General features: G+C 36.1%; 1 protein-coding gene across 1 annotated transcript; it reads right to left on the bottom strand.

Moving 5' to 3' along the window:
* Nucleotides 1–66941: 66941 nt before the first annotated feature.
* On the bottom strand, nt 66942–123070 carry smarca2 (SWI/SNF related, matrix associated, actin dependent regulator of chromatin, subfamily a, member 2). The gene is made up of 34 exons (XM_062416736.1): nt 122966–123070; nt 120735–120998; nt 120200–120329; nt 119203–119670; nt 118368–118451; nt 115990–116242; nt 114720–114846; nt 113977–114150; nt 113349–113522; nt 112096–112266; nt 111208–111258; nt 109447–109577; nt 109125–109182; nt 108724–108818; nt 108135–108282; nt 104567–104730; nt 102392–102458; nt 102174–102284; nt 96760–97002; nt 95625–95738; nt 93860–93964; nt 93253–93339; nt 93042–93088; nt 91350–91516; nt 90129–90292; nt 89067–89294; nt 88613–88690; nt 86907–87125; nt 84003–84226; nt 80636–80741; nt 80077–80178; nt 78935–79061; nt 77960–78093; nt 66942–69479 (listed from the first exon to the last, which is right to left on the bottom strand). The coding sequence occupies exons 2-34, from the start codon at nt 120966–120968 to the stop codon at nt 69444–69446; spliced, it is 4821 nt and encodes a 1606-aa protein (XP_062272720.1). The 5' UTR covers nt 120969–120998; nt 122966–123070; the 3' UTR covers nt 66942–69443.
* Between the last annotated feature and the right edge of the window lie 21109 nt (nt 123071–144179).

The raw sequence follows: 144179 nt of genomic DNA, 5'->3' as shown, positions 1-144179 counted from the left end.
GAATCACAGCTTATCAGAGAAAACTGGTAATACGTCCCTTTTCACAATGAGGTCAGTTAACTTCCACTATTATACAATGCGGTTTTTTCTATGCTCCAGTTTTACCTTCACACCACAGACTCCTCAGGAAAATGCAGGAACGCTCGATAACAACTCGAAGTAATTTTGAAGGGTAAATATAAGAATATTTTTTATTTATTTACAATCTGTCGTGGTGATTTTGGTGGTCTTATCGAATGTTTCCAATTTACTGATCTGTAACTGTATTAGATGGTTGGGAAAGTAGGCTAGTTAGCAGAGACTCCAGTTACATGACTTAAAACAAGTTGCAGATTTGAGGATATGAGGTTCACTTATCTAACATTGATAACAGACTCAACTTGACTTTGACGTGGTATTCATGACTTAGACTTGAGACAGATGACTCAAAAGGACCTGACTTTTAAAAAAATTAAATATTTTCATTTCAGTTTACAATTTCAGTCCATTTTGCTTTAAATGAAAATAAATATGTAAAACCGAATTTGTTTCAATATCAATTTCACCTTCCACATTTACTGAGAACTATCAACGTCATAACATTCTGCCTCAGGGTTTACAGCTTAAGAAGACATCCAAGCTTCTGTCACATTGGATTTAACTTGTGTATTATTTTTCCAACATTGCAACTCTTTACATCAGCTACTCAAAAAATAACTGTTTCTCTTGGGTTGGAGACTTTAGCATCATGGTGGGCTTCAAGGTGAGTTTCATCAGGGTGGATGATCCCACATTGTGTCACAAAGACATCAAGAAATTTGAATATTGCCTCAGTATCTCAGGTTCAAGATCCAACCCTCTATCATAGCACCTGTCTGAGGAGTTCCCCTCAGGCGGGAGACTACCTGCAAACATTATGCCAAATATTTAAGGAGTCTGCTGGCTGTACGTCAGGGTTTGCATACCTGGGCCCACAGCTAGCATCCTGACTACTGATGGGGTTACTGCTTCAATAGCAGCAGAGATCTCCTGTGACACCTTTGCGCTCTTCAAATGGCATTGTCGTTTGTAGTTGGGCTTGAAATCCATTGGAAATTTAAAATTGTAATCGTCAACAAGCAACTGAAGAAACTCAAGGGCACCAGGGTGTTTTATTTATGTCTGTACTCATTTCAGGAGGGCACTCGTACGAGAGCACAGACCCAAATGGCACAGGGACAAATTTAGAGTCCATCAAATTAAGGTCCCCACTGGCAGTGACGTGAGGGTCTGGAAGAGGTCCTGACACAAGGTGAGATATGTCAAGTTTAATTTTGCTTTCAATGATGAACAATTAATCGACAAAACTGCTAGTCCAACATCGTTAAGCGTAAGAAATATTAATATGTGACCTGTGTCGTAGGCTGGTGCCATGTCTGCACTGAGCTGGTACCAAAGACTGTATTTACGTAATGGACTAACATCCGTGACGTCACCCATTGGTTTGTGGACTGCTGCTCAGAAGCCAATAGTGTCGGATCTGAGCAGCGCCAACTTGAAAATTTCAGGTGCATGCCGGGAAAAATAAAAACACAGATTCTACTTATATGGGCATCAGGAGGGCATGAGGCGCCCTCCTGAACCTGTGAACCAATTAACCTGTCAATCAAGACGTAGGCATGCCCTAATGCATACCCTGCTTTATCGTCAAATATAAAATCAGGGAGCCCAAAATTTCAAAAATGAACATCATACTGCATTGAAGAAGGCTTTAAACTAGCAATTGAGACCATAAACACATTTTGAAAACGTTTACTGAGGTTAGAAATCAAGTGAGAAATTGGTGAATTCTCCATTGACTTGTATAGAGACGGAAGTCCTTTTGACACCAAAACGGTCGCCCCCTGGTGGCCTTTTGATAGAATGCAGTTTTAAGTTACTTCCTCGTTGGCCTCATTTCAGAGGACCGGAACTCCCCGCCTGGCTGGTACATGACAGAGGCAATGGCACTGCCTTGATAGACCATAGTACTGTAGTGAGCAGTTTGCAACATGATCGTGGCACTTCAGCACCACAGCAACCATTTCCAAATCAAATATGTGGGTCTATTCAACAGCACATCACATTCTAGTTACAGTTACACACTCATACCTGGAAGCTGCCCAGTAAAACCACAGTCTGACCTATGTGCTGCTTTTTCACTTCCCCCACCCACATCTATCCTGTCGGTCCAGGGGAATGAGTTGGTGACCCTCCAGTTACAAGTTCACTAAAGGCCACCACTGCCCCAGTTATTTATTTATTTATTTATTAACCTTTATTTTATCTCGAAAGACCATTGAGAAGGAATCCTCAGTTACAATGGTGTCGAGAAACATTAACAGCAACACAACAACACACAAACAATATTAGGTTAAAGAAAATATTGGGAAAAATAATATAAATTAAAACAATGAATAAATACAGTTAACCCTCACATACTGTTCATATTCAGATGTATCCACATTATTCCTTCATAATTCGTGAAGCAATGCGTAGAAAACAGTATGTAAGGGTTAAATAATAGCTTTAAAAGAGTAGTAAAAAAGATGCCCCCAGACTTTTCCCCTGTTTGCTGAACTGGACCTAGTGGGAGAAGGACGGATAAGGGAGGTTGCAGATTGTATTAAGGGATTACTTGACATACTGTTATGCTACTTGTTGACCCTCATAGAAACTAAGTAACACTGGGATGATAATAATTCTCTTGTTACACACAGACACTCCACTTGACAAAGTTTTTGTGTCATGTTTGTATCAACAGCTGTGTATGTTTGAGTTTTTTTTAATGACCCTAAGGTAGGCAATGTTATGTTTGGGTGTGTTTGCTGTTTCTGCTCAGTGTGACTCAGTGTATTTAAATTATATTCATGTGTGTGTGGTTTTTGGTTCGCTCTGTGTTTTTCCTTCTGTGTTCCCAGCCTGTTTTTCCCCTCCACACCTGCCCTGCATCAGTCTCATTAGCACTGCCGTGCTCCCTGTGTCCTCCTCCCTAGCCTACAGTATTAACTCCTTTCCAGATCTCCCTGTTCAAACTGCACCTCTCGTCAGCTTAGTTTGTATTAAAGTCTTGATTTCTTGTGCGGTGTTCAACTGAATCTTTAGTAGAGAGACATTCTCCAGTTCATACTGGTCTATATCCTGATACTCCTCTGACAATAGGAAACTAATTCAGCAATGCAGCAAGAGCTTATCTGCTTCTTGGCACAGTGGGAAGTGCGAACCAGTGCAGTTGTAAGTCAGACTAATCGGGCAGAACCAAAATAGGCCAATTATCTCGGTCTGTTTTCAAGGCTGTGCTCAGGGCCAATTCCCCAAACTATATGTTTAGCTTCACTATTGAGTTTAAATTATATGGCTGGCGATTTTCTATGTTTTTCTTGTGTGCATACAGAGTCTTATTCCTCTGTGTTGTCGATTGGTCAGTGAGCCACACCGTTGCACTGGGTGATTAATGAGAGCGAACACATTTTGAGTCTCTAGTGAGTAGTTCTGTGTATCAAAACCTCTTGACTATATTTATTAAATCTATTTACAATGAATAAATGAAGCTGTTGATTGAATCAGCATACCATATCAGTCACACACCAATCACAGCCATTCTCACAACAAAGCGGCCCCTTTAAATATGAATCCCACCTACACTGATCCTTGCTACACCAACACTGTTCCTGCACATGCTCAGTGATGTCTGCCTTACACTGAACTACTCTCCAAAGACTGAAAACATGATCACTGTTATTACAATTTGGAGCCAATTCTACTACTAATAAACTACTACTGGTCCAAACCCTCTTTGTGGTGAAGGAATATGTCACCTAGTGCAACAATGTGACTCATTGTTATGTTTTTAATACTTTTTTGGACAACAATGGAGGTCTATGGCACCGAGGACTAATATATCAGGCTTTGGATACACACACAGTACTTACAAAGAAGATGAATTCATTGTTGGTTTGGCTCTGCACATGAGATTTGTTGACAATAAGTAAAAAGCCTTATCCTTTAAAAAATCTAAACAAAATAACCAGTTAAAACACTAACATCCAAGTCTGTATCAGTTCTTTCATTGAACTGTTTCTTTTTTGGCAACATCCCACAGCTGTGGAAAAAAGACATACTTTACTCCCCAGACCTTGATGAACCTGCTGAGTGCCTGCCAGCATCAACTCAGCGTTCATCAATTCCGAGACACACGAATGCTGTCCGGTGGATTGATCACTACCTGCACACGGCCAATGTGATAAGAAGGGTTATCTGAGTTCAAGACAGAAATGGATTTGCTCCGAGGGTTCGGCTGACAGTTAGATACATTACCGCCTAATGAGGGGAAAGTGCAAAATTAGATACTTGTTCTGCAACCTGTCAACTTGTTAGCAGCTGTGCTTCAGACAGGTTGTTCTTAGAAAACATTAAAACTTTTTTGGTTGATAAAAAAATCGTTGATACTGTTCCAACAACCTTCTGGCAAGAGACATTTACATGTGTCAAACTTTATCAGTTAAGACAATAACCGAGGTACTAGTCTCTTTTCATACAGACCAAATATTGTTTTTCGGGGTTTGTGGAGGGTTTTTTTAGGAGGGGGGGTGTCTTAAACCTTTTTTATTATAGAAACAGTAGGGAGATAACAGGAATTGAAGGGGGAGAGTGATGGGATGGGGGATGACATGCAACAAAGGTCTGCAGTCAGATTCAAACCATTGGACTTTGTGGTTTTATGGTATGCGTCTTAACCAGTAGGATACTGGGACACGCCAACCGAAACAAAAACAGGCATGAATTGTCTGGCCAGATTCATAATCTTGTTTACTTATTCTTTGATCATACATTTTCTGATCTGAATTAAAATGTTACTTACTTTATTTAATAAAAAGCTTTTGGATGGCTGCTTGTGTTTTGATTCTTTTGTTTAAAAAACATCTTTATATTTCTTAAAGTAAGGTTGTGATTTTTTTGTTGTTGAACCAAAAGTCAGAAATCATATCGGCCAGTATCAAAAAAGATCTAACTATACAGATCTGTACTGCTTACTGTATTGAGGTATCTTACACGGATATATGTTCGTGTTTTTGCCTTTCATCCACACGAAAAATGTGGAGATTTGGGAAAATTCAATTTTCATGTTGGCGTGTGTACAGGGGAAAACAGAGTATTTGGTTCCCGAATGTCAAGGTATGCTACAGCAAATGCATCAACGTCAGGTGTGCAAACTTTTTTTGCTTCTCATAACACTGCCACCTTTAGGTTTGACATGTTCATGATAGCGCTCGACGGCATATTTATGTGGGTTTGTGTGGATGAAAACTTACCTAAAAGTAATCTGGTGTGTATGATTATTAAAGCATGGGGGGAGGTATTTGTTTTTATAAATACTTGGCTACGTGTATACATGGCTTCCGACTTTTTCCCTGTTTTTTTGAACTGGACTGCAGTGGGAGTAAGCTAAGACGAAAGTAAAACTGAAGTTTGCTTGTGACTGAGGAGATTAACATACTTATAATTGAATATGCAGCAGTTCATACAGCAGGCAGATCATTCCACATGTATTCTGTATTTATATTAAGGGCATTTAGCAGATGTTCTTATCCACAGGTGGCTGGACTCTTTTTTTTCCTAATCCTCAACACACTATGAACAAGAGTTTGTTTCTTTACATTTGAATAATTTGCATTTACAGCCTCTCTGTGCTATGTGAGAAAACTGAATCATTTTGTAATTACCATTATCTGTCTATCATTGTGTTTTCTGGGTTTTTTTGTGTGTCCCCAGCAGGCTTTTCCTTCCACACCTGCCCTACATGAGTCTCATTAGCCCTCCCCTGCTCCTTAGGTCTTCCCCACCAATCAGCTCCCAGCATGCATTTGTGTTTGGCCACCTGTTCCTTATTGTTTCATTAGTTCAGTTTGTCCTGGTTTCGGTTCAATTTTGTTGGATCCTCTGTGCTGTATTTTTCTCTTCTGTATTGATAGTTTATTCAGTTCAGTTTTGTTCTGCCTGCGCTCGAAATAAAGAGTTTTCAGTTTCAGTCATAAACTTCAGTTTATTCTGGATGCTGCGTCCTGCATTTGGGTAAATCTCCTGCCACTAGATGACACTTACAAGTTTACAATAGATATAATAAAATAACACATGAATAAATATAATCAGATGTATAATAATTTGGCTGTTTATATGTTTACCGAATTGCCCTTTGGGGATAAATAAAGCTGAATCTGAATCTGAATCAGACTCTCTTGGACTAATATTACATTTTTCTAACTCTTGAACTAAATTTAAAAAAAAAAATGGTTAAAACTGAACAAAATGTGGCTCCTGGGGCCAATATATTATTGAAGAAAGAAAACATAGAAAACATAACTGATCGGGAAAACTGCTGGATCACAACTCTCTGGATTGTCTGAGAGAGTAAAAATGAACTAATTTCCCCATCTCCTCGCTCAACAATCACTTTGGAAACACCCTTGAGCAGACTTTAACCAGTATGCTTCATGTCTACTGGCTGTCAAAGAAATAAAGCTGGGTTTCAGACACAGTGTGCAATTGCCGAGGGCCCCAATGTTCCCAGATTGGCTGGTTGTAGTAAATTGATTAACAGCAAATTTGCTTTAAGAACTACATGACCTAAAATATCAAGAGCCTCAAGGTAGTACATGCATAATTACTTAATCTTGAGGATCTCAAACAATCTAAAACAAAATGACACACACCAGACATGAGGCAAGCTAATATTCAATCAGCAGAGTACTGCTCAGTTATACTAAAACATAATGAAACTGTCATTTGCCACATGCTGTGTACACTGTAGCTAATGGCTGCCTGAAGGTGACTCAGTACATAAACAGTGTAAACTGTGAGAGGAACACAGGAGTCAAAAGGGACGTACGGCTCATTTTTGCTTCGGGGCCACCCACTGGGTAAATCTGGATTATAAAGAGAAACGTGTGGTTTGTTGTGGGTAGCTCCCAGCTGTGAAGGTATATAACTCTGTGAGGGGTGGACGCATTAATATCCGTCATCTGCTGGATAAATAAAATGTTTATACTAAGCTTTACAGCACCAGAATAGCAAGCAAATAAAAATAAATTAATGGGCATGCTGCATGATGGCAAACCTGAGATGGAGTAACTGTAAGATTAATTTTTTTTCCTTTCAAGTATCACGTGTTAAAGAACTGCGGTAGAGAGGAGCGCCTATATGATATGCATCTTTAAAGGATATGTGTTCCAATTTTCTGTGTTTGTCTTATTGTCAACAGGCACAAATGAACTGATCTACTTTCAAGCGTGTGTATGCATCCAAAGCCTGATATCTTATTCCACTGTGCTGCAAGGTTGTTATAGTTTGGACATTTTCATAAGTTTTTAAGCTTGCAATTTTTAATTTCAGTTTAGTTTTAGTTAGTTTAAGAAGTGATTAAGTAGTTTTAGTTTAGTTTTTTATTTAGTTTTAGTCTTCGGTTTAGTTTTTCAGGTATTAGGAGGAAAGCCTTGATGTGTAGAAGCTGAAAAGAATGAAGTAATGCCTGACGTTGAGGTAAGGTTTGCTGTGTTTGTGGAGGTCTTGATGAGGAGCAGCTGTTTGACTGTGAGCTTACGTTAGCCGTCTCCTTCTACTCTGTGAGAGTTTCGAAGGTGGACTTTCATATTAGTGGGATTTTTCCCTTTATAGCTGTATCCCACAAATGTTCCTATCACTCTTCCACATTGGGCTATGACATTTTCAGCCTGGAACAACTTCTTCTTTCTAGAAAATCGTAAATTGCACTTCAAGCATCTTCTTCTTGTGCGTTATGCGGCAACCAGCATCCGCTCTGCTGCCACCTAATGGAAGCAGCCCGTTACCTCATGAAGTCACATTAGTCCAAAAACTACTAAAAACACCTCAATGAGCCAAACTGTTGCACTTGGTGACATGTTTCTTCACCACAAAGAGTTTTAAGCATGTTTGACTAAAAATTACTCCTAATAACAGCGATCATGTTTTCAGGCTCCGGAGAGTATTAAGTAATATAAAAGGCTAGGTGTTATATGCTAATGCTTTAGTCTAAACCTTTTCAGTTAGAAACTACCTTTTTTTTTGTTTAGGTTTGTCACTGTTTCTAAGGAAGATTACATGTGTATTTGAGTTTCATACATTTAAAAATGGCCAAAATAAATTAAACTGAGCTAAGTTTAAGTCAAATGCCACTCATCATTTGCAAGGCTTGTTGTTGTGCTACGTAAAGCTCTGGTAACGAAACCCAGTATAACAGTGCGACTCATTGAAGTATTTTAATAGTTTTTGGGCTACGGCACAGGAATAAGATATATATCAAACTAATATATGTAAAGTGTTCAGTTCATGGTTGGTTTAGCTCAGCTCATGAGATTTGCTAACAAAATCACGAGCCAAATATTTTTTTAGATAAACAATTCTATAATAAACAAACGATATTGTGCCTATGAGAGTAATGTTAACATTGAATGTTTATTAATGTGTTCCCCTTGTGGCTGGTTTGAATTTATTCAGATCTAAATAAGAAATCAGCTAATTTTTCAGCTAAAATCATCATGGTTAAGTATGCGTGTCTATCAATCCCTAATTATGTTAAAATAAACATTGTTTTCTGGCTCATTATTTCAGGGCAGAGGTGTAAACTGTAGCCAGAGGGAAACGCTCGCTGGAGGATTTATTCATAAGCTCGTATGACGTGACAGTTTAACGATATTATGAAATATGTTCGCCTATTGATGCAAATTATCTTTTTTTTTGTATCACACGACTGCTGCCAGTGTGACTGATCTCCAAGGAGAAGCTCATCTGGCGGCAAATCACCCATCACCTAAGGCTTTCACCATTTTTATTCACATAATCAGTTCCACTTGTGAAATCTTCCACATCTCCACATTCCCACCGTGTCTAATGAATGTAAGTTCATGCTGAGACTAATTTATCAGACATGAATGTTTAACCATCAATTTTCACGCTTTGGGAGAAAATTATTGATTAGGTTTTTCTCATTTGTTACATGTAAATTGAAATATTGGCTCTCATTGGGCAACAGTGGAGAATGAGTGTGATATTCCTTCTGCATTTTTATTCTGTGAAAACACATGGAGATACATTTTTAATGAAATTTGATGAACAAAAAACATTAACCCTAAGTTTTGCCTCAGGATGTCTTCTGTCTTGGAAATGTTGTTGTTTTTTTCACAGAAGTTGTGAAGAAAAATCCATAAATCAATACTTAAAGTTACTGAGAAAAATATTCTTGTAGTCTAGAAACACAGGTGACTGGTGCTGGATACTTTATATTTTATATATTATACTTTGAAAACCATTAAAATGATCCTGTTATTCAGACACTTTTATACCACCTTATTTTAATACTACTTGTGATATTCAGTTGTCTTTTTTCACAAAAAGCTCAATTAACTTAAGTCTTAAAGATCCCCTTCCAAGCATGTATTAAGTCATATAAAAATACTCTGCTTCGAATAATAATGTGTGTTTAATTACCACATTAAAATCCTTCATATGACATCTGTATTTTCTCCCTCATTAAAAATTTCAGAAGCTTTAAAAATGCAAATATTATTCATTTCAAGTTTCAAGTGCGTTTAATCTTCATTGTTCAAGTTTAACTGCTGGACACAAGAGATCTTCTATGTCACTGTAAAGTCTTTTTCTCTGTGTATGTGCACTGGAAGCTTCAAGTTTCAACATCACACTTGTTAAGTGTAAGTTGAATATTGGACCACGATTGGCTCGAAAATAGTTATGATGCCACAAATTAGGCTCACAGGCCGAATCCTTAACACTGATTTTCAGTAGGCACAGAGAAACGTTCTACTTACAGCAGATTAATGTGAAAACAACTGTTGTCAAACTCTGCACATACATTATTCTGCACTTTGAAGCTCAAACATCAAAACCGAGAAGAGAAAACATATATTTTTCATTTTCAGTTTCACTAAAATAACATTTAAATAATTATTGCTGTGTAATATTTTCATATCTTAGGTAAAATAGGTCATGATATTGTGTGATAGTAGGTGTCTTTTCTCCAAAAATGAGTGGTGCAAAACCTAAAAAATACACTCTATCTGCTCTCTGAAACATTAATCAAGGTTTAATAACCCATTTATTGATCAGTCAGATCAGCTATTGATGTATTATACATAGATCTGTGGTTCAAAATTTGGTAAGACACTTGTTATGAAGGGTTTCTTAGACAGGAGCAAACTTTACCCAGAATAAACTGTGAGAGTGTAGAATATGAACATTATGGAAGGGTTCATTTCACATGTACTTATTCTCCTTTATTGCAAAATCCAAAATTGACAAATTGTGCTCATAGATACATGTCCTCACATCCCCCACCGGTCAAGAATGTGTTTTTTTCTTCTTGTTTACTTCAATTGGATGTTGGAGCTTCACTCTTCAAAATGATGTATGTGCAGAGTTTGACACTAAAAGGCTGTTTTCACATTTATTTGCTGTAAAGTCTCGCTGAGCTCATCATGTTTGACCTACGAGGCAGATTTGTGACATCACAACTAGTTTGGAGCCAATCGTGGTCCAATGTTGAACTTGCAAAACTGTGATGTGGAAAATTGAAGCCTCCAGTGCACAAACACTGACAATAGTGAAGTAGTAGATATCTTGTGTGTGCAGCAGTATATTTTTTATATTCATAGATTCTGGTTTTTGCAATGAAGGAGAAGAAGCAAATGTGAATTTATGAATATTGTGTTTCATAGATGGGTTTTTTGGGGTGTTTTTGCATTTATTGGATAGCAGGAGCAAGTCATGCAACAGAAGAGACATTGCAGTTACTTCTTCTTCTTTTTTTTTCTTTCTTTTTCTTTTTCTTTTTTTTACAGATGTAGCTGAGTGTGCTTTCACAGAATAAAACCTGCAGGATGAATTCAAAACAGTAATTTTCCACTGCTGCCCAAAGAGAAGCATGTAATAACTGCATTCAAAGAAAACAAAATAAAAATGCATTTCATGTCCCACCTAAAGCTCGGTTCTGCTTGAGGTTTCTTCCTGTTAAAGGGGAGTTTTTTTTCCTTTCCGCTGTTGCTAAGTGCTTGCTCATGGGGGGAATGTTGGGTCTGTTTAAATTAAATTAAAGAGGTTGGTTTCGCCCCTGCTCTTTGTGAAAAGTGCCTTGAGATAACTTTTGTGATTTGGTGCTGTATAAATAAAATTGAATTGACTGTCTAATTAGTAACAGCCTCAACTTACATTCATCAAACACTGAGGAGGGAGAAGGGAGGAGATGTAATTTTAAGGATTTTTAATGAGGTTTTTTTTGGGAAAATCCATATCAGGCATACATGATGTTATTCAAAAAAACACGGCTCACTGAAGGGATCTACATTGAGCATGAAGAAACCCCTCAACCTCCCGAAGCAGATGAATGTGAAATTATGGTGGTAGTGTGAAGAGGGATAGTAGTTGTTGGGAAAGTAGTAGTAGTGATGGTAATAGTAGTGGTGGTTGTAGTACTGGTAGTGGTAGTGGTGGTGGTAGTAGTAGTAGTAGTGGTGGTAATAGTACTGGTAGTGGTGGTGGTAGTAGTAGTGGTGGTGGTTGTAGTAGTAGTGGTATAGTTGTGGTAGTAGTACTGGTAGTGGTAGTGGTGGTGGTAGTAGTAGTAGTAGTGGTGGTAATCGTGGTAGTAGTACTGGTAGTGGTGGTGGTGGTGGTTGTAGTAGTAGTGGTATAGTGGTGGTAGTAGTACTGGTAGCGGTAGTGGTGGTATAGGTGGTAGTGGTGGTAGTACTGGTAGCGGTAGTGGTGGTATAGGTGGTAGTAGTGGTAGTGCTAGTATAGGTAGTAGTAGTGGTGGTGGTTGTGGTAGTAGTGGTATAGTGGTGGTAGTAGTACTGGTAGCGGTAGTGGTGGTAGTAGTAGTGGTAGCGGTAGTGGTGGTAGTAGTACTTGTGGTGGTAGTACTGGTAGTGGACTAGCGGTAGTGGTGGTAGTAGTAGTAGTAGTGGTGGTAATGGTGGTGGAGGAAGTAGTAGTAGTAGTAGCATTGGTGGTAGTAGTAGTAGTGGTGGTAGTGGTAGTAGTAGTAGTAGTCACGCCCGCTGATAGGGGGGGACTAACGGGTCTGTTGTCCCGGGCCCAGGGTAGGGGGGGGGCCCAGAACTGGGCCCACATTAAATTATGGAATCATTTTTCAAAATAGGCCTATCTGTGGAAAAGATGTGTAATATTTGAGTTACATAAAAGCTTTTAATTGTTTTCTTCCTAATCGCTCTTGAAATAGTGGTCAAGAACCCCCACACCCAAAACACAAAAATTGTTTGGCCACTGATCAAAATTTGATGTTGTCATTTGAAGTTCAGTACGCTAAAAATGTCCGGTCAGCCCAAGTCCGGTGCTCAGAAAGGTAAAGAAAAGATAAGAGGAAAATAGAGGCCTTAGAGATTTTCTAAACAAATATTTAAAAAAAGGTGGTGACGGTGAAGCTGGAACTAGTAAAGTCAACGTAGAGCAAGGTAAGAAACAGCGCAGCCAACGTTTACCGGCAGCCTTGTAACGTAACCTAACAGGTCAGCTCTAATGTTAACGTCCATTAGCTTGTATAAAAGCCTGACACACAACACGTTATCTTTGACAGAAAAAGTTGAGTTTGGTAGCTCCGTCAGAGAGGAGAGAGATCCAGCTGCAGTCAGGTGACCGAGAGAGTGATGCGGGAGAGCTGCCCCGCGCAGAGAGTCTGAGCAGGATGGATCAGACACTGATCAGACATTTAATTTCAGCGACTTGGGTAAAGTTAGAAAGAGACTGGCAGATTCGAACTTCAGCTATCAATAGCTCACAAACGAAACATTGTTAAAACATAAAAAAAATGTCTCTTTCCTATCGTAGTAAGGTAGATTATTGACTACAAACTCATTTTCGCCAAAACGAGTCGTCCTCCAGGCTGCAGGAAATATATTGCTCTCTATGCGTTGCAGACGGAGAGGCGAGCGCTTAGGGACCGTCTACAAAGTGCAGTACCAAAGCAAAAAATATTCAATATCTCCACTTTTATTCACTGTAGTCTCACCAAATTCACTCCACACATCAACGGTCACCTGATAATAACACTACAAATGTTATTTCATAAAAAATATTTTTGCATATTTTTGGGGAATTTTATTGTGAAAAATCTTCAATAGCGTTATTATACACTGTAGGATGACCAAAATCATGATACACAACAAGGGTCACCTGATAATCATACTACAACAGTGATTTCAGGAAAACATTTTTTTGCATATTTTTGGGGAATTTTATTGTGAAAAATCGTCAATAGCGTTAATATTATACAGTGTAGGACGACCAAAATCATGATACACAACAAGGGTCACCTGATAATCGTACTACAACATTTATTTCAGTAAAATGTGATTTTGCATATTTTTGGGGAATTTTATTGTGAAAAATCATCAATAGCGTATATATTATATACTGTATACTCAACAAAATCATGCTACACAACAATGGTCACCTGATAATCATACTACAACAGTTATTTCCGGGGGGAAAAAATTGCATATTTTTGGGGAATTTTATTTTGAAATATCGTCAATAGCGTTAATATTATACACTGTAGGATGACCAAAATCATGATACACAACAAGGGTCACCTGATAATCATACTACAGCAGTTATTTCCGGAAAAAAAAAATTGCATATTTTTGGGGAATTTTATTGTGAAATATCGACAATAGCGTTAATATTATACACTGTAGGATGACCAAAATCATGCTACACAACAATGGTCACCTGATAATCATACTACAACAGTGATTTCAAGGGGAAAAAAAGTTTGAATCTTTTTGGGGAATTTTATTGTAAAAAATCATCAATAGCGTTAATATTATACACTGTAGGATGACCAAAATCATGATACACAACAAGGGTCACCTGATAATCGTACTACAACATTTATTTCAGTAAAATGTGATTTTGCATATTTTTGGGGAATTTTATTGTGAAAAATCATCAATAGCGTATATATTATATACTGTATACTCAACAAAATCATGCTACACAACAAGGGTCACCTGATAATCATACTACAGCAGTTATTTCCGGAAAAAAAAAATTGCATATTTTTGGGGAATTTTATTCTGAAATATCGTCAATAGCGTTAATATTATACACTGTAGGATGACCAAAATCATGATACACAACAAGGGTCACCTGATAATCATACTACAACATTTATTTTGGGGAAATTAGTTTTGATATAATTTGAGATTTTTTATATTAAAAAATCTTCAATATCGTTAATATTATACACTGTAGGATGACCAAAATCATGATACACAACAAGGGTCACCTGATAATCATACTACAACAGTCATTTCATAAAAAAAAATCGTTTTGCATATTTTTGGGGAATTTTATTTTGAAATATCGTCAATAGCGTTAATATTATACACTGTAGGATGACCAAAATCATGATACACAACAATGGTCAACTGATAATCATACTACAACAGTCATTTCAGGGAAAAAAACGTTTGCATATTTTGGGGAATTTTATTGTGAAAAATCGTCAATAGCGTTAATATTATACACTGTAGGATGACCAAAATCATGATACACAACAAGGGTCACCTGATAATCATACTACAACAGTTATTTCAGGGGAAAAAAACGTTTGCATATTTTGGGGAATTTTATTGTGAAAAATCGTCAATAGCGTTAATATTATACACTGTAGGATGACCAAAATCATGATACACAACAAGGGTCACCTGATAATCATACTACAACAGTTATTTCAGGGGGAAAAAAAGTTTGCATATTTTTGGGGAATTTTATTGTAAAAAATCGTCAATAGCGTTAATATTATACACTGTATACTCACCAAAATCATGATACACAACAATGGTCACCTGATAATCATACTACAACAGTTATTTCAGGAAAAAAAAATATTGCATATTTTTGGGGAATTTTATTTTGAAATATTGTCAATAGCGTTAATATTATACACTATAGGATGACCAAAATCATGATACACAACAAGGGTCACCTGATAATCATACTACAACAGTTATTTCAGGAAAAAAAAAATTGCATATTTTTGGGGAATTTTATTTTGAAATATCGTCAATAGCGTTAATATTATACACTGTAGGATGACCAAAATCATGATACACAACAAGGGTTACCTGATAATCATACTACAACAGTTATTTCAGAAAAAAAAACGTTTTGCATATTTTTGGGGAATTTTATTGTGAAAAATCGTCAATAGCGTTAATATTTTACACTGTAGGATGACCAAAATCATGATACACAACAAGGGTCACCTGATAATCATACTACAACAGTGATTTCAGGGGGAAAAAAAGTTTGAATATTTTTGGGGAATTTTATTGTGAAAAATCGTCAATAGCGTTAATATTATACAGTGTAGGATGACCAAAATCATGATACACAACAAGGGTCACCTGATAATCATACTACAACAGTTATTTCAGAAAAAAACCTTTTTGCATATTTTTGGGGAATTTTAATGTGAAAAATCATCAATAGCGTTAATATTATACACTGTAGGATGACCAAAATCATGATACACAACAATGGTCACCTGATAATCATACTAAAATAGTTATTTCCGGAAAAAAAAGTTTGCATATTTTTGGGGAATTTTATTTTGAAATATCGTCAATAGCGTTAATATTATACACTGTAGGATGACCAAAATCATGATACACAACAAGGGTTACCTGATAATCATACTACAACAGTCATTTCAGAAAAAAAAAACGTTTTGGATATTTTTGGGGAATTTTATTGTGAAAAATCGTCAATAGCGTTAATATTTTACACTGTAGGATGACCAAAATCATGATACACAACAATGGTCACCTGATAATCAAACTACAACAGTGATTTCAGGGGGAAAAAAAGTTTGAATATTTTTGGGGAATTTTATTGTAAAAAATCGTCAATAGCGTTAATATTATACACTGTATACTCACCAAAATCATGCTACACAACAATGGTCACCTGGTAATCATACTACAACAGTCATTTCAGGAAAAAAAAAATTGCATATTTTTGGGGAATTCTATTTTGAAATATCGTCAATAGCGTTAATAGTATACACTGTAGGATGACCAAAATCATGATACACAACAAGGGTCACCTGATAATCATACTACAACAGTCATTTCAGAAAAAAAACTTTTTTCATATTTTAGGGGATGTTTATTGTGAAAAATCGTCAATAGCGTTAATATTATACACTGTATACTCACCAAAATCATGCTACACAACAATGGTCACCTGATAATCATACTACAACAGTCATTTCATGAAAAAAATTAATCTTTTTGTATATTTTTGGGGAATATTATTGTGAACGTAATATTACACTGTATACTCACCAAAATCATGCTACATTTGCACAACTGAAACATCTGTACATAGTTTTTCATTATTTGATAGGTGATGGCAATCTAACCATTTATTAAGCTTTTCAAAGGACTCTGACTCAGGTGTGAGCTCCTTTTACAGTATTGACAGTATTGTCTGAAACAATAAACTTTTTTTATTTTCAGAACTGGAGTGATTTAAATATTTGCAACACAGGCATTGGTGTTCTCCTTAGGTCTACTATATTTTCTTATTGGTGGATAACATTTGACTTTGAATATAAAAAATAGCTTGAGGAAAAATTATTAATATATATTCTAACATACGTTCTATATCGTGTCAAGACTATCTCTCCATTCTACATATTCCATATGTAGGGGGGGGGGGGGGGGGGGTTAGACGGCTTGTGTGCACAATATCCACTTACTTTGAGTTTGGGAGAGCTGGTCTACGGGCCCCTCTCTGGATTGCTGCGACTGTCTTTGCTAACCGGGCTGGTGAAAGCGTGGCGGCTCGTGACACCGGTTTGCCGGTCACACAAGAGATGTCTGGTATGCTCCGGCGGGGCCGGGACCAGCCCCACAGCCAAGACCACCTCAATTAGGTTCTGCTGCTTCCAGTGATCTACGGGTCCTTTTGGAGGCCAGCCAACGTGTGTGCTCGCTCGGAGGGGCAGTGCCGCAGAGATGTGGATCGTCTCCAGCAGCACTTAGATTACCTAGGCCTGCACCTCAACAGGAAGAAGAGCAGGCTCTAGCCCTCACAGGCCACGGAGTTCTTAGGCATCTGTTTGGATGCCAGGGCAGGGACTCTTTACTTGACTCCTGTGAGACAGGCCGCCCTCAGGGCTTGCTTGTCCCAGTTCCGGCTTGGGGCCAGGGTGACCTGGCTATGTCTCCGCCTCTTGGGGTTAATGGCAGCCACAGTGCATGTCATACCCTTGGCTCTTCTGAACATGCGCCCAGTGCAGCGCTGCCTCCTAGGCCTTGGATTTTGCCCTCAGAGGAATTTGCAGGCCAGCGTATTGGTGATGCGCAGACTGTGTGTGGCTCTCCGTTGGTGGCGGCGGCCGACCAACTTGGCACGTGGGACGGTACTGGGGCTTGTGTTGCGTCGCCAGGTGGTGTCATCAGATGCATCCCTGGTAGGCTGGGGGGCTGTCCACGAAGGCAAGGGCATCAGCGGCCTTTGGCACGTACCCTGGTTAGCGCAGCACATAAATTGTTTGGAGCTGCAGGCTATCCATTTGGCTCTTCTGCACTTCCTGCCAGAGCTACAGGACCGCCATGTGCTGGTAAGAACAGACAGTACAGTAGCGGCGGCATATATCAACAGGCAAGGGGGCCTAGGTTCCCCTCGCCTGTGCAGATTGGCTCGGGCAATATGGGAGTGGGCTCATCCCCAGTTCAAGTCCTTGAGGGCCACATACGTGCCAGGTCGGGAGAACCTTGCTGTAGATCGGCTCTCCAGGGGGGGACCCCTTCCCGGAGAGTGGCAGCTGCATCCAGAGGTTGTGAGCGGAATATGGGATCGCTACGGCACAGCCGTGGTAGATCTTTTTGCATCCAGGGAGAACACTCATTGTCCCCTCTTTTTCTCCATGGGGAGGGACAATCCTCCCTTACGGACGGATGCGATGGCACATCAGTGGCCACTGGGCCTCCTGTATGCCTTTCCTCCCTTCCTCCTCCTGCACCAACTCCTACAGAGAGTCCAGCCTCATCCTGGTGGCCCCCAATTGGCCCCAGATGATTTGGTTTGCCGAGATTACGCCCCTTCTTCAGGGACAACCTTGGGAGCTACCCATTCGCCGGGACCTCCCGTCCCAGGCCGAGGGAACTCTTTTTCATCCTTTTCCCCAGGGCCTCAGGCTTTGGGCCTGGCCCCTGAGAGGGCCGAATTTCTAGCCTTGGGATTCCCCCAGTCTGTAGTGGGTACTTTGCAGGGGGCCGGGCTCCCTCGACCAGGGTTGCTTATTCCTATCGTTGGGGGGTGTTTCAATCATGGTGTGCCTCACGACACGTGGATCCCCTCTCCTGTATGGCCCCTGGTATCCTTCAGTTCCTTCAGGAGCTGTTAGAGGCAGGCAAGTCTCCCTCAACGCTGAGGGGGACGGTGGCAGCCATAAAGGCGGCCCATGTTGGGCCTCGTAAACTGGCACAGGGTTGTTGTGACCTTATTGCTCAGTTCTTTAGGGGGCTTGTAGGGTTGCTCCCTCTCCCAGGAGGCCAGGTGTCCCCCCATGGGATTTGGAGATGGTTTTGTCAGCCTTGCGGCATGGGCCGTTCGAGCCTCTGGAAACGGTTGAGCTGAAATGGCTTTCGCTCAAGACTACATTCTTGTTGGCTATTGTGTCGACAAAAAGGGTGGGTGAGCTACATGCCCTTTCCGTGCATGAAGAGTGCTGCCGCTTCTTGCCTGGGAATGCTGGAGTGCTGCTGCGCCCTAATCCTGCATTCCATCCTAAGGTCTGGTCTGAGTCCCACGCCAACCAATCTCTTGAGCTGCGCCCTTTCCGCCCTCCTCAGGATGGGGTATACAGTGTATAATATTAACGCTATTGACGATATTTCAAAATAAAATTCCCCAAAAATATGCAAATTTTTTTTTTCCTGAAATGACTGTTGTAGTATGATTATCAGGTGACCATTGTTGTGTAGCATGATTTTGGTCATCCTACACTGTATAATATTAACGCTATTGACGATTTTTCACAATAAAATTCCCCAAAAATATGCAAAAAGATTTTCTTTTCTGAAATAACTGCTGTAGTATGATTATCAGGTGACCATTGTTGTGTATCATGATTTTGGTCATCCTACACTGTATAATATTAACGCTATTGACGATTTTTCACAATAAAATTCCCCAAAAATATGCAAAAAGATTTTTTTTTCTGAAATGACTGTTGTAGTATGATAATCAGGTGACCCTTGTTGTGTATCATGATTTTGGTGAGTATACAGTGTATAATATTAACGCTATTGGCGATATTTCATAATAGAATTCCCCAAAAATATGCAATTTTTTTTTTCCTGAAATAACTGTTGTAGTATGATTATCAGGTGACCATTGTTGTGTAGCATGATTTTGGTGAGTATGCAGTGTATAATATTAACGCTATTGACGATTTTTCACAATAAAATTCCCCAAAAATATGCAAAAAGATTTTTTTTTCTGAAATGACTGTTGTAGTATGATTATCAGGTGACCCTTGTTGTGTATCATGATTTTGGTCATCCTACAGTGTATAATATTAACGCTATTGACGATATTTCAAAATAAAATTCCCCAAAAATATGCAATTTTTTTTTTCCTGAAATAACTGTTGTAGTATGATTATCAGGTGACCATTGTTGTGTATCGTGATTTTGGTCATCCTACAGTCTATAATATTAACGCTATTGACGATTTGTCACAATAAAATTCCCCAAAAATATGCAAACTTTTTTTCCCCCTGAAATAACTGTTGTAGTATGATTATCAGGTGACCCTTGTTGTGTATCATGATTTTGGTCATCCTACACTGTATAATATTAACGCTATTGACGATTTTTCACAATAAAATTCCCCAAAAATATGCAAAAAGTTTTTTTTTCTGAAATGACTGTTGTAGTATGATTATCAGGTGACCCTTGTTGTGTATCATGATTTTGGTCATCCTACAGTGTATAATATTAACGCTATTGACGATATTTCAAAATAAAATTCCCCAAAAATATGCAATTTTTTCCCCCCTGAAATAACTGTTGTAGTATGATTATCAGGTGACCCTTGTTGTGTATCATGATTTTGGTGAGTATACAGTGTATAATATTAACGCTATTGGCGATATTTCAAAATAGAATTCCCCAAAAATATGCAATTTTCTTTTCCTGAAATAACTGTTGTAGTATGATTATCAGGTGACCCTTGTTGTGTATCATGATTTTGGTCATCCTACACTGTATAATATTAACGCTATTGACGATTTTTCACAATAAAATTCCCCAAAAATATGCAAAAAGTTTTTTTTTCTGAAATGACTGTTGTAGTATGATTATCAGGTGACCCTTGTTGTGTATCATGATTTTGGTCATCCTACAGTCTATAATATTAACGCTATTGACGATTTGTCACAATAAAATTCCCCAAAAATATGCAAACTTTTTTTCCCCCTGAAATAACTGTTGTAGTATGATTATCAGGTGACCTTTGTTGTGTATCATGATTTTGGTCATCCTACAGTGTATAATATTAACGCTATTGACGATATATTCCAAAATAAAATTCCCCAAAAATATGCAATTTTTTTTTTTTCCTGAAATGACTGTTGTAGTATGACTATCAGATGACCATTGTTGTGTATCATGATTTTGGTCATCCTATACTGTATAATATTAACGCTATTGACGATTTTTCACAATAAAATTCCCCAAAAATATGCAAAAAGTTTTTTTTTCTGAAATGACTGTTGTAGTATGATTATCAGGTGACCCTTGTTGTGTATCATGATTTTGGTCATCCTACAGTGTATAATATTAACGCTATTGACGATTTTTCACAATAAAATTCCCCAAAAATATGCAAAACGTTTTTTTTTCTGAAATGACTGTTGTAGTATGATTATCAGGTGACCATTGTTGTGTAGCATGATTTTGGTGAGTATGCAGTGTATAATATTAACGCTATTGACGATTTTTCACAATAAAATTCCCCAAAAATATGCAAACGTTTTTTTCCCTGAAATCACTGTTGTAGTATGATTATCAGGTGACCATTGTTGTGTAGCATGATTTTGGTCATCCTACAGTGTATAATATTAACGCTATTGACGATTTTTCACAATAAAATTCCCCAAAAATATGCAAACTTTTTTTTCCCATGAAATAACTGTTGTAGTATGATTATCAGGTGACCATTGTTGTGTATCATGATTTTGGTCATCCTACACTGTATAATATTAACGCTATTGACGATATTTCAAAATAAAATTCCCCAAAAATATGCAATTTTTTTCCCCCTGAAATAACTGTTGTAGTATGATTATCAGGTGACCATTGTTGTGTATCATGATTTTGGTCATTCTACAGTCTATAATATTAACGCTATTGACAATTTTTCACAATAAAATTCCCCAAAAATATGCAAACTTTTTTTTCCCCTGAAATAACTGTTGTAGTATGATTATCAGGTGACCATTGTTGTGTATCATGATTTTGGTCATCCTACAGTCTATAATATTAACGCTATTGACGATTTGTCACAATAAAATTCCCCAAAAATATGCAAACTTTTTTTCCCCCTGAAATAACTGTTGTAGTATGATTATCAGGTGACCCTTGTTGTGTATCATGATTTTGGTCATCCTACAGTGTATAATATTAACGCTATTGACGATTTTTCACAATAAAATTCCCCAAAATATGCAAACGTTTTTTTCCCCTGAAATAACTGTTGTAGTATGATTATCAGGTGACCCTTGTTGTGTATCATGATTTTGGTCATCCTACAGTGTATAATATTAACGCTATTGACGATTTTTCACAATAAAATTCCCCAAAATATGCAAACGTTTTTTCCCCTGAAATAACTGTTGTAGTATGATTATCAGGTGACCATTGTTGTGTAGCATGATTTTGGTCATCCTACAGTGTATAATATTAACGCTATTGACGATTTTTCACAATAAAATTCCCCAAAATATGCAAACGTTTTTTTCACTGAAATCACTGTTGTAGTATGATTATCAGGTGACCATTGTTGTGTAGCATGATTTTGGTCATCCTACAGTGTATAATATTAACGCTATTGACGATTTTTCACAATAAAATTCCCCAAAAATATGCAAAAAGTTTTTTTTTCTGAAATGACTGTTGTAGTATGATTATCAGGTGACCATTGTTGTGTAGCATGATTTTGGTGAGTATGCAGTTTATAATATTAACGCTATTGACGATTTTTCACAATAAAATTCCCCAAAAATATGCAATTTTTTTTTTTCCTGAAATAACTGTTGTAGTATGATTATCAGGTGACCATTGTTGTGTATCGTGATTTTGGTGGGTATACAGTGTATAATATTAACGCTATTGACGATTTTTTACAATAAAATTCCCCAAAAATATGCAAACTTTTTTTCCCCCTGAAATAACTGTTGTAGTATGATTATCAGGTGACCCTTGTTGTGTATCATGATTTTGGTCATCCTACAGTGTATAATATTAACGCTATTGACGATTTTTCACAATAAAATTCCCCAAAAATATGCAAACGTTTTTTTCCCTGAAATCACTGTTGTAGTATGATTATCAGGTGACCATTGTTGTGTAGCATGATTTTGGTCATCCTAAACTGTATAATATTAACGCTATTGACGATATTTCAAAATAAAATTCCCCAAAAATATGCAATTTTTTTTCCCCTGAAATAACTGTTGTAGTATGATTATCAGGTGACCATTGTTGTGTATCATGATTTTGGTCATTCTACAGTCTATAATATTAACGCTATTGACGATTTTTCACAATAAAATTCCCCAAAAATATGCAAACTTTTTTTTCCCCTGAAATAACTGTTGTAGTATGATTATCAGGTGACCCTTGTTGTGTATCATGATTTTGGTCATCCTACATTGTATAATATTAACGCTATTGATGATTTTTCACAATAAAATTCCCCAAAAATATGCAAAACGTTTTTTTTTTCTGAAATGACTGTTGTAGTATGATTATCAGGTGACCCTTGTTGTGTATCATGATTTTGGTCATCCTACAGTCTATAATATTAACGCTATTGACGATTTGTCACAATAAAATTCCCCAAAAATATGCAAACTTTTTTTCCCCCTGAAATAACTGTTGTAGTATGATTATCAGGTGACCATTGTTGTGTATCATGATTTTGGTCATCCTACACTGTATAATATTAACGCTATTGACGATATTTCAAAATAAAATTCCCCAAAAATATGCAATTTTTCCCCCCTGAAATAACTGTTGTAGTATGATTATCAGGTGACCCTTGTTGTGTATCATGATTTTGGTCATCCTACAGTGTATAATATTAACGCTATTGACGATTTGTCACAATAAAATTCCCCAAAAATATGCAAACTTTTTTTCCCCCTGAAATAACTGTTGTAGTATGATTATCAGGTGACCCTTGTTGTGTATCATGATTTTGGTCATCCTACAGTGTATAATATTAACGCTATTGACGATATATTCCAAAATAAAATTCCCCAAAAATATGCAATTTTTTTTTTTTCCTGAAATAACTGTTGTAGTATGATTATCAGATGACCATTGTTGTGTATCATGATTTTGGTCATCCTACACTGTATAATATTAACGCTATTGACGATTTTTCACAATAAAATTCCCCAAAAATATGCAAAAAGTTTTTTTTTCTGAAATGACTGTTGTAGTATGATTATCAGGTGACCCTTGTTGTGTATCATGATTTTGGTCATCCTACAGTGTATAATATTAACGCTATTGACGATTTTTCACAATAAAATTCCCCAAAAATATGCAAAACGTTTTTTTTTCTGAAATGACTGTTGTAGTATGATTATCAGGTGACCATTGTTGTGTAGCATGATTTTGGTGAGTATGCAGTGTATAATATTAACGCTATTGACGATTTTTCAAAATAAAATTCCCCAAAAATATGCAATTTTTTTCCCCCTGAAATAACTGTTGTAGTATGATTATCAGGTGACCATTGTTGTGTATCATGATTTTGGTCATTCTACAGTCTATAATATTAACGCTATTGACGATTTTTCACAATAAAATTCCCCAAAAATATGCAAACTTTTTTTTCCCCTGAAATAACTGTTGTAGTATGATTATCAGGTGACCATTGTTGTGTATCATGATTTTGGTCATCCTACAGTGTATAATATTAACGCTATTGACGATTTGTCACAATAAAATTCCCCAAAAATATGCAAACTTTTTTTCCCCCTGAAATAACTGTTGTAGTATGATTATCAGGTGACCCTTGTTGTGTATCATGATTTTGGTCATCCTACAGTGTATAATATTAACGCTATTGACGATTTTTCACAATAAAATTCCCCAAAATATGCAAACGTTTTTTTCCCTGAAATAACTGTTGTAGTATGATTATCAGGTGACCATTGTTGTGTAGCATGATTTTGGTCATCCTACAGTGTATAATATTAACGCTATTGACGATTTTTCACAATAAAATTCCCCAAAAATATGCAAAAAGTTTTTTTTTCTGAAATGACTGTTGTAGTATGATTATCAGGTGACCATTGTTGTGTAGCATGATTTTGGTGAGTATGCAGTGTATAATATTAACGCTATTGACGATTTTTCACAATAAAATTCCCCAAAAATATGCAATATTTTTTTTTCCTGAAATAACTGTTGTAGTATGATTATCAGGTGACCATTGTTGTGTATCGTGATTTTGGTGAGTATACAGTGTATAATATTAACGCTATTGACGATTTTTTACAATAAAATTCCCCAATAATATGCAAACTTTTTTTCCCCCTGAAATAACTGTTGTAGTATGATTATCAGGTGACCATTGTTGTGTATCATGATTTTGGTCATCCTACACTGTATAATATTAACGCTATTGACGATATTTCAAAATAAAATTCCCCAAAAATATGCAATTTTTTTTTCCTGAAATAACTGTTGTAGTATGATTATCAGGTAACCCTTGTTGTGTAGCATGATTTTGGTGAGTATGCAGTTTATAATATTAACGCTATTGACGATTTTTCACAATAAAATTCCCCAAAAATATGCAATATTTTTTTTTCCTGAAATAACTGTTGTAGTATGATTATCAGGTGACCATTGTTGTGTATCGTGATTTTGGTGAGTATACAGTGTATAATATTAACGCTATTGACGATTTTTTACAATAAAATTCCCCAAAAATATGCAAACTTTTTTTCCCCCTGAAATAACTGTTGTAGTATGATTATCAGGTGACCCTTGTTGTGTATCATGATTTTGGTCATCCTACAGTGTATAATATTAACGCTATTGACGATTTTTCACAATAAAATTCCCCAAAAATATGCAAACGTTTTTTTCCCTGAAATCACTGTTGTAGTATGATTATCAGGTGACCATTGTTGTGTAGCATGATTTTGGTCATCCTACACTGTATAATATTAACGCTATTGACGATATTTCAAAATAAAATTCCCCAAAAATATGCAATTTTTTTTCCCCTGAAATAACTGTTGTAGTATGATTATCAGGTGACCATTGTTGTGTATCATGATTTTGGTCATCCTACAGTGTATAATATTAACGCTATTGACGATTTGTCACAATAAAATTCCCCAAAAATATGCAAACTTTTTTTCCCCCTGAAATAACTGTTGTAGTATGATTATCAGGTGACCCTTGTTGTGTATCATGATTTTGGTCATCCTACAGTGTATAATATTAACGCTATTGACGATATATTCCAAAATAAAATTCCCCAAAAATATGCAATTTTTTTTTTTTCCTGAAATAACTGTTGTAGTATGATTATCAGATGACCCTTGTTGTGTATCATGATTTTGGTCATCCTACAGTGTATAATATTAACGCTATTGACGATTTTTCACAATAAAATTCCCCAAAAATATGCAAAACGTTTTTTTTTCTGAAATGACTGTTGTAGTATGATTATCAGGTGACCATTGTTGTGTAGCATGATTTTGGTGAGTATGCAGTGTATAATATTAACGCTATTGACGATTTTTCACAATAAAATTCCCCAAAAATATGCAAACTTTTTTTTCCCATGAAATAACTGTTGTAGTATGATTATCAGGTGACCATTGTTGTGTATCATGATTTTGGTCATCCTACACTGTATAATATTAACGCTATTGACGATATTTCAAAATAAAATTCCCCAAAAATATGCAATTTTTTTCCCCCTGAAATAACTGTTGTAGTATGATTATCAGGTGACCATTGTTGTGTATCATGATTTTGGTCATTCTACAGTCTATAATATTAACGCTATTGACGATTTTTCACAATAAAATTCCCCAAAAATATGCAAACTTTTTTTTCCCCTGAAATAACTGTTGTAGTATGATTATCAGGTGACCATTGTTGTGTATCATGATTTTGGTCATCCTACAGTCTATAATATTAACGCTATTGACGATTTGTCACAATAAAATTCCCCAAAAATATGCAAACTTTTTTTCCCCCTGAAATAACTGTTGTAGTATGATTATCAGGTGACCCTTGTTGTGTATCATGATTTTGGTCATCCTACAGTGTATAATATTAACGCTATTGACGATTTTTCACAATAAAATTCCCCAAAATATGCAAACGTTTTTTTCCCTGAAATAACTGTTGTAGTATGATTATCAGGTGACCATTGTTGTGTAGCATGATTTTGGTCATCCTACAGTGTATAATATTAACGCTATTGACGATTTTTCACAATAAAATTCCCCAAAATATGCAAACGTTTTTTTCACTGAAATCACTGTTGTAGTATGATTATCAGGTGACCATTGTTGTGTAGCATGATTTTGGTCATCCTACAGTGTATAATATTAACGCTATTGACGATTTTTCACAATAAAATTCCCCAAAAATATGCAAAAAGTTTTTTTTTCTGAAATGACTGTTGTAGTATGATTATCAGGTGACCATTGTTGTGTAGCATGATTTTGGTGAGTATGCAGTGTATAATATTAACGCTATTGACGATTTTTCACAATAAAATTCCCCAAAAATATGCAATATTTTTTTTTCCTGAAATAACTGTTGTAGTATGATTATCAGGTGACCATTGTTGTGTATCGTGATTTTGGTGAGTATACAGTGTATAATATTAACGCTATTGACGATTTTTTACAATAAAATTCCCCAATAATATGCAAACTTTTTTTCCCCCTGAAATAACTGTTGTAGTATGATTATCAGGTGACCATTGTTGTGTATCATGATTTTGGTCATCCTACACTGTATAATATTAACGCTATTGACGATATTTCAAAATAAAATTCCCCAAAAATATGCAATTTTTTTTTCCTGAAATAACTGTTGTAGTATGATTATCAGGTAACCCTTGTTGTGTAGCATGATTTTGGTGAGTATGCAGTTTATAATATTAACGCTATTGACGATTTTTCACAATAAAATTCCCCAAAAATATGCAATATTTTTTTTTCCTGAAATAACTGTTGTAGTATGATTATCAGGTGACCATTGTTGTGTATCGTGATTTTGGTGAGTATACAGTGTATAATATTAACGCTATTGACGATTTTTTACAATAAAATTCCCCAAAAATATGCAAACTTTTTTTCCCCCTGAAATAACTGTTGTAGTATGATTATCAGGTGACCCTTGTTGTGTATCATGATTTTGGTCATCCTACAGTGTATAATATTAACGCTATTGACGATTTTTCACAATAAAATTCCCCAAAAATATGCAAACGTTTTTTTCCCTGAAATCACTGTTGTAGTATGATTATCAGGTGACCATTGTTGTGTAGCATGATTTTGGTCATCCTACACTGTATAATATTAACGCTATTGACGATATTTCAAAATAAAATTCCCCAAAAATATGCAATTTTTTTTCCCCTGAAATAACTGTTGTAGTATGATTATCAGGTGACCATTGTTGTGTATCATGATTTTGGTCATCCTACAGTGTATAATATTAACGCTATTGACGATTTGTCACAATAAAATTCCCCAAAAATATGCAAACTTTTTTTCCCCCTGAAATAACTGTTGTAGTATGATTATCAGGTGACCCTTGTTGTGTATCATGATTTTGGTCATCCTACAGTGTATAATATTAACGCTATTGACGATATATTCCAAAATAAAATTCCCCAAAAATATGCAATTTTTTTTTTTTCCTGAAATAACTGTTGTAGTATGATTATCAGATGACCATTGTTGTGTATCATGATTTTGGTCATCCTATACTGTATAATATTAACGCTATTGACGATTTTTCACAATAAAATTCCCCAAAAATATGCAAAAAGTTTTTTTTTCTGAAATGACTGTTGTAGTATGATTATCAGGTGACCCTTGTTGTGTATCATGATTTTGGTCATCCTACAGTGTATAATATTAACGCTATTGACGATTTTTCACAATAAAATTCCCCAAAAATATGCAAAACGTTTTTTTTTCTGAAATGACTGTTGTAGTATGATTATCAGGTGACCATTGTTGTGTAGCATGATTTTGGTGAGTATGCAGTGTATAATATTAACGCTATTGACGATTTTTCACAATAAAATTCCCCAAAAATATGCAAACTTTTTTTTCCCATGAAATAACTGTTGTAGTATGATTATCAGGTGACCATTGTTGTGTATCATGATTTTGGTCATCCTACACTGTATAATATTAACGCTATTGACGATATTTCAAAATAAAATTCCCCAAAAATATGCAATTTTTTTCCCCCTGAAATAACTGTTGTAGTATGATTATCAGGTGACCATTGTTGTGTATCATGATTTTGGTCATTCTACAGTCTATAATATTAACGCTATTGACGATTTTTCACAATAAAATTCCCCAAAAATATGCAAACTTTTTTTTCCCCTGAAATAACTGTTGTAGTATGATTATCAGGTGACCATTGTTGTGTATCATGATTTTGGTCATCCTACAGTGTATAATATTAACGCTATTGACGATTTGTCACAATAAAATTCCCCAAAAATATGCAAACTTTTTTTCCCCCTGAAATAACTGTTGTAGTATGATTATCAGGTGACCCTTGTTGTGTATCATGATTTTGGTCATCCTACAGTGTATAATATTAACGCTATTGACGATTTTTCACAATAAAATTCCCCAAAATATGCAAACGTTTTTTTCCCTGAAATAACTGTTGTAGTATGATTATCAGGTGACCATTGTTGTGTAGCATGATTTTGGTCATCCTACAGTGTATAATATTAACGCTATTGACGATTTTTCACAATAAAATTCCCCAAAATATGCAAACGTTTTTTTCACTGAAATCACTGTTGTAGTATGATTATCAGGTGACCATTGTTGTGTAGCATGATTTTGGTCATCCTACAGTGTATAATATTAACGCTATTGACGATTTTTCACAATAAAATTCCCCAAAAATATGCAAAAAGTTTTTTTTTCTGAAATGACTGTTGTAGTATGATTATCAGGTGACCATTGTTGTGTAGCATGATTTTGGTGAGTATGCAGTGTATAATATTAACGCTATTGACGATTTTTCACAATAAAATTCCCCAAAAATATGCAATATTTTTTTTTCCTGAAATAACTGTTGTAGTATGATTATCAGGTGACCATTGTTGTGTATCGTGATTTTGGTGAGTATACAGTGTATAATATTAACGCTATTGACGATTTTTTACAATAAAATTCCCCAATAATATGCAAACTTTTTTTTCCCCTGAAATAACTGTTGTAGTATGATTATCAGGTGACCCTTGTTGTGTATCATGATTTTGGTCATCCTACAGTCTATACTATTAACGCTATTGACGATTTGTCACAATAAAATTCCCCAAAAATATGCAAACTTTTTTTCCCCCTGAAATAACTGTTGTAGTATGATTATCAGGTGACCCTTGTTGTGTATCATGATTTTGGTCATCCTATACTGTATAATATTAACGCTATTGACGATTTTTCACAATAAAATTCCCCAAAAATATGCAAAAAGTTTTTTTTTCTGGAATGACTGTTGTAGTATGATTATCAGGTGACCCTTGTTGTGTATCATGATTTTGGTCATCCTACAGTGTATAATATTAACGCTATTGACGATTTTTCACAATAAAATTCCCCAAAAATATGCAAAACGTTTTTTTTTCTGAAATGACTGTTGTAGTATGATTATCAGGTGACCATTGTTGTGTAGCATGATTTTGGTGAGTATGCAGTGTATAATATTAACGCTATTGACGATTTTTCACAATAAAATTCCCCAAAAATATGCAAACGTTTTTTTCCCTGAAATCACTGTTGTAGTATGATTATCAGGTGACCATTGTTGTGTAGCATGATTTTGGTCATCCTACAGTGTATAATATTAACGCTATTGACGATTTTTCACAATAAAATTCCCCAAAAATATGCAAACTTTTTTTTCCCATGAAATAACTGTTGTAGTATGATTATCAGGTGACCATTGTTGTGTATCATGATTTTGGTCATCCTACACTGTATAATATTAACGCTATTGACGATATTTCAAAATAAAATTCCCCAAAAATATGCAATTTTTTCCCCCCTGAAATAACTGTTGTAGTATGATTATCAGGTGACCATTGTTGTGTATCATGATTTTGGTCATTCTACAGTCTATAATATTAACGCTATTGACAATTTTTCACAATAAAATTCCCCAAAAATATGCAAACTTTTTTTCCCCCTGAAATAACTGTTGTAGTATGATTATCAGGTGACCATTGTTGTGTATCATGATTTTGGTCATCCTACAGTCTATAATATTAACGCTATTGACCATTTTCACAATAAAATTCCCCAAAATATGCAAACGTTTTTTTCCCCTGAAATAACTGTTGTAGTATGATTATCAGGTGACCCTTGTTGTGTATCATGATTTTGGTCATCCTACAGTGTATAATATTAACGCTATTGACGATTTTTCACAATAAAATTCCCCAAAATATGCAAACGTTTTTTCCCCTGAAATAACTGTTGTAGTATGATTATCAGGTGACCATTGTTGTGTAGCATGATTTTGGTCATCCTACAGTGTATAATATTAACGCTATTGACGATTTTTCACAATAAAATTCCCCAAAATATGCAAACGTTTTTTTCACTGAAATCACTGTTGTAGTATGATTATCAGGTGACCATTGTTGTGTAGCATGATTTTGGTCATCCTACAGTGTATAATATTAACGCTATTGACGATTTTTCACAATAAAATTCCCCAAAAATATGCAAAAAGTTTTTTTTTCTGAAATGACTGTTGTAGTATGATTATCAGGTGACCATTGTTGTGTAGCATGATTTTGGTGAGTATGCAGTGTATAATATTAACGCTATTGACGATTTTTCACAATAAAATTCCCCAAAAATATGCAATATTTTTTTTTCCTGAAATAACTGTTGTAGTATGATTATCAGGTGACCATTGTTGTGTATCGTGATTTTGGTGAGTATACAGTGTATAATATTAACGCTATTGACGATTTTTTACAATAAAATTCCCCAAAAATATGCAAACTTTTTTTCCCCCTGAAATAACTGTTGTAGTATGATTATCAGGTGACCCTTGTTGTGTATCATGATTTTGGTCATCCTACAGTGTATAATATTAACGCTATTGACGATTTTTCACAATAAAATTCCCCAAAAATATGCAAACGTTTTTTTCCCTGAAATCACTGTTGTAGTATGATTATCAGGTGACCATTGTTGTGTAGCATGATTTTGGTCATCCTACACTGTATAATATTAACGCTATTGACGATATTTCAAAATAAAATTCCCCAAAAATATGCAATTTTTTTTCCCCTGAAATAACTGTTGTAGTATGATTATCAGGTGACCATTGTTGTGTATCATGATTTTGGTCATTCTACAGTCTATAATATTAACGCTATTGACGATTTTTCACAATAAAATTCCCCAAAAATATGCAAACTTTTTTTTCCCCTGAAATAACTGTTGTAGTATGATTATCAGGTGACCCTTGTTGTGTATCATGATTTTGGTCATCCTACATTGTATAATATTAACGCTATTGATGATTTTTCACAATAAAATTCCCCAAAAATATGCAAAACGTTTTTTTTTTCTGAAATGACTGTTGTAGTATGATTATCAGGTGACCCTTGTTGTGTATCATGATTTTGGTCATCCTACAGTCTATAATATTAACGCTATTGACGATTTGTCACAATAAAATTCCCCAAAAATATGCAAACTTTTTTTCCCCCTGAAATAACTGTTGTAGTATGATTATCAGGTGACCATTGTTGTGTATCATGATTTTGGTCATCCTACACTGTATAATATTAACGCTATTGACGATATTTCAAAATAAAATTCCCCAAAAATATGCAATTTTTCCCCCCTGAAATAACTGTTGTAGTATGATTATCAGGTGACCCTTGTTGTGTATCATGATTTTGGTCATCCTACAGTGTATAATATTAACGCTATTGACGATTTGTCACAATAAAATTCCCCAAAAATATGCAAACTTTTTTTCCCCCTGAAATAACTGTTGTAGTATGATTATCAGGTGACCCTTGTTGTGTATCATGATTTTGGTCATCCTACAGTGTATAATATTAACGCTATTGACGATATATTCCAAAATAAAATTCCCCAAAAATATGCAATTTTTTTTTTTCTGAAATAACTGTTGTAGTATGATTATCAGATGACCATTGTTGTGTATCATGATTTTGGTCATCCTATACTGTATAATATTAACGCTATTGACGATTTTTCACAATAAAATTCCCCAAAAATATGCAAAAAGTTTTTTTTTCTGAAATGACTGTTGTAGTATGATTATCAGGTGACCCTTGTTGTGTATCATGATTTTGGTCATCCTACAGTGTATAATATTAACGCTATTGACGATTTTTCACAATAAAATTCCCCAAAAATATGCAAAACGTTTTTTTTTCTGAAATGACTGTTGTAGTATGATTATCAGGTGACCATTGTTGTGTAGCATGATTTTGGTGAGTATGCAGTGTATAATATTAACGCTATTGACGATTTTTCAAAATAAAATTCCCCAAAAATATGCAATTTTTTTCCCCCTGAAATAACTGTTGTAGTATGATTATCAGGTGATCATTGTTGTGTATCATGATTTTGGTCATTCTACAGTCTATAATATTAACGCTATTGACGATTTTTCACAATAAAATTCCCCAAAAATATGCAAACTTTTTTTTCCCCTGAAATAACTGTTGTAGTATGATTATCAGGTGACCATTGTTGTGTATCATGATTTTGGTCATCCTACAGTCTATAATATTAACGCTATTGACGATTTGTCACAATAAAATTCCCCAAAAATATGCAAACTTTTTTTCCCCCTGAAATAACTGTTGTAGTATGATAATCAGGTGACCCTTGTTGTGTATCATGATTTTGGTCATCCTACAGTGTATAATATTAACGCTATTGACGATTTTTCACAATAAAATTCCCCAAAATATGCAAACGTTTTTTTCCCCTGAAATAACTGTTGTAGTATGATTATCAGGTGACCCTTGTTGTGTATCATGATTTTGGTCATCCTACAGTGTATAATATTAACGCTATTGACGATTTTTCACAATAAAATTCCCCAAAATATGCAAACGTTTTTTTCCCTGAAATAACTGTTGTAGTATGATTATCAGGTGACCATTGTTGTGTAGCATGATTTTGGTCATCCTACAGTGTATAATATTAACGCTATTGACGATTTTTCACAATAAAATTCCCCAAAATATGCAAACGTTTTTTTCCCTGAAATAACTGTTGTAGTATGATTATCAGGTGACCATTGTTGTGTAGCATGATTTTGGTCATCCTACAGTGTATAATATTAACGCTATTGACGATTTTTCACAATAAAATTCCCCAAAATATGCAAACGTTTTTTTCACTGAAATCACTGTTGTAGTATGATTATCAGGTGACCATTGTTGTGTAGCATGATTTTGGTCATCCTACAGTGTATAATATTAACGCTATTGACGATTTTTCACAATAAAATTCCCCAAAAATATGCAAAAAGTTTTTTTTTCTGAAATGACTGTTGTAGTATGATTATCAGGTGACCATTGTTGTGTAGCATGATTTTGGTGAGTATGCAGTGTATAATATTAACGCTATTGACGATTTTTCACAATAAAATTCCCCAAAAATATGCAATTTTTTTTTTCCTGAAATAACTGTTGTAGTATGATTATCAGGTGACCATTGTTGTGTATCGTGATTTTGGTGAGTATACAGTGTATAATATTAACGCTATTGACGATTTTTTACAATAAAATTCCCCAATAATATGCAAACTTTTTTTTCCCCTGAAATAACTGTTGTAGTATGATTATCAGGTGACCCTTGTTGTGTATCATGATTTTGGTCATCCTACAGTCTATAATATTAACGCTATTGACGATTTGTCACAATAAAATTCCCCAAAAATATGCAAACTTTTTTTCCCCCTGAAATAACTGTTGTAGTATGATTATCAGGTGACCATTGTTGTGTATCATGATTTTGGTCATCCTACACTGTATAATATTAACGCTATTGACGATATTTCAAAATAAAATTCCCCAAAAATATGCAATTTTTTTTTCCTGAAATAACTGTTGTAGTATGATTATCAGGTAACCCTTGTTGTGTAGCATGATTTTGGTGAGTATGCAGTTTATAATATTAACGCTATTGACGATTTTTCACAATAAAATTCCCCAAAAATATGCAATTTTTTTTTTTCCTGAAATAACTGTTGTAGTATGATTATCAGGTGACCATTGTTGTGTGTCGTGATTTTGGTGAGTATACAGTGTATAATATTAACGCTATTGACGATTTTTTACAATAAAATTCCCCAAAAATATGCAAACTTTTTTTCCCCCTGAAATAACTGTTGTAGTATGATTATCAGGTGACCCTTGTTGTGTATCATGATTTTGGTCATCCTACAGTGTATAATATTAACGCTATTGACGATTTTTCACAATAAAATTCCCCAAAAATATGCAAACGTTTTTTTCCCTGAAATCACTGTTGTAGTATGATTATCAGGTGACCATTGTTGTGTAGCATGATTTTGGTCATCCTACACTGTATAATATTAACGCTATTGACGATATTTCAAAATAAAATTCCCCAAAAATATGCAATTTTTTTTCCCCTGAAATAACTGTTGTAGTATGATTATCAGGTGACCATTGTTGTGTATCATGATTTTGGTCATTCTACAGTGTATAATATTAACGCTATTGACGATTTGTCACAATAAAATTCCCCAAAAATATGCAAACTTTTTTTCCCCCTGAAATAACTGTTGTAGTATGATTATCAGGTGACCCTTGTTGTGTATCATGATTTTGGTCATCCTACAGTGTATAATATTAACGCTATTGACGATATATTCCAAAATAAAATTCCCCAAAAATATGCAATTTTTTTTTTTCCTGAAATAACTGTTGTAGTATGATTATCAGATGACCATCGTTGTGTATCATGATTTTGGTCATCCTATACTGTATAATATTAACGCTATTGACGATTTTTCACAATAAAATTCCCCAAAAATATGCAAAAAGTTTTTTTTTCTGAAATGACTGTTGTAGTATGATTATCAGGTGACCCTTGTTGTGTATCATGATTTTGGTCATCCTACAGTGTATAATATTAACGCTATTGACGATTTTTCACAATAAAATTCCCCAAAAATATGCAAAACGTTTTTTTTTCTGAAATGACTGTTGTAGTATGATTATCAGGTGACCATTGTTGTGTAGCATGATTTTGGTGAGTATGCAGTGTATAATATTAACGCTATTGACGATTTTTCAAAATAAAATTCCCCAAAAATATGCAATTTTTTTCCCCCTGAAATAACTGTTGTAGTATGATTATCAGGTGACCATTGTTGTGTATCATGATTTTGGTCATTCTACAGTCTATAATATTAACGCTATTGACGATTTTTCACAATAAAATTCCCCAAAAATATGCAAACTTTTTTTTCCCCTGAAGTAACTGTTGTAGTATGATTATCAGGTGACCATTGTTGTGTATCATGATTTTGGTCATCCTACAGTCTATAATATTAACGCTATTGACGATTTGTCACAATAAAATTCCCCAAAAATATGCAAACTTTTTTTCCCCCTGAAATAACTGTTGTAGTATGATTATCAGGTGACCCTTGTTGTGTATCATGATTTTGGTCATCCTACAGTGTATAATATTAACGCTATTGACGATTTTTCACAATAAAATTCCCCAAAATATGCAAACGTTTTTTTCCCCTGAAATAACTGTTGTAGTATGATTATCAGGTGACCCTTGTTGTGTATCATGATTTTGGTCATCCTACAGTGTATAATATTAACGCTATTGACGATTTTTCACAATAAAATTCCCCAAAATATGCAAACGTTTTTTTCCCTGAAATAACTGTTGTAGTATGATTATCAGGTGACCATTGTTGTGTAGCATGATTTTGGTCATCCTACAGTGTATAATATTAACGCTATTGACGATTTTTCACAATAAAATTCCCCAAAATATGCAAACGTTTTTTTCACTGAAATCACTGTTGTAGTATGATTATCAGGTGACCATTGTTGTGTAGCATGATTTTGGTCATCCTACAGTGTATAATATTAACGCTATTGACGATTTTTCACAATAAAATTCCCCAAAAATATGCAAAAAGTTTTTTTTTCTGAAATGACTGTTGTAGTATGATTATCAGGTGACCATTGTTGTGTAGCATGATTTTGGTGAGTATGCAGTGTATAATATTAACGCTATTGACGATTTTTCACAATAAAATTCCCCAAAAATATGCAATATTTTTTTTTCCTGAAATAACTGTTGTAGTATGATTATCAGGTGACCATTGTTGTGTATCGTGATTTTGGTGAGTATACAGTGTATAATATTAACGCTATTGACGATTTTTTACAATAAAATTCCCCAATAATATGCAAACTTTTTTTCCCCCTGAAATAACTGTTGTAGTATGATTATCAGGTGACCATTGTTGTGTATCATGATTTTGGTCATCCTACACTGTATAATATTAACGCTATTGACGATATTTCAAAATAAAATTCCCCAAAAATATGCAATTTTTTTTTCCTGAAATAACTGTTGTAGTATGATTATCAGGTAACCTTTGTTGTGTAGCATGATTTTGGTGAGTATGCAGTTTATAATATTAACGCTATTGACGATTTTTCACAATAAAATTCCCCAAAAATATGCAATATTTTTTTTTCCTGAAATAACTGTTGTAGTATGATTATCAGGTGACCATTGTTGTGTATCGTGATTTTGGTGAGTATACAGTGTATAATATTAACGCTATTGACGATTTTTTACAATAAAATTCCCCAAAAATATGCAAACTTTTTTTCCCCCTGAAATAACTGTTGTAGTATGATTATCAGGTGACCCTTGTTGTGTATCATGATTTTGGTCATCCTACAGTGTATAATATTAACGCTATTGACGATTTTTCACAATAAAATTCCCCAAAAATATGCAAACGTTTTTTTCCCTGAAATCACTGTTGTAGTATGATTATCAGGTGACCATTGTTGTGTAGCATGATTTTGGTCATCCTACACTGTATAATATTAACGCTATTGACGATATTTCAAAATAAAATTCCCCAAAAATATGCAATTTTTTTTCCCCTGAAATAACTGTTGTAGTATGATTATCAGGTGACCATTGTTGTGTATCATGATTTTGGTCATCCTACAGTGTATAATATTAACGCTATTGACGATTTGTCACAATAAAATTCCCCAAAAATATGCAAACTTTTTTTCCCCCTGAAATAACTGTTGTAGTATGATTATCAGGTGACCCTTGTTGTGTATCATGATTTTGGTCATCCTACAGTGTATAATATTAACGCTATTGACGATATATTCCAAAATAAAATTCCCCAAAAATATGCAATTTTTTTTTTTTCCTGAAATAACTGTTGTAGTATGATTATCAGATGACCATTGTTGTGTATCATGATTTTGGTCATCCTATACTGTATAATATTAACGCTATTGACGATTTTTCACAATAAAATTCCCCAAAAATATGCAAAAAGTTTTTTTTCTGAAATGACTGTTGTAGTATGATTATCAGGTGACCCTTGTTGTGTATCATGATTTTGGTCATCCTACAGTGTATAATATTAACGCTATTGACGATTTTTCACAATAAAATTCCCCAAAAATATGCAAAACGTTTTTTTTTCTGAAATGACTGTTGTAGTATGATTATCAGGTGACCATTGTTGTGTAGCATGATTTTGGTGAGTATGCAGTGTATAATATTAACGCTATTGACGATTTTTCACAATAAAATTCCCCAAAAATATGCAAACGTTTTTTTCCCTGAAATCACTGTTGTAGTATGATTATCAGGTGACCATTGTTGTGTAGCATGATTTTGGTCATCCTACAGTGTATAATATTAACGCTATTGACGATTTTTCACAATAAAATTCCCCAAAAATATGCAAACTTTTTTTTCCCATGAAATAACTGTTGTAGTATGATTATCAGGTGACCATTGTTGTGTATCATGATTTTGGTCATCCTACACTGTATAATATTAACGCTATTGACGATATTTCAAAATAAAATTCCCCAAAAATATGCAATTTTTTTCCCCCTGAAATAACTGTTGTAGTATGATTATCAGGTGACCATTGTTGTGTATCATGATTTTGGTCATTCTACAGTCTATAATATTAACGCTATTGACGATTTTTCACAATAAAATTCCCCAAAAATATGCAAACTTTTTTTTCCCCTGAAATAACTGTTGTAGTATGATTATCAGGTGACCATTGTTGTGTATCATGATTTTGGTCATCCTACAGTCTATAATATTAACGCTATTGACGATTTGTCACAATAAAATTCCCCAAAAATATGCAAACTTTTTTTCCCCCTGAAATAACTGTTGTAGTATGATTATCAGGTGACCCTTGTTGTGTATCATGATTTTGGTCATCCTACAGTGTATAATATTAACGCTATTGACGATTTTTCACAATAAAATTCCCCAAAATATGCAAACGTTTTTTTCCCCTGAAATAACTGTTGTAGTATGATTATCAGGTGACCCTTGTTGTGTATCATGATTTTGGTCATCCTACAGTGTATAATATTAACGCTATTGACGATTTTTCACAATAAAATTCCCCAAAATATGCAAACGTTTTTTTCCCTGAAATAACTGTTGTAGTATGATTATCAGGTGACCATTGTTGTGTAGCATGATTTTGGTCATCCTACAGTGTATAATATTAACGCTATTGACGATTTTTCACAATAAAATTCCCCAAAATATGCAAACGTTTTTTTCACTGAAATCACTGTTGTAGTATGATTATCAGGTGACCATTGTTGTGTAGCATGATTTTGGTCATCCTACAGTGTATAATATTAACGCTATTGACGATTTTTCACAATAAAATTCCCCAAAAATATGCAAAAAGTTTTTTTTTCTGAAATGACTGTTGTAGTATGATTATCAGGTGACCATTGTTGTGTAGCATGATTTTGGTGAGTATGCAGTGTATAATATTAACGCTATTGACGATTTTTCACAATAAAATTCCCCAAAAATATGCAATATTTTTTTTTCCTGAAATAACTGTTGTAGTATGATTATCAGGTGACCATTGTTGTGTATCGTGATTTTGGTGAGTATACAGTGTATAATATTAACGCTATTGACGATTTTTTACAATAAAATTCCCCAAAAATATGCAAACTTTTTTTCCCCCTGAAATAACTGTTGTAGTATGATTATCAGGTGACCCTTGTTGTGTATCATGATTTTGGTCATCCTACAGTGTATAATATTAACGCTATTGACGATTTTTCACAATAAAATTCCCCAAAAATATGCAAACGTTTTTTTCCCTGAAATCACTGTTGTAGTATGATTATCAGGTGACCATTGTTGTGTAGCATGATTTTGGTCATCCTACACTGTATAATATTAACGCTATTGACGATATTTCAAAATAAAATTCCCCAAAAATATGCAATTTTTTTTCCCCTGAAATAACTGTTGTAGTATGATTATCAGGTGACCATTGTTGTGTATCATGATTTTGGTCATTCTACAGTCTATAATATTAACGCTATTGACGATTTTTCACAATAAAATTCCCCAAAAATATGCAAACTTTTTTTTCCCCTGAAATAACTGTTGTAGTATGATTATCAGGTGACCCTTGTTGTGTATCATGATTTTGGTCATCCTACATTGTATAATATTAACGCTATTGATGATTTTTCACAATAAAATTCCCCAAAAATATGCAAAACGTTTTTTTTTTCTGAAATGACTGTTGTAGTATGATTATCAGGTGACCCTTGTTGTGTATCATGATTTTGGTCATCCTACAGTCTATAATATTAACGCTATTGACGATTTGTCACAATAAAATTCCCCAAAAATATGCAAACTTTTTTTCCCCCTGAAATAACTGTTGTAGTATGATTATCAGGTGACCTTTGTTGTGTATCATGATTTTGGTCATCCTACAGTGTATAATATTAACGCTATTGACGATATATTCCAAAATAAAATTCCCCAAAAATATGCAATTTTTTTTTTTTCCTGAAATGACTGTTGTAGTATGACTATCAGATGACCATTGTTGTGTATCATGATTTTGGTCATCCTATACTGTATAATATTAACGCTATTGACGATTTTTCACAATAAAATTCCCCAAAAATATGCAAAAAGTTTTTTTTTCTGGAATGACTGTTGTAGTATGATTATCAGGTGACCCTTGTTGTGTATCATGATTTTGGTCATCCTACAGTGTATAATATTAACGCTATTGACGATTTTTCACAATAAAATTCCCCAAAAATATGCAAAACGTTTTTTTTTCTGAAATGACTGTTGTAGTATGATTATCAGGTGACCATTGTTGTGTAGCATGATTTTGGTGAGTATGCAGTGTATAATATTAACGCTATTGACGATTTTTCACAATAAAATTCCCCAAAAATATGCAAACGTTTTTTTCCCTGAAATCACTGTTGTAGTATGATTATCAGGTGACCATTGTTGTGTAGCATGATTTTGGTCATCCTACAGTGTATAATATTAACGCTATTGACGATTTTTCACAATAAAATTCCCCAAAAATATGCAAACTTTTTTTTCCCATGAAATAACTGTTGTAGTATGATTATCAGGTGACCATTGTTGTGTATCATGATTTTGGTCATCCTACAGTCTATAATATTAACGCTATTGACGATTTGTCACAATAAAATTCCCCAAAAATATGCAAACTTTTTTTCCCCCTGAAATAACTGTTGTAGTATGATTATCAGGTGACCCTTGTTGTGTATCATGATTTTGGTCATCCTACACTGTATAATATTAACGCTATTGACGATATTTCAAAATAAAATTCCCCAAAAATATGCAATTTTTTTTTCCTGAAATAACTGTTGTAGTATGATTATCAGGTAACCCTTGTTGTGTAGCATGATTTTGGTGAGTATGCAGTTTATAATATTAACGCTATTGACGATTTTTCACAATAAAATTCCCCAAAAATATGCAATATTTTTTTTTCCTGAAATAACTGTTGTAGTATGATTATCAGGTGACCATTGTTGTGTATCGTGATTTTGGTGAGTATACAGTGTATAATATTAACGCTATTGACGATTTTTTACAATAAAATTCCCCAAAAATATGCAAACTTTTTTTCCCCCTGAAATAACTGTTGTAGTATGATTATCAGGTGACCCTTGTTGTGTATCATGATTTTGGTCATCCTACAGTGTATAATATTAACGCTATTGACGATTTTTCACAATAAAATTCCCCAAAAATATGCAAACGTTTTTTTCCCTGAAATCACTGTTGTAGTATGATTATCAGGTGACCATTGTTGTGTAGCATGATTTTGGTCATCCTACACTGTATAATATTAACGCTATTGACGATATTTCAAAATAAAATTCCCCAAAAATATGCAATTTTTTTCCCCCTGAAATAACTGTTGTAGTATGATTATCAGGTGACCATTGTTGTGTATCATGATTTTGGTCATTCTACAGTCTATAATATTAACGCTATTGACGATTTTTCACAATAAAATTCCCCAAAAATATGCAAACTTTTTTTTCCCCTGAAATAACTGTTGTAGTATGATTATCAGGTGACCCTTGTTGTGTATCATGATTTTGGTCATCCTACAGTGTATAATATTAACGCTATTGACGATTTGTCACAATAAAATTCCCCAAAAATATGCAAACTTTTTTTCCCCCTGAAATAACTGTTGTAGTATGATTATCAGATGACCATTGTTGTGTATCATGATTTTGGTCATCCTATACTGTATAATATTAACGCTATTGACGATTTTTCACAATAAAATTCCCCAAAAATATGCAAAAAGTTTTTTTTTCTGAAATGACTGTTGTAGTATGATTATCAGGTGACCCTTGTTGTGTATCATGATTTTGGTCATCCTACAGTGTATAATATTAACGCTATTGACGATTTTTCACAATAAAATTCCCCAAAAATATGCAAAACGGTTTTTTTTCTGAAATGACTGTTGTAGTATGATTATCAGGTGACCATTGTTGTGTAGCATGATTTTGGTGAGTATGCAGTGTATAATATTAACGCTATTGACGATTTTTCACAATAAAATTCCCCAAAAATATGCAAACGTTTTTTTTCCCTGAAATCACTGTTGTAGTATGATTATCAGGTGACCATTGTTGTGTAGCATGATTTTGGTCATCCTACAGTGTATAATATTAACGCTATTGACGATTTTTCACAATAAAATTCCCCAAAAATATGCAAACTTTTTTTTCCCATGAAATAACTGTTGTAGTATGATTATCAGGTGACCATTGTTGTGTATCATGATTTTGGTCATCCTACACTGTATAATATTAACGCTATTGACGATATTTCAAAATAAAATTCCCCAAAAATATGCAATTTTTTTCCCCCTGAAATAACTGTTGTAGTATGATTATCAGGTGACCATTGTTGTGTATCATGATTTTGGTCATCCTACAGTCTATAATATTAACGCTATTGACGATTTGTCACAATAAAATTCCCCAAAAATATGCAAACTTTTTTTCCCCCTGAAATAACTGTTGTAGTATGATTATCAGGTGACCCTTGTTGTGTATCATGATTTTGGTCATCCTACAGTGTATAATATTAACGCTATTGACGATTTTTCACAATAAAATTCCCCAAAATATGCAAACGTTTTTTTCCCATGAAATAACTGTTGTAGTATGATTATCAGGTGACCCTTGTTGTGTATCATGATTTTGGTCATCCTACAGTGTATAATATTAACGCTATTGACGATTTTTCACAATAAAATTCCCCAAAATATGCAAACGTTTTTTTCCCTGAAATAACTGTTGTAGTATGATTATCAGGTGACCATTGTTGTGTAGCATGATTTTGGTCATCCTACAGTGTATAATATTAACGCTATTGACGATTTTTCACAATAAAATTCCCCAAAAATATGCAAAAAGTTTTTTTTTCTGAAATGACTGTTGTAGTATGATTATCAGGTGACCATTGTTGTGTAGCATGATTTTGGTGAGTATGCAGTGTATAATATTAACGCTATTGACGATTTTTCACAATAAAATTCCCCAAAAATATGCAATATTTTTTTTTCCTGAAATAACTGTTGTAGTATGATTATCAGGTGACCATTGTTGTGTATCGTGATTTTGGTGAGTATACAGTGTATAATATTAACGCTATTGACGATTTTTTACAATAAAATTCCCCAATAATATGCAAACTTTTTTTCCCCCTGAAATAACTGTTGTAGTATGATTATCAGGTGACCATTGTTGTGTATCATGATTTTGGTCATCCTACACTGTATAATATTAACGCTATTGACGATATTTCAAAATAAAATTCCCCAAAAATATGCAATTTTTTTTTCCTGAAATAACTGTTGTAGTATGATTATCAGGTAACCCTTGTTGTGTAGCATGATTTTGGTGAGTATGCAGTGTATAATATTAACGCTATTGACGATTTTTCACAATAAAATTCCCCAAAAATATGCAATATTTTTTTTTCCTGAAATAACTGTTGTAGTATGATTATCAGGTGACCATTGTTGTGTATCATGATTTTGGTGAGTATACAGTGTATAATATTAACGCTATTGACGATTTTTTACAATAAAATTCCCCAAAAATATGCAAACTTTTTTTCCCCCTGAAATAACTGTTGTAGTATGATTATCAGGTGACCCTTGTTGTGTATCATGATTTTGGTCATCCTACAGTGTATAATATTAACGCTATTGACGATATATTCCAAAATAAAATTCCCCAAAAATATGCAATTTTTTTTTTTTCCTGAAATGACTGTTGTAGTATGACTATCAGATGACCATTGTTGTGTATCATGATTTTGGTCATCCTATACTGTATAATATTAACGCTATTGACGATTTTTCACAATAAAATTCCCCAAAAATATGCAAAAAGTTTTTTTTTCTGAAATGACTGTTGTAGTATGATTATCAGGTGACCCTTGTTGTGTATCATGATTTTGGTCATCCTACAGTGTATAATATTAACGCTATTGACGATTTTTCACAATAAAATTCCCCAAAAATATGCAAAACGTTTTTTTTTCTGAAATGACTGTTGTAGTATGATTATCAGGTGACCATTGTTGTGTAGCATGATTTTGGTCATCCTACACTGTATAATATTAACGCTATTGACGATATTTCACAATAAAATTCCCCAAAAATATGCAAACGTTTTTTTCCCTGAAATCACTGTTGTAGTATGATTATCAGGTGACCATTGTTGTGTAGCATGATTTTGGTCATCCTACAGTGTATAATATTAACGCTATTGACGATTTTTCACAATAAAATTCCCCAAAAATATGCAAAAAGTTTTTTTTTCTGAAATGACTGTTGTAGTATGATTATCAGGTGACCATTGTTGTGTAGCATGATTTTGGTGAGTATGCAGTGTATAATATTAACGCTATTGACGATTTTTCACAATAAAATTCCCCAAAAATATGCAATATTTTTTTTTCCTGAAATAACTGTTGTAGTATGATTATCAGGTGACCATTGTTGTGTATCGTGATTTTGGTGAGTATACAGTGTATAATATTAACGCTATTGACGATTTTTTACAATAAAATTCCCCAATAATATGCAAACTTTTTTTTCCCCTGAAATAACTGTTGTAGTATGATTATCAGGTGACCCTTGTTGTGTATCATGATTTTGGTCATCCTACAGTCTATACTATTAACGCTATTGACGATTTGTCACAATAAAATTCCCCAAAAATATGCAAACTTTTTTTCCCCCTGAAATAACTGTTGTAGTATGATTATCAGGTGACCATTGTTGTGTATCATGATTTTGGTCATCCTACACTGTATAATATTAACGCTATTGACGATATTTCAAAATAAAATTCCCCAAAAATATGCAATTTTTTTTTCCTGAAATAACTGTTGTAGTATGATTATCAGGTAACCCTTGTTGTGTAGCATGATTTTGGTGAGTATGCAGTTTATAATATTAACGCTATTGACGATTTTTCACAATAAAATTCCCCAAAAATATGCAATATTTTTTTTTCCTGAAATAACTGTTGTAGTATGATTATCAGGTGACCATTGTTGTGTATCGTGATTTTGGTGAGTATACAGTGTATAATATTAACGCTATTGACGATTTTTTACAATAAAATTCCCCAAAAATATGCAAACTTTTTTTCCCCCTGAAATAACTGTTGTAGTATGATTATCAGGTGACCCTTGTTGTGTATCATGATTTTGGTCATCCTACAGTGTATAATATTAACGCTATTGACGATTTTTCACAATAAAATTCCCCAAAAATATGCAAACGTTTTTTTCCCTGAAATCACTGTTGTAGTATGATTATCAGGTGACCATTGTTGTGTAGCATGATTTTGGTCATCCTACACTGTATAATATTAACGCTATTGACGATATTTCAAAATAAAATTCCCCAAAAATATGCAATTTTTTTCCCCCTGAAATAACTGTTGTAGTATGATTATCAGGTGACCATTGTTGTGTATCATGATTTTGGTCATTCTACAGTCTATAATATTAACGCTATTGACGATTTTTCACAATAAAATTCCCCAAAAATATGCAAACTTTTTTTTCCCCTGAAATAACTGTTGTAGTATGATTATCAGGTGACCCTTGTTGTGTATCATGATTTTGGTCATCCTACAGTGTATAATATTAACGCTATTGACGATTTGTCACAATAAAATTCCCCAAAAATATGCAAACTTTTTTTCCCCCTGAAATAACTGTTGTAGTATGATTATCAGATGACCATTGTTGTGTATCATGATTTTGGTCATCCTATACTGTATAATATTAACGCTATTGACGATTTTTCACAATAAAATTCCCCAAAAATATGCAAAAAGTTTTTTTTTCTGAAATGACTGTTGTAGTATGATTATCAGGTGACCCTTGTTGTGTATCATGATTTTGGTCATCCTACAGTGTATAATATTAACGCTATTGACGATTTTTCACAATAAAATTCCCCAAAAATATGCAAAACGGTTTTTTTTCTGAAATGACTGTTGTAGTATGATTATCAGGTGACCATTGTTGTGTAGCATGATTTTGGTGAGTATGCAGTGTATAATATTAACGCTATTGACGATTTTTCACAATAAAATTCCCCAAAAATATGCAAACGTTTTTTTCCCTGAAATCACTGTTGTAGTATGATTATCAGGTGACCATTGTTGTGTAGCATGATTTTGGTCATCCTACAGTGTATAATATTAACGCTATTGACGATTTTTCACAATAAAATTCCCCAAAAATATGCAAACTTTTTTTTCCCATGAAATAACTGTTGTAGTATGATTATCAGGTGACCATTGTTGTGTATCATGATTTTGGTCATCCTACACTGTATAATATTAACGCTATTGACGATATTTCAAAATAAAATTCCCCAAAAATATGCAATTTTTTTCCCCCTGAAATAACTGTTGTAGTATGATTATCAGGTGACCATTGTTGTGTATCATGATTTTGGTCATTCTACAGTCTATAATATTAACGCTATTGACGATTTTTCACAATAAAATTCCCCAAAAATATGCAAACTTTTTTTTCCCCTGAAATAACTGTTGTAGTATGATTATCAGGTGACCATTGTTGTGTATCATGATTTTGGTCATCCTACAGTCTATAATATTAACGCTATTGACGATTTGTCACAATAAAATTCCCCAAAAATATGCAAACTTTTTTTCCCCCTGAAATAACTGTTGTAGTATGATTATCAGGTGACCCTTGTTGTGTATCATGATTTTGGTCATCCTACAGTGTATAATATTAACGCTATTGACGATTTTTCACAATAAAATTCCCCAAAATATGCAAACGTTTTTTTCCCATGAAATAACTGTTGTAGTATGATTATCAGGTGACCCTTGTTGTGTATCATGATTTTGGTCATCCTACAGTGTATAATATTAACGCTATTGACGATTTTTCACAATAAAATTCCCCAAAATATGCAAACGTTTTTTTCCCTGAAATAACTGTTGTAGTATGATTATCAGGTGACCATTGTTGTGTAGCATGATTTTGGTCATCCTACAGTGTATAATATTAACGCTATTGACGATTTTTCACAATAAAATTCCCCAAAAATATGCAAAAAGTTTTTTTTTCTGAAATGACTGTTGTAGTATGATTATCAGGTGACCATTGTTGTGTAGCATGATTTTGGTGAGTATGCAGTGTATAATATTAACGCTATTGACGATTTTTCACAATAAAATTCCCCAAAAATATGCAATATTTTTTTTTCCTGAAATAACTGTTGTAGTATGATTATCAGGTGACCATTGTTGTGTATCGTGATTTTGGTGAGTATACAGTGTATAATATTAACGCTATTGACGATTTTTTACAATAAAATTCCCCAATAATATGCAAACTTTTTTTCCCCCTGAAATAACTGTTGTAGTATGATTATCAGGTGACCATTGTTGTGTATCATGATTTTGGTCATCCTACACTGTATAATATTAACGCTATTGACGATATTTCAAAATAAAATTCCCCAAAAATATGCAATTTTTTTTTCCTGAAATAACTGTTGTAGTATGATTATCAGGTAACCCTTGTTGTGTAGCATGATTTTGGTGAGTATGCAGTGTATAATATTAACGCTATTGACGATTTTTCACAATAAAATTCCCCAAAAATATGCAATATTTTTTTTTCCTGAAATAACTGTTGTAGTATGATTATCAGGTGACCATTGTTGTGTATCATGATTTTGGTCATCCTACACTGTATAATATTAACGCTATTGACGATATTTCAAAATAAAATTCCCCAAAAATATGCAATTTTTTTCCCCCTGAAATAACTGTTGTAGTATGATTATCAGGTGACCATTGTTGTGTATCATGATTTTGGTCATCCTACAGTCTATAATATTAACGCTATTGACGATTTGTCACAATAAAATTCCCCAAAAATATGCAAACTTTTTTTCCCCCTGAAATAACTGTTGTAGTATGATTATCAGGTGACCCTTGTTGTGTATCATGATTTTGGTCATCCTACAGTGTATAATATTAACGCTATTGACGATTTTTCACAATAAAATTCCCCAAAATATGCAAACGTTTTTTTCCCCTGAAATAACTGTTGTAGTATGATTATCAGGTGACCCTTGTTGTGTATCATGATTTTGGTCATCCTACAGTGTATAATATTAACGCTATTGACGATTTTTCACAATAAAATTCCCCAAAATATGCAAACGTTTTTTTTCCCTGAAATAACTGTTGTAGTATGATTATCAGGTGACCATTGTTGTGTAGCATGATTTTGGTCATCCTACAGTGTATAATATTAACGCTATTGACGATTTTTCACAATAAAATTCCCCAAAATATGCAAACGTTTTTTTCACTGAAATCACTGTTGTAGTATGATTATCAGGTGACCATTGTTGTGTAGCATGATTTTGGTCATCCTACAGTGTATAATATTAACGCTATTGACGATTTTTCACAATAAAATTCCCCAAAAATATGCAAAAAGTTTTTTTTTCTGAAATGACTGTTGTAGTATGATTATCAGGTGACCATTGTTGTGTAGCATGATTTTGGTGAGTATGCAGTGTATAATATTAACGCTATTGACGATTTTTCACAATAAAATTCCCCAAAAATATGCAATATTTTTTTTTCCTGAAATAACTGTTGTAGTATGATTATCAGGTGACCATTGTTGTGTATCGTGATTTTGGTGAGTATACAGTGTATAATATTAACGCTATTGACGATTTTTTACAATAAAATTCCCCAATAATATGCAAACTTTTTTTTCCCCTGAAATAACTGTTGTAGTATGATTATCAGGTGACCCTTGTTGTGTATCATGATTTTGGTCATCCTACAGTCTATACTATTAACGCTATTGACGATTTGTCACAATAAAATTCCCCAAAAATATGCAAACTTTTTTTCCCCCTGAAATAACTGTTGTAGTATGATTATCAGGTGACCATTGTTGTGTATCATGATTTTGGTCATCCTACACTGTATAATATTAACGCTATTGACGATATTTCAAAATAAAATTCCCCAAAAATATGCAATTTTTTTTTCCTGAAATAACTGTTGTAGTATGATTATCAGGTAACACTTGTTGTGTAGCATGATTTTGGTGAGTATGCAGTTTATAATATTAACGCTATTGACGATTTTTCACAATAAAATTCCCCAAAAATATGCAATATTTTTGTTTCCTGAAATAACTGTTGTAGTATGATTATCAGGTGACCATTGTTGTGTATCGTGATTTTGGTGAGTATACAGTGTATAATATTAACGCTATTGACGATTTTTTACAATAAAATTCCCCAAAAATATGCAAACTTTTTTTCCCCCTGAAATAACTGTTGTAGTATGATTATCAGGTGACCCTTGTTGTGTATCATGATTTTGGTCATCCTACAGTGTATAATATTAACGCTATTGACGATTTTTCACAATAAAATTCCCCAAAAATATGCAAACTTTTTTTTCCCATGAAATAACTGTTGTAGTATGATTATCAGGTGACCATTGTTGTGTATCATGATTTTGGTCATCCTACACTGTATAATATTAACGCTATTGACGATATTTCAAAATAAAATTCCCCAAAAATATGCAATTTTTTTCCCCCTGAAATAACTGTTGTAGTATGATTATCAGGTGACCATTGTTGTGTATCATGATTTTGGTCATTCTACAGTCTATAATATTAATGCTATTGACAATTTTTCACAATAAAATTCCCCAAAAATATGCAAACTTTTTTTTCCCCTGAAATAACTGTTGTAGTATGATTATCAGGTGACCATTGTTGTGTATCATGATTTTGGTCATCCTACAGTCTATAATATTAACGCTATTGACGATTTGTCACAATAAAATTCCCCAAAAATATGCAAACGTTTTTTTTTCTGAAATGACTGTTGTAGTATGATTATCAGGTGACCATTGTTGTGTAGCATGATTTTGGTCATCCTACACTGTATAATATTAACGCTATTGACGATATTTCACAATAAAATTCCCCAAAAATATGCAAACGTTTTTTTCCCTGAAATCACTGTTGTAGTATGATTATCAGGTGACCATTGTTGTGTAGCATGATTTTGGTCATCCTACAGTGTATAATATTAACGCTATTGACGATTTTTCACAATAAAATTCCCCAAAAATATGCAAACTTTTTTTTCCCATGAAATAACTGTTGTAGTATGATTATCAGGTGACCATTGTTGTGTATCATGATTTTGGTCATCCTACACTGTATAATATTAACGCTATTGACGATATTTCAAAATAAAATTCCCCAAAAATATGCAATTTTTTTCCCCCTGAAATAACTGTTGTAGTATGATTATCAGGTGACCATTGTTGTGTATCATGATTTTGGTCATTCTACAGTCTATAATATTAACGCTATTGACAATTTTTCACAATAAAATTCCCCAAAAATATGCAAACTTTTTTTTCCCCTGAAATAACTGTTGTAGTATGATTATCAGGTGACCATTGTTGTGTATCATGATTTTGGTCATCCTACAGTCTATAATATTAACGCTATTGACGATTTGTCACAATAAAATTCCCCAAAAATATGCAAACTTTTTTTCCCCCTGAAATAACTTTTGTAGTATGATTATCAGGTGACCCTTGTTGTGTATCATGATTTTGGTCATCCTACAGTGTATAATATTAACGCTATTGACGATTTTTCACAATAAAATTCCCCAAAATATGCAAACGTTTTTTTCACTGAAATCACTGTTGTAGTATGATTATCAGGTGACCATTGTTGTGTAGCATGATTTTGGTCATCCTACAGTGTATAATATTAACGCTATTGACGATTTTTCACAATAAAATTCCCCAAAAATATGCAAAAAGTTTTTTTTTCTGAAATGACTGTTGTAGTATGATTATCAGGTGACCATTGTTGTGTAGCATGATTTTGGTGAGTATGCAGTGTATAATATTAACGCTATTGACGATTTTTCACAATAAAATTCCCCAAAAATATGCAATATTTTTTTTTCCTGAAATAACTGTTGTAGTATGATTATCAGGTGACCATTGTTGTGTATCGTGATTTTGGTGAGTATACAGTGTATAATATTAACGCTATTGACGATTTTTTACAATAAAATTCCCCAATAATATGCAAACTTTTTTTTCCCCTGAAATAACTGTTGTAGTATGATTATCAGGTGACCCTTGTTGTGTATCATGATTTTGGTCATCCTACAGTCTATACTATTAACGCTATTGACGATTTGTCACAATAAAATTCCCCAAAAATATGCAAACTTTTTTTCCCCCTGAAATAACTGTTGTAGTATGATTATCAGGTGACCATTGTTGTGTATCATGATTTTGGTCATCCTACACTGTATAATATTAACGCTATTGACGATATTTCAAAATAAAATTCCCCAAAAATATGCAATTTTTTTTTCCTGAAATAACTGTTGTAGTATGATTATCAGGTAACACTTGTTGTGTAGCATGATTTTGGTGAGTATGCAGTTTATAATATTAACGCTATTGACGATTTTTCACAATAAAATTCCCCAAAAATATGCAATATTTTTGTTTCCTGAAATAACTGTTGTAGTATGATTATCAGGTGACCATTGTTGTGTATCGTGATTTTGGTGAGTATACAGTGTATAATATTAACGCTATTGACGATTTTTTACAATAAAATTCCCCAAAAATATGCAAACTTTTTTTCCCCCTGAAATAACTGTTGTAGTATGATTATCAGGTGACCCTTGTTGTGTATCATGATTTTGGTCATCCTACAGTGTATAATATTAACGCTATTGACGATTTTTCACAATAAAATTCCCCAAAAATATGCAAACTTTTTTTTCCCATGAAATAACTGTTGTAGTATGATTATCAGGTGACCATTGTTGTGTATCATGATTTTGGTCATCCTACACTGTATAATATTAACGCTATTGACGATATTTCAAAATAAAATTCCCCAAAAATATGCAATTTTTTTCCCCCTGAAATAACTGTTGTAGTATGATTATCAGGTGACCATTGTTGTGTATCATGATTTTGGTCATTCTACAGTCTATAATATTAATGCTATTGACAATTTTTCACAATAAAATTCCCCAAAAATATGCAAACTTTTTTTTCCCCTGAAATAACTGTTGTAGTATGATTATCAGGTGACCATTGTTGTGTATCATGATTTTGGTCATCCTACAGTCTATAATATTAACGCTATTGACGATTTGTCACAATAAAATTCCCCAAAAATATGCAAACGTTTTTTTTTCTGAAATGACTGTTGTAGTATGATTATCAGGTGACCATTGTTGTGTAGCATGATTTTGGTCATCCTACACTGTATAATATTAACGCTATTGACGATATTTCACAATAAAATTCCCCAAAAATATGCAAACGTTTTTTTCCCTGAAATCACTGTTGTAGTATGATTATCAGGTGACCATTGTTGTGTAGCATGATTTTGGTCATCCTACAGTGTATAATATTAACGCTATTGACGATTTTTCACAATAAAATTCCCCAAAAATATGCAAACTTTTTTTTCCCATGAAATAACTGTTGTAGTATGATTATCAGGTGACCATTGTTGTGTATCATGATTTTGGTCATCCTACACTGTATAATATTAACGCTATTGACGATATTTCAAAATAAAATTCCCCAAAAATATGCAATTTTTTTCCCCCTGAAATAACTGTTGTAGTATGATTATCAGGTGACCATTGTTGTGTATCATGATTTTGGTCATTCTACAGTCTATAATATTAACGCTATTGACAATTTTTCACAATAAAATTCCCCAAAAATATGCAAACTTTTTTTTCCCCTGAAATAACTGTTGTAGTATGATTATCAGGTGACCATTGTTGTGTATCATGATTTTGGTCATCCTACAGTCTATAATATTAACGCTATTGACGATTTGTCACAATAAAATTCCCCAAAAATATGCAAACTTTTTTTCCCCCTGAAATAACTTTTGTAGTATGATTATCAGGTGACCCTTGTTGTGTATCATGATTTTGGTCATCCTACAGTGTATAATATTAACGCTATTGACGATTTTTCACAATAAAATTCCCCAAAATATGCAAACGTTTTTTTCACTGAAATCACTGTTGTAGTATGATTATCAGGTGACCATTGTTGTGTAGCATGATTTTGGTCATCCTACAGTGTATAATATTAACGCTATTGACGATTTTTCACAATAAAATTCCCCAAAAATATGCAAAAAGTTTTTTTTTCTGAAATGACTGTTGTAGTATGATTATCAGGTGACCATTGTTGTGTAGCATGATTTTGGTGAGTATGCAGTGTATAATATTAACGCTATTGACGATTTTTCACAATAAAATTCCCCAAAAATATGCAATATTTTTTTTTCCTGAAATAACTGTTGTAGTATGATTATCAGGTGACCATTGTTGTGTATCGTGATTTTGGTGAGTATACAGTGTATAATATTAACGCTATTGACGATTTTTTACAATAAAATTCCCCAAAAATATGCAAACTTTTTTTCCCCCTGAAATAACTGTTGTAGTATGATTATCAGGTGACCCTTGTTGTGTATCATGATTTTGGTCATCCTACAGTGTATAATATTAACGCTATTGACGATTTTTCACAATAAAATTCCCCAAAAATATGCAAACGTTTTTTTCCCTGAAATCACTGTTGTAGTATAATTATCAGGTGACCATTGTTGTGTAGCATGATTTTGGTCATCCTACACTGTATAATATTAACGCTATTGACGATATTTCAAAATAAAATTCCCCAAAAATATTCAATTTTTTTTCCCCTGAAATAACTGTTGTAGTATGATTATCAGGTGACCATTGTTGTGTAGCATGATTTTGGTCATCCTACACTGTATAATATTAACGCTATTGACGATATTTCACAATAAAATTCCCCAAAATATGCAAACGTTTTTTTCCCTGAAATCACTGTTGTAGTATGATTATCAGGTGACCATTGTTGTGTAGCATGATTTTGGTCATCCTACAGTGTATAATATTAACGCTATTGACGATTTTTCACAATAAAATTCCCCAAAAATATGCAAACGTTTTTTTCCCTGAAATCACTGTTGTAGTATGATTATCAGGTGACCATTGTTGTGTAGCATGATTTTGGTCATCCTACAGTGTATAATATTAACGCTATTGACGATTTTTCACAATAAAATTCCCCAAAAATATGCAAACTTTTTTTTCCCATGAAATAACTGTTGTAGTATGATTATCAGGTGACCATTGTTGTGTATCATGATTTTGGTCATCCTACACTGTATAATATTAACGCTATTGACGATATTTCAAAATAAAATTCCCCAAAAATATGCAATTTTTTTCCCCCTGAAATAACTGTTGTAGTATGATTATCAGGTGACCATTGTTGTGTATCATGATTTTGGTCATTCTACAGTCTATAATATTAACGCTATTGACAATTTTTCACAATAAAATTCCCCAAAAATATGCAAACTTTTTTTTCCCCTGAAATAACTGTTGTAGTATGATTATCAGGTGACCCTTGTTGTGTATCATGATTTTGGTCATCCTACATTGTATAATATTAACGCTATTGATGATTTTTCACAATAAAATTCCCCAAAAATATGCAAAACGTTTTTTTTTTCTGAAATGACTGTTGTAGTATGATTATCAGGTGACCCTTGTTGTGTATCATGATTTTGGTCATCCTACAGTCTATAATATTAACGCTATTGACGATTTGTCACAATAAAATTCCCCAAAAATATGCAAACTTTTTTTCCCCCTGAAATAACTGTTGTAGTATGATTATCAGGTGACCATTGTTGTGTATCATGATTTTGGTCATCCTACACTGTATAATATTAACGATATTGACGATATTTCAAAATAAAATTCCCCGAAAATATGCAATTTTTCCCCCCTGAAATAACTGTTGTAGTATGATTATCAGGTGACCCTTGTTGTGTATCATGATTTTGGTCATCCTACAGTGTATAATATTAACGCTATTGACGATATATTCCAAAATAAAATTCCCCAAAAATATGCAATTTTTTTTTTTTCCTGAAATAACTGTTGTAGTATGATTATCAGATGACCATTGTTGTGTATCATGATTTTGGTCATCCTATACTGTATAATATTAACGCTATTGACGATTTTTCACAATAAAATTCCCCAAAAATATGCAAAAAGTTTTTTTTTCTGAAATGACTGTTGTAGTATGATTATCAGGTGACCCTTGTTGTGTATCATGATTTTGTTCATCCTACAGTGTATAATATTAACGCTATTGACGATTTTTCACAATAAAATTCCCCAAAAATATGCAAAACGTTTTTTTTTCTGAAATGACTGTTGTAGTATGATTATCAGGTGACCATTGTTGTGTAGCATGATTTTGGTGAGTATGCAGTGTATAATATTAACGCTATTGACGATTTTTCAAAATAAAATTCCCCAAAAATATGCAATTTTTTTCCCCCTGAAATAACTGTTGTAGTATGATTATCAGGTGACCATTGTTGTGTATCATGATTTTGGTCATTCTACAGTCTATAATATTAACGCTATTGACGATTTTTCACAATAAAATTCCCCAAAAATATGCAAACTTTTTTTTCCCCTGAAATAACTGTTGTAGTATGATTATCAGGTGACCATTGTTGTGTATCATGATTTTGGTCATCCTACAGTCTATAATATTAACGCTATTGACGATTTGTCACAATAAAATTCCCCAAAAATATGCAAACTTTTTTTCCCCCTGAAATAACTGTTGTAGTATGATTATCAGGTGACCCTTGTTGTGTATCATGATTTTGGTCATCCTACAGTGTATAATATTAACGCTATTGACGATTTTTCACAATAAAATTCCCCAAAATATGCAAACGTTTTTTTCCCCTGAAATAACTGTTGTAGTATGATTATCAGGTGACCCTTGTTGTGTATCATGATTTTGGTCATCCTACAGTGTATAATATTAACGCTATTGACGATTTTTCACAATAAAATTCCCCAAAATATGCAAACGTTTTTTTCCCTGAAATAACTGTTGTAGTATGATTATCAGGTGACCATTGTTGTGTAGCATGATTTTGGTCATCCTACAGTGTATAATATTAACGCTATTGACGATTTTTCACAATAAAATTCCCCAAAATATGCAAACGTTTTTTTCACTGAAATCACTGTTGTAGTATGATTATCAGGTGACCATTGTTGTGTAGCATGATTTTGGTCATCCTACAGTGTATAATATTAACGCTATTGACGATTTTTCACAATAAAATTCCCCAAAAATATGCAAAAAGTTTTTTTTTCTGAAATGACTGTTGTAGTATGATTATCAGGTGACCATTGTTGTGTAGCATGATTTTGGTGAGTATGCAGTGTATAATATTAACGCTATTGACGATTTTTCACAATAAAATTCCCCAAAAATATGCAATATTTTTTTTTCCTGAAATAACTGTTGTAGTATGATTATCAGGTGACCATTGTTGTGTATCGTGATTTTGGTGAGTATACAGTGTATAATATTAACGCTATTGACGATTTTTTACAATAAAATTCCCCAATAATATGCAAACTTTTTTTTCCCCTGAAATAACTGTTGTAGTATGATTATCAGGTGACCCTTGTTGTGTATCATGATTTTGGTCATCCTACAGTCTATACTATTAACGCTATTGACGATTTGTCACAATAAAATTCCCCAAAAATATGCAAAAAGATTTTTTTTTCTGAAATGACTGTTGTAGTATGATTATCAGGTGACCCTTGTTGTGTATCATGATTTTGGTCATCCTACAGTGTATAATATTAACGCTATTGACGATATTTCAAAATAAAATTCCCCAAAAATATGCAATTTTTTTTTCCTGAAATAACTGTTGTAGTATGATTATCAGGTGACCATTGTTGTGTATCATGATTTTGGTCATCCTACAGTCTATAATATTAACGCTATTGACGATTTGTCACAATAAAATTCCCCAAAAATATGCAAACTTTTTTTCCCCCTGAAATAACTGTTGTAGTATGATTATCAGGTGACCATTGTTGTGTATCATGATTTTGGTCATCCTACACTGTATAATATTAACGCTATTGACGATTTTTCACAATAAAATTCCCCAAAAATATGCAAAAAGTTTTTTTTTTCTGAAATGACTGTTGTAGTATGATTATCAGGTGACCCTTGTTGTGTATCATGATTTTGGTCATCCTACAGTCTATAATATTAACGCTATTGACGATTTTTCACAATAAAATTCCCTTAAAATATGCAAAATGTTTTTTTTTCCTGAAATGACTGTTGTAGTATGATTATCAGGTGACCCTTGTTGTGTATCATGATTTTGGTCATCGTACACTGTATAATATTAACGCTATTGACGATATTTCAAAATAAAATTCCCCAAAAATATGCAATTTTTTTTTCCTGAAATAACTGTTGTAGTATGATTATCAGGTGACCATTGTTGTGTAGCATGATTTTGGTGAGTATACAGTGTATAATATTAACGCTATTGAAGGGAAATCAATGGAACGACAGCACATGACAGTGATGATATTATTACATTATACAGTGATATAGTATTATACACAAGCACATTTTGTAACAATAACTGTTGTAGTGTGATTATCAGGTGATCGTGGGTGTGTGGAGTGAATTTGGTGAGACTACAGTGAATAAAAGTGGAGATATTGAATATTTTTCTTTGTAGACGGTCCCTAAGCGCTCGTCTCTCCGCCCGCAGTGCCTAGAGAGCAATATATTTCCTACAGCCTGGAGGACGACTCGTTTTGGCTAAAATGAGTTTGTAGTCAATAGTCTACCTTACTACGATAGGAAAGAGACATTTTTTATGTTTTAACAATGTTTCGTTTGTGAGCTATTGATAGCTGAAGTTCGAATCTGCCAATCTCTTTCTAACTTTACCCAAGTATTTCAGCGATCCTGCACTATGGCCCACTAAAATGACCGAGTCTGATAGAGTAGGAGTAGGAAGAGCAGAGGAGAGGCAGTGTTGGTTAGACTTAAACTACATGTAGTTGAACTACATAGCTTAACTACAATTTGCTGTAACTTGCTGGTAGCTGCGTCAAGTATTTCAACTACTTTTTGGGTCATTTTTTGTAGTTAAACTCAATTTACAAACTACAATTTTGGTCAATAACATGAAATATTATTATTTAATTTTTTTAAAGATTTTGTTGGCATGGACGCCTTTATTTAGCAGCGTATATGGCATGTGCTCTAACCACTCGACCACCTGCACATGAAATATTTTTTATAAAAAAAAGACTTATATAATATAAATGTTATTTTAATTAAAAAATTAAAAAAAAAAGGCATTAATCATGTCATGACATGCCAACATTGTTGTTCAAGACACACCGATCTAGAATATGTCTACCTCTTTGGGTTTTTTATTACATTTTTTGTAGACTGATTTACATTTCTGATTTACATGTGGGTATTGGGGTAGGATTTTCATTTTCTCTTTATATTACCCAACATTTCTATGGTGAACCTACAGTATGTTGACCAACATGTCAGCTTTTTTTCTTTAAAAAAATAAAACTGAGTTGAGGCATATTTCTGCTGGCATGTGAATTTTTTGTAGGCTATTATATTTAGTTTCATATAGACCACATGTTGATTTATTTAACGCTGAGTTAAATGAGTATAATGATTATAAGTAGTTGCTAAAGCTACTTTTTTTAGCTGTAGTTTTACAAACTACATTTCTCCAGGGGTAGAAATGTAGTTTGTTCAAACTACTGCCAGACTGAACTACATGTAGTTTTACAAGGTATGCTTGTAAAGTAGCTTCCCCAACACTGAGGAGAGGAGAGGAAGAGCAGAGGAGAGAAGAGGAGAGGAAGAGCAAGGGAAAATGAGAAATCCGGGTGCGTGGGGGCCCATCTAAGATTATCTCGTCCCGGGCCCAGGCAAGACTGTCAGCTGGCCTGGTAGTAGTAGTGGTGGTAGTGGTAGTAGTAGTAGTAGTAGTGGTAGTAGTAGTAGTGGTAGTAGTAGTAGTAGTAGTAGTAGTAGTAGTAGTAGTAGTAGTAGTAGAGATCCTCTGGTAGGGGTTTTCAAATGTTCCCATTCACTATGTGTATACACAATGTACTTGTATGCAAGCTAATGAGGTTTCTTTTATATAAAAACAAGCACTGAAACTGTCAATTAGTCAATCTACAGTAAATTATTTTTATCCGTCATTCATTAAAGATAAAAAGACAAACATTTGATATTATCTTTTATCTGGTTGCTATCATTGTAAATCGAATGCCTTCTGATGACTAAGTTTGGCAAAAGATGCAATTTTAAGATGTCACCTTGAACTCCAGGAAGTTACAATGGACAATTTTTACAATTTGACTAAATAATCTTTTAAATACTGAGATTATGGATTAGTTGAAAAATAATTGTCAGATGAATCAATGAAAATAATCGCCCTAATGTAAACTTGAAGCAGGTACATTTCCCTCCTCCTGCCTGTGATGCAGCCTTCCAGCTCACCAGGACTCAGCACGGCATAGAAAAATGAGCCTTTTCCTCGATCATGCGTTAAACTGGTAGTGAACCCCGGAATCCGAAGGGAGACAAAGCCTTTTTCCCGCTCTTCCTTTTAAGTTGTGCAAGAGTTAGTATTGATAGGGCCCGTTTCCCGCCTTCAATGAGGACGGTTTACAAAACCACATAAACTGGACTCTCTAATAATAGAGAGCACCTGGTCCTTTCAGATCACCATTCATGAGTCATTAGGAAGGAAAATTCCCTGAATCAGTTTGGGATTGGAGGGACCTGTATTTGGCGCATGGAGAATGTGATGATGGTGGAGCCCTTGACAAAGGCTACAGAGGAATAGCAGAAATTGTACTGGCACCTGACTTTTTCCAGCTGACATCTCTGGCACTCAGACAAGGATTAACATCCAATTTGCCCCTCTCTTCCTGGGCTCAAGTCTATCCCAACAGCTCGGCACTTCAAAGAGCCAGATAAAAAGGGGGGCGATGGATGGTCATTCTTCAGTGGGAATTGGCTTAGTGAAGCTCTGTTTAAAATGGCAGGAATACAAAAAGGAAAGCTGTTTTGATGTGCTGCGGATTGCGAGGGTCCGGCCAGCTGTACAGTGTAGTGTGATGGCCCTTCTTCTGCCCTCAAGTGTCGGAGCTGCATAATACAGGCATGATGCCATGAAATACAGTAGAGCAGACACACACCACTGCAAGAGTTAAGACTGGTATGTGTGCAACACTGTGCCAGGTTAAACAATAAGATGAACAGTTGAAAGTCCGATTCAAAGTTCTTTATTGCCAAGATATAAATATGAAAGCAGTTTGCTCAGCTGTCATGGAATTAAAGATGTTTAAATTTGTTTATTAATGGACTTTCTGTCTATTTTGGCTTTAAAGTTATGTTTATTCCTGACTTTAGAAACAGCAGCTGAAGTCCATTTTAGTAGCTGTGATATTTTAAACTTTGCAACTACTAAATGGACGTGATGGTGAAACTGTTTTCTCCACTTCTGTTTCCAAGGCCGATATTTCAGGAGGAAAACTACAAATCAAATATGTAGCTACTATCATAGATTATATTTTCTTATGGAAAAATGCAAAATTAAAATATCAGTTTGAACTTGAGTCAGGTTGACAATTTTCTATATTTTTCTTATTGTCAACAAATCTCATGCAGAGCCAAACCAACCATGAATGATCTACACAAGTAACCTATAGTGTGTGTATGAATCTAAAACTTTATATCTTCATTCAGGTGGGACTACACTTGTGTTGTGCATCAAACGTATATTCATACTCGTCATGTAGATCAGAGTCTGACAAAGACAATGTACATTTTTAAAAGAACTTCAGTACAAAGCATAGACTGTATATAAAATGGACGTAACATCCGTGACGTCACCCATTGGTTTGTGGACTGCTGCTTGGAAGCGAATAGTTTCAGATCTGAGCAGCGCCATCTTGAAAATTTCAGGTGCATGCTGGGTAAAAAAAAACACGGATTCTACTTATATGGGCATTAGGAGGAGCAAGAGGCGCCCTCCTGAACCTGTGAACCAATCACCCTGTCAATCACAACGTAGCCACGCCCTAATGCATACCCTGCTTTATCGTCAAATATAAAATCAGGGAGGCCAACATTTCACAAATGAACATCATACTGCATTGAAGAAGGCTTTAAACTAGCGATTGAGACCATAAACACATTTTGAAAACGTTTACTGAGGTTAGAAATCAAGTGAGAAGTTGGTGAATTCTCCATTGACTTGTATAGAGACGGAAGTCCTTTTGACACCTAAACGGTCGCCCCCTGGTGGCCTTTTGATAGAATGCAGTTTTAAGGAACTTCCGCGTTCGCATCATTTCAGAGGACCCGAGCTCCCCGCCTGGTACAAAGTCAAGATGTTATGATATGTAGCACAATAAGCTTGTGAAGCTGTAAACAGAGCTGTATTCCTGCACATACAGAGTGACTCCTGCCTTACACAGAACTACTCTACAGAGACTGAAAATATGTTGGATGTCATGAGTCTTTGAAAGCGTTTCTAAAAACTCTTCATAATAATGAAACAATTCCGCCCCAGTGCAACAGAGCGGCTCACTGACTTGTTTTTAATATTTATATTTTTTTAGACAACAACAGATGACTACAGAACAAAGGAAGATACCAGGCTTTTTATACACACACAATAAGTAAACAGTTCATTATTGGACAAGAAAGCATCATAATTACAAGCCATTATCTGCCACTATAAAACCCAGCAGATGGAGACCAATGACTAATTTGTTTGCACCAATTTTTAACCTGAAAGCACAAATTGTTTTTTACTATGCTTGTTTTGACAGGCAGAGCTGCTCGTGTAGCAGAGGGAAAATGTTTTTTTTAATTCACTAGATGTCACTTTGAGCTTTGAGAATCTGCTCTGGGCAAATGATCAATTAATGAACCAAATTGCTACTAATAATACACTGTTATCTTCCTTTTTACTTCGGGAATATTTGAATCAGATCAATCAGTGTCAGTGACAACAAATCACTGAACATAATACTTAAGGAAATAATAGACCTGTGGTACTTACTTCTCTTGCTATGAAAACCTTTTTGAGAAGATTATAAAAGATGAGATTTTGGGTGCAACTCAGACAAAATTGGATGCACTCCAATTTGCTTAAAGGGCAGATAGAGGTGTTGAGGATACAACAGTTACCATTTTATTATAGTCCTGGATCACAATTTAACTGTATCCAATCTTGCATTTTGGCAGATGGATTTACCAGCTTCCACAACATTAACCCTTCGTTAATATGTTCACTTTTTAACTGACAGGTCTCAAAAGATAAAAGTTGGTGGTGTTTTATCTGATGCCCTTTTAATCTTCCACCAATCTCCCCCCTTTAAATTTATATTGTATAAAAATGAGTGTCGCTGCCATTATGAGGGCAGACATATCCCCAAGTTCACAGGTGATCCTATCATTTTGTCCCTGCTCAGTAATTATTATAATAACTTTTAGGAAGCAGCCTCTCTCTATTCTTCCTGCTGTAATGTATGACCAAGCTGCTGAAGTTAACAGTACAAGTATCTGGGGACAGTAGTTAAGTTAACCTTTTGAACTAAATACTGATGGTGTTTGTGCAGAGCGTCGGTGCATGTACTTTATCGGAAGCTCATAAGTTTTAATGTTGACACGACCTTCATGAAAATGTATTGAGTCTGTACTATCCTCCTTTTATTTGCTGGTTTTGGGGTTTCTTATCTTTAAAAAAAAAAAACAGGAACAGGTTAGAAGGAATAGTTAGATTGTGCAGTAACATTGCAGGCACAAATCTAAACAACCTCTCTTAAGTGTACAAAGTCAGATAGAAGGCCGAGTCGATTAGTGCTGACTAGGGCTGGATATCGTTTAATTACGAAATTACGATACCAGTACCGATCCAAATACTGTTAAAGTGATAACAATACCAACTGAGTCCTACATTCGATACCCATCATGTGAATAGAAGCAACGAATTGCATGAAATGCCACCACTCCTCCACATCTAGACGATTACATTTTTACACAAATACCTCTTTAATGGTCTTCAAATTATTAAGATTTATTAATCGAGAACGCTTTCATTGATTGGCTGTGAGCAAGTCCACAAATAGTCATATTTTCTAGCTATGGGTGCAAAAATGATCGATTGTAGGTATCGTTTGACGGGAGATGTTTCGATACTACTTGGTATCGATTTATTTCGGATTTTACAGGTATCAAGTACTGACACCCAGCCTAGATAGATATAATCTGCCAGGATGCAGCACCAATAACTTTGAGGACTCATTTGTCCCTGTTGCTTTTGGCCTTATTCAATAACATTGTGTAATTTTATGGTTCTTTTTGTACTAGTATTTGTGTGTTAATTGTATTTACTGCTGGCTAAATAAAGATAATAAAGAGACCTTGACAAGTTTTAAAAAATCAATTAAATCAGCAGCTTTGATTGTACATGTGTTAAGGATAATCAGCAGGGCTCTTGAGTTTTGTCAGTCAGCTGAAGGAGCACATTAATATTTTAATATGTTTTAATTAAAATTTAAAATCCATCAGTAAAAAAAAAAAATCTGACTTCATGTGACATTTAAAAAAAAAGTCAGTGTGGTGTGAGACTACGTGCATCTCTAATGACCACAGACCATTAAAAAATGAGGTCAAATAGCAGCAGCAGCAATAGTGGTAGTAGCTGTAATATGTATTGAGGTCAAGAAATCATAAAACAAGTTATTTCTTTCATTCAGAGCAGATCAGATCACAGCTCGCCTCACACAACTTCTCCACTCAGGTGATCAATTGCCTGAAGCGGGGCAACAACATGGACAGTCCCCGATGAAATGATTTTCTGTTTCCATGATTCTCTCTCTCCACCTCTCCATCAGGTTTTGTTTACCGGGCCCTTTTCGCAGCAGAGCTAGTATATAGTACGAGGGCCAATAAACACACAGACTGTAGGGAACACACACTGAATTGCCTCAGGTCAAGAGAGAGGAAAGGAGAGAAAAAAAAGAGTTGAAAAAACATGTTCTGTAGCCATGTTAGCAGCTCTATAAGGTTTTCACTCCCATTAAACACCAGAAAGAAAAGTTAGACAAATGAATAATAGAGAGAGGTCTTTGCTGCTCCTTGATTTTTAAGATATCTCTCCAAAAAAAAAATTGTGGGTGATGCCAGTGTGCCAGGATTCATCCTCCACACAGAGATGTTGCCAGATGTACAACAACAGGCATATTTTTTCAATAGTTTTTACCTTTTTATTTAATGTACAATTTATCAATAAATCTAAAAACGTTTAACCTTCCTGTTGTCCTCGATTCAAGGAAGGAAGGGAGGAAGAAGGAAGGAAAGGAGGAAGGAAGGGAGGATGGAAGGGAGGAAGAAGGAAGGAAAGGAGGGAGGGAGGAAGGAAGGGAGTAAAGGAGAGAGGAAGGAAGGAAGGAAGGATGGAAGGGAGGAAGAAGGAAGGAAAGGAGGGAGCGAGGGAGGGAGGGAGGAAAGGAGGGATGAAGGAAGGAGGGAAGGAAGGAAGGAAGGAAGGAAGGAAGGAAGGAAGGAAGGAAGGAAGGAAGGAAGGAAGGAAGGAAGGAAGGAAGGGAGGGAAGGAGGAAAGGTGGTGGCATTTAGATATTTTACTTGAATGTAGTAACACTGTCATTTAAAAATAAAATCCTCCATTAAATGTAAAATTCTGCAGCCTAAGTGTAACTTAAAAGTGTAGTTCACCAATTAAGCATTACACTCCTATAATATTGGCATACTCATGATAAACAAACGGTTAAAAGGAAATGAACACATCCTGACAATTAAAAGACAGTATAAGTTAATTGCACCATAGACTCCAGAACGACCCATAGGAGCATTTTCTAATCTTTCCAGAGCTGTTAAAAATCACTGCCATAAAATAATGATGCTTTATGTTATGACAACAGTGTGGTTAACATCTGGTTAGGTTTACAGACAGAGAAACCACTTGGTGAGGGAAAGAGCATTGGTTTGGGTTGATGATGATAACTTGAAACATGGTGTGGGTTAAAGTTATTACTTCCTAACTCCTTGATTTATTTTGGCTTTGTCCATTTGTTCCCAATGACTTCATATCATTTTCTGTTTCTTTTTCCTAATTAGTGCTTTTTATTAAATGTATAAAAAGTGTAGTCATGTAGTCAAAAGCACTAAATTCTGCCTGTGCAATTTATTGAGTTTGTGTTTGCCAACGGTCCTAATTTAAAGTAAAACACACTATCGGAGGTAGGAGGAATCATTCATTTTGAAGGAGACAGATGAAGCGGACACAGAACTCCTCATGTGCTCTGTGGACAAACATACATTTTCGTTTAACACAATATACAAATTAACTGTAACTGAAAGTGACTTTATATCATTGTCTGTTTCTGCCTTTTAATTAGTGTTTTTTTTAAATGTTTATCATGTAGTGAAAAGCACCCAATTCTGTCTGTGCAGTTTTAATACATGGAACTATTTATTGAGTTCATGTTTGCCAAGGGTCCTAATATAAAGAATCACACACTATCGGGGGTCGGAGCAGGGGTGGACGAACCTAAATTTTCATTTAACACAATATGCAATTAACGGTAACTTTCCTAAAATAACCTTCTTTTTTGTTCCCAGTCTGCATTAATTACATGAAATACATTTCTTATAGTAGGTTAGTCTTGGGGACCCCAGTCGGTAGTCTTTTGTATAGTATTATGTGTAATATTATAAATAAGCTTACATTTGTAGAACAGAATCACACACAGCTGTATAGCTCTGACAAAAAAAGAAGGTGTGTAGCTATATTTATCTTAGTGAGTACACAGTTTGTGTCATAAACCTCTATTTTATGCGTTAAGGCCCCCAGAGTTTAAATGCACCATGCAGGAGGTTGATGTTTATCTTCTGCTTTACTTTCTGTGCAGCTCTTCTTCACGTGTCAGGCCTCTGAGGACTCTCCAGTATAAACAGCATTTACTTTAAGTGCTGTCAGTCGTGCGCCTCGTAAAAAAAACGGGTGGTGGAAACGATTCCCTAAAGAAAAAGAAAAAGACACCATCTTTGTGCTGAAAGTCTGTGAGATTTTATTTGCCCCGGGCTATGAGATACAACCACAAAGACACTGTGCAAAGAAAGCAAAAGAGTAAGTCACACTTAAGAATGAATCTGCAAGCACGTATTACACAAACAAAAATCGACATCTGCATGTGAACAGTACATTACATATATTGCAAAAAAAGTCCATGCTACATAAACATATATAAACTAATAAAATGAGGGGCTCAAATGTAACACAGGAACACAAAACACCTCAAATCCAAATGCATAAATCAAAACACTGTCAAAAATATACTGTTATATTGAATGTCATTCAAATCAGATTCTTTTTCTTCCATACCCATAATACTGTTTTTTTTGTTTTTTTCTCTCCTTTTTTTTCAATGTAATATTTGACATTGTCTCTCTAATAATCAGCAACAATCCAGCTGAGACTCGGTTCTTTACAATCTGTTGAAACAAGACTGCGTGGTGCAAAATGTTTTCGAGACGCTTAAAAAAAAGCTACATTTATTGCTACGATAAAACGCTGGTTTTTACTCAACAATACAACAAGGTGTTTTTTTGCTCTGAAGGCCATTTTCTCAATCAAAATAAACTCAACACTCTCCTTTTTTTTTCCTTTTTCTGAGAGAGAAAAAAAGTATTACAAACAAAGTCAAGATTTCTGCTGATACACAACAACTTGAAAGCATTAAGAAGAAAAGATGAAATACATGAAATACATTTGACTTGGCTAAAATATGTGCCACCTCTATTAATGCAAGGTTACATCTTTCTTAATAAAAGCAATTACAAAGCGTTCAGCATTAACATCCATCTCAAAATAATTTTGTAAGTCATCGAGCAAACGACTGAGATTTTTGTTGTTGGCTTTCAAAAAAACGTTCAAAAACGCAAACCAACCCCCCCCCTCCGACATTGATTGTCCAATCAGAGCTGAGCAACCGTAACTAGGCACAGCTGGCCCATCAAGCTTTTGTTAAAAAAATACAAGAAATGATATTAACCGTGCGTTTATCTGCTAACTAGCGTACCGACCACTGCTGTAACCCAGCATTACTTCTAAGGTTAAAGAGCACATCATTAATTAAGTGTGTTTTGTGGATTAAGACATCTTCACGACTGGTTAGTCCTCTTTTCTTGCATTACATTAAAAGTAAAAAGGCAATGTGTCAAATCACAAAAAGTATACAAACAGGTTTGTACTAATTTTATAATTAACATTTAACCCTCACATACTGTTCATATTCTTACTCCTAATTAATCTGTACACTAATTCACATTCATAAATTCCCCATCAGTCATTCATAAATATTTGATCAACGTATAGAAACGAAAGTAAATTCACAGTCACTGTTTTATGGTCCAGGAGAACATTTTATAGAATATGATGAATTCAACATGTTTTAATGCTCATTTTAGATTATTTTTTAAATAAACACCTGTCAAATTTGTACATTTACATATATAAAAATGTGTATCAGCTGCACCAAAATTTAAAAAAATGATGCATTTTGTTTCCATTGTTGTATGCTGTGTGTCACAATAGGAAAAATGTAGGAAAATGTTTTGACGGCTCTCAAATGTAAAAATGGCTCAAATTTGACCCTGAACAGTATGTAAGGGTTAATTTAATACTAATTAAATGGTGAGGATGTTCGCTTCAGCCTCAGTGTTTTGGCACAATATCAGAATATGTAACCATCAAGTTTATATTTAGGACCATTTAAAAAAAAAAAAAAGTCATAAAAACTCAAAAATTCACTTAGACGTTAGAACCTCCGTCTGAATTCAAGGACTAAAAAAAATACTTTTAAAACTACGTTATGTGCGGTTTAGGAACAGAAAGCTTGACAGGCGTAGCAACAGTAACTAAGAAGGGGTGGGGGTCGGGGGGGTTTGGCCACTTGACGATTTATCTACATTTCAACATTTGGCACTGCACGACGTAAAACTGAGCTGTGCTCTAAAAGTAAAAACTGCATTGGTAGCCATTTTTACTTAACAGTGGCAACCCAAATTTAATTTGGACGTCCTTGGCAATAATATATATATATATATTTATTTTTTTTTCTCCAAAATTAGGATATTGCATTTTCTGAAAGTGCAAGCAAGGGATTGAAAATAAAGTAAGTTTTCTCCACATATTGAATTCAAATCTTTTTTTTAAATCACAAAAAGTTCAAAAATATACTACAAAAACTGTCTTAAAAACAGGAATATATGCAGATCGGTATTGCAGTAGCTGATTATTACTAATACATTTCCAAGCTGGTGAGAAGGGGGGGGGGGGGCGACAAATTGCACGTGACAAAACAATCAAAGACGATGAATAAAGTGAACATTTTTAAAAAATAGAGGATATGAACCTGAACAACAGTAATGGAAGATACCGTCCTTTCGTTTATAAGTGCTATAAACATCAAAATCTCCTCGTGTCCTCGCATCCATCCCCTTACACACTCACTCACTCACTCGTCGTCGCTCTTGCTCTTGTCTGACAGATCCTGCAGAGAGAGAGAGAGAGAGAGAGAGAGAGAGAGAGAGAGAGAGAGAGAGAGAGAGAGAGAGAGTGAGAGAGAGAGAGAGAGAGAGATAAAGAGATTTAAAGGTTGGCAAAGAGGCACAAAGAGAGAGAGAGGGCAAACACCCTGTGATGAAGGTTTATTATCTGTTTAGAGCATCAACAAGAGGCAGCGGAGGTCATTGCGAGCTGAATATATCAACACCCTGAAATAAGAAAGGAAAAGTGATGCTCTTTCTTTCTTAACATCGTCTCCCGTGGTGAATGTGGGCAGCTGTCGAAGGAGAAGAAAGACTTTAAGAAATTTAAAAAGGTGGGAGGGGAAGTTCAATTTTTAAATCTGTGGTTAAGTAGAAAGTAGAAAGAGAGGGGAAAGGTTAATAAAAAAAACAATAAAATAAAAAGATAGAAGTACATTACCATCATGACTGATAGACAGCTGAGGAAGTGTCTCACTACATTTATATTCACACAGTAACGTGGCTGTTTACATTAACCTCAAATACGCAGCAGTTCAGCATCACTGTTGGCACAAATAAAAATACTGATGCACCACGACTGCTAAAGTTCATCGTCCATCTTCCCACTTAAGAAGGGACGCTTTGCAGGAAGGGAGATTTACATTTATTTATTATCATGAATATTTGTATTAATATGGTTATGAAGGAGGTCAAATGCTCAGTTCAAGGAGAAAAGGAGAAAAGCACACAGACTGTATTCAGAAAATGTGCATTTAAAAATGAGATGTTTGGACATCTGTAAGGTTATGAAGTCACAAGTTTCACCTACTGCCGCTCCTGAAATAAACAACATTTACCTAATTTATGTGCACGTGTTTAATTTTAATTGAGAGTCTCTGCTCTGCTGCACTTTACTTTCTTTTATGGTCACACTAGTTTCTCTCCTCTGTTCTCTGTGTTTCATCAGGAGGTCGGAGACGGTTCGGAGGAAACGCTGAGTTAATGTCAGAAGGCAAAGTTGCCAATGGACAGCCCTCCAAAGGTTGGAAAACATTCTCTTCAGTGGTGGCGATTGTAATTTAGCAGCAAGTTTTAAGTTTTACCTACAGCAGCTAGAACGCATGCTGTTACCTGTGTCGGGCCTGGATGTGCATCACTCAGAAAACAGTCGGCCAATCAGAAGAGAGAAAGAGGCACTGAGTAAACGCAAAACATCCAGTTTCAGGCTGAGTGAGACCGAGAGGCTGCATCCACAAAAAATGAAAGTATCAAACTGAGAAAAGAGCATATTATGAGCTCTTAAAGAAGAGGATTGACCAAAATCTATTGAAGGGAAATAAATAAGTGATCTCTTTGAATTGAGTATTATGGTAACACTCACTGCTGTTGTCAGTCACATCAAATTGCAATTTTCATGCTTTTTAGATTTCACATTTGTGTAAATGGCAACAGGCAACAGTTATTTTGCTTTAAAAGGAGTGAAATGGATGTTGTTAAAAGGCCATTTATATTATTAATAAAGTATTGATATTAATTACATTGTTACCCAGATTAGAGCTCAGATGAGGAATTGAATGTACATGTACATGTTTTGTTGCTTATTAGGGCTGCAACTAATTATTCTCATTATCAATTAATCTGGTTTTGTTTGTCTTTTTCAGTCCAGAAAATGTCAGAAATTTGAAAAGAAATCCCAATATATATATAACGTTGATATATTTTTAAATATTGTCTTTTTTTAACATATTATTTTCAAACAGTCCAAAACTTATATCCAGTTTAATATTTTAAAAGACTAAAAAGAAAATAGCAAATCTTCACATTTGAAAAGCTGAAACCAGATCCTTTTTTTTCTTTAAAAAATATACATATTTAGTTCGGTCAATCAACTAATGAATCATCTTCTTATCTTAAAGTAAAACTAAACGTGTTCAGATAATTTCCAGAGAGATGTCAAATGTCAAATAAATAATTTAAAAGTATAAGAGAGTCTGGTCAGACGAGCTCAGCAGCCAGCAGGGGCCAGGCTTGCAGCAATCTGTCCCAAAACTGTCCACATCTGACCAGAACACACCAATCAGTTTGTTTTTTACTAACACAAACTGCAGGAAGCTTCACTTGGTTCACTGAATTGGTTTAGTATGATCATTTTAACACTGTTTGCACCTTTTTATATTTGCACTTTTTTGCTCTTATAGATGATCAATGTTTAATTTATGTCTTAAATTGTTTTTAATTGTCTTAAATGTTCTTATGGCTCAGGGAGTGCTATATAAATGTCATTATATTGTTGTCTGACCCTCAATATAATGACAATAAAGCTACTAAACTAAACTAAAACAACAAGTGGATTTAATTGATATAATCTGTAAATAATAAATATGAGCTCATAAATCAGACACCGTCACCTCACAATATTTCACTTCATTGCATCAGACACTAATAATTCTGCTGATATCCAACCAATCCAATCCAATCATTATTCAATGTGGTTGTGGAAAATGAAAAAATAAGTAAAGTATGTCTGGTGAAGTTGATCAATGCATTTAATGAGATTTAGATTAAATTAGGATCGATACCCATCAGTCTCGGCCACTGTTGCTATGGAGAAGAAACCAATCAGAGCGGTAACATTGTTCTGGAAAATTAAAATACGGTATATAAAGTATGACTGACTGGTGTATTTGACTCCTTCATTTAATGACATTAACCAAAACTCTAGTTGATTTTCAAAGGATCAATATCAATGAGCCTCGGCCACTGTTGCTATGGAGAAGAAGCCAATCAGAGATGCAAATCAGAGCTGTTATAAAGTCAAAATGCTTTTTAGTTCAAGTTGTAATTGAAACACGATGCCGCTGTTACTGAACTTTAACTGAACTGATTCACTCAACACTGTTTATCTTTAGCTTCCACCCGCTGTTAACGACAGACGTGGCTGGCTGGTAATTGGCTGTTTCTTGCCTAAACGCACTTTGGGAGTTATAGTTAAATTCAACCCTTAAATGTTAACGTACACCGTCTTCAACATTTTTATCAAAGAGCCAGATATTTTCAAACGCAGGTGTTCATATTTTGCACTGATGATTTAACCGAGAGTTTAATGCCGATCTGAGCTGGCGTCTGAAATATCTCTTACCGCTTTGATACTCTACTTATTGTGCTATACTAATATCAGATTAAGAAGCTCTGATCCTGTGCTTTGATCTTGAGCCAATAAGTCAACCTTGCCGGGATTGGATTGCATCATGGACTGTTGAAAAAAAAGAAGGTAGCTCATACATAACCAATTAAAAGGTTTTAACCTCTGATATCTCAAGTAATATCAGAAATTAAACATCATATCATTTGAATCCCACATCAGTGGTTACTCATGTTACTCGGTGTGCGTACTTTCACCTACGCAATATGAATCGTCTTCGTCCGTCACTTTTCCAACCTGCACCACTATTCTTGTTAACTCCTTGATTACGTCCCGTCTGGACTATTGTAATTCTCCTCGTAAATCTAGTAAACTGATTTTAAGGTTGTGCTCCTCACTTTCAACATCCTTCACACAAGCTGGCACCATCTATTATATCTTTCTGAGTTTGTTCATATCCTCACGCCCTCTCGAACTCTCTGATCCTCCTCTGCCATCCAGCTCTCTGCTCCATCTGCCAACTTAACCAGCATGGGGTCAAAAGCCTTCAGCCGATCTGCCCCATCGCCTTTGGAACTCCCTCCTACCAGACATCCGCACTTCTGACTCTGTCTCCACCTTTAAATCCTGCCTGAAAACACACTTATTCCTATTGTACTATTGTTGTAACTCCTACTTCAATGTTGTTGTTTTATTTATGTGTGTCTTGTAAGGTGTCCTTGAGTGCTTTGAAAGGTAGAATAACTCAGCTGAGAAATGTTTTTCACTTACTTTTCTTGGAAATGACCTCGACCTAACAGGTACCTGCTTATATCTTTTACCTTTTGCACCTCTAGCCGACAGCAGACTATAATTATGTCTCAACTGATGTTTCCGTACGGGCCTCACCAGCTGACCTTTTCACACCTACACATACTTCAAAATAAAACACTAATGAAGAATCCTCTCAAAATCCTTTCAGGACGTGCCAATCAATAGGACCTTAAATGTGAAGAGTTCAGTCTTTGATGGAAGACACTCAGCGGTCACGGGAGGCAAATGATATCTCATGACAGAAAAGGCAGGCTGTTATTACTTCAGGAATCAAAGACTGCTTTTGCAAAGCGCTGTGGCTTATATATCAAAAGGCTGATAGACACTGGGATGAACTGATGATGGAAACTGTGTGGTAGATGTTCAGAATATTTAACTAGTACGTAAACAGTGTGAGCAGCGACTGCAATTCATGTGTGGGATTGTCTTTCTATCTTTGTGAGAAGCACCATAGTCTGAAGCTTAAAGGTCCTCACAAGTATAGAGGACAAACCTGTGTGTGTGTGTGTGTGTGTGTGTGTGTGTGTATAAATATACATTTAAGTAGCTGAATTTAGAAAAACTATAAGAAACAGATTTTAAAATGGTTTACAATTCATTTCTAAAACCCTAATCATCCCAGACAGGATTTAGGTATTTACTCTAAAAATGTGTGTTAGTGTATAAAAATAGAGAGTACACCTTATATACCGTGTAAAGCAGTTCAATTTAAGGAGAATATAAGAAACAGATTCCTCTAATCATGCCAGACGGGATTTAGTTATTCACTCCAAGAATCCAACATGGGCCTATCGGCATGATTCTATTACTTTATTTAATTTGATGCAGATCTGGATCAAAAGCAGATTAAACAAGACTATATCACTGTGTCTAGGAGGCACTGGGTGAGCAGCACAACAGCAGAGCAGCAGCAGCTTTAGCCCTGAGTCTGTGTCTACATACGATGCATTCAGGCACAGTATTGAGTGTAGGTTTAATCATGTTTTGGCAGCGCTCAGAGCCCAACACACAATCACTGTGGATACACATGGAAAATACACTTAAAGGGCCTGATTTACTAATGGGTTTGTGTGTGTAAAAAAATGCACAAAAAAAGAAAGAAAAAAAGTGCAAGCTGATCTACTAATGCAGCTCACTCAGGCTTGTGTCTTTCAAATGTGCAAGATAATAAGCACTGTCCATTTAGTACGTTTCACATAATGAATATGCAAAATACAGGCAGGAGAAAATGCAAATATGTCATTTAGCACATGCATTGAGATTTACCAAACCTGAAGGTAATTTTGCTGATGGTAACTGTGTCTATAAATAATATGTTTGAAGGGAACGTATAAACCGGCTGTTACTGTGGAGAGGAGGACGACAGAGGCACAATGACAGAATTTTTGGTTTTACTAACAGCATTGACTTTGTCACAAATACTCTCCCATATGGCGTTTTTTTTTTTTTTTTGGTAATATTTTTTTTTTGTTATAACTCAATATATTTGTAAACCTCTTCCACTAGAACTTCTAATTCCATGGGTTTAATATTCATTTTGCCCTTGCAGGCTTTCTGCTCATTCAAACTCTCCATTAAGACACAAAACCCTCATTTAAACACTGCTGTCTGCACCTGTTGCATCTGCATCATTTCATTGTGCAGTTATTCTTAGTAGATCACCTGCAAAACACTCGCTAACTAAACGTGCAATCTCTTGGACTGCACATGCAATTTAGTACCCTTTATTTGGGATCTTAGTTAATCAGGCCCTAAGTGTTGTGTTTGTAGCTCCAGTGAAACACAGGCTGATATGTGGTGTATATATATAGAAGTGTTTCCGCTCTATTGGACACGACTGAAACCAGTTTTATTCGTCTACAGCTATGCAAGCTGCTTTGTGAGGCTGCACTAGAGCAAGATGCACACATTAGTATACTGACATGAGATTTCTAACAGCATAAGTGAGAGAAAAAGTCAGAGGATCACCAAAGTCAATAGGATGTATCCTCAATTACAGGAAGTGAAGAGTTATTTTAGATGTAAAACATGATGGTGCCACCCTAAACCAGGGTTAGGAGAGAGCAGCCATAATAAGTGTAAATGAGTGTAAGTGCTTTGTCAATGCACTGCATCTGAAGGTCATGATAATAAGCATTCACTGTAATTGACTAAAATAGCAGTGAGAGAGAATGTGTGCTTTTATTAGATGAAGATAACTTTGAACCTCTTTAATGTGAGCGTGCGGTGAAGGTTTTACTCACATCTGCCACAGGATGAGCAGAAGCAGGTTAAAACGGAGGAAATGAGGTCTCTATTAGATGCTCATTATAGGAAAATAGGTACGTAAATTGTGGTTGTCATGGTTTTAATTTCCCCATTACTTGTTTCATCATATGCTGGCAGCAAATTAGATGATGTTGGATTGTTTGTACAGGTCCAGTGAAGAGGAGGATAAACACAACAGAGGGTGGGTGATACAGTAAAACACAGTAGTGCCAGAGAGAGATGGCTTCATGATAGGATATTTATTTATTTAATGGCTTACAACCTAAAAACTCACTTAATTTGAATGCACTGTAGCATCTCTGGAGGGATCATTATCACTTTTCTCCTGTCGACATCTAGTTTAGATTAAATACAACCTTGCTGTATTTTATAGAGGACATAGTTAAGGTAGTTCATGCAAAGTTTAGCTCTAAATTGGGACTTTATTCTGCTCTCCATCCACCTGCTGAAGGTGCATCTTCACTCAGAATTTGTCTCATTAGGGCCACTTAGTGAGCTTTCTGCAGATTTTTACCTTTTTTTAGTTTTCTTATATTGCTTTTCTTCACTGACATTCTGGCATTTAACACATAAGTTAGCATGAAAAGTTACTGCAGACTGAAAAGCTAAGCCAATTATAATCTGTAATATAACATTTTAGTATTGGACAGTGTTTGAAAGATTGAGGGCGGAACTAAAGTTTGTTGTTGTTGTTTCCTTCCTGTCCAGTTTATGTGTTAGACACTACAAAGCTGGCTAATTTTATTTTTCCTAATGTGCGTCATTAAATGATAAATAAGTTATATTAAGTATTGTTTTCTTGATTGTTTGTTTAATCGCAACCTGTTTATTGATTTATATAAATTTTACTGTATTTATAGAAGTTAAACAGCAGTTATGTCACTCGTTAGAGCTCGTTAGAGCTCGTTAGCATTATGCAAGCGCATTTCCCTTAAATTTTTTCATCAGTAAAAGGTTAATATATCGCTATGAGAGGCACTGTAATGGTTATTGAAGTCAGTTTTTTTTCTTTATTGAATATGTCATCACCTGTACCATCCGCTGATGAAGAATTGTAATTAAATGTTCACTAAATGAAGACATCCAGTCCCTGACTCTTTAATGGGAGTCTGCTGTCCAATATTGCGCTTTTAAGCTAAAGCCATTAATGCACTAAACTGCATTAAATAATGGCAATTATTTATTTATTTTTTGTTTCTGCACTTAAAGACAGCATCTCAATTTCGTTGTGCTTTGTACAATGACAATAAAGACTTTCTATTCTATTCAACCTGTGTTAAATTATAAAGTGCAGAAGAGCTGCTACAGACAGTTTTGCTTGGTGCTTGGATGGTTAATCAGTTACTCCACTGAAAAACAAACAAACACTGTCAACAAATGTAATAATCTATTCATAATTAAAGCAAAAATACCAAATAATCTCTGGTTCCAGCTTCTTAAATGTGAAGGTTTGCTTATTAATATCCAGTTTTAGACTGTTGGTTGAACAAAACAACTCATTTCACAACATTATCTTAGACTCTAGAAACATGTAATGCCTGTTTTATAGACAATAGTAATTAATTGATAAATGTATTTGACTAATCCCCCCCAAAATGTGACATATTACTCATTCATTTGAGTCATCCTTTGTTGCCGCCTTTAACTGCACTGACGTTGGGGCTCGTGTGTGACATTTGTTGCAGTACATATGGTACCCTTCAGAGCATGCGGTTGCCTCTCGGAGAAAGGAATGAATGTTGGCAGGAAATACACAGATCTGAATACACATGCTTCATCCCTACTTACCACTTAACCACTATGACCTCTTTTTTCTCCAAAAGAATGACCCAGAGTACTGCTGTTTTTCTGTTTACTTCCTTTTAACAATTTAACCGTGATTAACTTCAAGCTCCTGGTAGGCCAGGTGTGAAAGAGCTGCTGAAGGGAACCAGCGGGACTCGGGATCGTGACAAACGGGGAATTGAGCAGCACAGTGTCAAACAGCACTGAGCATGTTTTATCTCTCTGTGAGCCTGACTTAACTGTGTCAGCCAACATTATTAAAACAATTTGATAGTTGTAATTCATGTCAGGATTATGAATATATTTCTCCCATTCATCAAATCAGACTTATAACCACGAAGATTAAACCTGCCTTGAGTTTAAAGCAGTGAATTTTGCTCAGCAGTGCATATTTTTACTTTCCCTAAGCAAACAGATCACTGTGGGATTTAGTTTTTGTGATGGAAGATGTGCTAATGACACATTAAAATGCCACGGAAGAGTGGAATGACCTACATTATCATCCAGGTCCTCGTCGCTGTCGTCATCGCTGACCACCGGCTTGGCCTTCCCTCGGCTTTGCCTCTTCTTGCCTTTGTCATGGCTGCGCGCCTCCTTACTTAGCTTGATCTTAACCCGCACTGACTTGGCTGAAAGGAGGACAAGAGGAAAAGAAGGAGTTGTTTTTTTTAAAGGTCCCACCGAACAAAGACTTTTATATAAATGGTGTGTCTGAAAAACATAGATTACCCTGTCTCGTCTGTTTCCACCCACATTTAGGCTGTGAGGACTGAGCGATTATACTTGGAATCATCAGCTTATGCTTAAATTACATCAGCATTAAAACTTGTGGTCATTTTCAGTTTTTTTGTATAAAGGAAACGACTAGATGACAGAAAACAGAAAACAGAAAACCAATAAACTGGCGATGTTTTAGTGCTCTCGCTCAAAAACGGAAATTTGTATTGAAACTTTATAACCCTGCTGTACTTTGTTTTTGTGAGTAATGCATAAAAACAAAGATCATGTATACTTTCGAGGTTTTTTTATTCAGAAATAAAATACAATTTGTTTTTTTTACTCAATGTCCGTTTCTGTGTCTCTCACAACTGCATGTAACAGTGGTTTTCATGGTTTTCATCTAACAGTTTTTCTTGATTATTCAACCTCGAAGAAGATGGTTTGAAAGCTCCAAGAAAGCAAGTGCAGTTTAAGATCAGTTTTTTTTCAGGTTAAGATAATGTATCAGAAGTCAAAAATGTTCTTTCTGCCCTGTTTTTTTATTCCTGTCTTTTACACTTGCTGTTTTCGTCTGTGCTTCTCAGTTTGAAGGCAGCAGAAATCCACGACTCCCACTGGGAACGGCGGTGAAGTGAATCTCAAACCAGAACAGGATTCAGTGAGATTACAGTGTAGAATTTAAATGAGAAACGCCTGTGTGTGTGTGTGTGTGTGTGTGTGTGTGTGTGCCCTCAAATTGGTGCGCCTTACACTCAGCGTCTGATTCATCGTCGTCGTCGTCATCATCATCGCTGTCATCCTCGCTCTCTTCGTCCTTGGCAATCTTCTGCCTGGCGCTCTTGAACACAGACTGGAGGACGATTGAGTCCTCGTATATCTGTAGAGTTGAAAAAAGAAAAAAAAAAAGGTGTGAATGATGTGTGATAGGGGGAACATGCGAGAGAAGAGCTTGTTAGACAGAAGACGGATGTGAGGTTAATAAGAGATGAGATATGAAGTTTTAATGGAAAGAGAAATGGAGAAAAACTAGCAGCTCAGTGGCAATTATTATTAGAGTTTCTTCTCATCTACAGGAAGCAGATTCAAACCTTAAGAATGAAATCTGTGCTGAGTGTCCTATTGCATACTTCTGTACTTACACTTCATATTTTGGGTACATATGCGCAATCACATTGAGAAGTATGGAAAAATGCGGTGTGCAAGTGTGTGAAACGATGGACACTTCTCGCCACAAATGGCCGCCATCTCGGCTACGTAGGGGAAAAGGAGGGACCACTTTTCAAACTGGAAATTTTGGCCGAGGATGTTGTAACTACGGTGAACATCACCACATTATAGAAATGTGTTTTTTGCACTATATTGTTGTCAGATATAGGATATCATTTAGTAACAATAATGCAAATGTAAAAGCGTACTAACTAGCTAATCCTCGTTTTCAGTAGGTGAATCACTGCCATGTTTGATTTGAGACAACAACAACCTGTCGAAATCTGCACATAACACAAGTACATATTGCACTAACAGAAGTATGTGATTTGGGACACATTACTGGACTCTTTGGGAGTTTTTGGGACACAATTTGTGGGATGGTGTAAATCATTAGAGGCTGACACTGTTAATAAACAAAGCCAAGCTGGAAAATGACGGTGACAGTGATGTCTTGTTTTGTCAGACAACAATGACAGTAAAAAAAAATTAAATTTACAGCTTAATAAAACACAGGAAATATTGAATTGTCTCAATGGAGAAGCTGAAGCCAGAAAATATTTGTTCTTGATGAATAATGACTACACTCACTTGACTGAGGGATAGATTGTTTCATCACTACTTGAGAGTAAAAAGCTGCAGATTTTCTGAAAAGAACATTTTAAGGATAGATGAACAGTTTTGACCTGGGATCCCTCCAGGTTGAAGGTCTGGGCGTTGTGACAAAGCAGCATCACGTCTTTCTCCAGGTCTCCCACGCTTCTGTATTTATGGCTCCTGACACGTTCCTGTACACGGGAAAACATCAGCATAGATAAACAGCTTAAATCAAACTCATCCCTTCCTTTCTTTAACTGAATGTGTTAACGTTGTCTCTTACTGTCTCAAAACACACAGATTATGTGCGTAATCCCAAATCCTCAATCACACACTAATCATAACAGTAAATCCTTTTTTAAATTACAATCTTTTAGACAGTTGTACAGTATTTGGTGGTACAGTTTCTACTCACCTATTGTATGATTTATACATTATATATGCTGAAAATTCAGTTTATTTTATATTTAGACATTTCTCTGTGTATTCGATTGATTATAACTCTTGTTGCTGTATATTCTGCAACTAGTTCATTAAAATTATCAATATAGCAAGTAAAAAAGTGAGAATTTATGTACTATTAAACTCCACTTTTAACCATCTTATTCCTCATGAATATCAATTCCTTGGTCATCATAATCAACACACCTTGATTTTCTTGAAGTCCACAGGTTTTCTGATCAGCTCGTAATACTCTGGGAGCTCCTTCCTGGATGGTAGCTGGACGAAGACCTCGCTGAGTTGTCTTCCTGACCTGTTAACACAAAATAATTCAATATTACATTCATGTTCCACTATCTAATTTTATCCCAAACTATCCCAAAACTCAAATATACTCAGTTCACTGTTAAATTAAACAAAGAAAAGCAGCAAATCTTTACAATTTAGAAGCTGGGACTAAGACATATTCAGTATTTCTGCTTGGAAAATGACTCAATGGCAGTTACTCAATTATAAGAATGGCAGCCAATTATTTTTCTGTCAATATATTTGATTATTTAACTCAATTTACTGCAAGTGCTCTTCCATTGACCCACTGTCACAGCAGCTATAATCCATACAGCCTGTTGTGGTGAAGTCATGCGTGGTGTATTTTGAATTTACATTTTTTTTAAATAGATTTTTGAAGTTTACAAACCGAGACAGAACAAAAACTTTCTCTCCACAAACATCAGGACACCAAAAGACAGACCAATAAATGTGTGGGGAAAAAATGACAATAATAATAAAATAAAATAAGATTAAAAGACAAGAAAAGAAAAAGCGAGTGAATATGGAAACAAAACAAATCAAAACATAAAAACACCCACACAAATACAAAATACTGCGTCAAGAATCAACAGGGATAATATCGAAGTAATGGCCAATTAAGAATGACTGTACCAAATTATTTCAGACCATGCCAAACCATTTAGACCCCCCTTCTGAAGAGCCTGGGCCCCATTTTCTCCAGTATGGTCCAGAAAGGGGTTCCAAAAATTGAAGAATTGAAATGGTTTGTCTTTCAGCCAAAAGCTCGTTGCTTCAAGGGGGAATGATCCAATGCGAGATAGTAGGGAGAGTGTCTGATATCCAGCGGAGGAGTGTGCTGTATTTGACTGAGTAATTAGGCTTGAGGAAAGTGAGTGAATTAAACATTTAATTAAAACCTGCTCAGTGTTTCCTTCCATGGTGTAAATAATCGTAATGATCGTATACTCGTGATTTTTCCTTTCACAAAAAATCGTGACACTAAAAATCTGACATTGTGACCTTAGTATGGTGTATTTGACAGAGTTATCAAATGAAGTACTCTGTTGTTATCGGTACCACTTTAAAGGTACTGGTATTGGTACTGGTATCATAACTTTTTAAATGAGACCCAGCCGTATTCCCAACGCACTGTCAAGGCAATGCGGATCTCTGGGAACACATCCAAATGTTGACTTCTGTGAAAGACACTGGACTGAATGGAAATGTGATCATGAAGGCTTCAGCAAAGGCTTGTAATAGCCTCAAAATGTCATAACAATCTGGCATATTTGCGACATACTATAGCTAAAAAAAATGCAGAAATCTCTGTTGCTCAACAAAGTTACAACTTAATCTGGGTTACAGAGGAAATGGAGACTAGACTGTTGTCTGGCTCTACTGAAGTGATAATCAAACTCTTATTAGAAATCAGGAACCTCCAGATCAAATTTAAATTGAAGAGCAGTTTGTTTTAATGGGGAAACAGTGCTACTATTGTAGGAATCCAAAGTCCTTGGAGTCGCAAATTCCAAAATTTGTCCCGCTCTAGTTAAGTGAAGGAGGGGGAGGGGGGGAGCCAGAGCTATGATTGAGATGCTCTGGGAAGAACAACCATCAACTGGGAGAGGAAAGAATTTGAGTGCTGGAACGGCAGGTAGCAGTTTCCTGGAAAAGCGCCGGCGTAATAGTCAGCCAGTGCATATTTGAGTAATGGGAACACAAATGCACATGTTCTTCCATGCATGGGTGTATATTACAAAGACAGACACACACACACACACACACACACACACACACATCAGATTTTAGATTTTGCATGAGGGCAAAAAGGAAAAAAACAAAAAAAACATCTACACAACAAAACAGAGCACACAGAAAAATACACAGGAGCACACTAAGTTTCAGGACTGCAGGACTGAAAGAATATGAGGAGGTTTATCACACTGTAATGCTCTAAGACATGACTTCATGTCTGTTCATTTTTACCCTACCGACCAGGAAGTAATGAGGATTTTCCATTAGCTAATCACAGCATGGTCCTTTGCCCCACAATGTGCAACACTCTAACTCAAACTAGAGCTACTCCTAGAGCTGTTTGTTTTTTTAAAGATGAACCACATCATAATTAGGGCCCGAGCACTAATAGTGAGAAGGCTCTATTGAATATGAATAGGGATTATTATTTTTCTCCTACAACATACGCATTTTTGGCAGCATATATGTGCCCGAAAACTCAGAAAACCCCCAAAAAATTTGCACACATGCCAGACCTTGTAAAGAATTAGATATTTTATGGTTTGCGGAAATGAGCGTCACAAAATGGCTCTGCAGCGCCACCAAGGCAAATAAAAAAAAATTGAGCCCCTCGCTACACATTAACATTTCTGCACTCTCTACCTTTTTGTATTTACAGCTTCCTCTGGCTGAAAGGTAAGTTGCTCTTTATCTATATTCAGTAAACCAGCAGCATTTGTAGTCCAGAGCTGAAGCAGTTAATAGACAAGCACGAAAAAAGCATTTGAAAAACACTTTAGGCTGATCACTATTTTCTGACATTTTATAGAGCTAACTATCAATCATGCTGAGTATTCGACAATAAAAAATAATCATTAGTTGCAGCTGAATAGCATCTTGTCATTTTTCCCTGCACAGTTCATTCTCTCCATCTCACAAGGAAACACACTTTTTTTCCTTGTGAGATGGAGAGAAGATTATGACACCATATGGTACAAGCTGATAAAGTCCAATCAGATCCACATCTTGACATACAGACCTAAGACCTCCAGCAATACAATGGGACACTGCTGAATTTGATTAACCTGGATATAACTTAGACCCGTGTCAATGCGGTCTACGACCTGTGAAGCACTTTTGACAGTGCTCAGAAATCAATGCACAATGTGTCAGGCATGAAAGTCTTAAGAATAACGATTTGAAGCCTTAAGAGGATGTTAGAGGCTGCAGTTAAAGTACCTGATTAAGTGCATGCTGAAGTGTATCTGTTCAGTCAGGTGTTAAGACTGATGACTGAAAAACACGGCTAATATATGAGCTTGTAGACGGGCTGTAATGTAGTGATTTGTCAGAAAGTAAGTGGAGTTTATGTTGCATTTAAGGTAAAATACCAAACAAACACACCACGAACTGCTGGTGAAATAAATATGAAGAATAAAAAAGGAGTAATAATCAAAAACGAATTAAATGTTCTTCCTACAAAGTTAATCCCAGAGTCATGGGTCTCATTAGTATACTCTGACATAGGAGACCATGAATCTGTCCTTACCCGTCTCTGTAGTTGATCACTGTATCAATGATGGTGTTCATTTGCTTGGTGAGTTTCGGGGGATTGGGGGAGAGTTTCTCCGCTGGCGGGCGTCCACGTTTCTTCTTGGCCTTGGCGCTACCGTCCTCCCTGCTCGACGAGTCCTTGTCCTGACGTCTCTTGCGTTTGCGCTTTTTCAGTCGGATCTCCTCCTCCATCTCTTCCAGGTTGCCGTCCTCGATGGCCTGACAGAGCAGAGCAGAGCAGAGCAGAGCAATCAATTCGATTTGTCCAAAATAATGATGTAGAATTAGTATTATTGTCAACCTGTGTGCAGTTTTCCCCCTTTGGCAACACAAGAATAAATGACTTTACAGCAGTGATTATTCTTACTGATTGCAGTACTGTTGCCATCATGCTTCCATCATCTTCACATAGCTATCATTCGTCATCAACCAAGTTTTATATTTGACATCATTCCTGCTGATTATTTTATCTATGGTCCCTTTTTTAAAGAACATGTCTGACATATTTAATTTAGGTCCTGATTTGCCATTACAATTTTTAAAGATTACACAAATACATGAAAGCTGCTCATTTGCCTGGCTAGTTTTTACTTTTATCCTTCAAATGTGGCTTTCTTTAACATTTCTGTGACAAATCTGAGTGAAGAAATTCATGTTTCCCCCCATAACAGCTAATTTCCTTATATGTACAGTACCAGTCAAAAGTTTGGACACATTTCTCCTTAAATGAGACAGTGTGTCCAAACTTTTGATTGCTACGTTATGTAATCTTGTCATCTTTTATCAGAAACAGACAGCCTACAGGTCGCTACACATCTTTCCTCTTTTGATTAAAGCTTCTTTGAACAACAGCGAACATTTCCAACTTCATGTCACACCTCAGTCTCAAAGTTGCTTTGTTCTTCTTTTGTTTTCCCCCTGAAACACCTGAGCCATAGTCAATAAGGTGGATCAGTCAAAGCCTGAGATGTGTCTTCAGAGGAGCGTGTCACGAGATATCTTGTGTGGGTGGTGACTGGGTGCCATTAGCATCAAGCTAAGCTAAAGTTTGGCATTAGATCCAGTGATGTTGAAGACTTTGGTATTCATTTTGCTTGATGAATAAAAAAATATATTTGGTTGCAACACCTTAAATGTCACATTGAGTGTTTACATTACATCCAAATTATGAGTGTGGAGTTGTTAATGTTACAAAAAGGAAGAGGTAGATGGTCGTCCATCTAAATGGTAAATGGACTATATTTGTATAGCGCTTTTCTAGTTGTTATGACCACTCAAAGCACTTTTACATTACATGTCTCATTCACCCATTCACACACATTCATACACTGATGGCAGGAGCTACCACACAGGGTGCCATCCTGCTCATAAGGACGACACAGCAACAGGACAATTTGGGGTTAAGTATCTTGCCCAAGGACTGGAGGAGCCGGGAATTATGCCTTTTAATTAGCCTCAGCTGTAGAGGACAAACACAATTTTCCAAAATAAGACTGTCCCCATAAAACTTTTTTACTGTATGTTAATGGCAAAAAAAATATCATGGTATTTATAATATTGCAACAAATGTTTTCTTAATTTCAACAAACTCATTTAATACCTGATATAAAACTTAAACATTATGACAGTGAGTTACTTTATTTGCACTTAATGTTGTAATTTAAGGGAAATAGAACTTCGGGTTTTCTATACGTGCAAATGTGCATTTATTTATATATTATACATTTTCTTTTTGTGTTTTAAGGTTTTTCACCTCCTGAAACAACAAATTAAATACAACTAATGCCATTCATCTGTCTAAACTACACCTGCAAATAAAAGAAGAAAAAGGAAACGCTGTTTGTTTTAAGTGGAGAAGCTGCACAGAACTCTTAGGGACATAACTTGACACCCAAAACCACCAATGATTCAATCCTACTAACAAGTATAATCTATGTATCCAAACACTGATATCTTATTCCTCTGTGCCAAACAGCTCCACTGTTGCTCACTGAGTCACCGTGTTTCACTAGGTGAATCATCACCATGAACGCAGATGCTGTTTATTTAGATTTCCTCGTACACTTCCTGCTGCTCTAAATAAACCAGTATGTGTAAAATGTGTATTAAACCACAGCTAGAAACAGACACTATTGAATGCACTATTTCCTGCTGTTTGAGTTACACCTGCTATAAAACTAAAATCCCCACATGGTTTATGAAATTACTGAATATTTTTTTCATTCATTCATTCATTTTCCAAACCGCTTATCCTCTAGAGGGTTGCGGAGGGGGGAGCTGGAGCCAATCCCAGCGGTCGTTGGGCGAGAGGCGGGGTACACCATGGACAGGTCTCCAGTCCATCACAGGGCTAACACAGAGTAGACAGACAACCATTCACACTCGTAGTCACACCTAGTTAACCTAAGCTGCATGTTTTTGGTCTGTGGGAGGAAGAGTGAACCCATGCAGACATAAGGAGAACTTGCAAACTCAAAAACAGTTGTGTTACTCTATACCTTTTTTTAAAGTATGTCATCAGTAGGAACCAATGAATTTGGGGCTGAGTAGCACAGACAGGGTGGGGAAGCAGGAAAGTATTGAAAGTGGGAATAAAACATTGCCTAGTTGATTTGCTCTTTCAGAAGTTTGTGTTTAACTTCTTGGCGATGTGAGCATAAACAAATCAAGTTTTTTTTGTTTCAGATGAAAGAAATTAAACTGCCGTCTTACAAATAAACAATGTGAGATTACAAAATAAATACCATGTAATTTGTGAATGAATGGACCAAAGTGTCCAGCTAACCCTAAATCTAAGTTTTGATATTGAAATTTGAAAAATATTTTCTTTTTCATTACGATGCAGGTCGATAAATGAATATTCTGTCATAGTTTATAGCAGTTAATGTAACGACTTTACCCGTAGCCACTGTTTCTCAGTCAGCGCGTCGCTGTAGTCCACATCCCGACGGCAGCGTGATCCTCGACCAAACATCTTCTCCTCCTCCTCTTCGTACGTGAGACGTTCCACCTCGGCGTCGTCTTTGATTATCCAAGAGGGCAACTCGTCCTCCTCCATTAGACGCGGCTTACGCTTCGGGTTCCTGGCGTCTTCCCGGCGTCGGTCCATGTCCATGCGCTACAGAGGAGAGAAAGTAGATACATTTACATAAAGTCGAACACACAGTTGTTGTTTTTCTTTTCTTTTTGGTTAGACCACGTGAATGAACATTTGAATCAAAGCGTTAATAACAGTCTGATTCTTCCGTTGACATCACCACTGCGATGATGGATGTATCATATATGATTAAGCCATTTTGTACTTTTTGTACTAGTTACATTCCCTACAATAAATGTTTACACTGTTTCATTAACTTTGACATGATGGGCAACACTAATAGTAATATAACCAGATTTGCCAACCAGGTTAGTTCTCTTATGCTGTAAAACTGGCATGTTTAAGTTCTTCTATTCACTGTGAAGCCTATTACATTTTGCTGTCACCTCTTCATGCACTACCATAAATCCAGCTTTAGAATCAGTAATACTAAAGGCACCTTCAGACAGATCCCTTTTATTAGTTAATAACTTGGTGCCAAACATATCCTATGGCTTGCTTCCAGATGCTTATGAAGCTTAGTCATTCATGTCGTTACATAATATGGATTCAGCTGGCTCCAGTCAGTTAGATACACATTTTTCTAAATATCTGATCTCTGACGACTGGTCACCATGGAGACTGATTGACTGAACATACTAATCACCAGCTGTTTTGATAACAGATTTATTGTTTTGAGTAATGTTTAGGAAAAAATTAAATTGTAGCACTAATGGAGCTAGCCATGGCCATAAGCTATTAATTGATCTTGTTATATTACTGTTTTTACTTCTGTGCATTTTATAATTGTATTATTATTTTACACATCATGTACTATTACATATGTGCCTCTGTTTTTACCTCTCTGCCTCTCGTTGCTTTATTTTTTATCTGCCTTGTTTGGTTTTATTTCATTCTGTAAAACACTTTGTAGCATTGTTTAAAAAAACTGCTATATAAATAAAGATTATTATTATCATCATCATCATTATTATTATTATTATTATTATTATTGCATGAACATGAAAGAAGAGGTACTGTATTCAGAAACCAGTTAAGCTTGATGTGTTGTGACATGTTAAGAAATAAAGGAACTATACATTTAATTTTGAACTTTGGGTGCACATGTTCAGAAAAATAGTACTTGAACCAAAAGGCAATTCAACTGCCATATGGTTAAAAAAACAGCATTTCAAACATTAATGTGCACAGAGCTGTGTGGTGTAAAACTGCCAGGTGGTGTACTGTGAGTGACATTGTGACAATGATACCTGTAACCATGACAATTAATTGATCTGTTATGCAAGAAGAAGCATCTGGCTGGAGTCTGACGGCGATTGAAACTGTGATGACATTTCACCAAAATAATGGTCTCAGCTGACAACCGACAGTTATTTAGAGTAGATGTAAGAGCCAGCTGTCAGCTTCCACTGTTTTGTTAAATTAATATTTCACCACCACTCGTTTCAGATGTTTGCTCAGCAATTTAAATGTCATTACAGCCTCAGTAAAATGCCTGTTTTTCTTACCATGAAGAGCTCAAATTCATCTTCATTGCGGGCAATCATCTGGTTGAGGGTTTCATCATCGGGCACCTCATCTTCCTCCTGGAGTTGCATTGAGGGAAAAAACATTTATTCAAGACAATTATAATGTAATAAACAATCTTTCCAGTTTCTGTTTTAACTGTTGGAGCAAAACGGAAAGCCTCACAGGTCAATTAAGGTACGCAAATGTAATCCAATACCAATTAAACAGCAGTGATTCTGTTAGAAAACGATATTATGTTGTAAGTAATGTTGTAACTCGCTGATCTTATCTAGGGAGCTATCTCTGGGCCTGCGCTAATTCAATCAAAACAAGCTTAATTTAACTAGAGGGAAACTATTTAGGCTCTCGCACACTCAGGCACAAATAGATCATCTTAGTCCTGAGATGTTTTAAATCTAAAGAGAAATAATAAAACATAAAAGACAACCATACCTCATTCTGCTCCTCGTGCTCTAAAATAGCCTGGAGGAAGGCTCGGCGCTCGTGGCTCGAAGACTTCTGGTCGAACATGCCGGCCTGGATAACCTTCTGATCCACGTTCAGCTTGTATTTGGCAGCTGCCAAAATCTTCTCCTCCACGGAGTTGACGGAGCAGAGGCGCAGCACACGCACTTCATTCTGCTGGCCGATGCGGTGAGCACGATCCTGAGCTTGAAGGTCCTGAAATCGGCAAAAAGAAGAAAGAAGGAGAGATGTGAGACCATTTCTGTTGCCTCAGTATAAAAGAGGCATCATGTTATTTTTTAAATGTCAAGTAACTCAATGATAGAATAATAGCCTTTTTTCTCAGTAAGGTCAGAAATTTTAAGATGCAATTATACTATTATTTAACATTGCTCTTCAAGCTACCATATGCTTCTGAATAAAATCAAAGCAAACATTTAGCACTGTATAAAACACTATTTGAGCCTTGATACACCAAGGTAACATCAAAGAACATCTGATCACCACCTATGCACTCATGTTCTGCATCTGAATAAGAGGAAATATTTCCATAAGACATCATGAAAAGACAAATAAAACTAATGATTTTTAATGCAGCCAGTTTTGTAACAGAGTGGAGGTTCTTCCCTTACAAACTATCTCTGGATGAGCACAGTATGAGCACTTTAACTTGATCAGAGGCCAAAATTGAACTTGTCTGCTGTCGTATTACAGACCAAACGAGATCAATTAGCGATTAGGCTGATGTGACCTGCTGCCAGAGCGTATCTTCTTTTAACCGGCTTAAAAATGAAAAGTTGATACGTAAATGTTTTTGTTCGCTGCTCTTTGCTGATGTTAATTAATGTCAGAGTGTAGTCATTTGGTGTACAGAAAGTAAAGAGAGTATACGCATTTGATAGTCCTTTATAATGTGGCTGGATCGGCCCGACATCTTTACTTCCAACACTGTAACCGATATACTGTTGCTCTAACTGTGTATCGAGACTGTGAGCACACGTACTGGCCCTTTAAGTTTTAATGATACAGTTTTTTTTTTAATGGACGGACCTGGTGTGGGTTCCAGTCGCTGTCAAAGATGACGACAGTGTCAGCGGCTTGCAGGTTGAGGCCGAGGCCGCCGGCTCTGGTACTGAGCAGGAAGATGAAGTACTGAGATCCTTCTTCATTAAATTTCTTCAGCAGAGAGGCTCGGTCCTCGGACTTGGTGGTTCCTGAAAGATCAAACGTCATCATTTTGAAATACAAAGTCTGTTACGTAACTCTGAAAAAAGCAGCTTGACCTTCTGATCTAAATCATATTGGGGTTTTTTTTAGGGAAAGTAAAAGTGGCAGCTTTATACTGTGTCTCTACTTTGACCAATTAAACAATTTTACAGGTGTCTGAAAAAAGGCATGTGGCAACTCTAATTAAGTAAGATTCAAAATGTAATAAAATCATCCAACAACCAGTTTATGTGTCTATTAATTTAAGGAGGTAAACTGACAACAACTGCATATCTGAGGCAAGTTTCTTGATTCAATTATTTTTTTTTGGAAATCTTTCCTTATATAAAAACTTATTCTCAGACTGATTTGCTTGAAGTCTTTGTGAAGGAAGAAGTACAGAACTCTTCTTTCTAATGTTTCATGTTTACTTTGTGCTGTAGCTTTAACTACACACACACACACACATCAGTCAGAGAAAAAATGAGTGAGAGACCATTTCGATATCACATGTGTACATTTTATTCTGTTAAAAAAAAAGCCTGAAATATGAATAAATCACATCTCCACAGTGAACTTTAGTCGTTGTTCCAGTTTGTGGATAATAGGATTGTCCTTTGTTTGAGATGTTGAGTGTGGGCCTCATGCTGAGAGGTGACAATTTGTCAGACACCTCAGTGTGGCAGATTATTATTCTTTCAGTCTGACTGAGTATGAGTCACCTTCAGTTACAATGAGACACCGACATTTTTAATACAAATACAAAAAAAGGAATAAAGGGATTACACGTCCTCAAAATTTGATTTAATCTGAGATTATGGTCTTGATGCAGGGACAGGATTAATATTTTTGCATCTTTATGTCATATTTCTTTACTATGGACAAAATGCAACTTCTTTTTACCCTGAACTGTGGCTTAGACTTCTACTTTTACTTTAATTCTAACTTTCACTTCTGATTGATGCCTTGTGGTGCTCATGCCATTGTTTCCTCTGTAGGTATGTATAAAGAAGCTTAACATGCACATTTTTAAAAGCCATTAAACAAGCCAAGGTATAATCTTACCGTCTAGACGCAAATATTGAAAGTTGCGGTGGCTGAAATAGTCCTCCATGATGGTCATGAGAGTGGTCATCTGGCAGAAGAGAAGAACTCTGTGGTTGGTGCAGTGTAGCTTCGGCAGGATGCGATCAAGAAGCTCAAACTTCCCAGAAGCTCGATAAAGATCAGGCCTGGGTCGGAGGTGACAAAGCAAAATATGTATCATTGTTAACAACAGTGTTAATTCAATCCATTCGGGCATGTAGTTCAACAGCAGTATCGACCAATTGTATCCTGGCTGGTGCTTAAGTATGCTGTCACTCATTTCTTGCTGCCTTTGGTGCAGCAACTGTAGGAGCTTTATATATGTTATGTAAAAAAGGCTTCAAGTGACTGACAGTGAACAGAATAACACTTCAAATGCAGCCCTGCTGTACAATAGACCTGTCACTTTCATGACACAGCAATACTACAGCCTAATCTTTATTATGCAAGAGGTTATGGTTTTCGAATATGCTTAACTTGATCCAAACCCATATCCACAACCCATATCCTGTTGGTAAAAAAAAAAAAAAAAAAAAGATTTTTTACATAATTTAATTTACTAGAAACTAACTGCTACTTTCTAGAAACTAGAAAACATTCCAGTCAGATGTATTTATTTTTTTAAATATTGACGAAAAGAGGATTCATTCTGACAAAGCCAACACAGAACAAACAATATAAAAATATTGTTTTTTGTGTGTATGTGTGTGTGTGTGTGTGTTAGCAAAATACTACTGGACACACTTCTGGGAGCACTGTACTGTAAGTAGCAGATATAACTGTCTTAAGCTGCATCAGTTGGAGAGTTCAAAGTTCAAAATCGATCCCTCTATCTTACTCTCATTCACATCCAAATGGTTTGAGATAGGTGTAACAATACAGTACATTACATTGTATTGATTTAATCAGTGGGAGGCTCGCGTTTCAATTTCACCACACAGTCTTTTCAACAATTCCCAGATCTCAAGAATATTGAAGTAAAGTGAAACTAGACTCCTGTGTAGGTTGATTCGACTTAAACACACATTTTAACTCCTCTAATTGGAGGTGAAATGCAGCAATGGATAACTGCTATCTAAGTACTATTAAGTATAGCAGAGATGGAGCAATTATCTGGCACACCGGTTTTTCTGGCTTTTCAGATGTGAACGTTAGATCTTTTTTCACATTAGGTATTAAATGACTTAACTGCTGAGCTAAGAATAAGCTTTACACAGAGTATAAGAGAAACTAACACTCCTTGCCAAATATCTAATGCAGTCACTGTTGTAAATAAGTATAATCTGGTGTTAATGTATTTGTTTGTGACTGCATATTTCTGTAGAGAAAGAAAAGAAGATCCCATTAATAGATCTGAGAGTAAAACGGGATGAAAGGAAAACTAAGACTAATTTAGAACAAAAGAAATTCAAACATGTGCAGTTAAAATTTGCTAGCTCTTCTTTACTCCACAATCATATGGTTTACCTCATCATTTGTAACATTTGATCATCCGTAAGTGACCTAAAAATCACTTTATGTGTCTACGGATGCAGATTAAATAGATGGTGCTAGCATGACAAAAATTCAGGATTCTGTCACTACTAACGCTTTATAGCACTGAATGCTACAAATACAGTATAATGAGCTGTGTGTCTGTGAAGAGGAGGAGACTCTTTGTGTCCAACTTACCCAGAGATGATGCCGTTTGGATAACCCATGTGCTCAGCAAAGGATTCCTACAATAGAGAACATTTACTGGTTTATGTCAGGGGAGAGCAAACAATGTTTACATTTGGCGATACTGTGGATAGACAACATATTACTAATATGTTACTATATATTATAGTGTTTACAGGCTTTTAACAGCCAGCTGAAGCAGGCCTGATTTAGCGGAGCTCACCTCGATGTGCTGGAACATGTACGGATGATTGCAGATCTTCTTCAGCTGCATGATGGTGTTCATCAGGGTCTTCGCCCCTCCTTTGCCCTTGAGAAAATCATCAAGTAATAGAAGACATTTAATGTGAAGATTGAAACAATTCTTTTACTGATTTGAGAATATTCAACAACACAGGAAAAAACCAATGAGTAGCTCATTACCATTACAAAGTCTTATTAGATAATATAGGTATGTGCTAATATGACATTGACTGTTATATCACTGCTTTGAACTTGACAGATTGTGTTGCATACACTCCCAGGTGGTTTGGATTACAGTCATTCTGTTGCACTAAGAACTAAATAGAGGCGAAAAGTCAAAATATAGCTTTAGAAATTGAATCATCTTTAGCAAACGCAATATCTTCTTCATAACACGGTGCTTTAAAAAAAAAAATAACAACTGCAATTTCAATTATACAGAAACAATTGAGGGACCTTCTGATGTCAAACAGCAGGAAACGGTAAACACCTCTAAGCCATGAAGCTCAGTTTGTCACACTGGCACACACTGATTACACAAAGCACTGAGGAAGAGTGGAGCCACGGGGGTCTTGGTGTAGAGTTACCTTCTTGTCTTTCTCCGAGCCGTCAGTGAGAAGGATTCCTTTCTGCATGTGTCGGTACAGAACCTTCTGTATGGCAGACATGTCACATTTTACGACATACTCCACCTGTGTGAATGACAACAAAAACAACAAGGCTTTGTCAAAAACAATGTTGTCTCAGTGGGAAGGTTTTTTGAGCTTGTCACCACAATCACTGTCATTTTTGACACCATGGGAGGAAAAATAAGAGAAAGTGAGAACGAAAGTGAAGGAAAAGTAGTGAAGGTAAAGAAAAGAAAGGCATGGATGCAGTTCAGACTACATAACGTATCACTTTTATAAACATTACATTTCTTATGAGCATGTCATTATCTATGGTTCTGCATCACCCCAGTGTGACCATAAATACCTTTTTATTTCCATTTGTCCTCTCTCTAGAAATAAGACTATAGTTAGGGTCTGAAGTAAAGTTAATAACAAAGCATGTACTATGTGACTTTGTTATATTAATTTATATCCAGGCCACGGAGAATACTTTGATCCTTATGAGACGGGGTGCACATTATGTTCTTACAACTGCACGGTTATGACATGGTGGCCTCATCAGTGTTCTTAATTAATACTTACAGCCGCAAAGCTGCTTGTGTCAGCAGTTACAAAGCTACAGTTTCACTTACTTGCTGAAATAGGGAAAAAAAGCATTTATTTAAAGTTTAAAATAGATAGTGCCAGTAGTCCACTTTTATAACTAATGGTGTCAAATAGGGCTGCACGATTTGGTGAAAAAGTCATATTGTGATTATTGTGGGAAATATTGCGATTACGATATAATAAACAAAATGGTATCATGAGTGTATCATTACTGATGATTTTGAGAATCTAACGTACCACTAGCAAGGTGAAGTCCAAAACACTGGGACAGAGTCCACTGATTTAAGCTCCACAGCTTTCACAATGTTAGTGCCGTTATCTGTTGTGATGATGACCATACGCTCCTCACACAGGTCCCGCAAACACATTTGTAATTATGCTTTGTTTTGTCTTGTTTACAGGCCGGCCTTCACTTGCCGTATCTTTATTGGTTAGCACATTCGCTGCAATGCATTCATCACATTTTTCTATGTGCTGCTTAAGCTGCTGATTGCCACATGACGTAGAGACTTTCATTTGAGATGTTTTACAGAGTACCTCTTTCTGCTCTATGGCAATAAGTTTAAATCCAAAATATCGTCATATAGCAGAGGTGGTGGGGTTTTTTTTTGGCCACCAGTTCAGTGTCGTCCTACTCATTAGCCTCCATTTCCACCTGGTCTGTGGTCTGCACATCGGCAAGTCATGTGACCAAGCACTGCACGCGCTTCAGTGACTAGTCAGAGATTGAGTCCAGTCTCCAATCTCCACTCATGGTGCGTAGATGACCAGACATTCTCACGCACACTTTTTTCTAAATTTAAGTAAATCGCTGTCTCTTTTGCGGTTATATAATTGCACAGGCTGACATCTGCAGCACTAGCCCCAAATGTGAGTAAAAAAAATAAATACAATTTGGATATCTTGCAAGTGACCATAGCAGGATAATACACCTGCACTCATCCACCCAGGAGACCACAGACGTTATTAGTCTCTCCATTGTGTGTTTGCATTGTTTGATAACCACACGGCTTGTTGTGGATAGTCCTTAATAAATCTGCTTCACATGATAATTATTTTATATTTACAATAGTGACAGTTCTCAAATGTAATCATGCTTCAGCAAATTAAACATACAAAAGAGTTTCAACCTCACCTTCTCTGGCAGCTGAGACTCCACCTCTTTCTTCAGCCTACGCAGCAGGAACGGGCGGAGCACTTTATGCAAACGCCTGATAATCAGGATGGTCTCCTCCTCATTTAGGTCAACCTAATCAAAATCAGAAAATATATGTGATACTATATTGAAGACTGTTCTGCATGCTGGCTGGCAAAAGCTGACTGATAGATTTTTACCTGCTGACATGTCATTAAAAGTGCAGTTCAACCTTCAGACAAAAAAGTTACATATAAACAGGATAATTTCTGCACCACCAATCGGTGGGACTGAGCCTGATCCTCCTGTTTGCTAGAGTGTATATTTTCCGTGCATGCTGCTTTTGTTGTGGCCAGTGGTGAATCCCTAGTTGTCACATTGATATGAATCTAATAGCCAAAGTAAAGGAAAAGCAATGGAGAAAAAAGGTTAAATGTAATTAACTTCAAAGTTCTTTTATTAGGCATGAACAGCTCACGCATTAAAGTTTTATTTGCTGCTAAAAAACTAAAACAACTGTCCTTTTTTGTATTTTTCTTGTAAACTGACCTCTCAGTGAGTCTGGCCTGAAATAAAAATGCAATCTTAGTTGAACCAGCATGATGAATGTTTACTGCAAATTATTTTTAGAGGTCTCTTCAGTCTTGGGCAAGATGCCATCTGAAGGCGAACAGTTCAAGTTATTGTGACCTTTTGTGAGGGAAGGGGACGGTACAGCCATACTTGAGGAAAAGTTTGTTTTTAAAAAGAAAAAATTTAGCACCCCTGAATTGCTAATGAGGATGCTGTTATGTATCTGACCGGGGCTGAACTTCACTGAGTGCAGGGAACACTTCCCTATAGGTAATATTAATGAAAAGAATAATAATAAAAGAGTTCATTCATATATTACATATGTTTAATGTTTAATTACATATGTATAATCACATTTATAATGTGTAGTAAGCGGGAACAGTAAATATAATGTACCTTTATATCATTTTTAGTCAAATATACTTTTTACCATATAAATAACTTTCTTTTACTTCTGGGAGAAATCACGTATGTGTGTCTTCATACTCATTTTTTTGACTAAGTTTGAATATTTTAAAAACTATTTGATCCACTGCATGACTTATATATCTCAGATACTTACCCTCTCTCCTGTCATGGCGAACGGGGCGTTGAACCACTGCTCGAAGGTGCTGCAGCTCTTGAAGATGGTGGGCAGGAGGAAGTTGAGCAGAGCCCACAGCTCGGGCAGCTTGTTCTGCAGTGGAGTACCGGTTAGGAGGAGGCGGCGGGGAGCCACATAGTGGGTGTTCAGCACCTGAGTCAGTTTACAGTGATGGTTCTTCATGCGGTGACCTTCGTCCACAATCATGTACTTCCAACGGATCTGTACATGGAAAAGGATTCATTAAATCCATATTTCAACATCATGACTGCTAAGAAGCACAGGAGTGATTGCAAGGGAGGAAATGTTAAAAGCTAATTTGCTACTTCTACTACACTGAGGGTAAAAAACAGTACTGCATATAAATGAGAGGTTGCTTATTCCCTCTCTTATTTATTATGCTCATTATAATTGTATGAGCTGTGTGGATAGGGTTGCAAAAGTCTGGGAATTTTCAAAGTTGGAAACTTTCCATGGGAATTAAAGGGAATATATGGGAATTAATGGAAATAAACTTATAACAGCCTATAACAGGGAACTTAAATGTAGTTAAAAATAAAATATTGGTTAAAACAACAAGATATAGTACAAATATGGTTGAATATCTCCCCTATTCCTCAATCATATGCACATAGCACATTATTAACTGCAGGGCCACAAACCCCTCTATCACTCTGGACTTTTTTGGGAGGGAAGGGAGTTCCTTTCATTTTACATATTGACTGGGACTTTTGTTTTAGTCAACATTCTTTTTTTTTTTGTTCAATGAAATAATTGATTAAAGTTCTAATCACAAATAAATCATTCAAAACGTGATTTTTTTTAATGTATTAGTTTGCATGCATGTCTGCTTATGACAAAATGAAATGTTTATATTTATGTTTGTCCAAGTGGATACAGTTTGTATAAATTACCCCAAATGTCCAGTTAATTCCCGTTAATTCCCATAAATTCCCACAATGGAATATTTCCAAAATTCCCATACTTAACTTCCCATGGAAAGTTTACGGAAATCTACCAGAAATGTATCGGAAATCTTGCAACCCTATGTGTGAACCAATTAACATGTAATCATACTTTATGTTCAATATGTTTTACTGTAGTTTGACAAGCAAATAATAGAACTGAGATTTTACTGTTAATGAAACTCAAAAGCTCCAGAAATACAGTGATATAAAGGGCTATGCAGTAGTGCAGACTGTGTAGTGACTTTAGAGCTGATCAATTCGCTGGCTATATTTACTCAAAGATCACTTTTTTATGTATCCCAGCAGAGTGCCAGATAAGACTCAGTTTATCCTCCAGAGTGGTGGATATACTTCCAAGCCAGGAACTGAATACGATCATTTCAAGGGATTCTGACCTTCACTTCCATCTCTTTCTAACGGTGTAGTAAATACCTTAATACCTGACATTCCTAAACTTTTGACCCACTGTAGCTGGCACGAATTTCTGACTGTGTTTGAGATACGAACCAACACATCTGTCTACTACAGTCACGCCACATTAAAGTCAGTAATGTTGTGGTACTTACACAGGAGAGCAATGGTATTTTCTTAGTCATATGAGTTTAAGGCACTGTGGTAGCTGCCACTTAGAAGAAACACATCTCAGCACTGCTCTCAAATAAGTCCGCTTTTTCTTCAGCTGACGTTGGTGGAGGCAGTGGGGCTTGAAGCTTAGAGGGCTACACCTATACTCACAACATCTGAGGTTACTATACATAACTAATGTTCTATTTCATACAAGCTTTGCCCTCTAAGAGATGTCGCTATCATGATAAGCACGAAGCTGGATGTAGTCAATTGCCCACTGGTGCAGCCGGAATCCAAAAGCACTAACTCATACCAGTTCACATGAACCATGAGCACACAGTACACAATAAACATAAAATAACATAAGCTGCTCCATGGCCCTCTCCTGTTCCCTGTGAGAATGGTGAGAGTGAAAGCATTACACGACTTTCAAGTAACATACCTGCTGCTGTGAGCGAGCAGGGACGATAACTATGCAGTGTAAAGCCCCAAACACAAGCAGGGTAGGAACGAGAGGGCAGAATAACTCACTGAGCCACGATAATGTGAGTGGAAGAGGATACCACATGGTGCGTGGGTGTTATTATGCACTGTGGCAGTCCCAAAAATTCATAGAAATAAGTAAGAAGGCAGCTTGAGAATATGACAGCTTGTAGCGGCTCTCTACAGAGAGGACCGTGTGCGTGCCCACAGCTGACAGTATGTTGCTCTTTAACCGAGCACGTTCAATTCTGAATGAGATGGAGAAAAACTCGGACATATCACGTATGCCGCAACACATATGTCTCCCACTGCCATTCCTCTAAGGAGGGGTGGGGAGGAGTGAAAAGCTCTCGTATAGTTAGCATGAATACCAGGCGGGGGATCCCTCTCCCCTCTCTCCCACTGCGACATATGTCTGTGTGATAGCCAACGGGCCATGTGCTGTTTTATCAGTGGCTTTCCCTGAAAATGTTCTCTGTAATACACAAACAGCCGCTGTGTCAGCCTGAAACCTGCTGTGTGCGACTCATTATGAGACAATGCACGCATTAGACAGAGGAGATGTGATGTTTCCTTCCCTCTCACTTCTGAGAGGAGGGAGGGAAAAAAGCCTTACAAGGGAATAACTCTTGATATAAAAGTAGGGTTGCAAAGGGGCGGTAAATTTCCGATAAATTTCCCGTACATTTCCGGAAACTTTCCATGGGACGTTAAGCTAGAGAATTTTGGACATATTAAAAGTTTTCCATGGGAATTATGGGAATATATGGGAATTAACTGGAAATTTAGGGTAATTTATACAAACTGTATTAACATATCAACATAAATATAAACATTACATTTTGTCATAAGCAGACATGCATGCAAACTAATACAATTTTTATAACAAACAACATTTTGACTGACTTATTTACATTTACATTAGAGGTAGCTAGCACCTTGATAAACTAGCCTCTTAAATGGTCAATGAAATGATGTTAGCTAGATTACATTTAGCTGTGTGATTTACCAGCTAGCTAGCTACTGTATACACATATTTTGATTTAATATTTGCAAGTTAACCTTTAATAACATAGATCAAATATATTTACCCCACTAATTATCATCAAAACGTACTTGACTTTATGTTGTTCAGGGTTGTAGAAATCATGTGTGCATGTGATGGAGGAATGCACGGTGCATGTAGGGTTTTGTGGCCCTGCAGTAAGTAATGTGTTATGTGCATATGATTGAGGAATAGGGGAGATGAATTCAACTGTATTTGCATTAAATCTGCTTGTGTTTAACCAAGATTATGCTACAAGATGTTTTATTGTTATAACTACATTTAAGTTCTCTGTTATAGGCTTACATGCAATTTTGTAAATTTCCAGTTTATTTCCGTTAATTCCCATTGGAGGTTTACAACTTCCAACTGCAACCCTATCTGAAAGAGCGTGTTAGGACTTTGGGCATGGATGTGGGATTCTGCCTCAGATAGGCTGAGCTCCCATCATCTCCTATAATGAGACAAGATAGAGAAATTAAGAGTACACAGGTCACTTACTCTTACTCTTAGTCAGGGCTAAGATAAGTTCTGTCTTTAAGGACAGTAGTTTGAGAGAGATTGGTGCTAGTGGTTCAAAAGGGGATAAAACGATGGATGAATACCACTGTGGTGCCAGGGAGTGCGTGACAGGTCACTGTCTTATCAATCCTTTTAAGAGGTCCTTAACCAGCAGATGTGCAAAGACAAATCTTTCTCCATAGCTTTTATGGCAAAATAAAATGGACACAGCAGATGTTTGATCATAGATAGAGCCAAATTTCTATCTAGTAACAGCTGGAGGAAAATAAACACATTAGATAAAGAGCACGATGTGAGATCTGTTCCCCTCTCCAATCACCAGTTTGGGGGCCAAGCCCATGCATGCTGGTCTATCACTGGAAAGTTAAGGATCAAACGGTCCAGCTGGGAGAGCCCGTCTCTCTGCAATGGAATAACTGGTGAAATAGTCACCAGAATATCTGCTAGACCTTTCTCCTGAATGTGCACTAAAGTCCAGGAGTGGATATCGACAATGAAGCTCACACCATCATCATATCACTCTCCAACCTGGTGATTGAGGGCCGGGACTGGATCTGCCAGTGCTGTTCATGGCCACTTTAGTCATTGATGTGATTCCCCCAGACACACCAGCCTGTGACAGAAGCATCCCAAAGGTGGCTCTCCACTCTGCTCGGCTAAAATTGCACACCTGGTTTATTTTTGAGGGGATCAGAGACAGGAAAGGCATAAAGCATATATACACATATGCATTTATTTGTAATGATCATTTAAATATGGATTTCAAACACGTGTGTCAAAGATATGTAATGGAGGTATTTTTGGCCGCTATATATTGATATCAGAATTTTTGTACTCCTTAATATCGGTATCGGCATCGGTTTCAAAAATCCAGTATCGGTCAGGCTCTAATCCCTAAATCAACATTACGTCATAACCAGTGGCACCAGGCCAGAAGTCAACCGCTCAGAGGGTCTCAAGAGGATATTTGACAGCATGGATGTTGAGAGGTTCATCTTAGAAGTGTAAAATCACAAGCACAATAATCAAGAAAAAATGACCAAATCAACATCGGACAGGCAAAGTAACCTTAACTTTGTCTGTCGCTCTCTTCATACATCTATTGACTATCACATGGTTCGCGCAAATCCAGCTGCTTCGTGAGGTTCAGACAGTGCTCCACTCCTAAATTGCTCCAGCTAGGGTATGAAGCAGTGCGGAGGACAGAACAAAACCGCATCGCAGCTAAAACACAATGCAGCCATGCCTGTGGAGTCAAGGCATTATGTGGTGCTGTATCGTATTTATTGTATGAGACCATAGATCCAAAGACTCTGTTCTCATTGTCCCAAAAGACCTTTTGATAAAAGGAACTTTATCAAAAGGTCTGTCAATAAAGACCTTTGATAAAGCTCCTTCCTTACCTTTACACCCAAACTGACCCAAATAATCTCCCTCTGGATCTCAGGGATTGAAACGCTGGCCTTTTAAGATCTGCTGCACCTTTTCAGATCAGCTTTTACCTAGAATCTATTATTACTGCTTCCATGAGGTTTGCAGCAAGTACAAAGCAGAAGAGTGTAATATAAGCTGCCAGTTGTGAGAAATGACATTTAAATTGTTTTTTACAGTTGTGTGGTGAAAAAATGAGGCATCACTCTTCTGACTATTGATTAGTGAAGCTGTAATACATTTTTTTTGACACATTTTGAGAGAACATAAGCGCATGTATTTGTTAAATCTGCAGGAAATGTTGTGTGAAAATGTGTGTGCAGGGTCAGAAATAACAATAGAGTGCAAGTGACGGAGTGAGCTTTGATTTCTTTCACCTTGGCCAGTATGTGCTTGTCCTTGATGATGTATTCATAGGTTGTCAGCAAAACATTGAACTTCCCGCTACGGAGCTGAGGTACAAGCCCACGACGTAAGGCAGGGGTGCCCTTTTATGGGGGGAGAAAACAAAGAAAAGACAACTTTCTGTCATAAGCCAACCAAATGCACTTAGACTGTTTTAGATATTTTAAAAAAACTTAAACATTTTTCTTACCTTGTAAGATATTTTGACCACAGAAGGTGCCCACTTGTCAAGTTCATAGACCCAGTTAGACAAAGTCCTGGTAAAAATAAATCAATAAAAAAAAACATGAGCATGATTACATGTGAAAAAGAGGTCTGAATTTCTGATAAGGTTGGCTATTTTCTACACTTTTTCTATTGTCAACAAAGAATCAATCTTACTTACAAGTAGTTGTAAGTAGGACCTCACTTGTTGTCCAAAAACAATTAAAACACATTATGGTAATTAGTTTAGAAAAGGCTCCAAAGACTAACAGCGATAAGAATTGCCAATGAGCGGTAATGGGGTTTCGCTAGCTTGTAGTGCTACATATCATCATCTCTTCGCTTTGTAAAACATTATAAATTTCTCCTGAAGTCCTTCAGAGCAATGTCAGGAGGTTGTAATACAAAGTGAAACAAGCTAACAAAGTTCATTGTGAGTTTGGCTCTGTGCATGACATTTATTGACAATAAGAAACATATTTGAAGATCAGCAGCCTCGTCTTTTAAAGCAGCTACAGGAACAGCCTTAGCTGAGCTTAGCTAAAACATAAAGAGGAGAAGCGAGAACTTGAGGAATCGCATATTAAGAGGCCAAGTTTTCATTGAAACGTCTATCACCAAGGTCCAGACAGAATTTGCTGGATAAACATCAGAGGAAAAAAAAATCCCTTTCAGTGGCAAATAACTTTCCAAAGGGTCAAATGGATTGCAGCTCAAAATGAGAGACCTGTCTTAGACAGAGCTTTGTTCAAAAATGTGCCTCCCGGGTAGATCAATCTCTCTCCCTCTTCATTGTACTTTCCCAAACACACAACTACAAGTGAAAGAGGGCAATTAGTTCACTGTGCATATTAAAAAGCACTTTTAACACAGCTGCCTTAAGCTCAAATGTAAGCCTCTGCTGTAATGTTAGAGTACAAAAAGCAGTGTGGGCCCTACCCCCCGCCTCAGTAATGATGAAAAAATTTGGGGTATTGAAAAACACGATCAATTACACAATCAGAGTTAACTCTAATCCTTTAACACCCGCAGTTTTATATGATCGCCAAAAACAAATACTAATTAGGTCAACTACAGCACAGACCTTTCTAAATCTAAACAAGGTAAATATGTGAGTCCTAAAGGTGATTTTACTTTCTGTGTTTAAACAAGAAGAAAAGACCCCACTTTTAACCCACTTAACATGCACCAAACAACAGCACTATGGTAAACATGGAGAGGAGGTCTCCTGCCGCTTGCAAGTTTAAAGCTGAAGTTCTGTTTAAAGAACTTTGAAGTGATTTATAGTGGGGAAAACAGCGAGAGAAATCACTCATGTCATTAAGTTAAATGAATGAGTGAAGAGACTGCCAACAACACTTTGCTGTTAAAACCATTACAACAATCCATTTTGACCTGATACAGATCATTTTGAAATGAACATATCAACTGTTGGAATATTTTAATGTCTTCATTCATTCATATGACTTATTTTCAAATTTAGAAAGTTTGGTGCAGCGGTGACTGACTTAAATAGCAGCACAAGATAATTAATATCTGATATCTGCTCAAATATAAGTGTTCAGAATTCCTATAAAAGTATGTCAGTAAAGTACCTACTATGTTTTTTATCTATCAGTTTAAATCAAATTCAATGTCAGACTGTTCTGGCAAGTAAGGTAATATATTCAGAGCAATAACTCACTGCTCTTTTGTAGACAGTTTGTGTTTTCTTCCTAATCTTGGCCTCACTGCTTCCTTTTTTCACGTCCTTTTTCCATATTATGTTTTGTATACTGCACTTTTTAGACTTTATTTATGTTTTAATACATTTTATTTTAGATTTTTAATGTAATACTTGTATCTGTTTTAAAAGCTGCTATGCAAATAAACTGCATCATTTATATTATTAGTAGTATTAGTATTATTATTATCATCCTTACTAAGTTTGCACCCACATTTTTTTATTTGAGCAAACAGGTGCAGAAATGTCTCAATCAGACACCCCTGAGTTTGGACACCCCTTCCCATCCAGTTGACTGAGAAAGTGCTGTATTTCAATTTAAAATGATTAATTTCCAACACTGTGCACATAGCCTAAATCCCTTGCCAAAAATATTTTGGGGCTGTCATAACACTGCATGATAAAAGCGTTGATGGATGCCAGCTGAGGGGTACTGACGAGAGAGGAACGATGATGAGATAGGGACCGTTGAGCCTCTTGTGCTCCATCAGGTAGGTGATGAGGGCGATGGTCTGGATGGTTTTGCCGAGGCCCATCTCATCAGCCAGGATGCCGTTCAGATTGTTGTTGTACAGGGACACCATCCACTCCAGCCCCTGGACCTGGATGACACAGAGAAATAAAGGCATGCCTGAAAATAGGTTCACAGCGAATATATTACTCACTATGTACTATTTGTTCTCCCTCTGTACACAAAAGACAAGAAAAAGCATGACGAGAGAACACATTGAACAATAATGTGCCATATCGAGGACAATTACATATTGCATGTCTAATTATACATCAAAGAGACAACACATTTTAACATTTAAATATGTTATATTATTTTAAAAGGCAGGCATGACAGCCCGAATGTAAAAAGGGACAGAAACTGCATATAATATAATATAATATAATATAATATAATATAATATAATGTAATATAATATAATATAACATAACATAATATCATATAATTGCCCATTCTATCTCCTAAGTTTCTCCTGTCACTATTAATTGTGACCGTCTTAAGGGCAAAATTGCCAATCTAACTGTAACTTTACTAACCTTTATATGTGTCTACAGGAGTTAATGTAATGCTTTTTATAGTGATCTCATTTCCACTTTGGCATTTTATATCCTAATGGATTCAAGTGTAGTAGAAAAGCATGGACTGTGTTATCAGCTGTGAAGCTTCCCTGAGGCCTGGAGAGAAAACAATCAGCAAAAGACAGTGTGGAGAAACAGGAAAGGGCAGAAGGGCAGCATCAGCAGAAAAAGGGGACCACCAACCAATTACCAACTGTTATGTTAATGTTAGTTAACTGAATGCCTCCCAGAAAAGGGTTGGGAGTGGGTAAAATTAACCAGACATGATGAACTGAGCACTGTTTTTATTTAAATGTGTAACTTTGTGTAAATTCTGGTTGCCAACTCAGTTTTGTTGCACAGATTGCTTTTGGCGCTACAGATAATTGGTCCAATTATTGTACCGCGGAAACCTCGCCAATTTCCCCCTGGGAGCTGCCACCATATCTCTTTTAAAGTTTGGCACACCATATATCAGAAGAGTGCTACGACTGCAACCTGATTAGCAGAAAAAGAAATGTAAGCTGCTCCCAATTGCCAGCTCCCTATCTCTAGCTACATGCCATCCCTCACTGCCATCCTTACTCACTGCAGTAAAGGTCAGATTATGGTGTCACGCAGGAAAACAATGTGGTTGCATCACAAATCAGAGGAGGCTAAAGTCATCATCCTATTTTTCCATTTTTCTCAGGATTATTCTACTGGAGAATTAGAGATGCCTTTAAACATTTTTGTGAAGTTTCTACTAATACATGATTAATCTCTTGGTCTATACAATATCAGAAAATGCCAATCACTGTCAAGAGCCCATGGTGACGTCTTTAAATAGCTTCATCAGCAACCCAAAGATATTCTTTTTACTATCACAGAAGTCAAAGAAAAACAGTGAATAGCTGGAATGAGTGAATTCTTTGGTCTGAAGAAATGATTTAAAGATGAATCAATTATATAAATTGTTGTCAATTGACTAGTTGATTACAATAATTGACTCATTCTGCAACTGATGACTGTAATTTGCTCACATGGAGTCAAATTAAGAGAATCTCAGTTAATCACTATGCAACCAAGATGAAAATAACAAAATGAAAGATTACCGTCTAGACCTGCTCTATGTGAGAAGAGCCTTGAGATAACTTTTGTGGTGATTTGGTGCTATATAAATACAGTTGAATGAAACTGAACCTAATTTATGAACAAAATAAAAGGCTGCCATGTTCTGCAGCCAGGCCTGGGACAAACATGAGAAGCCCGGCTAGTTGAATCCAATAGTTCCTGATAGTCAAAGTTTCTGCTACTGAGGCAAACCGGGTTTAGCTCAAAGAACAACATCTTGGACCTACCAACAACCCACAAACACATTTTGATATTGCAGCACTACAAGCCTGGCGCTACACTTCCTTCTGTATATTTTATCTTGTCATCTAGAAATCAGTAGTAGTGCAGTACTTTTCAAAAGTTTGAGACATTTTAGATATTTAGATTCTTATCCATAATGCAATACCATCAGGAGGGCTTCTGATCAGTCCCAAATTTCACAATGAAGCCAAATATACAGCCAGAATCATAAAGAACAAGGACTCATACAATAGATACTATAGATATTGAGCTCTCATCTCAATATCATCAAGTCCATCTGTGAATAAATGGTAAAAATGGTAAAAGGGTGCATTTATAACACTTTTGTCTTAAGTGTTTCGTCCATTGTTGTTCTGCTGCTCACTTGATTTGCTGCAGTACTCTGTGTCACTGATTCTACAGTGTTGGGGCATACACTGATTATATTACTTGCCAACCACCCATAGCGCCGTTTTGGCTTCTTTTTTTATGTAAATAAAACCCCTCTAGTTCATTTACGCTTATCAGAGCCGACGATCATCAAATAAAAAAACTCTAATTTGTAAAATACTAAGAGTGTTTCAATATTTAGCAGAGTAGCGGACTGAAAAGTCTGTCCTATCTTCTTCTCTCTGCTGTAAACCCATGTAGCTGTTTTTACGCCTCAGGGAGTGCCATCTACGTTTAGTTATATTGTTGTCTGACCCTCAACATATATATAATATAAGGACAATTGATCGTTTTCCGCAGAAGCTCTCCCGGCCTCTGCCTGCTCAGCCTGTTCTCTGTGTGTCTCCCTGGATGGCAGACGGGTTGCTCTGGGTGCAACCACAGAGGATGACCCACTGACAGAAGTTCTACGTTAAATATCAAAGTAAGCACTCTATAGATATTAAGCATCATCTGTAACCAGAAACACCAGTGTTATAAAACTTTTCTCACCATGCTATACCTACTGCTCATTCTCCCATTCACACACACTCACACTAATAGCAGCAACCACTGACACAGCCAACGGAGGCAATTTGGTGTTCAGTATCTTTCCCAAAAACACTTCGACATGCAGAGAGGAGAGGAGCCCAGGGTCAAAACCTTCTGTTTCTGATAAAAACTGTGTGCAGGTGTACCGAGGAGAACTGGTGCTGTTGAAGCCAATTCATGAAGAAATACAATTCATGGCATTACTTTGGAAGCAATCTCACTTTACTTTTAGTGCCTAAAACTTTTGCACAGTACTGTACTGTCTAGTGTACAATACAGCAATCTATTACACTTTAAAGATCAATTTGCAGAATTTAAACAAGCTTTAAGTGAGTAATACATAATGGTCACCTCTGTTTTATTAAATGACTGTCAGGTGTCAAATGCATCTGCAGTTTTAAAAGTCAGATTTGAAAGAAGGCTCCAATGTGTTTTCATCACGTGAAAATGAATATGTGAATTTGTTTGAGTCGTATATTATAAGATTGTTGAAAGAATAATGATAAACATTCACTCTGCAAAATATTCAGTGGATAAAATAACACATAATGTAGAATAACAACAACCCAAGTTCTATATTGAAGTCTATAAAACAAGAGGAAGGGCAGATGTGTGTGTGTACCTGGTAATGTTTGAGGGAGCCGTTGATGAGCAGCGTGGACTGTTTATCCACTCTCTCAATGACGGCATGGGCAACACCGTAGTAAGACTGGGAGCTGGTCTGTCCCGTAGGAACACTGTACTCATCATCCACATCCTGCTTGGCGGACCTGAAAGTGTGTGGTGCAAGATATAGACACCATTTGAAACCTCCCGAACCCAGACTGAACTGAACTCTTTAGAATTGATTTTAATGATCAGTTTCAAGGCTAAGTCTACGCTGAGAGCTCAGCTGGAGCACAGCTCTTATCTCCTCAGGCAGAGGCCTGTTTTCAGAATTTTGAGAGATTTACTTATTTGTGAGGCTCTAGCCGGCAAACTCAGTCTTTTCATTTATTTCAAGATGAAAAAACAAATTTCAAGATGTAATGTTTAAAGAGAAGAATCTTTTTAAATAATTCCACTTTATTAAATTATAAACCAACTAGGAAACACTAAACTTCAGATATGTCAAAACTGGCTTTAAAAGTCAGGACTTCTAAGTAGAGACAAAATAATGCACTCTTCCAAGTAAATCTGAGATATTTGGATAGTAGGAAGGAATACAATACTCGATAATGTGCTTGGCCGCCGTCACAAACACTTCAACTCCATTGGGATCGATTATCTTCTCCTCTGTTTCTGCCTTAGCCATCTCCTCTTCATCCTTATAAGGTGAAGTTGATACCACTTGAGTGAGTGAGTGAGTGAAAGCATACTTGACATGATAATAACAGCACAGAGATTTCACACAAGCAGATCTGGTTAATATAAAATAATCAGATATAGCATCACTGAAGCGCGTACAGCTACAGCCCCCTGGTGGATTCTGATGCGTGTATTTAGCGTGTATACTTGAGTTGGACTGAGATGTACACTAAATCCCCTTTTTGTAAAATCTGCATAATTTGAAAAATTGCAGGAGACGGTTCATTAAAAACTCTGACAGTTCATTAATAAGAAAGTCACTGACCTCCTCCTCAAACTCTGAGCCGCTCTCTTCGCTGTCTGACCTCGGGGCAACTTCGTACCTGGTTTTCATAAGGAGGAGAAAGGAAGAACTGAGCAAATACAAAGCAGAGTTATAATATGTGTTTTTGTTTTGTTACGGCTAAATAATTAATGCATCCTACAGGCTTAATTAAACACTTTATAATCAAAACGGAGCATTTGGGTTTTTTTTGCAGTGGTAACAAAAAATAATGGGAAGCTTTTCATGAGAGAAGCCAAAACTCCAAAAAACATCAAGTACATTAAAAGTAAGTACTTTAAAGTTAAATAAAAGCATCACTCACCCAGGGTTCATCTCAAGCCAGGCCTCAAGCTGGCTGGATTTGGGAGCATCTGTTCCCTGCAAAACTTTCCCAGTCTCCGTCTGAATCACTTTGACTGGCAGCTCGCTCATCTGGCTGCTCTCATCCATTGGCTAAAGGACAAACAAATCACAAGGTGAATGCATGAATAAAATGGAACTCATATGGTCCGATTTAGTCTAAATCGAGCAACTTTTGAGTTAGATGGAGTCCTCTTTTCGTTATACGTATTTATTTCATTTAAGCAGCACCCATTGGCTGTTTTTCATTTATAGTTCACCTTTTGCCTCTTTTGTTGTCATTTATTAATCTAAAATACCAATCTTTGCAATAAATACCTTCATTTTAACATAATACATCTGGTTTAATGCTGCTTTCTTTTCCCCTTCACAAACTGGATTATTACACTCCACAAATCAAGATGAATTGTTTCTAAGACTGCCTGCAATAAAATAAAATAAAATACACAAATGTAGAAAGTAAGCTGGAGGTGGGAAGTCGTTACTGAGAAATTAAAATGGCATCGCTATTATCTGGAAAATGGGCAATATTCCTGTGTGTATTCCAACTCAGATTAACTTGAATTTAAGTTCTGTCTTTGCTTCACTGATTCATCAATTTAAATGGTACCAAAAAAAATAAAATAAAGGGAGAATAATAAATCCCAGCTCTAATAAGCCCTTTATCACCCCTTCTCATTAGAATCCAACATTTGGGACTTCCACAGCCCCCATTACAGATAAACGACTGCTGGGACATTAACAAGTGTTTCTTCCAAAATTGGCCATCAAGGTTTTAGCATATCCAATTACTGACAGAGACAGAGGAGGAGAATGCAACTAAAAGCAGTGGGAAGCTTTGAAAAAGAACAGGCACTGCAGCTTTCTTTTTGTTTTTGGTGCATTATTTACAAAAGGTTCAATTTGCTTTAGTTGGACTCTCACCTAATGTGCAGTATGGCTCTAAAAGGATAATTACTTTTTGTGTGATGTGATGTTCATTCAGATTATTTTTTTCATTTGTGTCAGAGCACATTTGAAAACTGAGGTAAAGTGCAGGTTAGGTTTTGCAGAAGGCAAAATATAACTATGTGTGCAAGCAGGAAAGCAGTAAGTATCACAAAAATACACCCAGAAACCATCTGTGAATTATGTAGAAATTTAAAATGGAAATACCATTTAGACATAGAGCCATCCTACAGAGGTAAATGTAAAATTGCCAAGAAGGGAGGAAAGGATGGGGAAAATTTAAAGGTCAGAAAAGAGTCAGTCATTCTGGAGAAAGATTGTTTTGGTATTTGAACTAAACACCCAAACAAATACACCCCTCCCTTTTCTGCTCCTTCAGAAGCTTCGTCCTCCATGGCGGCGTACCGTCAAGGCAACAACGAAATGAGATGGTGAAAATATTTAATCTCATGTAAGCACAACAGTCTATCCGTGCTCTCTGCAGCTTCCACACTTATCACTCGACTTGTCCACAGAAGTAGACGTCCGGCAAGAGAGTCATACCACATTAAATATTATTTGAAGACAAAGTCATGACATCTTGACTATGTTCATGTGGTCAAAATCATCACTGAAAGTCACGCCAATGGATTTTCTGATTGCCAGATATTGTACATGAATTAAAAAATTTTTTAAAAAAGGTCTGAATAGTTGAATCTTTATATTGAACAGCCAAATCCTATTCGACTGACATTATCAGAGACAGCCCCATGCAGCATACGTATGCATGACTTACTTCTCCATCAGGTCCAATTGCACTGGTGCCCTCGCCATCTCCATCCATCTTCTAGACATAAAACACATAAACCCATTAAGTTGACACATTATTAAAAATGTAATTTTATATCACAGTAGGATGTGTTCAAAATAAAGGATAATATACATATATAAATCAGATAATCTCTCAGTAATAGTGGCTCTATAATAGTTTTGTCCAATTACTTCAGAGACACACAGCGCAGGGGGTCAAACAGAGCTTTCCCTCTCTCTGAAGTGAGTGAAATGACTCAGTATGTGGTGACTGAAAGAGGCTTTTCACATGGCTAACATCACTGTGAGGCATCTGAGAGTCTGCAGGTGCTCATCGCAGTTAAAGACGACACCAGATGAGGAGTTCACTAATTAGTTCCACTTCTCTCACAAGTGTGAAATGATGTGGGATAGCGTGTTCTCTCAGCTCGTCGTGTCACTGAGTTTAAGACCCGTTTAAATGCTTAAAATCACAAGGGGCCCATCTGATCCACATTGTTCATTCTGAGAGACTCTTGAAATAAACCAAATAATGAAGCGTGAGATAACGGTGATCATAAAGAATAATTAATGTCACAGTTGTCTGCGTTCAAGGGAGGGTTGTGTGGACTTTGTATAATGATATGCATCCCACACTTGTTTAAAATCTTAAGTAATTTACTGCTTATTGAAGTCCAATAAATATGATATCATATATGTGTGAGATATTTTTAAAGGCGTATGTCTTAGTTGGTGGTTTTGGTCTTTTCATGGTTAATGCTTTTTTAAAACACCAATATAAAGAAAAAACCTTCAGAAACCAATTGAATACAGATGTGACACCATTAGCATGAAGCAACATCCTGTGAATCATCTCCACTTCACTAAGGTCTACCTTCTTTTTCTTCTTCTTCCTCTTCTTCTCCTTGGCAGCTTGGGCAGCTTTGTGTTCGTACACCAGGGTGGTGAGGTTGGCCACGTACTCGTCTGTCTGCTGCAGCAGGTACGCCAGGCGCTTGTCTTTCTTTTGGTCGATCAGCTTTCGATAGCCTTCCTCGTCTTCTGCCTGGATAGGGGGACGGTGACATGAGAGTAAATGTTGGAAGATGACCAGAGCCTCTTAAGATATACTGATAAGAAAATACTATAAAATTATTTATAGGTTGATAATGATCATTCAAAGCAAAGTTGGTGAGCACGTTATGCTCTATTTTAGTCTAGCTTTTTGTTTTCTTTCTCTCTTTCTTTAATTGTTTTCTTTTTATTATAATTGGGTTGTTTTTGTTTAATTGTATGTTTTAATGTTTCCAATTTTTACTGTAAATTATACTTTTTTTTCTCTTTTTATTATAATTGGGGTTTTTTTATGTAAAGAACATTGAGTTGCCCCTGTGTATGAAATGCACTAAATAAATAAAGCTGCCTTGTCTTTGTAGGAATTAGCACAGCTTTAGTGTGATTTAGCTTGCATCAATCAGATATAATAGATCAGTTTGGTGTCAATAATGACCTTCTCAATCAAATCTGGTATTGGAAATGTGTGACAAATCCACAATCCACAGCTCAGTATTGTTATCAACTGGATTTGCCAATAAAGAATATTTGTGCTTGAACTACTCCTCTTACAATTTGGAAGTGACCTTTGATCATGTTATCTAACACATAAGATTGACTCCAACTACTTCACACTGAGATGTGCAGATTTTGAATTTAAAAACAAAAAAGGAGAAAAAATGCCCAAAGATTCCCTGGTTCAGGTCTTGGATTTGGGAGAGAAAATTGTGACTGTAACTAGTGCATCCTTATTAAGACGGACATATTGCTCCTGCACTGCATTAAAAAGCAGTTGTTAGTTGAAAAATAGATTGTTAATTAAGTAGCAGTGATTTTGTACTGAAAAAACTATAAAATTATGTTAAAGTTTGTGTCTTACATTAATAGATACACTAATATGAGTATATCTCTACATGGGCAATATGGCTGGAGACATAATGTGATAGTAACTGCAAAATAAATCAAATACAAATTAAAATGATTGATGTTTAAATAGTTAGTTTGACACTGTTTTAACAACCAGAGAGATCACATCAGAAGCTCTCATTCATCTTTAAAGAGGTTATGTATGTATTTTGCTTTTCTCGTTCTTACCATAAGTCTCCTCATCCTCTCCTTCTCGATTCTCTCGGTCTCCTTCTTCTGCTCGCGCTCTGTGTTGGTGTGCCAGGTGGCGACGGCTCTGGTGAGCTTCTGGATTTTGCCAGTCACAGATCGGTGGTACTCCTTGAAGTCTTTAGCGTGCTGAAGGATGCTGTTCAGATATTCCTGAAAAACAAAATCATAAAACATGGCACACAAGAAAAATCATTAAGCATTGTGCTGCCAAAATTTCTCTGTCACTTCTGTCATCCACTTTAGATGAATTCATTTTAACACGCAGGGAGTCTGTGATGCAGCTGCTTTGTTTTTTAGCTTTCTGTCACTGTTGAATTGTGTTTTGACAGTTGTCTCTTCTTCATTGTAACTTTTTTTCAGTTTCATCTTGTAGAACACACTTGGAGAAAGTGCTGAAGTTTCTGTAAACATCAGCACAAAGTATAAGTGATTCGCAATTGGATTTTGTATAACACACACAAATGGCACACACATTGGGAAACAGTGCAGCTGTTGCACTGGTTTAAAACTAAAACTACACTGCATTATTCTTGTTCCAAGAGCTTGAAACCACACCTGACACAGCTCCTCTTTGAATGTTCCTATAAACACAAGTGTAAATCACCTGATGTTTCTGTCTGCGCTTCTTCTCCTGCTCGAGCTTCTGCTGCTTCTCCAGCTTCTCAGTCATGCGTGCCTCCCTCAGTGTCTGGCGCTTGCTGCGTCTGTAGGCCTTCGAGTTCAGGGCCGTCTCAAGGGTCGTGTCCCGCCTCATACACGCCACGACATCCTGCCTCAGCTGGAGATATGGACACATTATATATTAAATCCGTTTTGATGTGTATACTTACATACAAACTACACGTACTTGGGCAAAACCGTGTATTTCCAGAAACTGGAAGTCTTGACTTTAAAAGTTACAGGGTAAACCTCACTGGAAATGATATGTAAAACTGCAGCTTGTAAAAATCATTTTCGATTTGTATTATGGGATCGAAGGCTGGTGAATATCCAAAGATACTGTATTACAAGTCTGACTGCAACACCTGCCATCGCAATAAAATATCAAGTGAATGCAAACTTGTGTAAATGCTATTCCAAACATTATTTAACCCTTTAAACCTATTTGGCTCTTGAGCAATTTGTCTGGCAGCAATCCTTGGAGAGAAAACACAGTGTGAAAAAATGCTCATGAAATCCACACTGTTATTTTATGAGTGAGAGAGAAGAGAATAAAACAAACTCAGGTTTAGAGTTGACGATGTTTTCTCACACACTGTCGACACTCAACCCTTTCCTCTAAACTCAGGTAATAGCTTCCCACTTATGCAGTCACATTAAATGTGAAACTTAGCGACTGCTGTGTACCTGCCGCTGGAAGTTGAGTAGACGCAGGGCCTTGAGCTCCACTGTGGCTTTAGTCCTCAGGTCAGGAGGCAGGGAGCCCGGCAGACTCTCCAGTTCTTGGATTCGATGTGCAATCCGAGCCTGCAGTCTGAGGAACACAATGAGGGTAATTAGTCAAAAGTGTAGCAAAATGTGTTTTTTTACCCTTTGTACCCTCTAATAAATGCAAAGGAAAAACAAGTCTAGGGCCACTGCAAGATTAAGGCATGTCTAGTCTACCTTCTTTGTATCACCCTCCAGCCATCCCTGTTTTCAGAAACTGATACAGCCTGTGGGCTAATACCACAGGGGGTAGCAGTGAGCTGTGGTGATGAATGGACAACACCTTTACTGATGCATGGGCAATATTAAGTTTACAAGCAAGACTTTAGTAAATGTGCCAGTCATTTCTCATGTCAGTGTCCCATCTGAAAATGACCTCGAGTGATTTTTCTGTATAAGTCCCAACAGCAATTTGACAGGATACAACCTCTTAATATTTTTGTAACACTTCCTTCTCAGCTCAAGTCTAAATTAGATCTAAGTCTCTGTGGTCCTGCACCGCTAGCAGGTGGGTGTTTGTCTATGTGTCACCCAAACGTCTCCTGCTAGGTTTCAGCCATCCATTAAATGAGTAGCTTCCCCTCACTGGGGCTAGATATTAAAATCCACCCGAAGATCTTAACAAAACAATTACGAACATATACACTATGGAACATAACGAGTCTGTAATGTATCTCCTGGATAACATTACTTTCATACTGAAAAATAAAGGTAAAAAAAATTGAAAATGTGGGACCTGGAGGTTGCTACAGTCTTATTTTGACATTATTTTGTATTCCATCAGCTACAAGAGCCAAAATATTAAATTTGTGATAGTTTGTGAAAAAGAATAATTGATGTTTGTTACCAAAATTAAACTCTTCTAACATCCTTTTAAAAAATTAATATGCTGATTTTGAATAAAATGAACACATAAAACACAAAGTTTGCGTGATTTTTGACAGCATAACAGCCTAAATTATTCAAACATTAGGAGTCAAATAAAGTTAATTAAATGGTAATTAATAACAGGCTTTGTTCATAGCTGGCAAAAGCAAAAATGACATGATGGGTCCCAAATTTGAAAGTGTGATTTACTGACTGGTTTTAATGATTAAATGTGATTTAAAGTAGCAAAGATAAGACAAGAACTGTCTATAAACTGTATGAAAATATTTCCATGCTGTATTGTGACACCAGTGATAAATACCTGTACTCTCTCTCTTGCAAGATCCCCACCGGGTCCAAGCCATGGGGCTTCTGGATTGGCGTGATGCGGTTCTGCTTCTGCTGCATCTGGGGCATGGGGGACACCTGCTGACCGGGAGGCTGAGGAGTCACTGAGCTGCCTGACATGGGCCCAGCTGGCACAACGGAGGTCTGAGGAGGTGCAGGGGACGGGCGTCCACTGGCAGCGGGGGTGAGGTGCTTCTGAGCGCTAGCTTGATTTTCACCACCTTGCCCTGAAGAACAGAAACTTTGTCTGTTATTGGGTCAAATCTTCAGCGCTAATCATAATAATGGTTGATTCATTTATAAGTCCATTGACAGATAACTAATCAATTATTAATATTTTAGTATTCACTTTAAAAGGTGGATTTGCAACACACCACACCCCTATAGAGTACATTACGGGTGTATCGCATCCATGGCCTGGCTCCATGAAGGACCTCTGGTAACTCTTAGAGCACTATTCAATCTAGACGTAGACATCTTTAAATCCAATTTACCAATTTACTATCAGACCCTCCCAGGAGGTACTGCTGTTTTGACTAACTATACTTTTTTATTTATTCAGTTTTTAATTGACCTTAGTGTGAATTGAGATTTTTTTATTTTAACATTATTTTTATCTTGCTGTTTATTATTTCTGATTTATGAATGTGTTCCTTCATCATCCAGCCCTGCATTATTTCAACATTAGAGAGCTATGAAGTCTGGAGATTCACATGAATTAATATGAATCATTATAAGCAGATGATCCATTAGTAAGGCACATTTTCCAAAGATACCCACTAACAGCTCTGTCAGGAACAACAGGGAAAGCTCTGTTACTGCTGTGAGAATATGCATATCAACACTGTGGGACTCAGCTGAGACTAGAAAGAAATCCTTTAGGGGAGGATCAATCCTTTAATTTTAATGAAAGCTACTGCTTGATCCTTCCACCAGGGACCCATGGCACAAGGACAAATATTTATAAAAACAAAAATATTTATAGAAAACACAACAACTTTCTAGGAAACCGGAAACCAAATAATACATTTTTAATGCCATAGGGGGAAAACGACCAGGAAATAAGTGCTTTAATGACAATCACTGGAAACTCTTGGGAATCATAGACTTCAATGTTTCATCCAACTGAGCATTTATTTCACTACCGCATCAAAATGTATCAACCATAATATTGTGCACAAATTAGCATACATGTATTGTGGTTGCTGTCACTGTATTGTCTCTTCCATTTAGGATTTGTGTTTCGTCACTGAAAAACTGTTATTGTGTAGATCAGAGGTCAGTAAAAGGCAGACCATGGTCCAGATCTGGACCCAGACGCCGTCCTACCCGCATCCGAACCTGTAACTGATGAAATATTGAGGATTGTTAAATTTTGTCCGAGCATTTCTATTTTAACGGGCGCAGCTTCTCCAGCTATTATGGTAAAAGTGGAGCAGCCCTCAGAAACTCACAGACCACTGTGCATAGCCAATCTGCTCACGTGACGCTAATCAGCCAATCAAATCAGTGGGTTCGGACATGCGACTCGATAGTCAGTGAGATACACATGGAGAAAAGAGTTCATATGGGTTGAGATGAAATTATGGTTTAAGTTAAGTTTAAAAGTAAAAAGGGATTCTTTTTTATTTTTCTAACTAAGCATTTTATTTACAATCAAAAGCTTTTTGTAATGCACTTTATTTTAAAATGCCAATTTATTTGATATAAGGAAGAAAATGTTTTTATTATTATTTTATTATTTATTTAAATCCCACCAGTTCAGTGTAAATACTAATAAATTAATTCTACTGTATTTATTTGACAGTCTACAATCTAGCCACTAGACACAGATGCTGATGTAACTACAATGCTACTTCAAGGTACTGAAAAAAAACACGGACATTATGACGTTCCAGACCTTCACTTGAAGAAATTTTCACAAATTGGACCTCAGTACATTTGAATTGAATACCCCTGATCTCAATGAAACTGTTCAAATAATCAGTGATGAATGCACATTTTTTTCAGAGTCAATTTTCCTTTTTGCAGCAGATATCATGCAGCACCGTTCTGTCCTGTTTCTTATATCAACCTTAGATGCAACATCATTACACACTATATCATGAATCTTCATAGAATTGACTTCAGTGTCATTTAAAAAATAAACTAATGTAAGCATAGACATTATACAGCTGGGCAAAGCCAAGTGATCAGCCTCAAACCTTTCACTTTCACTCACATCTTGGAATATGAAACGTGTGGCATGAAAATGTTTATTGTACATCAAAGCAGCTCAGTGTGGTTTTAGTCCTCAATTACAGTTCATCTTACACATCCATTTAACATCACACATATCACACTTATGCTTACCATCAGGCCAAGTCTTGTGACCTTGCATGGCTGGTGTGGGGCAGGGACTTGACTGGGGTCCAACCAATGGTGCCATCGGCATGCCTTTTGACAAAATAAGAGTTTTTTTAATGATCCTATATGTACCAAACTTCTACAAGTCTGATTTGTAAACTAAATAAATGGTGTGAGCCTGAGCCGAGATGTTTGCCTGGGAATTGAATAAAGTTTCTCAATTTTTCTTGTTTGCCCGTTTTTATAGATCATGTATTTTTTTGAACTAATGCTGTTTATAACTTCAAAGTACTGATATCCGATAACTTTCTCTTTGACAATTTTCATGCTAAAAATAATAAATGTTCACTGTTTATAGAATTTTTTTTTTTTTTTTTTTAAATCAGGGTGGTTAAACTTTAAAATCACTTCAATAAGAACAGCTAAATAACCTAAAAGAATCTGATAAAATACAGATTAAAATGAATCCAGATGATTGGATTCCTACAAACATCGTAATGTTGATAATTTACATAGTGTTAAATTTTTAGTGATACAAACAGCATTGATCTTATCATGTAAATAGGGTCTTACTGGCTGATATCACATTTCTTATCACTAGAGGTTATCGAGCAGATCCAACTCTGCTCGAAACTAACGGACACATAAACACAAGAGTCAAGTCTGTTCAGATGTTGCATTGTAACAGGAAGTCACACAAAACACATTCCTAAATAATTAGTTTTACTTATGAGCTTAACAGACCCTGCAGTGGAATGAAAACTATAGATTTGCTTGCTCATAATAAAGTAACCCACAGGTTAACCAGCTCATAACCATTGTAACACAGTATCTTCTTTACCTGGAGGCCTGTTATAAGGACTAGCACTTGGTGCCTGTTGCTGCTGCTGTTGCTGCTGTTGTTGTTGTTGTTGTTGCTGTTGTTGTTGTTGTTGTTGTTGTTGCTGCTGCTGCTGTTGTTGTTGCTGTTGTTGTTGCTGCTGCTGTTGCTGTTGCATTGTGGGTAGGCTCCTCTTGCCCTGAACAGCCAGCTGGAGGTTTTCAGGCAGGGGTTGCCCACGGCCAAGGATCTTGTATGCCAGGATTTGAGCTCTGAGTTGCTGCAGCTGGACCGGACTGAAAGCAGAAGGTCCCCGTCCCTGTTGAGCCATGCTGGACATGGCTCCCTGGGAATCCATGGGTATCATAGTGCCTGCCTGAGAAGGAGGCATGTGTGGCGGTGTGGGTCCCCCACCTCCACCACCTCCTGACATCGGGCTAGAAGCGTGCTCATGGACCCCCATGGGCGATGGATGGGGGGACATGTAACCTACAGCAGACAGGAAGGTGTTTTAATAATTACACATAACCAAACTTGTGATTAATGTTACGATGCAAAGAGTAATTAATATTAACAGTAGTCTTTTTACAATCTGAAAAAAGTAAATGAAACATTATTATTTTCTAGGGTTGGGTATCGGTAAATTGATACCAAGTAGCATCGAAACGTCTCCCGTCAAACGATATCTGCAATCAATCCTTTTTGCATCCAAAGATAGAAAATATGACTATTTGTGTTGACCTGCTCACAGCCAATCAACACGACTGAAGACTTTCAAAATGCATTTGTCTACAAATAAAATAATTTAGATGTGGAGGAGAGGTGAAATTTTATGCAATTTAATGCTTCTATTCACATGATGGGAATCAAATGAAGTACTCAGTTGGTATCGGTATCAAGGGTACTTGGATTGGTACTGGTATCATCATTTTTTTTAAACAACAGCCTTCTTATTTTGCCTTTTAAGTACATCCACAGCTACCAGTTTAAATAAAGGGGTAAAATAATCACAATATACCTTGGCTGTGCTGGTCCATGGGACTCTGTGGAGGCCCCATGCCACTGTGGAGAGATCTCATCCCCACACCTTTCATATGACCGAAGTGCATCGCGTCTGCCATGGTCTTGTCATTCATTCCCTCCATGGGCTGAAAACAGAGGGAAAAAAAGATTAACATTCAGTCTTTGTACACAACACAATAACCTAACCAAAACTGTGTTTTTTTTTAAGCAGCCAAGCAATTAATAGCAAACAAAACGTAAAGACTGTGTTTAAAAAACACCTGTACATCAAAAGAGCAGTTTCCCACCTGAACGTTATCAACACTTCCCATTGATTCCCACACATTTGTATTTATTTTAATATATCAGTTTGAGTAGTTTTTAATTTATTTATACATTGTGTTTTCAACAGATGATAAGTGACAATGACAGGTGTCCCATTTAAATTGAAGAGTCACCAGTCAGCCTATAATAAAATACTACTACACCACTGTTCTCATGCAGGAGTATCACTAACATACACTGACAGCAGCAGGCCCTCTGTGCTTTACCTTGTGCATAGAATACATGCCGTCCTGAGAGTACTCGCTCTGTGCCTGGCCCTGCATGCCATGAGGTGCATTAGGCGTTCCAGGTCCAGGGCTGGGTCCCATCATACTGTGAACAGAGCCTGGTGAGGGGTCCGGTCCGGGGCTCGGGCCCAGGATGGGACCTGGGGACAGGCCTGCCCCCGGGGAAGGACCAGGATGGGACATACCACCTGATGTGTCTGAAGGGGTGGACATCTACTGAACTGCTGGGAAGATCCCAGACAGCTTCAGGAAAGAAGCAAAGACAGGATTTTAATGCTATGAAAATGATAGTAAACAACTAACATTACTAAAACACCACAAACAACAGGCTTCGACTTGAACAGTGGGTTGAAACTGCACTGAAAGATGAATATGATACACTTAGGGCAGGGCAATAAATTGATATTATACCGATATCATGATATTTTAAAGATATCATCTTAGATTGTGAGTGTCTGAGCTTAACAGACTGTTCTATTATTTGCCTTTTATCCACTTAGTCGATATATCCACGTTACTGATGATTATTAATCAAAAATCTTGCATAAATATTTTGTGAAAGGACCGACAGTCATCCCTACATATTGTCAAAATAAGTATTAAGTATTATGAGTGATGTAGTTAAAGTATTGCAGTAAAAGTACTGCAGTATTATGAGTGATGTAGTATGCAGTATTACAGTAAAAGTAGTGGTTTGGTCCCTCTGACTGATATATTATTATATATGACATCATTAGATTATTAATAATGTAGCATCAGTGTTAGAGCAACATGTTACTGTTGTAGCTGCTGGAGGTGGAGCTAGTTTACACTACTTTATATACAGTTAGCTTGTTTAGTCCAGTGGTTCACACCCTTGAGATTAGACCACTTCAAAGAGTCATCAGATAAATCTGACACCCACATGAAAACATCTGTTGACTATCTGTCTCATTAATAGTTTGACATTTTAGTTTGATGTATTAAGCTGTGTATTTCAAAGCTATAGCTACTAGATACTTTACAAATTAATATGTAATACTTAGAACATATGTTCAGTTTGTTTTATATACATTTTTATAGATCTAAATATATAATACTGATAATATAATGTTATATACGTATGCATGCTGACTGTACAATCAGCACTAACCTGACAATTTGACTAACTGCACTTTTAATGTACAAGACTGTAATATTAGTATTTCAGGTATACTATACTTTCACTTCAACTGTGTAACATTTTAAAATGTTACATACATATGCATGCATGATAAAAATGTGCCTAATAAAATGTTATATTCATATACATGCATGATAAAACATGCATTATAAAACGTTATGTACCTTAAAAATGGCAAAGTAAAATGTTATATGCATGCATGATAAAATGTGCATTATAAAATGTTATATACATATGCATGCATGATTAAAATGTGCATAATAAAATGTTATATACATGTATAACCAAATGTGCATAATAAAATGAATACATATTCATGCACGATATGACACTCTAAATGGGGCCATTTTGCATCGTGACTACTTTTGATACTTTTACTACATTTAGCTGACAATACTACAGTACGTCTACTAAAGTAAGATCCTTCCACCACTTATAGTAAACAACATTAACCTCTCATCTCTTATTATTATTAGTAGTAGTAGTATTATCATCCTATAATAACCTAACGCTCAGTGTCGTAACTACGCCTCCTCTATATATTATGAGATCATTTACAGCAAAGGCAGCGAACGATAAAAACACATAAAACTATTAGATTTGAAATACGATGAAGATATTAATGAATACAGCGGTGGAGGATATATAATGAGTCTGTTTCGTGTAGTTACAGTTAGCACCAGGTTAACTATTGTCACCCTGAACTCTGATTGGATCATGGCTTCCCCCAAAAAACGGGGTGGCCATCATCATCACGGACATAGACACCAAAAAAATCAAAGTTTAGATGAAAGTCACGACGCTGACATGACATCGGCGACATTTTAACGAAACCAAATATAAAGTTTAATGTCCATTTAAGGAGGACAACCCCCTCAGCTGACATGTTAGTAAGGTCATTTTTTTAAGGAGGAGGGGGGAACTCAGATAGCGGTTAGCATTAGCAGTTAGCTCCGAGCTAACGAGCTAAGTTTTGGACACTTAGCACAACACTACATGGTTAAAGTGTTAATAATAGTCAACTGTAAAGCTCCGTGAGTTAGTTTACCTTCCGGCTGAACTGCAACTCCACACACAAAATAGGTAAAAAATACTATAATGTTTCTCCAAAAAAAAAAATATGACTGCTGTCCACAAGTTCACTCCCCCTCCGTTGTTGTTTTGCTGACATGTTAAAGTTTTTTCTCGTGTTGCCATTGCTGATTTGTCAGTGACGCCGGAAGTCCCGCCTCCCTTTGCTGTGATTGTTCAGAATGACACGTCAGTCATTTATTTTGCTCTCTCTTTATATGGGCGTGTATGAGCTGCTGTGTAACCATTGCTGTAACTTTCTGCTTGAGTGGCCATGACTGCAAACAACACTGTTATATATACACACTGTAAAAGTTTGTATAATAAAAAACAACATCGACGTCTAAATGTCATTTGGAGATTTTTTTGTGTGGACCAAACTATAATCAAATTGTTATAAAAAGCAGATGAAAAGAGGGAAAGTTAATGTGGACAGCTATGTGTCAAACTTCTTCCTGTCTTTAATCAAATTTAACAGTAGGCTACACTTCACTTCACTGCAACTATGCAACTTATTATGATATGCACTTTATAGATAATGGCTTATGACTATTTTAAATCATGACTTTTATGCAGGCCTGTTAATTTTTTTGGTACTATTTATTTTCTTGTGAAACAATATTTCGTTTTCTTATGTATAGAAATGCAGAGTGAAAATGAAAATAAAGGAATCTTGAACTAACACTGCTGCTTGTCACTTCTGGCACTGGATGCAGAATATGAGTATGATAGTACAGTTTTGAAATAATGGGTACTTAAGTGTTTATGTTCCATTATGAAGAAAATTTACTTTTTTCTATAATAATAAATAATAACATGAACATGCAGTTTATGAAGAAACTGCAGTATCAATGCTGATTGTTAAAAGGCTGTTGCTAAACTGGATTGCTGGCTTTAATTCAGATGAAGAAGCAGCTGAAGGAGTGTGACTTTCTGGTTGAGTGGTCATAATTGCAAACACAATTATACCCACTGTAAAAGTTTATAATAAACTACATCAACAAATGTCTACCTCTAAATGTCATTTGTGTGGACCCAACTACAGTCAAATTGTTATAAAAAGCAAATGAAAAGAGGAAAAGTGAATGTGAGCAGCTATGTGTCAAACCCCTTCCTGTTTTTAGTCAAATTTAACAGTAGGCTCCACTTCACTTCACTTCACTTCAACTATGCAATAGACTTATGACTATTTTAAATCATGACTTTTATACAAGCCCAATCATTTAAGATTGCTATTATTTTTTCTTTTCTTTTAAGGGAAACAACATTTTGTTTTCGTATGTATGGAAGTGCATAACGACAATGACATTAAAGGAACTTTTAATCTTGAAATAACTACATTTCTACATTTTAGCTGATTGACACTTCTGGCATTTACTCAAGTATGGTAGTACAGTCTTGAAATAGCTGTTTCTTTAGTGTGTATGTTCCATTATTAAGGAAATTGACATTTTTCTATAATAATAAATAATAAGTGGAACATTCAATTAATGAAGAAACTGCAGTGTGAATGTTGATTGTTAAAAGGCTGATGCTAAACTCGATTGCTGGCTTTAATTTGGATGAAGAAGCAGCTGAAGGAATGTAAATGAATTGTAAAAGTGGGTAAGGATCTAATTAGTATAGATGGGATTCAAAAGTTGAATAAAACTCCTAATGTATGAAATATGTGAAACGTTTTGAGGGTTAAATGAAACATGAATAAGTAGATATGGGTTGAAAAAGCATGAGATACCAGAGTTGAAAAAATGGAATAGGGTCTAATTAGTAATGGTATTTAAAAATGTAATCAAACTATTCAGCAGCTAAAGTAGTATGAATTCTTGGAAAAGTGGGAAAGAGAGATAAAGGATGCAATGACAAAGGTTTAAAAGGGAGTATTAGGAGAAGGATTTAACCTTTATCTTAGCAACTGGGCTATCCACAGACCCCAAATATTTACTTTTTGTCATATTTCACAGGTGTTTATTCTATCATTTCAGCTTTTTGTGGATTTGTCAATCAATTTCTTCCTAATGACTTCATATCATAGTTTTCTGTTTCTGTTTAAAATAGTGTTTTTGTTAAATAGCAATGTACTGGGGTCCTGGAATGGGAGTATGGGACACATTGATCTACATTTTGATGCATAAATTGTGCTTGTAGAGTGAAAGCTGTTGGAGTGAGATGATAATGTGTTGAAGATTTCTGATTAAATTTGAATGCCTGGATCCATGTAGGGATATCATGTACTCTGAACCTGAACAACCTGAACACACTAATGTAGGAGTCTGAGAAAGGCTGAACTGTGATTGTTTAAAAATGTTAAACTAATGTGAGAAAGTCCCAAGTATTGTGACGTGTTTAAAGCTTTAATGAAGTTTGTATGTGAATGATGATTAGATGATTTGATAAGAGGTTAAAGAAATGTGAGTTTAAAAGTTTAAAGTCTAATTGACTGCCAATATAATTAACATTCAATCAAAGTTTTGAATTGAAATTTGAAAGTTGAATAAATACCATTGAATAAGGATTTTCACATTTTTACTTGTGTCCTAATTTTATATTGACGTATTGCTACTTTTACTTAAGGAAAGGATCTGTACTTCTACCAGATCTAGTATGAAGAAGACCGGAAGTAGTATGCAAGAAAGTAGCTCAGTTTATGCAAGAACTAACATGAATAATAGGTAATACTCTTAACTTCCTGTTATTCTGAATTTTGTATAATGTTTAGTAGTTCTCTGAAGTGTGACACATTGCATTCTGGGTAAATGTCTGGATTAATTACTACATTGACATAAAAAAATAAAACAATGTAAAGATAATTGAATGTTTAATAGCATACATTAAATGATCAAATCAAATAACAGACAGTTTTTATGTGAGTAGGTTGAACAGGGATGATTTGTTATTATATCAGCAGTCAAAATTCACAGTCTGGTGATATTTAATAAAGAGCTGATTTCTTCATGTTGTTGTGCTTCAGATCTGTTGGAAATGTTCCCATTTGAAGAAATGTTACAGCCACTGAAAAAATGTCTGAACATTTTCACTTAAGGTTACTTCTAGCCTCTTAAATATTTTGTCCTGTTGTATGCAGTTCTTAAAGCTAACACCAGGTGGCAGCAGTGGCTAGCAGTTCCCTTTAACAGGCCTCAGCAGCTCTGCACCACAGCGTGTAACACAGAAGCACCTGGGAGGTAATGAATTACCACAGACATCTCTAAACAAACATGCCACATGCAGGGTGATTGAATGCAAGCTCCCATTTACATACACTAACTTAATGAGCCTGATGATGAGCAATGTGGGGTTTTAAAAGGCAAGCCATGCAAATAACGCACAGGTTTAGTCAAGCTCCATTTGCATCCTTCTGATATCAGAAACTTTGTTTTCTTTCGCTTATGAAAAGATCAAGCTGTTTTTACTGGACATTTGTTTGTTTAAACTCAACTCAGCTATTATTTTTTTCTGTCCTGAGTGTCCACAGTCCATAATTTGTCTGTATTTACATCAAGTGTATCTTATCCAAACAAATTAAATTATATATTATAAGTACAACCTGTCATCTATCTATCTATCTATCTATCTATCTATCTATCTATCTATCTATCTATCTATCTATCTATCTATCTATCTATCTATCTATCTATCTATCTATCTATCTATCTATCTATCTATCTATCTATCTATCTATCTATCTATCTATGTATCTATTTATCTATCTATCTATCTATCTATCTATCTATCTATCTATGTATCTATTTATCTATCTATCTATATGAGAGATCTATCTATCTATCTATCTATCTATCTATCTATCTATCTATCTATCTATCTATCTATCTATATATCTATCTATCTATCTATCTATCTATCTATCTATATGAGCGATGACACTTGAATGACCTTATAAGACATTCAAAGCACTGTACCCTGACAGCCCATCATTTGAATACCTCACAGATCAATAAACAAAGCCGCGCATTTAAACTTTGATCTTAACTTCCCCTCTTCAACAATTCTGCCCTTTCTTATTTGTCTCCATAAAGGATGTGCACAGAGTTCCTGAATGTAAATTTTATCCAAATTAAACAAACCCAATTAACTTTGTGGTTAAAGCCCCCGCCTCCCCCAGATTCACCGAGCCAGGAAAAGGCTCGGCCGCAGTCATTTGGCAGTGAAAGGATTAGTGGTTGTGGCTTCCATTCACCTTGAAACCCTCTGTAAAAGGCTCCGGTGAATGAATCACTGGCGTGACATTTTATTCAAACTCTGCAGGTTTTTAAATGACTGGGCTGAACAATAGGACACTGACCCACACATGCAAAGGAAGTCCCATGAATTCATCTTTCTTCCCTCTTTTCCTTTGATAAATCTCTCTTGTCTTCATTTGTATGTAGGAAATCAAAGTTAAAAATATTTTCACCTTAATCAAGATCTTCTATATTGTTGATATTAATGCTAAAAGCTGTACCAGGAAATAACTCCATGTGTCTCTCCTTTACTTGTCTTATGGTAAAACTAAAATTATTTGTCAGTTTATTAATCATTTTAGCATTAGAAAGTAATTTAATAGGTTTAAAAGTTTGTAGTTTATGGTATTATGCGCTTCATTACTGCAAAACACAAACGGAGGTTAGACACATTCATTCCTCAGAGGGATTTCTTCTACTTGCTGCCAGTTTTTAATAATATTTGTAAATGTTTTAACTGACTCAATAATTCATTCAGTGTTGAAAGTGTGGATAATTTTGTTCACTCATAAAGTAAACATGTTGACAATTTGCTGGTTACAGCATTACAATTGCCAAGTTTAAATATATATATACACTTTAACAGTGTTTGTTCTACATTTAATTTTAGTTCCTCCCATTGGAACAAACAAGCGTATTATCAAACTGTGTGTATTACATACTTGTACCCATGAAAGATGAGTGGCATTCAGACACACACTAACTCACTCACACGTGCACACGCTTGTGCCCGCACATGCACTGTGTTGTCATCCACAGGTGTGTGCAAACACAGGGTGTGTTATAATTAGTTTTACATGTGCCACATTTGGCAGCGAGCTGTTTGCTTTCTCTCGGTGTTATCTGAGAGTCCCATTTGAATAACCAATGCTAACATTGTGGTACACTTATTTTATTTATGAGCCAGATGATGGAGTGGCTGTTTAAACAGAGAAGACGGCAGACAGGCGGCACTGAAATAATAAAGAGGCCATATTCACTATCAGAGGACACCAGCAAATGTGCATGTTTAGTATGTTACAGTTAATATACAGACCTTTTTTTGTCATTTCCTTTCTTTAATTGTATGTTCTTTCCCTTTTTCTTTATCCTCTGCATTTTCTACAGCTTCTCCTTCTTCTATGGCTATAATCAATATTTTTTTATTCTAGCAATGTACCAAACAACAGTGTAATGTGAGAGGTGTCACTCGTAGTGATGAACCTACTTAGAATTTTCAACCCAAAAACATTTTTAAGTTGCTTTTCTCAGCTCGAGAAAAGTTTTGCAAATATAGAATAAACATGGATCAACAATTCATGATAGAAAAAGTCATAATTGTTACCTTGTTTGCAGTCTGAGGTGTTCTGTCAACAGCTTTGGTGGTATTTTTGCTGCAATACCACAAATGACCACTGGGAAAAATTGACTGCATGGCTGAGTGGCAGAGCCCTATCCAGCTCTTCTAATACATCCATGGTTCTCCTCCACAGAGCCTCCTATATTTCACTACCGTGTTTCTACAGTAGCCCAGAATGGACAAACCAAACACTGGCTCTCGAGAAAGCATTTTGTGTTTTTTGCAAGTTTCACAGCCACCACAAGTTTCAATCTGCAACCTCACTGCTGGATGCCACTAAATCCTATGCACTGCTCCTTTAATTCTTGCATCTTTGCAAAATATGTGCTTGTAGATGTTTTGTTGATTTGGTGAGCTTACTGCTAACACCCTAGCATGCCTGGCTTGTGCCAGTTTTTAGTTAGTTTTCATGTGAAATTTCACCAAAGTTGAACTCAGTGCTGATTCATGCAGATTTACTTTGCTCCCTTTTCAGCTTTTTGCATTTTTATTTCTTAATTATTATAATATTTATCATTCATAGTAGCAATTGTGCTGTTTTATCACAATTTGCCACAATGGTAATAAAAATATTAGTACTAAAAGTATAGTGTATGGTTCCATGTGTTGTTCGTTGAGATTCTCATGTTATTGATGTTTTATTATATGTGAGTCATCCTCAAAAGTTATTGGGTATTACATTACAAGAAAAATCCACATTCATGCAGACTGTTGGAAAAACACAAGCGTTTAGTGTCTGCATGGTTGACTTTTTGGGTCTCAAAGGTGTCTAGTTTGGCCCCGGCTGTTGTGTCGTCTCACCAAAGGATTTCCTAAACATCTTTCTTGGCCAACTAACTGCTGTCTTTCTCTCTCTCTCTGCTTTATTTTCTGGCCCTCTGACCAATGTTTGTTATTTCCCTCTCCAAGTGCTTCTCATGAAAGGAAAACTCCAGTAAGATTTACGGGCAGGTGCACCATGCCCTCCTCCATCACTCCACCCTCAATTTCTGCCTGCCGGTGCTCAATTTGCGAGAGCTGCTTTTGAGCGCTCTCAAGGGACTGGCGTCTGGTCCAGAGCAACGGCACTGAGATCTTTTTCCAAGATGGTGCTGGGGTCATGTAGAAGGCTGAGAAGAGAGGAAATGCTGTCAGAGGAAGCCTTCTTTGTAGTTGCCTTTGTTGCAGGTGTTCTGCCATTCATTGTTAAAGCTCACTGTTTAATATTACAACCTGCCTGACATCTGGTGGCCCGGACTGGACCAAAGCAGCAGCATGATGATCAGGGAGGACCCTGATTCCTGCCTGATAATATCTTCTGACAGAATTACACATAAGCACAGATGTTGATTAACAGCCGCTGATGTTATAGCATTTACCATGTGTAAGCATTCTGCACATACTAAATTTGGTACTCTGACAGAAAATCTGCAACAATTTTATTCAAATAAATGTCAATTTTGCTTTGTGCTTGCACAGAATCAACAAATTGTCCAAATTATTACAAAATTGCCCCGCTAGAACAACATATTTTATGATCTATTGCCCCTATAAAAAAAGGATATATATGTTAGAGACTTCAAAACCTTTATAAATCACTGATACAAAACATTTTCTGGTTTTATATCTCATTGTGTATTGATACATTACATTGAAAGGTTGTAGTTTAGTTTGAAATATCTACTTCGCTATGGTTCCCCTCCAGACTTTGCTTTGAATAATATTTGTATCTGATATGTTTTTCCACTAAAAAGATAAGTTAAAATGTTATAAAATTACATCTATTGCTTCTCCCTCAATGAATAATCCAGAATATGGAAATAGTTTTCATTCAAAGTTTAACTGCTGATGTAAATTGCATACTGGACCTCAACTGGCTTTCAAAGTAGTTGTGATATCACAAATCATGCTTGCAGGAAAACAACTAAACTCAAATTTAAGGTGAGAACAGAGAAACTTTTTACTTTCAGCAGATGAATGTGAAAACAGCTTTCTAGTGTCAAACTCTGCACATACATCATGCAAAATTTGGTCATTTTTGAAATTATTGTTTAGTTTATAAGATTTGAAGACTCCTAGTAGCTTTGATGTCTGCTGTGTGGGCGCTGATTGACAGCTGTGATTGACAGTTGGCTCACCTGCTGCTCTCCCCAGCTCTGGGACTCCGGGATTTTGGTAAGTTTAATATTACTTGATTATAATACCTGCACTATAGGCACAAGCACAACATTTGCCCTGAAGTGTGCAGCGCTCAGTGTTCCCAGTAAATTAACTTTTCCAAACAGAAAAGATGGCGCCAAACATAAGCTGCAACTCTGAGCATCAAACCGGCTCCAATGCAGACCAGCGTCCGTCCATTCCCCATAGTGCAGTCTATGGGGAAAAATTGGTCTCTCAACATAATCCATGGTTATATTTTTTTGGGTGCTCCTTCAAAGACCAGAACCCTTTCAGCCAATTGTATAACCATTTGCCGTATAAGTATGTCTTATTGAAATGACAAAAACAGATCGGGATCTCTTCTTCAAGAGTAATAAAGATATACAGTTCATGATGCACAGATATTTCAGACACACAAGACATTTTCACAGTAAGAAAAGCAACTATAAAAATTGTAAATGTATAAATACAGGCTTTTAAGGCAAAATTAGAGAGTGTAACTTCATTTTCTTTAAGTTATTTAATTTGTACAGAGCATAGTGTTTGAACCCACTCCAGGTTCAACATGAACAAGAGGAGCAACTAATGTTAAAAGGTGCCGTTCCCTGACATTGTAAGTACTGTATTTAAATGTAACCAGAGAGCAGAGATAATGAGGTTGATTTTGCAGTATAGAGCATTATAAATAAGTAATAATCTGCTCCTTTCTTTTTATTGATGAGGACCTTCCCACCTTTTCAGGTAAGACTTCACAGTCCTGCCTGATGGTGGATGATTGATGTGTGAATTATGCAAAGAGAAGAGCAGAAACAAACTTGAAAGATCTTGAAAAGAAAAAGATCTCCAGCGAGCAACCAAACCAGACATTTAAAACATTTTTTATTGCAAGATTTTAAACCACAAAAATGAAACAACTGCTCTCGCTACATGTCTGTTAATGGAATCTGTAATTGAGTTGTGTCCTCTTCTTTCACCGCTGGTTGGAATTGGATGAAACAGATGAAACGGGGCAGACAATGGTTAGTTCGGCTCCTTTTACCCCAAATGTATTTCCCCAGCTCTTTCAACTTGTAGCAGAGGCAAAGCTGAAAGTGCTAAGCCAGCATGTGTTTTGAACTTGTCACAGTGAATCGCTGCAGCTCAGGGGGGATGAAGTCAGGCCTGAATACCTGCCCACCATCAGCGCATGGCGAGCATCTGTGAGCTGTTAAGACCACTTCATCTTAACCACATCCACAGCAGAGGGGTTAGTGGTGTTAAGGTGTAAAGAAAGGTACAATAGGTCCATCTGTATTTGTCAAAGAGTAGGCCTGTTGCTTTATGTCTATTGAATTAAAGGAGAAAATCTGCAAATATGTTTTTGTCATTTCTTTTTTAGTCTTCAGACAGTAGAAGCTCAGGGATGGTATACTATGGTATGTGTGGCATGCTACGACTAATAGCTTGTTTCCACTCACAAAATCTACTGGGACGCCAAGTGGCAGATAGTTTAACCAACAGGGTAATCATTTTCTACCCCTAATGACCCAAAATGCCATAACAGAAGGAATTCATGTTATAAATAGACACTTAAACATTTGAAATAGGAAGCTGTGCCTGTTTTGTAAAATAAGATTACCTGTGAGGTCAAAATCTTTCCTTGTGTTTGACCTTTTTAAGTGGTTTGAAAGTGAGGTGTCAAAAGCCAGATGTTTGAAAAATCTGTAGTAGCTCTGGCTCTCTCTGAATCATACTTTTAAGACATCTTTGGACTTTTTTTTTTCGACATCTGCTTATCTTTATCACAAGAGTGTGTCGACTTTTTCGTACCTCCCTTAAAATTAAAAGATACTGTATGGCTTCCTCCGACGAACTCTTTGTCAACCTCAACCCTACACACATTTTAAAGCAGGGCAGCTCAAATACAATTCTTAGAGATCCAATAAATACATTTCTTGTGGGTCAAAGGTCCAGAAACGGCTCATTTCATGATGATATTTTAGTATCTCTTTTAATGGGAGACATGACACCCTTAAACTTGAGCATTAATAGGTGCAATAGCCAGATAGAGACATTGGTGTGAGTGTTTGTTAATGTGTCTGTGTGAGTTTTTCACTGCATATACTGTTGGCAATATTTGATCTCATAACTATTCTGCTTGAGTCTTGAAATCACAACTTCACTTGGTTCCCTTTTGTTCAGTGCCAGAGTCACGGCTGGAAAGCTCGCTGTGAGCCCATTGAGGTAGGGTGTTGATGCTTTGCTGGTCGCTCACTGTGCAAAGCTCTGCACCCTTCTTGGTATCACAGGAGCTGATAAAAGGAGAGCCATAAAGTCCACCTTAGAGGCTGCTGAGAAGGCCTCTAGGTTGATTTGGATCATAAGTCGGGGTCTGATCAACCCTGACTGGGTCGCCTGAGTGAGGGTGTCTGATGTTGAGAGAGCTGAAACACCCGATGATCTCAGGAACATCACGGATGATGTGTCCTAGCTCTTCCTAGGATGTATCTTTAAATCACTGAAGTTGAGATAGTACTGTTCAAAATGCATGTAGTGGCGTTTTGGGTTCTGGTAAAAACAACATTGTATTTCTTAGTCCACCCATCCTTAAATGTGTTTTTTTCACTGTCAGCTTTTCTTATTTTGTATCAACTAGTTTCCCTGATCCAGGTCCCACATTCAGCAACAACCTTGCTAACTTTGGCGACTAGCAGGCGGCTGAATGAAGACAGCTGAGGTGACGTGATAGTGATGTGTCACGCAGAAGAGGTCCCAGTCAGGTGGATTAAATTATTATCTGGTCTGCGTCCAGCTCTGAGTCAGCAGATTGAATGTGTGTGCTTTAGAAGCTGCAATGTGATCTCAGACTTTTAAACATTAGTAGTTCATTGGTCATCTGAATACTAAAATTTAAGCTTTTGCTCTTATAGATTGTTAAAAAGCTATATCACTGCTTCATGACTCTGCTGGTCCTCATTTAGACTTAACATGCTATTAAATATATCAACCTCATGAGTTTTTATTTGAATAAGACAATCTTATGACTATTACTCTGAACTCTTAGGAAAATTGTTCAGTTCTGTGATATTTATTGTGACATGATCTTAAAAAGTCACAGTTCACAGTGATAAACATTACATCCAGATGTTGTGAATAAGAATTTAATGCACTAATTCATAGAGAGACATTTAAGTTGACTAAGTAAAGGATTTAACCACATATCAATTAATACATTACAGAGACAAACTTTCCAAATATATATATATCATTTTCCATTTCGTGTCGGCTACCTTGGCCTCAGCTTTCAAAGCAAACCTCATCTTTGGTGTGACCAAACAGATGCAAAGAGAGATTAAATCTTTTCAGCTTTGTGTGATGATCCCCTGTAGTACAGATGGAGGGACAGTGTTTTATCAGTCTGGAAATTCTTATTTGACATCCTTTGTTTGACTAACCTGACAGAGATCATACAGCCATGCATACTTTGCAGTATAGTTTCACATGGGTGTTGACCTTTCGGAAAACTTTGCAGCATTTGTCTGTCTGTACAAAGAAAGCTGTGAAAAGACATAGTTGTCTGTGTTTGATTTGTTTGTTTTTGGAGTTGTACATTTTCTTTGGTGACTCTCTACATATTTGAATATCTCTCAGTTTTAGAAATTTAGAAATTCCACGTGAGGTATATTATATTAAAGACAAGGTCGATATTTGTCACTTGATGTCTATTTTCAGTCCTGTTGCACATTTACTGCGCTGTATCTGTGACATTTATACATTTCTCATAGAATATACTTTTATATTTGTGTTGTATCTTTGCTTTCTTGATTTATGCTGTGCCTTGTTGCCCGTGTGGATTATAACGTGAACTGAACAGGATGAAAAAGTGATGATTCTTAAACTCCCAGAGTTACATTGTATTAGGTTCTTTAACAGGTTATTACTTGTGGTAATCCACACCATTCTTATCAGATTCAACAGTGTGTAAGCAGAAGTTGATGTATGTTTTGTCAACTCAATGCCATTTGACAGGTTTCGGGGCTTAAGCCATTACTGAGGTAATGACAGATGTGTTTTTGACAAACAGGATAAGTCATTGCCTTTAGATACATCAGCCTTCATCTTTTGACTTGGGACTCAGCACTCACTTTCAGAGAACAATACCAGAGATAAGTATTTAGTTGTTGTATTCAAGCCTGTGATATTTCACCTGGCACTGCTCATGAAGGCCCATTGACAGCAATGGCAGCCGCCCTGCGCTGCAATTAATATGTGATTCCTCTGCTCACAAAGAGCTTGTCAAAGTGCCCCACCTCTCTCCTCTCAAGCCTTTCACAATACAAATCCCCCCGCAATTCTCAAGACTGCACTTAAATGCCGTCGACGCTTCGATTCAAAAGACAGTTTCCCTCGTGTCTCGGAGCAGATGTGTATGTAACTTTTTCACCCTGGACAGGAATCTTGTGATGACTTGTTGTCGCTCACAAACAAGCTGTCCAGTCATATTTGTCAGGCTCATGTTTTGTTATGGCATTAAGCGGGGAGAAAGTTCACAGGGTAATCTGAGCAGAGTCAGTGACGTTTGGTGATTGGTTTATATCCAAACCACTTCTTGTCTGTAACCCGTCCAAGTGTGAGTTGATACACTATGTTTGGCTCATGTCTGGACAACCTTTTTTATTTTTATTATCTGATCTTATCTGATCGCAGTTATGGTTTTGGTTAGGTTTAGACACAAAGGTTACAGTTTAGAGAAAGAAAAAATGAATACTAAAGTTAAGGATGGATCATAATTTGTGACTTATATACACATATTTCCTTTTTTATTATTAAATATATATATGGTCCTCAGAGAGTGGAGAATTGCTTAAAACTAAAATGTTAAATGAAAAATGGATTATAATGTTGTAGTGCAGGTATATCATCATCACAGCACTGATTATGGAAGAATTATGTTTATTTGTACAGAAATGCAATACTTACTAACTCTGGTTTGGGTGATGAGGTAAAGAATGGGGTTAATGCAGAGCTTTTACTGCTTCCCATGAATGTACCTATTCAGCACACATCAGATTTACTCTCAACATCATGCAGAAACTACACAGTGTGTTGACCTGCATCTACTTAATTAAAAGCTTTGTCTTTATTTGTAAGACAACAACTGACATGTCTTGTCTAATATGTAAGAAAAGCAGTGTTTTTTTAATGCAGCGAGTCCCATGCCTGGTCAGGGTCCCATGCCTGATCTAATGGCCAATTATTCCAAAACCCCAACAGTTTGTAAAGCTTCCCATTGGACCGAAATCCCGTTATTCCGCCTGCTCGTTATCCCGAAAACAAGAGTGCACTGCTCCGAAAGGCCTCCAAAAATTAAAACTCTCCCCTGAGCTCTTTTAACTATTAACCATAAATAATGGCATGCTCATCATTATTGGTTATAAGTAATGTTTATTACCTGACAAAACAGACTTTTTTAATATATTATTGAGGTCATGTTTCATCCAGTAGAACTCCAATTTACTATAGCAGCTATAAAAATGTGTAAACTGCGTTGTTAAGGCAGACAAGCATCATCTGGGAAACATTACTTTTAATTTGCTTCACATGGAGGTAAAATTAATACAGAATAATTTTAAATGTTTACAGAATGAGTTAGTGTCTGTTTACGAGTTGTAAGAAATCGTAAATTATCTTCTAGAAGGAGTAGATGTTGATGCTGCAACTTTAATTTAATCGAATCACATGTAAAAAAAAATATGTGGACATGCTGACTGGAAGTGTTACAAAATGTCAAGCAATAACATCTTACTTTAGTTTATTTAACTTACTTCACACAAGAGCTGTTCAAGTCTTTCTATAGGAGTCATACATTATGATTTAGGAGTATCTGTGTAACGGGGAACCCAGATCTGGTAAATTGAGCAATATGTTAACAGAGTCTGGAAAGTATAAGGCTGGCAGTCACTGAATACAACAACTCCAGTATTTTCAGAGCAATGGGCTTTTCTTTTCAGGATAACGGACTAATGGGCTTTCAGTCCAATGGGATTTTTAACTATTGAGGTTTTGGAATAATGGGACTTTGTACCAATGGGCAGTCGACCAGGTCAAGACTCAAGCAGGTAAATTTAGACTGTTTTTTGTTTTTCTTCACAATTCTGAGTTCCTGATTTTGCCAATCATGATTATTTTCTGAGGAGTAAACAGTTGAGATTTAATTAATATATATTTTTTATGGAATAGGTTTTATGATGTGATCTGTATTTGTCTTTCTCATGCACCCTGTAGTGCCAGGGGTTTAAATATTGTCCATCAGTCATGTGTGGACATGTTTTTTAAATTGTTTTTATAACTATATATCCAGAGACACACAACATCAAACTCTAAAAAAAACCTTCAAAAGCAATATCTTCTGTTCCATCTTATGGGAAAGTTATTTATGTTAGTGTCATTTGTAATACATTCAAAGCCTGAATTACTCTGCCATTCATCCCTTGACAGTTTTCTGCTGAACTCAGTGTTTCTTGTTTTAGAAGAAAACACTCACACATGAGCTAAATGCCATCTTTGAGAGGTGTGCTGACACAAGTCAGTTTGATTCTATTTTTAATCTGACTCAAATAACACAAGTTACAGGAAGGAACATCTCTGAAAATCCATTTGAAAAGCCAAACATGCCTGAAATTGTCACAGTGATGCGTTTTCCAGAGGTTTAGCCGTACAGCTGGGATAAGTTTGTTCAGGCAAATTGCTGTGCGAGTCCATCAGTGAAATGTAGACAGGGCTGGCGCTGAGCCAGAACATAGCAGGCCCACTGCAGTCATCAAGAGGAATTCGCTTTGCAGTCAAAGCAGAGAGGAGGGAATAATGATGTGACCAGTAGAAACCTGTTGATGAAAGAAGGTGAAATGTGTGAACACTGTCAGTAAAAAACAGTCGCGTACTGGCATTTGAACACACCAGAGAAAATCTTAAAATTCAGTTTTATTCATTAATGTCAAATTGTCAACTCAGCGATTTTTTTGTGTGTGTCATATCTTCAAGGTGTTGACACATGAGGCAGTTTATTCTGCACAAATGTCTTCCTTTGACATTTTAGGAATAATGTAAACTTTATGTACTATAGGGGTAGAATTGTATATGTGTGTGTCTGTTCGGTGTGGTGTATATACTAACAAGCTAATACAGGCCACGGTACAGGGAAGTGCTCACCAGATGCTCAATACAGCTCTAAGTGACCGTGAATGCAATGTTTTTAGTTTTCAATTTTTTCCTTTCAGCTGCGTTGAAAGGTTCTCACTTACAGAAAAAACATGGGATGTTTCACAGCAACAGTCAAAGCACTGAAAATGTTTTCATCCTAAAGCTCTTCAACGATTTTGTAAGGAGCTGCTGTCTTTTATCATTAGATCTTCACATGCATGAATCAGAAAGCTACAAGTGTAATGAAACGTGTAGTTAGTTCCATAATAAAACAGATTTTTTCAATTCTGCCAGCGGATGAAGTCTTAAACAGCGTTTATAATGTCTAAAAGTGGAGGAGTTTAGTGTTATCGTCTCATTTTAATGAAACCTTTGACCAAAAATGATTGGAAGTGACTCGCTGACAGCACTGATTTTGCGTTTTTTTCATGTTGCTTCTAAAATATTCAGAGTTAACAGTAACATGGTGTGACTTAACGGGGAACAGGTGGACCTCCTTAAGCTGTAAGAAAATAGCAAAAGCATAACAAGGCCCCTGTGGTTTCCTAAGTGTGCCCTCATTTACCGTATATACCCGCATATATCAGGGTTATAATCATTAACAACCAGTTCAGCTGGAGTTCAATGTGCACCATGAGCCTGTGGAAGCCTGTTCTGAATGGGATATTTTGGTTTTCCCTGAAACCACACGAGGGAGACTGACCAAATGTTATGGTTTACTTGTTTCACAGAGCTCAATGGGAGTTATTTCCTTTCACTGCAGAGAGAAATCAAACGGGATAGAGTTGCAAATAATAGCTTATTTCTCAGCGGTTTCTCGTTTGGGTAAAGCCCAGTGCTGAAAATTTCCCTCAATTGCAAACGATTTAACATGCACCTATTAGTGTCTTTGCGCGAAGAAAATGGAACTCAATCTGACGATACTCCTGCAGGCGCCATTGTCCCGCTTTGCCCCAAAATAACGATTAAGGCTTCTATCAAATATCACCGGGGGTTTTTTAAGTGGCTCTGCGGCGTCATATTGTCTTGTGCACGCCTCACCTCGATGAAGAAATGTGATCACGCCACGTTAAGCGCTGCTGGGGGAGAGAGGAAAAAAAAAAGTGTAGCGTACATGCGACAACTGAATACTTTCAGAAGGTAACCATTAGACTTTTTAAAACATACAGTAGCCTTTCCGTGTCGTGCTTCTCTGATGTCTTTACTTTCTTTTGTGCTCCGAGCGAGATCACTCAAAACCTCAAAGGGCCACAAACTCAGGAATTTTACAGCCAGCCAATCCTCAAGAATGACACCACTTTTTGTTTAAAAAAAAAACAAAAAACTATACCTAAACAAACACTCTTAAAAAGTTGAGTGCACACTGCTTCAGACAGCCCTAAGAGTCCTCCCTGTGCAACAATTACCCCTTTTAAGATTGGCTAATCCTGAAATATGGGCCTGTGACTAATGGCGGAATTTAGCAAGAAATCAGCTCCAGTTTCACCAGGCTTTATTGACTCTAATGCATGATGCAGATACCTTTGGCTATGATGAATGAGCGTGGGGATACTGTCAGCTTCACCCCACCCTTCCTCCTCCTCCTCCTCCTCCTCCTCGTCTTTCACTGTTGCTTTTGTGCAGGTGATAATGAAAAGTGTCAAAGAAGCATGTAACAGGCCCTTTTCACTCGCTTGCCAAAAGAATAAGCTGTCACGTCAACAATGATGTTGAATGGGTACACTTGAGCTGGTTTATTTCTTGTTGTTTTACGGGGCGAGGTGCCTCAGAGGAGTTGTTTTCTTTTTCTTCAATTATATGTTGCATCTTTTATTAAATTGCAATATTGTATCTTATATTTGAGCGTGTGCCAGCCTGCTCTGAATTTCGCTAGCGGGAAAGTGAGCACAAAGCCACAAGAGCGAGGTTCAGTGTGCTTTACTGCACAAACAAGGTATCAATCATGCTGTGTGTGTGTGCGTGTGTGTGTGTGCGCATGTGTGTGCGTGTGTGTGTGTGTGTGTGTGTGTGTGTGTGTGTGTGTGTGTGTGTATGTGTGTATTACAGTATTGTGGATATGTGAAGCGCTTTTTTTTGACAGTGACAGATATTGCACTGATGAATTGGTGCAGATTGCGCAATAAAGCACAAACTCTCAAATGTTTCTGTACTCACGGAAAATACAGTTTCACTCTGAAGTCAATGTTTGAACAGTTGCACCTGCGGAGTGAAGAAATGGATAATTAAAATGTCATTTGACACAAGCATTGTGGTTTAGTTTGTGATTCCTGAATTGAAATATTATAAAAAATCCCCTCAGATATGAGATAAAAAGGAGATTTTATTGCTTCCATTGATCCAAAAAGCTGCATAAACAATATGAAGTAATAACAAAAAGCATTTATGTGTTGGATTTAATTTAGTATATGGGGCAACATGACACAGCAGGGAAATTGTGCAGATATATGCGATATTTGCATTTCAATATTTGCAAGCAGAGGTGAGAAATATTTAGTAAAATTCCTCAACTATTGTACTCAGTGGTACTTTCTTGAGTTTTTTCTATCTTCTGGGACTTTTTTCTTTTTACTTTAAATGTAAATAATGTCACTTTTAATCCAGTATATTTAATCTAACAGCTGTAGTTACTCTGTAGATCATACAGATGATTGAATTCAACATTAGATCAATGTTATAATTGTAACTTTTTTAACTAGGCTTCACTTTCCCTCTATTTCCCAAAGCTTTCAACTGCATCTCATGGTCTTCATCAGCTCAGTTCAACCAGACAAGGCTCCACAGAAGGAGACGTTTAGAGAGTTATTAAATTAAATCTATTTGAGCACAATAGGAGAAGTTGAAGAAATATGTGACACATCTTTGACCCAATAGTGACATCATTGTTTTCAGAGAGAGATCATGCCTGTGCTGAACGGGAATACCACCCTGATGGAGTCTAGACACTGTTGGTGGTGCTGGGGAAGAGGTGTGAGCAAGAGTATTTTAACAGTACACAGTGTATTTTGTGTATTTTGAGTTGAAAGCAGGAAGAGAGAGAAAGAGAAATGAAATGGAGTATGAAGATAGACTTCCTGATTGAACTTTGGCTAAGCTTCATTTCTGAGAAAGCTCCATTCACTGATGAAAACAAGAGCATCAGTCTGTGTGTGTGTGTGTGTGTGTGTGTGTGTGTGTGTGTGTGTGTGTGTGTGTGTGTGTGGGGAGGAGGGGCGATGGGAGTGTGAGTTAAGTTTGTTTTTTAAAATCACTATTCCAAAGCCACAATTAAATGTACATCCATATAATGTCTCAAGAGACTTCTAGAAATAATCAAATGTATTACAGAGGATTTTTAGAGAACCATGAAATCTTTCAGTTTGCTCTGAATGCATGAAAACTTCCAAAATTATAAATATGAATTCAATGAAAAACCTCACACCCCAACTTTGAGGCTTTTCTGAGATGTTTGCATTACAGCAACGATGTACCAAATGTGAATACAAAAAGACCAATTTAACTCTCTGGCAGAGCATCATCATAAGTAATTATACCTTGGATAGTTGAGCACATATTGCTGCTGCCACTTTGACTTGTGTTAAGATTTTAAATGCTGTATTTATACTTGAAATGAAGCATTTAACCATGATGGTATATTGCTACACCAATCCACTACTGCAGACAGCTGAGATAGATAAAATACATCTAAATCTAAATCCCTGTAACTCTTCATTAAGTAAAACATTTTGGGTTTTTTTTAATCTTAAGATATTCACTATAGTGTTTTGATCTCTGAGCTCTAAACCTGCAGTCATGTAAGCAGCAGCAGCAGCAGCAGCAGCAGAGAGACTCACAACGCACATATTCCTGAAAAGCTTGAATACATATTTACATAATACACAGGCGACGTTTGACCACAACAGCCACCGCTGCCACTTGTTTGATGTCAAATAGGAATTTCTCATGAAAGAAACGGTACCCTTTATAAAAAAGCTGTTGCGTAAATACAAGTGAAACCTACGCTCTGATGATTTTATTTTATGAATAAACAAGTGTATATATTATTCAAACACAAAAAGAAGAAAATATTGATGCAATAATGAGTCTGGAGGAGCTTGCCAAGAATTTAAAACAGCAGATTGACTTTATTTAATATAGATTAAAGCAGAGGTTTGATGCAGGACTGAACATTAAATGATGCTCAGTTTATTTAGACCTGCAAAACTCAATACTTTCAATTTAATTCAATTCAATTCAATTAAATGCCTTTATTGTCATTGCACAGCAGTATAAGGAAATTGTGCAATCTCTGTGGCCAATACACATAAAAACATCAACAGACAATAAACATAAACCAGCAAACGATGAGACACATAAAATACACAATGGGTAAAAAATAGAAAAAAGAGAATATAAAAATGAAGATATCTCTTGAAAATGTCCCTTGCTTTAGGTTCTTCATGTCGAGAGAGGAGAGATTACATCTTGGCAGTTGCAAAACCCAACCGACTGTCTGATGTGACACATAACAACAGCCAGAGACAACACGAATATGTCACGCTCGTGAACCCAGAAGGCAAATATGATCAGGTGTTATTTTAAAAGTGATGCAAATCAAGACAAAGTGATACATGTTGAAAGACTCATGGAGCTCTCAGAGATGTCTCTTTGCAACAGTCTGCAGCTTTGATCAACCGGCAGAACGGGTGACTCAAACCTCTTCTGTTGCATATCTTCATGTTTTAAAGTGTTAATCCCCTTGAAACTGTAAAATAAACTAGTGTCTCATATATAATGAGAGCATACATGTGTTTTCCTTCATTGTTTTTATTCCTTTTCTTTATGCTTCAGTCTACACTTGTTCTGTTATTATCAGCTTGTCAATCAACTGTGAAGCACTTGGAACTACATTCACTTGTATGAAAGGTGCTGTATAAATACATTTTGATTGATTGAGTGATAGATGCATGAAGGGTGTGTATCAGCCAAACTTTGTGTTGTGTATCCTGGATTAACCTCCTCTGATTTGAGTCCGTCAGCAGCCCCCCTCCACTCCGAAAAACAGTTACAAATCAGCAGTGCTGTTTAATGACACTGGATCCCCCCCCCCCCTCCCCTTTATTGGTAATGTTAAGTAGCAATATGAAGTCAGGAGCTCGGTAATGACCCCCTGGGGAAGCAAGCACTTTGGTGAATGGGGGAGATCATAAACTCCCGAGTGTTCAAGTGCTCCAGCAGCTGCACCGCTCTGCTGACAAATGCTCCTCTGATGCTTTCTCAGCAGCCAGTCTTCATTACATTACGTTTTAAAATTACAATTAAATGTAAAAAATGATATGTATCAGCTGGATTTTTCAACACCAAAAGAAAGTAGTATTTTATATGTGGCACAAATTGTCTATTTTCCCTCTTTTCTTCACATAAAACTTTGTAGAGTGGCACATTTTCCTTTCTTTAAGCCAGAGTTGCATCCAAGTGGCTGCAATTTAGTATAATAAAGTATAATAATCCAGAAATTATGGTAAAACAATCTTCCGCTTTTGAAAATTATTGATAGTTTCCCCCACAAGTAAGCCTTTCTGCAATGGGCTGAACTAGAAATAATAAATTATGGCAGCAACTAACGATTATCGTCTTTTTTATTTATTTTCTTGATTAATCGATTAGTTGTTTGGTCCATAAAATATCAGAAATAGTGAAAAATGTCGATCATTGTTTCACAAAGTCCAAGATGACTTCCTCTAATGTCTTGTTTTATCCCATCAGTCCACAACCCAAAAGACATTCAGCTTACTGTCATAACATTCATCTAACACTAACATCATGTTGCTTAAAATAAATTAGTTCTTGATGACTCCGACTGTATGTTTGAGGTTGTTATCACACTGCAGAATAAATCTTGGATTAATCAGATGCCTCCCTGATGGTTGATTAGATTATGGATAAGAATCTAAGTGTATAAAGTACCTAAATCTTTATTGTATACTTGTATATGTGTGTGTGTATGAGTATGAATGTGCACCCCTTTGTGCTCTTACTGATGTTTGTATGTATGGGTGGATAAGTACATTTGCTTCTTTTGTTTATGCTATAAATAAGATTTGAGCTGAATTTGATTTAATCTGTCACAATAAATATGTGGTTTCTTTCCTTTCAGAGATTAATCAACAATCTATTTTTTGGATCTTTTTGCTGGCAAAAATATAATTTTTATAAATGATGACTTGAAAAAGAAAACATCTCACACAAAAAGAAAGCATTGAAACAGTTGTATGGATTTAATTTACAGTGAAATGGCTCATTGTTTGCTGTTGGTACGT

The sequence above is a fragment of the Scomber scombrus genome, chromosome 4 (genome assembly GCF_963691925.1).
Source record: "Scomber scombrus chromosome 4, fScoSco1.1, whole genome shotgun sequence".
In the NCBI taxonomy this organism is placed as follows: Eukaryota; Metazoa; Chordata; class Actinopteri; order Scombriformes; family Scombridae; genus Scomber; species Scomber scombrus.
The sequence above is the reverse complement of the archived record's forward strand: the minus strand, read 5'-3'. Positions and strand labels throughout refer to the sequence as shown.

Coding starts and splice junctions, on each gene's coding strand:
- smarca2 (XM_062416736.1), bottom strand. CDS start 120,968: ATGTCCACCCCTTCAGACACATCAGGTGGTATGTCCCATCCTGGTCCT. Junction 93,340..93,859: donor GCTCGGAGAAAGACAAGAAG/GTAACTCTACAC, acceptor GATTTTCTCAAG/GGCAAAGGAGGGGCGAAGAC. Junction 89,295..90,128: donor GCGACTGGAACCCACACCAG/GTCCGTCCATTA, acceptor TGCCGATTTCAG/GACCTTCAAGCTCAGGATCG.